The sequence below is a fragment of the Coturnix japonica genome, chromosome 3, assembly GCF_001577835.2.
Source record: "Coturnix japonica isolate 7356 chromosome 3, Coturnix japonica 2.1, whole genome shotgun sequence".
Lineage (NCBI taxonomy): Eukaryota > Metazoa > Chordata > Aves > Galliformes > Phasianidae > Coturnix > Coturnix japonica.
The window spans coordinates 55382684-55483867 of record NC_029518.1 but is presented as its reverse complement, the minus strand read 5'-3'; the positions used below and the strand labels follow the sequence as shown (position 1 = coordinate 55483867).

Here is a 101184-nt window from a genome sequence, read left to right as displayed (position 1 = left end):
TCGCTGTTGTCCAGAGGGAAACAAAGCACAGTTTGTACAAGAAGACATTTTCCACTGAAGGGTTTGGGTGTAGCAAAGGTTAAACACACCATGAAACTTTCCTTACTCTCATGATGGCTTTACATCTTTTTTTCTTTACATCTCAGAACTCTCAGATGGATCTCATCTGGCCACATGGACTTGTGGCAGTACAGGTCTCTTACTGTTTCCTCCTGAATCACGGACGTTTTATTTTGCACTCCGACTGAGACTACCAGGTCAGAGAGTAGAGTATCCTGAGGATACCTGGTATGACTTTTAAAGACAGACATAAAGAAGGCATTGAGAACCTCAGCCTTTTCCTTATCATCAGTGGTCAGATTCCCAGACACATCCAGTAAGGAATGGAGATTCTTCTTGTTCCTCCTGTAACTGTTATATATTTGTTAAAGAATTTCTTGTTCCCTCTTACTGAAGTGGCCAAGTTGAGCTCAAGATGGAAGACCCTTAGGATGTATATTGTACATGTAGGATATATGTAATTCCCATGTGTAAGGGCTTGCTTTCTTTTTTGATCTGCTAATTGAATGAAAATCAATTATATAATTTTGATTGATTTCATTTATTAGATAAGAACATGCCAAGTGTTGGTGCATTATTTACAAAAGAGATTGTCTTCCTATTGCAGTGCTATTGACTGCCATCAGCAGTCAGTCTAGAAAGGGCATTCATAAGTTGACTGGCACAGAGAAGGCATAATAAAGCTAAAAATTCACTGAGAGGAATAACAAAGATGATGTAACAGTGTCTGCACATGGGGAATAAATGCAATAGGACAGTTAAGCACAGAAAGTAGCCTGTGGGGCTTGAGGCACACAAACTCATGAATGGCTTGGAGAAACCAAATAACTTTATTTCATTTATTTTTAAGTATAAGGACAAAGAATCACCATCCAAAATGGTCTGTAATCACACTTGGAAAACACAAAAGGAGGCGTGTTTTCATGTGACCTATAATTCAGATTTGTCCTTCAATGCCACATGGCACTATAGATGCTGAAAATATAAATGACTTCCAGAGACATTTTCATAAATGAAATATTTGTATAAGACCATTACAGACAGAAAAAAATAAAAAGATAGTACGGCCACAGCCACTGACTCAGGGAGTTCTTGAGATACAAGAGTTATAAGAATATATGCAGTTCATCACGGGAACACAACTGCCTGCTTGTAGCATTCATATATCCTTCCTGGGCATCTGCTCCTGCCCATTGTTGGAAACAAGACCAGACAGGACTTCAGTCAGCCCTAGATGTACAAGCACATACCCATGGAATGTTATAGAATCACAGAGTCACAGAATTGTTGGGGCTGGAAGAGATCTCTAGAAATCATTGAGTCCAACCCCCCTACCAAAGCAGGCTCCCTAGACCAGGTTGCACAGATAGGTGTCCAGGTGGGTCTTGAGTATCTCTAGAGAAAGAGACTCCACAACCTCCCTGGGCAGCCTGTTCCAGTGCTCAGTCACCCTTACCTCGAAGAAGTCCTTATGCATATTTGTGCAGAACTTCCTATGCACCAGTTTATGTCTGTTTCCCCTTGTCTATTGCCACACACCACTGAAAAAGGTCTAGGCTTGTCCCTTTGCCTCCTGCATCTTAGATGTTTATAGACATTGATAAGATCCCCTCTGAGACCCAGGTCACTCAGCCTTTCCCCATAGGGGAGATGCTCCAGACCCATTGTCTTTGTGGCCCTCCACTGGAATCCTACTAGGAGGTCCTTGCTTTTTTTTTTTTTTTTTTTACTGAGTAGCACAGAATTGGACACAATACTCCAATTGTTCCTGTTATTTAGGTTAAAACTTTCTGACTTGACATATGCAAGTTTGTTTTTCCATGGAATGTTTTCCTTATCCTCGGTGAATTACATCTTCCCAAAGTCTATCTGTATATATGTTTACGATTATACCTACACCTTTAACTATATATTTTTTTCCAAGTTGTCATAATTCTCTTCCCCTTACATCTCTCTGAACATATAATAGACTATTATTTCTTCTTCATTATGCTTAAATTGCTCATTGCTTCTCCTTCAGCCAAATTAAATTTACTGCAGCATTTTGAAGGTACTCCATCTATCCTGAGAAAGGTTTCTTTACATAATCTATACTCCAAATGTTTTACACTGTTAATTTTGAACCTTTAGTCATAGTGTGATTTTTTTTGGATGTAGTGGTACAGCTATGGGGTACTTATCTGAAGGAGTCTGTACAACAAAAACAGCTAGAGGTGATAATTTTAGTCAAAATAATTGGAATACATTTAACCAAATGTGAGCTACACATGAGCTAGGTGTATATGCCTTGCCTATTACTTCTAAGGCATTATTCATCTCATCCTATCTAGGGAAAACTGCTGGCAATACTGGCAAGGGAGGCATACCGGGAAACTGAAATTGCATACATGCTTCACAGAATCAGGACAGAAAAGAGAATGTTTCCTTCTTAAATTATTAAATGCCAAGAGTAAGCCATTTCACACCATTTACTTGTAATGAAAATGTAGGTCTCCAAAAGGAAAATGCTTTCTTAATACAATGTATTTAATTAAGACCTTAATCTTCAAAGAGATGCTGTGCAAATATGTTCTCCCTTTCTTGCGTATAGTGAAATGTGCTCAGTCTACTCTTCATGAGCAAAGAAAAAGGAATGTATTATATTATGGCTTGAACTTTTTCCAAGATGTTCTTAATAATGATGAATATCAAAGTTTTCAGAAGTGTGAGGCATGCAGGCTTGGTCTTTCCAAACTACTGCATGGTAGTGGATCAATAAAAGACATTGCAGTGGATCTTAACAGGAAGTGACTCTTAGCACATTCTCTGCATACTGAACAGTAAAGTAGCTTTTGGGATGTATGTATGCCATGGTTTTATTTTTGTCTGCTTTCTTAAAAAACAAAACAAACAAAAAAACACACAAAAAAACCCCCAAAAAAAACAAATCTTGAAATCATAGGCAACTGTACCAGATCTAAGGACTCATTGCCTCTAAATCTTGATACTTGTTTTCCTGAGGTCAATCAAATTCTTGAAAAACTCAGTCTCTACTCAAACAGCAATGGAGACTCAGACCTTCTACTTGTAGTCACAGAATCACAGAATCACCAAGAGACCTCCATGACCATCCAGTCTAACCATCCATTAAGTACTAGGATATCTATCTAATTGCATGAAAGTTCTATTATAATGCCACAATCTCTCATTTAACACAAACACAATTGCATACTTGCCATTTGTGGCAGGAAGCTGAGAACAAACAGAGCTGTTGCTAACTATGCAGTCAGACAAGGGAAGCTGGAGATGGCTCTCCTTCAAAAGAAGCTGAGTGTCCAGAGCCCAAATCTATGTATTTCTGTATATCCAAATGTGTCTACCTTTCAGAATGACTGAATACCATCAGAAGATTTGGGAGCTTGAAAACTAAGTGTGGCCAGGCAATATCTATTTCACTACAAATCAGGATTTTCTGAGGTTCAAACTTACTGTAAAATGGCAGCTCATTCTTCCTAGCAATTTTGGAAAACTTTCATTTTCTCTTCTCAAGAACTACCTGTGCTTCAATAGCACTTGCCTTCAAGTACATCACAGCACTACCTTCTTCAGCCATGCTTTGTCTATTCTTTTGTGTACAAATTGTACCATTTTCTTCTGTCACATTTTCATGGAGAGGTGGGTAGTAGCAATGACTACTATGCAAGTTTTAACATTTTTTGTTGTTGTTGTTGTTGTTTAATTGGGAGAGTTTTGTTCTAGTTCTACCTAAAGATAATGAACAAAAAAAATTATGTCAGTAATGGTTAAAAGGCAATTTAAAGAGTTCACAGTAGGGAAAAGAACAAAAACTGTACAGAAACTAGCTTTAAAAATTTCAGACCTACTTCTTAAAAGAAGCAGTTGGTAACTTCCCTGTCATGAATCCAAGGATTTCTGATTGGAAATCAGTCACTCCTTCTGTGGGAACCTGTTAGACTGGGTTAATCATAGCAATCTATTACACCTTATTGATTGATTCTGCATCAGTCTGTGATTCCCTGGACTTGTATTTACCAATGATTTAGGATGGCTGGCATCTCTAAAATATATTAATTAACTGTACTACTTCTGTGAGTAAATTCTTAAACAAAGATGCATATTAATCATAGTTTTCCTCTGGGATTACAAGGAAAAACTTGGCATGTTTAGAAGCTAGCCTGCTTTCATTCTAGAGGACTGAGCACTACATTATCCATAAAGAAAATTCATCTGTGAATGCAAGAAGAGGAAGAATTTATGATAACAACTTCAGATGATTTTTTTAGATAAATGTTGCAATCTTCCTCTTTTGAGAGTCTGTATTGTGTTTGCCACCTCCCCTGATAGTAAAGTTATTCTGTTCTGTTCATGGCCTCTCATATAATCTCTCCAAAAAGTGTTCAGGAGAGTTGCAAACTCCAGCTCAGATGGCGTGGAGATTCTCGAAGAACTGAGAGGTAGGAGAGGACAGGAGCCTGTCTTGGCAAAGAAGGTTTATCCTACTCTGAGAGGACGAGAAGCCTGAGTGAATGCTTGAGTGTGAATATGTGTTTGCTCTTATGCAGGAGCTGGTCAGGAGTTAAATATTTTCCTGGTGTGGGAGTGACCTGAAATGATCTTCCCATCAGATCCAGGCATAAAAAGGAGGAAATTAGCACTGAGCACATTTTTGTATTTGCCAATGTTTAATATAGTATATATGTTGATATTTACTAAAACTCCATACTGACGCAAGCAGAAAGCAGGTATGTTTTTAGGCAAGTGCTGTGGGACAATTAAACATATATTGTAATTTACTGGGGGAGAGGGGAGTATTTTATATTAATAGAGTAACAAGAATGATTTATCATGTGATGTTTTTACGTATGAAACTGAAATGTTTGCCTATGAGGCCTAAACTAGTTAACTAGGAGATGTGCACATCGAAAGACCTTATAAGACATTCCTCTATTTTCTAAGGAGGCCAGTCTTCTGAAATATAGTTACTCCAAGAACATTAAACAGTAGATATGTATTGAATAACTTGTAATATTCTAAACCAACAATCATAGCTTATATATGCTTATTTCAGTTATGTAGTCTGAATAACATGTTAAGGAAGGGAAACATTTCTTTAAAGCAAAAACCTGTAAGATATGTCATTTATCATGTCAGTCACAAGCCAAGAAGAAAGGTGGACATCAGTTTCTCTCAGAAAGTTTATTTGAAGATTTATAGTAAACATTTATTTTATTGTTTTATTACATAAATATTTATTTTAAGGAAATAAATAATGTGTTTGAAAAGATTTATTTAACTGAAAAAGAAATAAAAGTATATTTAATTGGTTTATGTCTATCCAATAGCACAGAAATATGCAGCCACATATCACACTTCATTTCCAGAATTAAATGAACACAGATATTTTGAGTAGAATTAAGAATACTTCTCCAGTTCTCATTGAATCAACAAGTTGAGTTCTGCTGACAAAATGTAGTGTGTTTTTAGTCTGACTGTATAGGTATGAAAGGGTCAGGAGACTGAGCACAACCCCAAGGAGGGCTCTTAAATCTTTATCAGGATCCATAGAATGTTGGCTGATGGGAATCTTGTGCAAAATTTCATTGAAAAAAAAAATAAATCCAGAACAACAAATAACTGAGAAGGTTTTACTCCTTAAAAACATGTATATTTTCTGTTCTCTTAATACTGAGGAAAAACAAGTTTCCCATGTGTACCAGATCGAGCTGTGGGGAAGCATGGATATAGGATACAGGATCGTGTACTTCTCACCACACTGAGGTGTGAACGTGCTGAGCAACACTGATACCAAGGAAAAAGGTGAAGGGCAAAGGAAAATAGGCTGTGAGCATAGTGATGTTATGCTGTCCTGTGGTTATGTATGGTACTCCACTGCTCCTGAAACAGCTCATAGTTTTTGTCCACTGGTTGCTACACATAAAAAAGAAATGGGTGTGCTGAACAATGGCAGTGAGCAAGGTGTCTGACTATGTGTTTAGGCAGTGACAATTCTTGGAAGTTTCTCCTCTATCATTCCTGTGCCGGTCTTATCTGTGTCCCATACAGAGATATGCACTGCTACCCAACCTCTACTCAATTTACATACTTGCAATGACTTTTTAACCCCTCTTTTACTACGTCATCACACTGAAATCTCCTGTTCAGTAGTTTGCTCAGTGTGGTTCTCACAGAGTGCCTGTTCTATGTGCAGTATTTAATTTGAGAGGCAATGTCCAGATACTTCAACCTAGAAATACTTGGCATTTAAAAAGACTGGGGCTTTTTGAGTGCACCCAGACTGACAAGCTGTGTGTCTTCATCATTATTGTCTGCCACTTTGGTAAGCTCTGTGTCGTACACAAATGCTGCTAGCAGTGATATTGTGTATTTTTTCCAGAGCATTAATATTACATTATTGAATTAATCTCTGCAAAGGGATCATTCTGTTAAAATATGCCTCATTTGATGACTTTCCACTGACAGCTGCATTTGGGCATCTGCCAATTAATGATTCTTAATACATCTAATGTGTTCTTTATTGGTTTATAAAATACTAATTTTATAATAAAACTCACATATGGTACTAAATCAAACACCTTATGAAAGGCAGAAGTTACCAATTTTGTCAAATGAGTTAAAAAATCTAATCAAGAAAAGACAGGCTCTCAGGAGCGTAATTCAGGAGTAACCTCTTTTCAACTAATTTCTGAGCCACCTACAATGAATAAGTGAAAGAATGTCAAGTGTAGCATCTACAGCAGGAGGAAATGAACAATACCTGTTCTTGCTAGCCATTTCCTCCCTGAATATTCTTCACCCACTCCATGAAGAAATTATTTCTGATACAGAATATAAACCTCCTCTGGCGAACTTTGAGACCATTTCCTCATGTCCTATCACTTGTCACCTGAGAAAAGAGACTGACATTCTCCTTGCTGCAACCTCCTTTCACATAGCTTTAGAGGGAGAGAAGGTGTCTCCTTAGTCTCTCTTTCAGATTGAACAACCCTAGTTCCCTCAGCTGGTCCTCATACGTATTGTATCGTCAGTACTATTGAGTGACTTCCATCTGGTCTCATAGACATATGCTCAAATGAAATTCAAACATATTCTCAGTCTTCATGTTTTCAATCATATAATTCTTCATCTATTTTCAGAGACCTTACCTCTTACTAATCTGAATGTAGAAGCTAGTAATGCCTCCCAGATACTGGCTCATATCCGATTTAGAAGAGAATCCTTATCCTTAACGTCAGTTGTTTGCCTATGTTTACTTGGAATGTAAGTATATGTGTGTGCAGATACTTGATTTGTGATTACCCAGCTGGCGTTTATGCACATAAATCCAGCATCCACAAACGTGTGTTTGCCTGTCACAGAAAGTCTGAACATAAGTGAGTTAAATTCCATCCTAGTTAAAAGCATAACTTCATACCATACAGGTCTATTTGTACATAACAGAATCAATGAATCCCAGGTCTGAAAGAACACTCAGTCATAAACTTTGCATAGTGATGACTTGGTGCTGAATTATTTTCATAAGTTTAATAGATTGCTGTGTAATAGAGTCTATAAACCTATAAATAGCAACACTGCAGCTTGGTAGAGCCTTGTAAAAATTTTCTGGCAAGGCTGAACTAAAAAAAAATACAGGTGATGTTACTGTGTGTACTTTGTGAACAAATTTGATTCCCCTTTTGATTTTATAACTGTGAAAAAATGATTGTAGTCTTCATACAAAAATACGAAAGTAAGCAGAAAATAAGGAGAATAATTTTCTAAACGAAGTATGCCCAATTCGGCGTGAGGTAGCAAAATGCCTGATTACACTCCCAATTTGCACTTTAAATTTGTCATGCTTGCTTAATCGCTTTGGGTAATTGTGCATGTAGATGAACAGGTAGTCAAGTAACCCATCATTTATGTAAGTAACTAAGGGAAATATATGTGTAATTACTTTCTTTGTAACCAAACCCCAAATTCTGACTCCTTAAAGTTCACTAAGTCCCTTCAACAGGAAATTAAGACCAATGATCCACTGACAAAGGGAAGTTCATCTCACAAAAGTGAGGTGTTATCTTGTCAATCTAGAATATCCTAGAATGTTTTCTTGCCATCAGGTTTGAAGGATATCACCTTGTTTGGGAGTGTTAGATGGCAAGAATTTGCAAATGATGTTCTAAGCAATGAGGACTTAAACAAAACAAAAAACAAAAACTTTTAGTAGCTACTAAGTTGTTAATGTTATTCTTAAGAGAATTAAAAATGGAAATAATTGATCAGCTTATTAAAGATTTTTATATTAAATACAATAGATACCAGATAGGCACCTATATATTAATTTGAGAAACCTAGTCTCATCACTGTTGTGATGTAACAGGCATAATAGGATAATTCATATGTCTGGAAGATGAACTTAAATTTTTACAGAATGCTCATGAAGGACAAGCAAGGAAGGGAAAACTTATTACAGTGTGCATGCAAGATAACCCACTTACTTAGAGGTTGCAAATGCCAAAATTCTTCAGGTAATATTTAAAGAGAAGAGGGAAGAAGGATTGCAGGTCTTGACAAATTTGTCTGTAAAAATCAACCGAGATTAAGCTTAATGGAAACACAGAAAACAAACAAACAAACAAACAAACAAATAAATAAAAGATGAAATATCTGTTATTTGAGATAGAATCTGGGTTTTATTGTAGAAAATAAACAGAACATGAGTTAGTAATCTTGCACAGATATTAACATGGGAAAGCATGTTCAGAAAAGCAGCCCATGGGATGCTTTCTCGCAGATCTGTATGACCAAACTGTTTGTTGTGGTCCTTACACTTTGAGAAATACATGAAGCATCTGGAGGGAGTCCAGGAGATTTCCTTGTAAAGATAACTTTTAGGTAATTACAGAAAGAATAGGACCTGTGTAATACACAGAATACGAAATGATCAGGCTAAGGTAACAGAATCTAGTTGTACAGAAGTGTGACAAAAGGTTGAGAGGATAAACTATTTTCTAAGTCTTAGTACATCTTAAAAGTGTTAAACAACTTAAAATGTCATATTAAGGAAGAAAAGATCAAATTAGATATTAGGAAACATTTTCTAATTATAAGGTTAGCAATAGCACTTGTAAAAAATACAGCTTTGTGTTCTATGGGCAGACATCTGCAGAGGTTGTAAAAATCTTAATTGCTAGAGATATTAAAAACAGCTTAGCCATGCATCTGTTATGAATGATATAGGGATAATTGCTCCTGCCAGGGCTGTGTTAACTGATTTTTTCAGGGTTCCTCCCAACTGTTATTTATATAATTCAATTATTTTATAGTTACATTTAAATAAAATAGTCTTAGTAATTGATTAGGCTTTTATAAAACCAGAACTGAGTATACTCTAATAACTCAGCCACCAGCAATTCCTGATCTCCTATCAGCCTCTTTATTTGGAGGATCTTTCTAGAAAAACAGTGGTTTTGTGGTTTATTGGTGCTTATCCCTATGGAGGGACCCTAAGGGAAAATTGATGGTAATATAATATAATAAGGCTTGTAGGTAGCCCAAGGATCCAGCACAAGAAGGATTTAATAGTAAAGGCCCATTCTTAAAACAAATTGTTCAGTAATCAGCAGAACAGAGGCGGCCTGTTTTCCTGTGGATACTTGCATGGTGTTTCTTGCCTCTCCTTTTTAACAATCCTAATTCCTGGCAACTATTCCATGCTCCCTACCGTGTTACCTTTGATTCTCCAACAAGCCTTCTTCAATCTGTCAGGACAAGTCCTTCAGCTTTCTCACAATAGCAAGGGATACTGTTCCTCCTCAAGAACCTCATTTGCTCTACCTGTCTCTTCAAAATGCTGCTTGGACAGGCAATAGTCCCTGACTGATTCAAAGTTCTGAAAATGGTGACTGGCAACTGATGCTACTGGACAACATAAACAAGAGTGGTGATGTGCCCCTGCCTTTCCAAAACCAGCCCCACCACTTATTAGCAATTTCTTTTCATTCATTGCATTTTCAGGCCTTAATATTTTTGTGACCTCAGTACCTCTGAGGTCTTGGTTAAAATTAGTTAGCATCCAAAAGTTATTCTGAGATACTGGCAGACACATAACACGATCACTGAAATCTCAATTAAATTAGCTAAAATAAACCTTCAAGGTAATGAAGTTTTTGGGAAACTGGCTCATGATTCTTGAACTGTTGGCACTGGCAGTTCTGAACAAAATGTACTTTATGATAAACAATTCTATAATTCAGTATCTCGTAAGCAGACTCACTGCTTTAAATCATTTTCCTTCTTTGTCAGGAGTGTAGCTTCACTCTTTCATTTTAGCCACGATGGTGTGGAATTGTTATGAAATTGTTATGTTAAACCAATATAATGAATTCTTATGCTGCTAACTTTAGTCAAGAACATAAATATATACTCAAAGAAGAAGAGTTTGGTATAACATGAGGATTTATTTTACAAAATTTGTAGACTGTTGAACATTCATAAGATGTACAGATGGAAAGCATCAGTTCAACAGGTGTGTGTCTGTAGGATCCACAGTTACCGTAATGCTACTGATATAGATACACTGATAGCTGATTAATCAGTGAGCTGGCTGTAAACCTGTGTTTAGTTCAGTTTTCAAATCTCTCGTAAGACTTATATGACCTTGGGTAAATCACTATTACTAGATCCTTGAAGGAACATCTGGCATTTTATGCATTTCAACACTCATAAAGAATGAGTAGGAAGCCACATAGCCCAGCTTTTACCACCCTTACTTCTCACTGATTTTCTTTGATAGAAACTTGTACTTCACTACTTAGTGTAACAAAGGTTCCAATACTAAGTATAGCATGATTGGAACTGGAATTCAGGCTGAAGGATTCACAGGGCAGTTCTGGTTAGAAGGAAGCTCTGCTAGACACACAGTCTCACCTTCTGTACAGACCTGAACTCTTACCAGACTTGTATCATTTTGCTCATGAAATGACTTGGTCAGTGAAATTTCTTAATCTCTGACGATAGAACATCCATAGTATTCCTGGGCACCTACTCTGGTGACATTTTTTTTTCTCTTGTTGCTCCTTGTGAGAATTATGTCTCCAGGAAGAGCCTATTTTTTCTTTATTTGTAACCCCGCTTGTAACAGTGGAAGGTTGGTACTGGACTTCACTCTTAGCCTTAGTCAGACTGAACACAAACCTGTTTCCTCAGCCTTTCCCTATGTATCATGTACTGCAGGCTTCTAGCCATCTCATTTGCTCTGTGGCTTGTTTGCAGGTCACCTCTTGTAACAAGGAGCAAAACTGGAGACAGATCACTACATACCCCCCCTCACAGGTACCAAGCATAATGTGAGAATTATTTCCCCGAGACTGCTTGCTGAACTCCTGCTAATGCAGGCCAGCATGTTGTTATTCTCCATCACTGCAAGGACGCATTGTTGCCTCAAGTTTAGCTTGATTTCCACCATCATCCTAATGAGACTTTTTGTTGTTGTTGTCTTTTTTTATATTTTCCCTTTCTGTAGAGGTCAATAGCCTGTACAGTTCTATGGATTTTTCTTGCCACTTGGCACAGAAGTTTGTCTTTATTGAAACTCCCAGTGACCTTTGTCACTTTATTTGTTGAGGTCTTTAATGAATCACTGATGCACTCTGAGGACACATTTTATCTCCCTCCCCCAGGTGATCACTGAAGAAGTTAAACACATGGGCTTCATTATTAAACTCCGTGGGTTAAAACTTGTTGCCAATTAAACTCTGACACATTAATCATGACTTTGACCTAATTTTTGTTCCAGCAAGAGATTCACCTACATCATATTTTAGCCATCCAATCCACCAACCTAAATCTTACAAAGATTATTACTGTTATGTTTTTATTCCTGGTCCCATTGTTATAACTTCCAATTTAGCTCATGGAGTTAATGACAGTGAAACACACAGAGGAAAGAAGTTTTCCATTTTCATTTAGCAATAAAGAGGATTGATTTCAGTGTTTGAATAAGCTATCAAGCAGAATCTGTTCTGGGCAGTTTACAGCTCAAATATTGCAATTTTATTGCAGGAAGGAAGGAATCCTGAGTCAGGCTGACAAGGAATAAATAGCGACGCCCCAGTTAGTGCCAAGGGACACCATAAAGAATGGACAATGACGGTGCTGGTTGGGAGGATGATAGAGGAATGCTAAGTGTCTGCACAGGAGGTCTGGTTCAGGGGACTATGAATGTTTTGAAAAGTCCTAAAATGAGAAGGATAATTACACCTCATACTGTAAGTGAATTCCATAGACTAATTGTCACAGCCATCTCATTTACTCTTTGCTTGCTGCATTCCCTCCCTGTAGGTACGTTATCATTTTATACAGCTTACTGGTAGGGCATTAGACTCCCAGAGGGACGATGTAAGCAGGAGTCAACACATTCAATTTCCCCAAAGCAAGAATGATGAAAATATGTATATGCAGTTCATTAATTTTTGTTCTCATTAGAGTTCTATGAAGCATATTTATTTTACTTCTTTTTATACTGTTATCTCCAGAGTTGTATATTTACAATAAAGTATTACTGTTCCAAATCAAATCCCTAGAAAAGTACTGGTACATTTTCATTACTATTCCTACTGTATATTTAATTCAACAGTCAGTCTGATCTTGAAAATAATTTAAACTAATTTAAGAGCAATAACCTGTTCACTTTAAATGAAATTAAGCATTTGCTGCAAATTAAGGAATTCAACGCATTTTTGAAAATGTTTCTTTTTCTCCATAATGGAGAAAAATTGTGTTTAGAGAGCAGTGAAGTACTTTTTCCATTTGAAGGGAAGAATTCTAAAAACATGTTAGGAGATGGAAGCAGAATGTGTAAAAGCACAGCTGCCTGAAGGAAGAGGTAAAAGGAGACAACCATTAAGTAATTAGATTAACCTCTATTTGGCCTTTCTCAGCTGACTGATATTTGTTTTGAAAGCATGCTGTTTGTTTTCTTCTGGATTTGCATACAATATAGAAGCTTTTCACAAAGGCTGAAAAAGAAGCTGAAGAATGCATCTTAGTAAAAGCCCCTTAAAGAGTAATAAAGTAATACATCTTTCTGTGTCTTGAAATTTAAAAGAAGGTTGTCCAGGCAGTCATAGTCCGAATAGTACCCTAACAGAGAGACTGTATTTTTTCCAAACTGCAGCTATGAGGAAAATGTGCAGAAAGTAGGAAGCAAATGAGAAAAAAATCTTCTTTTTTTACTTGAAAATGGGATTATTAAATCTATCTTAACTTAGAATAAAACAATAAAATCTGAAGATCTGCAAAATTGAAGTCCAACTGATTCAAGTAAATATTTTCCCATTATTTTTTAACATTAACAGGTCCAATAGGCAATCTTTGGCTTAATTGAAAAACAAGATTATGTTCCAGGAAAAAGTGAAAGATTCTTGTTAGAAAGGTTCTAAACTGTTCTGACAATTCTGAAAATAATGTAAAAATAATGTTTCTTCTAAAATCCTAGCGTATTGTACGGATACATTACTGGTAAAACTGTCTAACCCTAGTACATTTTGTAGCATCTGTAGGAAGTGCGTCTTTGAACTAGGGCCACTGTTTTCATATTTAGCATGAGGGGAACTTCAGCAAGCATAAATTATATTTTTCCATTTATAAGAACAAGTTACACCAAGATCTCCTTTGTCTGTTGTATATAGATCTGGTGTCAGCATGGTTGAGCTTATGACCTTGAGCTGCATCCATTCAAAACATCCAACTCAGCCTGTGCTTATTATTCAGATGGGTGTGCAGCCAAGGGCTAGATGGTTGATGTCTAATTTGAAAAGAACTAAAATGCTGGTTATGGAAACAGCAGGAACAGATGGCAAAGATAATATTGCTAGTTTTGACTTGGAAGAGTCAGGTAGGAATGAAGTTAGTTCACTGCTGATGTTAAAATAAACCAGAGAGCTACTATAGAGAAAAGAATCTGGTTATCTTCCTTGTCCTTCACTCATATTTAGTGAAGTAGCTGAATTTCTTTTTTTTTTTCCTTTTTTTTAAAAAAAAATAAATTATTTATTTATTTATTTATTTTCCTCTGCAGGCCATGCATTTGGTAGCTATTACTTTCAGCCTAGATTTTGTAATGTATTTTACTCAGGGCTATTCTTTGCAACCATCTGGAGACTGAAAGTGTAGCACAATTCAAGTTCTGTTCATTAAGAACATATCTTTCTGGAGCGTACACACTAATGTTTCTGTATTTGGACCATCTACACAGTATGAACTAAATTTGCTGGCCTGGGACCAGCTTTGCTGTAGCCTCCTCAGGCCAGTCTGTTATTGCTGTAGTTGGAAGGAGACATGTTTGCCCCAAAACAACCCAAATGCATATACAGAGGACACTGCAATCATCTACCTGCTTGGCAGGGTCCTGGAGGCCAGCAATGAGCCTGGCAGACATGAGGCAAACCACATGTTAGGGTACATTAAACACAGCACTGCCAGGTGGTCAAAAGGGTTGATACTCTCACTGCATTTAATACTGGTGCAACCTCACCTTGAATACTGTGTGCAATTCTGGGCTCCAAAATATAAAAAATATTGTTAAGTCCTAGAAAGGATCCAGAGGAAGGTAACAGAGCTGGAAACAAGCTGGAAGGCATGTCCTTTGAGAAGAAGCTGAGGATGTTGGGTTGCCCAGCCTGGAGACAAGGAGGCCAAGAGGCAACCTCACTGCTCCCTGCAGCTCCCTGAGAAGGGGAAGCAGAGGGAGGTGCCAGACTCTGCTCCTGGTCACTGATGGCTGGGTAGGAATGGTAGAAACTGCACCATGGAGGGACAGATGGGCACTGAGAAATATTTATTGACTGTGAGGATGGTCAAATCCCAGAACAGCCTTCATAGAAAGGTGGTATGTGCCCCATGTCTGTTCAGGAGTCATTAACCTTCATTGACATGATGTAACTTTTGTTTCTTCTTTAAGAGATCAATCAGTTGGAGTTGGTGTGTTGTTAAGGAATATCACACCTATCTTGGAGAAAATAAAACAGAGGGAGAGCCCTACTAAATCCCTGAAAAAGTCTCACTGCAATAAAGTTTCTGGTTTATTTTTCTTCTGTCATTAGAAAAGAAAAATTTCTGTGTCCTGTCTTCTTGTTTCTTCATTTGAAACATTTGAATGTTTCTTACAATGTTGACACTGTATATATACATATACAGCATATATATATGCTGTTGAATGATTTATTTGTCAGCCTAGGACATGAAGACAAAATGACCCCAGTTTTCACTCATGATAGACTTCAGAAATAACTATTTGGAAAGCCAAGGTGGTGCATAGGTGAGATGCCCTTGGTGTGTTTAATTATTTAAGTTAACTTTCATTCTCTCCTCTCAGTATGTGTAGCAATTTTACTAGGCATATTTTAAGGAGACTGTAACAAATGTTGTACCTCTTTTTGCTATCAATAAGGTTAAGTGCTTATTCATTTTGATATTTTCTCTAGTTTCAGGAAGTAGAAAAGGTTGAGTTCATGTCTCATATAACTCAGACTGGATTTGAATTTTGTTATAGCTAATGACTGATAACTCGTATTAGGAAATACGCTCTGAAAATCCAGAAAGCGGAAATTGGCTTAAATGATGGGACCATGATGAAATGCATTGTTTTCTAGAAGTTTATTTCAGTGGTCAAATGTCCCTGCTCTGAAATCCTAATTGCACAAAAAATTTTGGTCACATTCCAGAAAACTATAGATGGTAGGTTCTAATACACATGCAGTGTGTTATGGGTCAAATATTATGCACTGTCATAAATTTAAATCTGAAGTAAGTATGTATCTCAGCACTTAACATAAGTTGAGTGAAAAATTAAATGAGCAATAGATTTTGAGGTTTGGATAAACAAAGTTGTCAAAATATGAATCCAGAATTTGAACTACTTTCTTTTCTAAGAAGTGTTAAAATGAATACATAATCTTTGCTTCATAGCTACATTATTACAGGGAGTTGTAACAATATTTTTCCCTATATATACATATGTACATATATATACACATCAAATTTTCTCATAGCTACTTCACACAGATAATAAACCTCTCCATCATATATCCTCATTCTCACACTTCTTCAGTTCTATATAATTTACTGTTAGGTCACAGTTTGCCTATGAACATCCTCCTTCCCTGTAGTACTTTCACAGAATCACAGAATGACCCGAGTTGGAAGGGACCTCAAGGATCATGAAGCTCCAACCCCCCTGCCTGGCAGGGCCACCAAACTTCCATGTTTACTAGATCAGGTTGCCTAGGGCCCCATCCTAACTGGCCTTGAACACCTCCATCCACAACCTCCCTGGGCAGCCTGTTCCAGGGCCTAACCACCCTCCTAGTAAAGAACTTCCCCCTAACATCCAACCTAAATCTTCCCTCTTTCAACTTAAAACCATTCCCCCTTGTCCTACTATTATCTGCCCTTTCAAAGCGTTTACACCCCTCCTAATTATAGGTACCCTTCAGGTACTAAAAGGTCCTTTCTTTTAATGCAGGAATATATGTGAGAATAAATACAATTTTCTTTAACAGTGAAGAAAACAGACACAGAGTCATAGATGTCTCTTTTCAGATAAACTGACCATTGACTTAAATACATGTGTTGAAAACTGCTTGATCCTAGGAAAAAAATTATCATTCAGTCAGTCATATCTAGAACCTGAAATTGAAATTTGCAGTGTGATTTATTCTAACATTTCATAAGCAGAGACATCAGCTAAGAAACTAACACAGTACACTTACAAGCAGCAAAATATTTAAAAATCTTAGAAGACTACATACAACAGAAAAGGTTCTACGTTAGTTATAAGATATTATATAATATACTGGGCCTTTCTTATGAATAGCAATGATATGGCATAACTGGGAGCCATTACATTAGATAAAAAACATAGGAAATGCCTTATGATTGCACAGTTTGTCTTTTGATTTTTATTGTGTGAACAATTTCATAATGCTATTGGAAACCTTCTGGATTCCAACAAAGTTTGCTTTGTTCCAGGAATTACCAGACTGTAGCAGAGGTGGAGTGTGGGGCTTATTTTTATTACAAGTGAAATTGCTGGAAAATTGAAGAAGAGATTATGTGCATTTAACTGAATCTTACTGAGAGCGACAAACCAACCAAGCTATGAAAAAGGACAATTATACTTATCTAATATGTTAGAAAATTCTATCTGTAGAATCTATCATTTTAATGTTACTCACAAAAGTTGTCCTTCAAAGAAATTATTTTATTGCCCATTTCTTGATAGTTATTGAATTTGAAAAAGTTCTCAATGGGAATTGTTTTTGTTTTTTTTTCTAATCCAGGGGAGAACATCTTCTATTTCAGAGCCTGTAGGAACAGGGAAGGCAGAAAGAGGGAAGACAAAAAGCCAGAAATAATGGAAACTAAAGAGAACTATCATTTTCCCAAAAGCTGATATTTTCAAGAAAAGAAAAATGAAAAAAAAAAAAAGAAAAATGTTGCAGCACATAACTGTTTGATGATGTGTTCAAATGCTTTCATTGCAAGTCAAATAAAATAGTTGTTTAAATATAACAAATCATCAAAATTACCTAACACAAAGCACAGAATCAAAATACTTCTTATAGTATCTATTTCTTCATTCTTAAGAAGAGAACAGGCTTCTGTTCTAATGATTTGCATGTTGAAAATAACAGTTCAGTTGGCATTGCTCCTTGATGTTCAGAAGGTAGAAAACTATTGCTTGTTTGGGGCTAATGTTGTTCTTATGCTGATTACCCATTGCCAATACATTTATGGAGTGATAAAAGTAACTAATAATTTGACTAAATTCAGCAGAGTTTTGCTAAACTGACTAACAGTGTATTTGATAAATCACTGGCCCTTGAATTATAAATCAGATACAGAAGCCTCATTTCAGCAGTTGTTTCAGTGGGGTTATGTTATACCAGTGCAACAAAACTGCATTGAGCTAGCTTCCACCTTGGAGTAAGTTCAAAATCAAAATTTACTGAAGAAAAGTGAAAAAGGGTCATCTTCATAGTCACAGTTCTGATCAGATATGAAAATATTAAAGTAAATCAGGAAAGACCATGACAGTTTTTCCTTGGCTGGCCTGTGACTTGTTTGCTTTCAGTGTTCAAACTGAGAAGGAACTGCTCTATTTATGAGTTAAGTTCATTTAAGTAGTTTTGGACTATAAGCTTCCCTACAAATGCACTATATCTTTCTCCATCATTGTCTTTGCCTGTTACAGTCTTAGAATGACAGATTTTTCAAAATCTAATAGCTCAGAAAAAAATCCTCTCTAGACTCTTATTCTTATTGAGAAAACGTGCTATACAGGAAATAAATATCATCTCATCCAAACAGGATGAAAGCTCATTGTTTGTCTCTTTCAGAATGATTCATGAATCTTCTGAAAATGATCCAGAGGAGAAAGGGGAGAGAAATAGAGGAAATGTGATGTTAAAAAGTACTAGTCAGTAGGATTTGTCTCAAGTAGTTGTCTGGGGAAAGTCTCCTTTAAAAACTATCAGAATTAGCCTTGTTGGCCTAAGTTAGAAAAGGACTGTAATTGATTTTTCATTAATTAACTAAAGAAAGAGAATGTAAAGGTGATATGAATTAATACATTTGGAGATTGGAAACTTATCAAAAGCCTCGAATAAATGGCAGAACATCAAAGCATAAGGCATTTTCACTTCAATAGCATACAGGAAAGTAGAGGTCACCCTACATAAAGAATTGAAAATTTAAATCATTCTGATGGGAAACGTGTCCCTTGAATTGGCTCAAGCCAATTCAGATTTGAACTTTACCTACTCATACATTACAGTTTTTGACAAAATATTTTAATACGTAGAAGATGGTCTGTGTGAATGGAAAAAGATAACAGTAACACATTTATTATATGATTATATTTTATTATATTATTCATTAAATGTATTATAACTATTATGTCAGCAAGAATTTTCAGTTCGGTGCAGAATCATTACTAAACCTACAGTTCAGATAGACAAAAACTAGCAACTTGAAAACTGTCTGTAGAAACAGAACTTTGTGAGCACTTTTTGAGACAATTTTCTTAAAGAAATGAGCTGATGAGTCTGTTTTCCTCATCCATTTTTGGACTGTTAGGGAAACTTCAACCAAGTATGACAGAGAAAACAGTTTTTGAAGTGACTGTGTTTCAGCAAATATCACACAAAATGGTGCTTAGTCAAAGGAGAGATTCCCACACTGGTGCATCCATCTGTTGGAATGTAGATGGAATCAGGAACCACAGTAGGTTGTTAAAGCGCATGTCTTCAAGATGTGAAATCTTGACCAGCCTCTCACTCTGCAGAGAAAAGTGATAAAAGTACCATAAGTATGGGAAAGAAGGGGAAACTGATAATATTGTGGAAGTAGGTTATAAGGATTTGACAGGTTATTCCAAAATAGTGAAAGTCACAGTAATATGGAAGGGAATTATTGTTCTGGAGGGATATGAGAGAATCATTAGTTCAGCTGCTTCACAACATGCACTGTTGTTTCTTCTCTTTGTTCATTCCAACATTAATCATGCTGTTCTCTTTAATTAATTTTTGCCTTCCTCCTCCTTAGTTTCCCATATGTGCAATGACAGTGATGTTCTTCCTGTGTGGTGGAAACACTCATATTATTTTTTGAAAATGTTAATCTTCTGGCAGGCATCAGTTCAGGTAAATGCAATTAAACAAATAAGACAATGTCTGAAGACAATTTTGGCAAAAATGTGGCAGGAAAATTTTATTTAGAGAGAACTAATTCCTTTAATGTGTTGTTGGACTCAAGAAAGGAAAGAGTTCTGGAAAGAATCTTCTTGGCAGTTGTGGAGAGATATAAACATTTAATGGCTGAAAGAAATAATATGCAGTCTCATTTGCTTAAGAATACAGAAAAGTATGATCACCACTTGAATGAATGAACAAATTTCATGGGATATATCAGACAGCAAATACCAGTGTGAGACTTAGAAAGTCTTGTAGATTCAAAACTGTGCAAATAAGCACAATGATGAATTGTTGCTATTATGTTTTGAAAGGACTGGTTATGTTTCCATAGCAATTTGTGACTGTTGTCCTCTATTCTTCTTCACTTCTCTCTTGTAAATCAAAGATTATACAGACTAAAAAATCATGGAGGTTTCAGACTTTGGACCTTGCAGAAATCATAGTATCATAGAATGACAAGGTTGGAAAGGACCTACAAGATCATCCAGTCCAACTGTCCTCCCTTTACCATACCTACAGAAAAACCCTAAACAATATCTCCTAGCTCCCTATCCAGGTGCTTCTTGAACACTGCCAGGGATGGAGACTCCAGCACCTTCCTGGGCAGCCATTCCAGTGCCTGACCACTCTCTGAGAGAAAAAGTTCCTTCTTATGTACAGTCTAAACCTCCTCTGATACAACTTGTGGTCATTTCCTCAGGTCCTGTTTGTTGCCTGGGAAAAGAGGCCAAGCCCCTCCTCATCACAACCTCCCTTCAGGAAGTTGAAGAGTACAATGAGGTCTCCCCTGAGCCTCCTCTTCTCCAGGCTGAACAATCCCAGTTCCCTCAGCCATTCCTCATAAGGCTTCTGCTCCAGAACCCTCACAAGTTTCATTGCTCTTCTCTGAACACATCCCAGGGCTTCAATGTCTTTCTTGTAGTGAGGAGCCCCAAACTGAACACAGTACTCAAGATGTGGCCTCACCAGAGCTGAGTACAGGGGGATGATTACCTCTCTGCCCCTGCTGGCCACACTATTTCTTATACAGGCCAGGATGCTGTTGGCCTTCTTGGCCACCTGGGCACACTGTCAGCTCATGCTCAGTCAAGCACCAAGCAACACCCCCAGGTCCCTTTCCTCTTCGCAGTCATCTAGCCACTCAGCCCCAAGCCTATAGCGCTGCATGGGGTTATTGTGGATGAAGTGCAGGACCCAACACTTGGCCTTGTTGAACCTCATCCCGTTAACCTCAGCCCAGGAATTCAACTTATCCAGATCCCTCTGAAGGACCTACCTACCCTCAGGCAGATCAACACCACCTCCCAACTTGGTGTCATCTGCAAATTTACTGAGGGTACACTCAATTCCCTCATCCAGGTCATCAATGAAGATCTTAAACAGGATGGTTGGACTGGATGATCTTCTAGGTCTTTTCCAACCTTGATAATTCTGTGATTCTGTTATCTCCATGTATGCTGTAAATATACTCTTGAAGGTGAATTTAATTGACTTTGTTACATTATTTTACAAACAATATTGTTAACTCAAATGTCTTGAGAGGAATTCAGTCTTACATTTAAAAGCAGTTTATGAGGGTGTTGTTGTCAGTGGTGGATGTCAGTTGTATGTGACTGGAGAGGCCACAGAGCAGCATTTGTTGACATTGCAAAGTTCTCCCACTGGCTCACCAGAGCAATTCATTCCTTATTTCATTTGCTGAAAGAATCAGATGGTCTAAATCCACAAGATTAAAATTTTGGGAACTGCTGATGGGTGGAATAACAGTGGCAAACAATGGCTCCGGCTTTGTAATGTGGGATTCTTTTCATCAGGTGAAGTGAAATAGGAAAATAATTGGTTTCACAGTTGGCTGCACTATCAAGCAGATATAGCAAATCTGGCTTGAAACCAGCTTCCAGTGCTGAGCCTTGGTATCCCACTACTATTCTCCATTCCTCTACAGCTCTTTGACTATAAAATTTAGTCAACCACCAACACGTTTCATGAGCACTGTGGTGCAGAAAATAAAGAATTAAATTTTCAACAGTTGTGCAGTAATATGTTATTTTTGTCTGTCTGCATAACAGGAGATGAATTGTTTTATTCTGTGGTTCTGTGCTGTAACACTCCAAGGTCCTGTCACTCAGACCTACACTCTTATTTTCAAAGTAACGGTTTTAATAAAGAAGGTCAATGGCATCCTGGCTTATATCAGGAATGGTACAGTGAGCAGGACTAGGGAAGTCATCCTGCCCTGTACTTGGCTCTGGTGAGGTTTCACCTCAAGTACTGTGTTCAGTTTTGGGCACCTCAAAACAAAAAGGACACTGAGGTGCTGGAATGGTTAGAAAATGTCTAGTTTATTTTGGCGTGGAACAGTGAAGAGCCCACAGATTTTAACAGCATGGAACTAAAGATATATTTATAGATGCTGCAAGGGAAGGAGAATTTATGGTGGTTGAAATGATATTGCTGTCTAGCTAAGCCTTTTTTTTCCTTAGAAAGGAAAAGGATGACTTTCAACTTAATTCTTTAAATTGCCTCTTCTTTCTATGTTGCCCTTAGAGCAATTATGTATTTGGACATGTCCCTTAAGTCACTGACTAGCTTTATATTAAAACGCTCACAAGCAAAAGAAAAAAGGGCAAGCCAAATTGGAAAGAGTAGATAATGAGAAGTGCTTGTGTATGAGGTCAGCCTTTTTAGTGGTGCCTTAAAAGGGTGAATTGCAATAAAGTTTGCCATCACCTCTTCACATGTAAGTTCCTCTGAACTCATACACTCCATATATTAAAGAGATAATGAAAGCCTTAACATGACTCTATATTTTCCCATGAATAAATAAGAATTTTAATGTTTACAGGTTAGAATTGAATACACTAAAATCTTCTATTTGTCATGTGATGACAAAAAAAGCATTCAGAAATTACATATTACTTACCTGCTTTGTATTAATCAATTTGTGTTTTACTGGAACTGTTCCTTATCTACAGTATATAAAAAAAGTATTTTTATTTATTAAAGAATTCTCATTAAGTTAATTTAGTTACAGATTCTAATTTGAATGAACATTTCATTAATTTTATCAAGAAGTGCAAACACGAAAAATAATTAATAGAAATCCTTTAATAGTACTGTTACACTATACCTTTCAGAGTGACCAACATGAGATAACAGGGCACAGCTTATCAGCCAGTGAGCAATGTGTCATGAGGGTGCTGTCAGTCTGCTCCTTCCAAGGCCTCTCATCATGGCAACCATCTGGCAGAAATCAGAGTCATTGATTCCCCTGTGACCTCTTTAGACACAAGAACTGACACAGCAACCCAGACAGAACTCTTCAGGGAGCATGCAGCTAACTAGGACTCCGACTGCAGGGTGTGCCCAAGTTTTCTGTCAGTGTATGGTGGCAGCTGTGGGAGTTGTACTCAAGTAGAACTGCTCAGCCTGGGGACAGAGCTCTGGTAGGAGGCGGGCTGGCTGAGGTGTACTAGGGAACCAGAGAATTAGATGGACTGGTGGAATTGTTCTCTGTCATCCCTTGAGACAGGTGAGTCACCCTGGCACAGAACAAGAGGAGGAGGACAGGAGTAAAATATGTTCAGTATTCAAGAAGTATGTCAGGGCCATGCACTCAGAGCTTTAAATCTGTCATGTTTGGTACACATTGGACTCAGCAGAAGTGTCTTGCACTCTGGACAATCAGAGAGTGAGGATAGCCCAGCAAGGGCTTGCTCTCCACAGTACTGTGATTGAGGAATTGTCTTAGGTATTTATAATGTCTCCAAAAATTGAAACAAACCTTATATTCTATGTAATTCTGCAAGATAGAGAGGTAGAGTTGTGAAAATATTGTTTAGCCTATGTTTTGTGGGTTTAGGGACCCAGCAGCCAGATTAAGCGCTTGGTACTTAGAGACAGGTTTTGCTTGTTTGGATCTGCAGTAACTATGTGCTGAAAGTACATATTTCCAACGTGAGTATTTCCACATATTTCCACATATTTCCACATGCTTGTGTAGCATATCCCCCACCTTAATCACTGCAAAGATATGAAGCCTCCGATGCCAAGTTATTATTATTCAGTTTTCATTTAGTAGATATAGAAATGTAGATAGTGATAATTCTGTGAAACATCATCTCTTCCTCTGATGAGAAAAAAGAAGTCCAATTAGTCATAGAATCATAGAATGGCCTGGGTTGAAAAGGACCTTAATGATCATCTAGTTTCACCCCCCTCCCCCCGCCAAATGCAGGGCTGCCAACCACTAGACCAGGCTGCCCAGAGTTACATCCAGCCTTGCCTAGAATGCCTCCTGGGATGGGGCATCCACAACCTTCCTGGGCAACCTCTTCCAGTGCATCACCACCCTCTGTGTGAAAAACTTTCTTCTAATCTCTAACCTAAACCTCCCCTGTCTCATTTTAAAACCATTCCCCCTTGTCCTATCACTATCCACCATCGCAAATAGGCATTCCCCCTCCTGTTTAAATGCTGCCTTCAAGTACTGGAAGACCACAATAAGGTATCCTTAGAGCCTTCTCTTCTCTAAGCTAAATAAGCCCAGTTCCCTCAACCTCTCCTCACAGGAGAGGTGCTCCAGCCCTCTGATCATCTTAGTGGCCCTCCTCTAGACCCACTCCAAGAGCTTCACTTCCTTCCCGTATTGGAGGGCCCAGGCCTGAACTGCAGATGGGGTCTCACAAGTGCCAAGTAGAGGGGGGCAATCATCTCCCTCTTGCTGCTGGCTACCCCATTTTTAATACAGCTCAAAACCCAGTTGGCCTTCCAGGCTGCAAGCACACACTGCGGGCTCATATTGAGCTTCTCATCCATCAGGACCCCCAGATGCCTCTCCGCAGGGCTACTCTCAGGGAGATCTTCCCCCCGTTTACCTGGGGTTGCCCTGACCCAAGTGCAGCACTCCGCGCTTGGCCTTATTGAACCTCAAGTTAAGTGAAGACTTACTTTTATGACATTTAGGTGACATGCTATTAAAACAAGAGAAGGAAAAATAAGAGGCAAATGACAGTAACATACCAAACCTAATATTGTCATTTTTGACAACTAAAAAATTGTATGAAATGCAGAGAATGTTGCATTGCACTATTTACATAAATTTTTCTAAGATTATGTTCATATACTGAAGCATGCCAAAGCTAAGCACTAGTACTAGATACATAGTACCACACATGGACCTTATACTGTTTCAGCCCTATGAAATCCAGAGAGATCTGCTCATGACTAGTTGAAAATACAACAAATGAAGAAACACGAATTCTTCTCAGGCCTAATTCATCCTACTCCTCAGATATTTATTGCAGAAAAAGTAGACTGCCATCAGGAGTTACCTGAAATCTCATCACTGACTACAGATTTAAAATTGACTGAGCTACTGCCTTAGGCTGGACAGCTGACAAACCACTGATAAAGTTAAATGAGATTAACATCTAAAGTGTCCTTTGAGTGATATGGTTCTGTATTCACTGTGAACTTCAGCTGTTCTACTTTTCTGTAGCAGTTTGTCTTCACTATGACCTACTGGGAAAGAAGAAATACAGCCTCAGAACATAAGAAGGATTATAGATTTATTCCCATAATGTCTAGAGTAATAGAAATCTATTGGTTGGTTGTTTTTCACTCCTGTATGTCTATAGAAATTAGAATAGCTGTAGGTACAGGAGTCCTAAATAAGAAGATTTCCATTTCTAAATGTTGCTAGTACTCAGCATTTCTGAATGCTGTCTACTTGGAATTCACAAATGTTCCATTATCAAAGTAAGGTCTGAATTACAAAAAAATAAGTTTAATGCAGCCCAACATTTTCAAAGATATTTGAACATATTCCGCAATAGTGAAAACCAGAGTGCAAGTGTTTTGACAAAAATACCTCAACATTGTTTTGGAGGCTGGTTATCTTCAGAGGAACCTGTGCTGTCTTCTTACGTAAAAAATTTTTGATACATAAAGCAAAAATTAAGGATAGCACACAAGGAATGATATTTGTGAGATAACTGTCCTTGCCTCTCAATGCATGATCAGTGAGTGCACTGCCACTCCTGAAAGGTGTTCATCTAAACTTTCTTTTAGAATTCTGATAATTTACCACTTTTCCAATGCTTAATTATGTTTTTAACCATAAAGTGCATTCCAATGTTTACTGAAAACCTCTCATGTATTTCTATTTTTCCAATAGTTGGAGAGTAGGAAGTGAACCCAATCCCTCCTTTATTTCTGCAGGGAAAGAACTGTCCACATTTTCTTCTTTTTAACCTCACGCATTGGAATTTTAGTCAACAACTAGAATTACATTTGTGAAAATATGGCCAAATATAGACCAGAGGAAGTGAGACCTACTTCTCAGGAAGAAAAGGGTTATGTATTTGAATATTTGTTTTGTGTAGAGAATGCCTAGTATTGTTGCACTAGTTCATGCATTTTTACTACACAAAGAAAAATGTGTTTACCCCAGGGCTGTGGTTCACAAGAATGTCTAATGGTTAAAAGGGCCGTGAGCAGTTTTCTTTTCTGTTGTGAGTGACTGACAGGAGCAAGCAATGAAACAAATGCTTTTATGAAAAGCTGATGCAGGAGCTTTGGGAGGGGAAAATGTTTTACTGGTCTGATATCACTCTGCACATATCTCTTCTTACAGCTTAGAAAGAAGGTACTTTATTATGTCATGGTTTAAAAGCTATATCTTTCTTAATAAAGAATTGTTATCTAATGGAATCCAGTGGAAAACTATATTTTAAACATCTGAAGATGACTTTGAATATATTAAAGAAGCACAAAAGAGCAAAATTAATTAACTTTAGTGTGAGCAGTTGGTTTTCTGTCAGGAGCACTGATGAGAATCTGGGGACTTTCGTTTCCCTTTCTTGTGTTTGAGAAAGCATAGTCAAAATTACTGTCCAGTAAAATTGGTGAAGGGGATAGATAGATAGTCCTTTACATGGATTGATCTGACAATATTTTTTTACAATTTTGGTTAAGTGGACTTAATATTCCCACTAATTTTAATTCACTGAAAGTGTAGGTCACCGAAACAGTACTGAAAACTGAAAATGTCTGAATTATATTTTTCCTTAAATCATTATGTTTCAGGCAAATTTGAGGCATGCTACTGTCTATTTTCTGAAAGCTGAAGCACCCATACGTTCCATTTTCAGGGACTTAATGTTTAATAACCTCACTGCCATTGGTAATAGTTTTCCAAGTGAGCTTTTGGTTTGAAAATGAGGATGTGAAAAAATGATTTCATATTTTAGTGTCTTTTTTTTTAGAGAAGCTACCAGAATGGATGGCTAAATGACCAATCCATTTAAAATTTGGATTTGAGGTTGGATCCAAACATCTTTTAAGTCTATATGATCCTTTTAACTTCAGTGGCCACACTACTTGTGCCCAGATACAATAAATAAATTGGTGAGACTTTCATGGGAAAACATGCTTGACAATTGAATAGAAAGGAAAATTTGCCTGACTTAAGTAGTTATGTGAGATTCTAAAAAGTTCTTAGAAAGGCAGGTAAGGTAGATAAAGACTTCTGCCTTCCAAACTATTGCCAAGCAGCAGTGATTTATACGTGTTTTCTCACCTCAAACTTACATCCACACAAAGCAAGGTCAAGAAGAGAACAAAGAGACACAGTTTGAAGAAAGAGTGACCGTATCTCTTTGACAAGAAGATACAATACTTAGTGAGGCATATGGAGCATTCTCATGAAGTTGTCATCATGTTGCCTTTTTATTCATTGAAATTCAACAGCTAGGTTGTAATTTAACAGCAAGGGTCCCTTTTGCATTGCTTCTGAAACAAAAGAAAGAAAGGAAGGTGGGCTGCACTATCATTTATATCTCTATCTTGTAGCTAGAAAGTGTGTTCGATTATTAATGTCAGCAACTTTATTTCCCATTTCCTCAAGAGGTCTGAAAACAAGAAAACCTGCATTTTGTAGTGCCCCTCAATGGAATAAAGAAGTTGCTGAAGTGTTTCTGTCTATCTTTTGCAGTAATTAAAATTTTTTTTTCTCTTTGGTGATTTGATTTCAGACAATTATTGGGTTTTTTTGTTTTTTTTTGTTTTTTTGTTTTTTTTCTGTAAGCTAGAACTAACAATGAAGTAGGTAGGAGAACAACTGTATTTCTGAGTAAATTTGACCACAAAATAAATTAGAAAACTTATAAAAGTGAAAGGTATCCTGTATAAAATTATCATTTCAGTTCTAGAAAATGAGACTACTTGGGATTTTCTAAATGGAGAACAAGAACAAAAAGAGAACATAGGGGTCACAATGGTCATCTAAACAAGAATATATTTCTCCCTTTGAGAATAAGTAACCTGTATAAAGTAACAGGCTGAAAGCTATAAACATATGTTATCTGTGTGTATTGGTAAAACAGAACCTCCTGCCCAGCATGTGTAATGAACAAATCACTGAATTATTTAAATTGCTGGGATTTTGGACCAAGTAAATTAAAATCATGTTCTAATAATTTTACTAATTTCTGTTGTAATAAGAGACAAAACAGTGGACAAAACACCTGAGAAATATTTGTATCAATATCTAGTATTGTCTTTGAGACATGGGTACAGAAGAAAAGATTGTTGTTGTGCAGAGGATGTATTACAAACAAGGAGCACACAAAAAACCAAGACATCATACACAAAGGATCATATTCCTTCAATTTTTAATTAAAAGACAAAGGCTCCTACAAGGCACACTCTGTACAGGGATGCTTTGTTCACAAGTGAATATGATTTCTTATCTCTCAATATGATTTCTTGTCTCTTTGGTTAAGTGGGAATTTTTGGAGAACTTTAGTCAGGACAAATGGGTGATATGAAGGCTGGATATCTGACCTTTTCAGTTGTATAAATAATGTGTAAATCATATTTTAATTTAACTTTGTGTTTCTTACTTCTGGAAAGATACAAGGTAGGAGAAATAGATTCATCTTCAATATATTATACTTCATTTATGAATATTCATAGTCTTAGGAGGTTCATTTGTGGGAATTCTCAGAAGAAATTTCCTCTTCTTTTCTTTTCTTTTCTTTTCTTTTCTTTTCTTTTCTTTTCTTTTCTTTTCTTTTCTTTTCTTTTCTTTTCTTTTCTTTTCTTTTCTTTCTTTCCTTTTCTTTTTCTTTTCTTTTCTTTCTTTCCTTTTCTTTTCTTTCTTTTCTTTTCTTTTCTTTTCTTTTCTTTTCTTTTCTTTTCTTTTCTTTTCTTTTCTTTTCTTTTCTTTTCTTTTCTTTTCTTTTCTTTTCTTTTCTCTTTTTAATTTTTTTAATTTTTTTATTTTTTATTTTTTATTTTTTATTTTTTGTCATTTATCAGCCCTTCATATTTTCACATTCTCTTTCTCCCAGTAGTATTCACATTCCTTTTATCTTTTTTTTTCTTGGCTTCCAATATCTTGTATCCTTGGTAAGAAGTGCTAGTGGTGGTATGTAACTGTAAGCAGTCAGCTGCTGACTCTATCTGAAACTAAAGAAGCTTAAACAAGTGCTTTCTCTAAGGAAGAAAGACTTCCAGTCATTTCTCATTGTACAGAGTGGATTATACAGTGGGGCACTGGAGTGGATAATAAAGTATTAAGTAAGATAGGAAAGGGAAGAGACTCAGTTGCTCTTCTGAGTGTTTATGCTCTGGCAGATAAAGACATCCCCCCTGCAAGTGGGCTTACTGCATTTCTGTTCTCTTCTGATGGATTAAAGCAAAAATTTCATATCCCATTTTTCTGCAGGGAATTTTGCATTTAAGCTGGACCATGCTAAGTTGTAAATGGCAGTGTAGGGAGAAAGCTAGGGTATTTCTAGGGCTTGGGTTCTACAGGAGAAATCTTCATAGTGATATATAAACATATATGTGTTCTGTCTTGAGTTCTAGGTAGAAAACATAAATATGGAAGAAATAGCAATTTGTTGGCATTCTGCATCAATTAGTAGGAGCAGGATGTGTATAGATTTGTGTAAGAATGAGCTGTAGTGTGCTACCTTTTTCTAACAGCCAAACTCCTACCAGCGTTTGCTCACTGCCTCAGCAGGGTAGGGGAAGAAAATTGGAAGAATAGGAATGAGAAGGCTCATAGGTAGAGAAAGCTCAGGGACCTTGCTTGTTAATTACCATCATGGACAAAGTACTCATAGCTTTGCAAAAGTTAACTTTATTGCCAATTAAAACAAAAATGTCATTAATAATTGGGTTGTAGGAAACAGAAAGGCAAACATTCAGACAAAACATTTCCTACCCCTTTTCCAGAATCCACTTAAGTCTCAACCACCCCTCCCTGATCAATTAGAAATGAGCCACTGGATAAACCCACAGTTTGCTGGAAAGTGGGGACGAGAATTATCTAACTCTAGAAGCTGTAAAAGGCTAAAAGACTCCACCTGTGACAGAGGTAAGAGTGTGAAACACTGAATGTGGTCAAAGGGCTGAAGTTGAGATAAGTGAACTGAACTAGCAGAAGCAGGCAGCTCTGGGGTGGGCACCTTGCTGTTGGCAGAGCACTGTAAAATTTATTTATTGGTTTTTTGCAAGTCTTGATGAAGCCTTGCTGTTCCTGTTTACTTCAGCAGAATTTTAGCATCTTGAGGAAAGGTGAACTGGGAGAGCAGTTTCAGCTCATGAAGTGTTGATTCACCTGAACAACAATCCTACGGAGCAATAAACCTCCTGTGTGCAAAGATCTCACCAAACTCCATGGAGCAGAAAGCCTTCAAACCTGAATACAGGGATGTGCAGCTAGTTATGCTGTCTTCAGGCCATAACCTGGTTCCTGCATCACCTCCTAGGTTTTAGAATTTGCTAGCACAGATAAGTCATAGTTCTTACAGAGTGTTAAAAAAATCAAACACAAGTTTGTGTCTCTCTGTTTCTTGGTTATTGAGATAATCTTGACCTCATATTAGTTATAGGAGAATGCTTTTGGTAATATATATATTTGTAGCTTTATAATAATAGTTTAAATATGTATCTTGATGAACATAGGTTACTTTGGTACCAAAAGAAGAATGGTTGCAAATAATTTGACTTAACTGTCAGAGTGTAATCCATAAAAAACTGTGTTGAAAGACTAATTTAGATAAGTATTTCGAAAAGCCCATTTGGGGTGAATAAAATCTGGGACAAATCATTTTCAAGCCTTAGCTGTAAAAAATGCCATCTTCATATTTATAGGATTTGTAATTACTTCGTAGGGATAAAAAGTTTACATATGTAAGCCCTTACCTGCCACTTCTGCATTCACAAAAACAATCTTGCAGTCACAGAAACACAGTATATATTCTTTATTTTTCAAAACAGATAACAATCAGCATATGATTTTGAAATATTTCAGGATAAATTGAATAAAGCCATGCAACTCAAGTAATGCTTTTTAAAGTTCCTGTTGAAGAGAAAAATGCTTGCTATTTTGAGAGCACAACTGTTTCCTCTGTTCTTAGAGGAAATCAGGCTGATATTAGGGAAATAAAAGAAATAGCTTATTTTATATTAATTTTTCAGTGATATTCAATATTTATGTTTACAAAGCACTTGGATGCATAACTGAGACACTATGGGAATGATACCTGAAACATATCCTTGCCATCTCTCAACTCAAATGAGAAAGAAGGGTTATGGTTAATCATAATATATGGAATTGACTGTGGCAAAAGAAGTTGAAAAGAATGAAGGCTTATAGTGCAGTAAAGTCTTGCCTTGATTATTGAAGTTGGATAAAGTCTTGAAATTAAATGATTTTTTGGAAAGTTATAGTCTTATTTTAAGACAGCTTTCACAGTAAAATCCTGGGGCACTAACGTCTATAATAATATACACATAATCATAAATTGCGGGGAAAAAAAACACATCAAAACAAACCAAGACTGGAAATACAAAAAGGCCTTCTGAAAGAAAAGTAACAAGTAACATTTTATCAAGAAATATTCTCTGCCAGCAGCTCTGTATCCCTGTACACATGCAAAACGGATTTCATAGGTAGCAGCGGAGGCCTGAACTTTTTTTATCTGCCATGTGCTCCAGTGTGGGAAGAGCTACTCATAGAGAACGTTCCTACCTCTTTTCAGAAATCACTGTCTAAGCTGCTTGTTGCAATCACAGATTTTACAGCAAAGGACTTGTACAGTATGGGACTGCATCTCAGACTACATGAGGCCATGATCAACAATCAGTGTCAGCTTGACTCAGCAGCACAGCAGCAAAAGCGATCTGAATTGTATTAGTTTGTCGGAGATTCAGTTGTTTGAAACACATGTGAGTCAAATATTTAATTGAGATACTAATGGGTTGGCAGGCAGAGAATGGGGAAAAGCAGTGACATTGCCTGGAATTATGCAGAAAGTGGGGCAACAGATTGTTACAGGTGTGATCAGACTCTACAACTATCCAGTTGTGCAATGAGCATCATGCTCCTTCAGCTGGCAGCTGTCTCTAAGATCACTGCTGTACCTTTCACAGATTAAATGCAAACATACAGCAGCTTGAGAAAATGCAAAGCAGTTTACATGGTAACAAACTGGCATGTATACCCACTGGGTAAGATTGTTTTCATGTTGTGACCAGCATCATACATCACAGCTTTCCATCTTATGCTAATAGCAAATCATTGGCTGGTGTATTCTCAATTTTCATGGTTTTTGCTGCACATTGATCTGATTTATCCACAGGAAAAAATTTTGCTTTGTTTTGCTTGTTTCTTGGGATCTTCATGGTGATAAAACATTGATTTTTTTCTCACCTTTGCCATGTTTTACTTTCTCTTCTGACTTTGGGCTTTATAACATGAACTATTTGTATTTTGCCAGCAGGCAGGGCAAACTCACAGTGCCTTTAACTGCTTCAGGTCAAACAGAAATATTCATCATTAGCATGACTTGAAGAATCTACTTACTGGTATGCTGAGCTGCTGATAGCAATTGTGAACTTCAAGCCACACTGGTCAATCAGACATAAAAATAGCACCAGTTGCTGGGCACATTTTCATGATTTAGTGAGCCCTTCTCCTGTCAGCAATTTGATTGAACTTTAAGAAGAAGTGATTTAGGATTGCAGGTAGTCTTGCAATCTTGCTGATATAAAAGCTATGTTCATCCTCTCACTCCCTAGTTAAGAATAAATGGAAAACAGACTGACTTTAGTGCCAAGCAGGTAAAGAAAAACAGGAGGAGCAAAAGAGGCAGGAAATCACACACACGCTCACACACGCAATCAGGCCAATGCTTTGTTAGCAGCCTTTCCATGAGAAATGGGGTGCTTTTGCTTCTCTACCTTTGTCAAACACAGTTGATTACTGTTTGTTTTGCCAGTGTCTCATGGAAATTTTCCAGGTACATGTGCCAAGTGGGTCACATTCTTGTGATGACAAGTACCACTGTGACTACTGTGGACCTCAGCAGAAAAGATAATGTGCAAAATGCCAGCAATTGCAGGACTCAGTCTCTTTACTGCCCTGGTTTCCTTGTCTTTCTCTTGGAAGTCTTTGAGTGACTTTTTTCTTCCTTGTCTGAAGAGGGGTTGGTAGGAAACTGCAGTCCAAATCCGTTAGGTCCATTAATGAAAACACACTGAAAGTAGCGAACAGGAGCTTGGAAAACAAAGAAGAAATAGTTAACATTTATTATAATTTCCAAATTGATACCACAAGACTCTGTTGAATTCTTTCAGAAAATAAATATATTATTTAATTCCCATTAATTGAGTTAAAGCAACACACATGTTCAATGTCTCACAAGGCAGATTCCACATTTCAACAAGATTTTAGCTGAAGAGGTCAGCATGACATATTTGTAGCAGAAGTTTAGAAACTACAGACAATTTATGCTTAAATACATTATTCCACACAGTTACAGGTCCTTTTTCTTCCCCCTCCCCCCGCCCCCCAACAGAATATTTGCATTCTAGGATAGCTGAGTGGAAATTCCTAAAAGCCATACTTATATTTTCTGATCTTATCACAGCCACTTTTGGATATAGTGAGAAGTTCCAATAGAACTCCAATGAAATAGTGACAGTGGCATTTTTATTAGGGTTCGGATGAGTGCATCTATGTATCTATTGATCTGAAAAAGGGGACCATAAATGGCACTGCCTGATTCCTAGTCCTTCAAAATCATGGTGATTTGCTACTTTTTGATTTTTGAGCACTGCTCTATATAGTCACACTTCTATGCACAATGTTTTAAAGGTTTTTAGGAGCACATCTTTTCACCACAGATGAAAATGACCTTATTTGTTACAGAAGCTAAGTTGTGGACTCTGAAATTAATGCTGACAAGATTTTAAAAGATAACTATTCGCCTGGTAGTCATTTGGGAAAATTATCGGAGGGTTGCTGGAATCTGAGAAATGTTAGTTCTCTTTTTCTTCTATTTCTTTCCTCTGCTGTTCCATATTGAAAACAAACAAACAAACAAACAAACAACAACAACAAAAAACAGCTGTTCATTGTAACAGGTCCAATATGAGATGGACTCCAAGGCTCCAAATCTCCCTTGTGCTATGAACTCAATGCAAGGTTTGTTTGTTTACTTCCAAGTCAAAATAAAAAGTTGAACACAGAGTGGTGTGTCAGAAATGCTGGTATGTTCAACCAAATTATTTTACCCTCTGTGGTTTTCTTGCCTCACTTATTCAAATGTTAAGTATTTACTGTCTAAAAGGTGCACTCAAAAGTGAAGTTGGGCATCAGATTCTTCTGAAAATGACTTACTACTTTCCCCCTAAATCTAAGACTAGAATCAATTTCTCCCCATAGGTTATTGGCATTTTCACTGCGGTAAGATGAATCCAGGATCTCTGTTCAAAAGATGAAATTACAGAAATCATCTCCTGATTAGAGCTCACAGCAGGAATATAGAGACTGAGGTTCACATCCAGGGCCTGACAAGCCATAGACACTTATAAAAGCATTTATAGAAACATGAATTCACAGAATCACAGAACATCCTGAGTTGGGAGGGACTCACAAGGATCATGGAGTCCAGCTCCACACAGGACCACCACTGAAATCCTACATCTGAAATTATTGTCCAGTACCAGCAGGCTTGTACCTGTTCCATGCCTGACCACGCTCTGGTGAAGAACCTTTCCCTAACCCCCAACCTGACCCTCCTCTGATGCTCCATGTTGTTCTATTAGATACTAGACACTGTCACCAGAGATCGGACATCAATGCTGCCCCTCTGCTCCCTGTGAGGAACTGTGGGCCACCATGAGGTCTCTCTCAGCCCCTTCTGCTCTGGGCATCTCTTAATGCGGATCAGCTACATTCTCTTCCTTTGCTTGCTGTATGGTAACACTTGGGCCAAGAAGTTTCTGGGGTATATTACAATTACAATTAACAGGCTTATTCCATTCAATAAGATAACATTCCTAAGTAAAGTTAATTAAAAACGACATTGCCACAAAAGAAGCTATGATTAAAACCAAACTTTTCCTATAAAAATGCTCTGCTAGAGATTTCTCAATAGGTTTCACTTAAAAGAAAAAAAAAAACACAAAAAAACAAATTAAAATAAATAAAAAAAAAAAAGGCAAGACTAAAATTGACTCCCACTGGGTGTCAATTTGATAAAAAGAATTATTTTATAGGATGGAAACGGCCAATTTAAAACTCACCTTTCTCTTTTTAAATGGAAATAATTTCTGCAAATCCCTCTAATGGGTATAGAAATAAAAAATGTCAATTGCCAGTTCTCTCTTCTTCATGAAGAAGGCAAGTAGGGTATCATGCACTTGTTTGCCCCAGAAAATACTTTTTTTAAGGACAGTAGAAATCATTTCAAAAATAACTGTGCATGCAGTCAGAATGCAAAATTCAACCCTTTCTTTCACACATTCAGCAAGTTCTGATACATACTAGATCTTTTATAAGAAATATTTTAAACATGGTTCTATATGCAATAATCAGCATGCCTGACATCACAGTATTTTGCAAAGAAGTCATTCTTAGTTTTTGGATGGTTTTCAAACTGTTAAAAACCTTTTTTGAAAATTTTGTTTATTTGTTTGTTTGTTTCCAAACTGTCTTGGTTAGATTTCCTCCCAGTACACAACTACTCATTGATTGTCCTTTTTACAATGCCAGTCACCTATATACAGGAGCAATCTTTGAAGCAGGAAATGTTTTCAGAATACTTTTTTTCTGTGCTTTTCCACTACTCTTAAATATTATATTTCTTAGGCTGCTTTATTGTGCAAACCTGAGCTGCAAAACATGCAGATAAAAATGTCATTCAAACAAATGCCAGCATCTCTGGAACTATGTCTGTATCAGAATCTGCAGCATTGTTATGATGTGCCATAGCCAGGAGAACAAATTGAATTTTGGCATGCAAAGAAAACTACAAATGTAACTCCTGTTTTACAATTCCCACATTAAATATGAATACAGAATGTGTCTTCTAAACTGAAGAATGTTCCCAATTCTAATGTATTGTCACATATCTTCAGGGCAAATGTTATTTAAAAAAAAATAAATAAATAAAAGGAGACGAACAGTAGGAAATGTGGCTTAACATTATAATTCTTTTCTCAGATTTTCAGAGGAAAAAAATGTGTATCTGGCCTTATGCTTCTGGATAGGATGTAATTTATGATAAAACATATATTTACTGAATTTTTCCCTATGGGTGTTACTGGGGAAACAATTACAAGAAAAAAAAAGCAAGTGTTGGAAAAATCTAGAAAAGTTTATTTGACAAATTACAGCTAATTCAGTTATACTAGGACCTGCTTCCTATGAGTAAGTTGGTTTTGGGAAGATGGAAAAGGAGATATTTTAGTCTTCGTTTTTATTGAACGAAAGGGTAAGGTATTTTTCCCCTCATGGAGGGAGATAAATTTGAAAAATATTTTTTTGATCTTTTAAAATAATTTTTGCATAGAGACAAATCAGTTGGAAGTCAAGATGAGTTCCAGAAAGCGATCTCTCTGGATTAGGTGTTTATGCAGTTGTTCTGTGCTAGTCAAGAATAAATGTAAAGCATGTTATGTAGATATGCATATCACACTGAAAGATGGTTTCAAGAAATGTGGGTGGAACACTTCAAGAGCACTGTCCTGATGCTTTCAATTCTTTAGCAGAGAGGAAAAAAGACTGGTTGTCATGCTTGAGGTCTTTTCTCATTAAAGAGTTACTCTAGTCCTTATGACCCTTTGTTGGATTTCTAGTAAATCCACACTCCTCTTGTACTGGGGAGCCCAGAATTGGGCAGAATTGGCATAAATTACATGTGCCCTTGCTAATGTTGGGTATAAAAAGGCAGCACAACCCTCTGAGGTATCCACACCTCCTAATTTTGATTCATCTGCAAACATTTTTGCAGTACACTCTGCTTCATCATGAATATAATTAATGAAGACGTTAAATAGGAGTGAACCCTGTGCTCACCCTCCGATGCTTCCAGCTTTAAATCGACAAAATCAAAATGATCACAAGTCCCACATTCATGGTCTGTATGCATACTGAAAATCAAGTTCAAATGAACTTTTGTCCTTCTTCCCCACCAGAGGTTTCCATTGTCCCTAAGATTACCTTACAAGACCTGCACTACACTTAGACAGTTGTACTATCCCAGTGAAACTTCACTCTTGACACTGTCCTGGGAGTGAGGTACACTGCAGTCTGCTCTCCAGCTTTGCACCATGGATCGCCACATGCTAGGCCCTGCCATTCAGACAGTTTTTAATCCATATCACTGTTTGCTCATCCAGCTCTTATTTCTCTACAAGCATCCTATGGGATACAGTGCTGAAACCCGTAGACAGTATCGACTTCTCATCTCAGCTTAGCTCAGCTACCAGTGTATTTGATCACAGATTATCAGGTTGATCAAGCATGGCTACTCCCTTGTAAATTCATACTATTTCTGATCACTTTCTCGTCCTTCATGTGTATGGAAACAGTTTCAGGTTTAGTTTTCTGTCACCTTCCCAGGGATGGAGGCGATGATGACTAGTCTATAGTTCCCCATGTCTTCTTTCCCTTTTTGGAGATAGGAGCAACATTTACTTTTTGCAAGTCCTCAGATACCTCTCCCAAATACCATGGTTATTCAATGATTATGAATTTGACTTTGATTTGATTTGATTAAAGTAACATTTACAGAGCTAGAATGCAAATTACATACTATTTGTTGTTAATTAAGCCAGTTATTTAAGCCAGTTGAATGGAATATGTGATAGATAAAAGTCAACTAACTGACACAAGTCTCAGTGTAAAAGAGAATAAAGATGTTCCCAAGACCATAGATGATTTGAACAATTAAACTATGAATTTAGATTATAATTTATTCCCAGATAATAGGTAAAAACAACAACAACAAAAAAACAAAAGCAAAAACAAAAAAGCAGTTCCAGAATTTACCAGAATAATGTAGAAGCATCAAATTATATGAATCTTTATAGAATGTTAGCATAAATGTTTGAGAAAGCTTCGCTCTAGAGGTAAATATTGCATAAGAGGTGGTATTATTATTATTATTATTAAGTTTACTCAGGCCAAAGTATTCCCTCTCATAAATGTCCAAAGCATGAAAAAGCAGGCACTGATTGGTTAGGTTAGGCTGGACTCGATGATCTTTAAGGTCTTTTCCAACCTGAGCAATTCTATGATTCTATAATAGACCATAAGAGCCAAAACGTCCCTCTGAATTGAGATGAAGATTAAGAATCTGCTGGGAAAAGGAGGAATATTAAATCTGAATAGATCACCAGAAGGACTTTCCTTACAATGGGATTAAAGTGGTCTTCTATGAAAGGTGCCCTTCTGTGACAAATCTGGTTGGGGAAAGCTCTACAAGGGAGACACAATCACCAGTACAAAATCTAAGAAACATCAGCTAGCTAATTCAATGTATGCTGTAGTGGAAGAGACAGCATAAAATCTCAGTGCCAGGTAAACATTGAGTTATTCATTTTAAAGATGTGATGGGCAGTAAAAGTGAAGTAAAAGTATTTAAACTGCTTAGCACGAGTCATCAGCCATTTGCTTCAGAGACCAGCTTCAAGCAGGTAAAACTGCACTGGAGAAGGAAACTGAAGTGAAGAAAAGTGAAAAAAAGGACCAGAAAAGCTCTTTTTTTTAGAGTTTTTTGGAGCTAGCAGCAGTGCTGTGCTTGGGCTAGCAGCTGGCAGCTTGTGGGAGGGCTCCTGATTCACCAGGGGCGGAGCTGACACTGCCCGCTCTTTATCACTGGCTTTGTGACCTTGACCCACTTGCTTTGTGGATATAGAGAGGCCAGAGTTTCTCACTTTTTAAGCTTTTTCATCTCTGCCTCTTTAATTTTGCCATATTTGCACATCTGTTGTCTAAGATAACAGCTCAAAAAAAGTCAGTCTCTTTAGCTAACAGTGTGACAAATGAAATAAATTGTTTCCTGGGCTTTCAGCCACAAGGACAGTTAATTGGCAATTGCAATAAACATAATCAGCTTCTGGTTACTTTAAATTTTCACACTCTGATGTGAGCATTGAAACAAATTAGGTCTCATTTATAGTATACAGTTGCTTCTACAAATGATGTGGAAGACAACTCTCATCACAAAGTTGAATCTGTACACTTCTCAAATTTTACTCCAAATGTCCAAAAATTAATTGGCTTCTGTCTGCTTATGAATATATATATTGTATAGCAGAAAGAAAAGCTAGTGCCTAAGTTACATTCTGCACACAGGTGTCAGTTTTGACACTTAGGACAGGAGAACGAAGGGGAAAGAATTTTAAGTAATTGCTTGCAGCTCTACGGTCAAGAGAAATTTAGTGTCTACTGTACATATCACCACTGCTTACATGAAAGGTATGAAGCTACTTTAAATTCTGTCTAAATGTGGAACTTTTTGAACTTGAAGATACATTCAGCTTTTTAAATCGCTTATTTCACTTTATCTGAGTGCTTGGTAATAACAGGAAAAGGCTGAAGAACTCTGATAAAAATCTAAGTACATGTGAATCTAATCTATTCAGCTTCTCAGAGCGGAAAGGAGATCTACTATTTACATTTTTAGATTAGCTCAGAATGTGTAAATCCTTTTCTATTTCTGTTTATCAGCAGAAATTATTACTAGTCAGTGCAATGGAGAAAATGCACTGTCTTCATCTTCAAACAATACAGGAAAAATAAATCAACATCCAGGGGACATTACCTAGAATTCAGTCTCAACTTTTAAATTCTCAAACTGAGCAAACACCAATAAACAGCACTGAATAGAAAAAAAAAAAAAACAACAAAACATTTTGATGTTCTTTTGGAAACCTTTCACCCACTTTCTGAAAGCTTGCTAATTCTATTTAGTGGACAAAGAAGATACTGACCTTACATAAAAGTTATGTTTGTAAAGTCAGTTACAAAGGACTGTTTGCACAGACTTTTTTCTGACTGAGGAAACATCCAGTCAGTCACGCCATGATTGAATATAATTAGATAAAACAATAATAGCTATTATTGTAAATGAAAATGGTTTTTGAATGATGTAAACTTTGCAGGAATTTGGTGTGCAGAAGACAGGTTAATACATTTTAGCACATGCTTATCTTGAATTTGTAATTTTATCCCAGAAGAAAATATCTGCTTTTATTAGCTTAATTTTACTTGTTAGTTGTAAGTAGTGCTATAATGTTAGAATGGCTACGACTTTTAGCATAGAGTCTACATTCTGTGTATATTGATCAGTTACAGAACTACTAAAATATTAAAATAAATTTAATTTTCTAAAACTACATGCATTCTCTATCAAAATAAAAAATATATAAAAGGCTAAGCTAAGCCATTCTTAAATTTATCTAGCAGCACTCACACAACAAATTCTTGTGAGCTTTGTATACATGCATTTTCATGTAAACACACTATCATTTGAGAGCTTTATTTTTACATTTCATTCACATTTTCTTTCCCTTGATGTCTGCATATGCTTTGCATTTAACTATCATTTTTAGGTTTATTAAAATATTTGTATTTTAAATATATAGATACATATTTATATATACATAAATGTATGTACACACACACACCACACATTTTCCATCATACATATAGGATTGTAAACCATTCTGCCTATAATGTGGAGAAAAACAACATACAACAAAACAGTCTGAATTATTTGAGATGAAGTCATTTTCTCAACTGTCTAAGAGCAACAAAGTTTTACCAGGAAGATTCATATTAATATTTAGTTCATATTTTGATTTTACACAAGTTACATCTCACAGGTGAGATAAACGACTTAGATCCTTGTCTAGTGTGAATCAGTGCACTTCCACTGAAGTTGCAGGGATCAATTTATACCAGTAAAGTATCTGGAATGTATTTTTATTCTTATCTCAAACTAGGAAAAACGTGGAGCTAACAGATAATGCACTGCAAGGAGATGTCTTCCTCAGATGCCCTACTCTTTTTCACCTTTTTTTTTTAGTAGTTTTTAGATAAACTACTGCCAAATTAACTATAGGTCACTTGTTTTATAAATAGCTACTTATTTGTTTATAAGTTTAGTGATATCATAAAGCAATACAATTTGAGTACATTGTTTTCTGCAGGAATAATATTTATGGGTCTTATTTACTTTGCTTGCCATGCATCACATTGCCTGAACTTGAATAAGAAGTAGGAGTGACATCCCTTACAACAACAGGGACACTTTAGAAAGGAAAATGAATGTCTTTTATGACAAAAAAGAAAAAAAAACTTTATACCTGATGTCAGGTTGTGGTGTCTTGGAGCTTCTTTTGTTGGTGGAGCTGCTAAAGAACAAAAAATAGATCATAAATTAGATTTCTGTTTCAGGACAAAATATTTAATTAGATTTAAATAAGAAACTAAGAAAAAAACACAGACATTCAGACAGCCTACTTGTGCGGAACTGATATGCTTGATTTGTGAGAATTATGGGCNAAATAAGAAACATCCTGGTATTGAAATCAACCATGAGATAGGTATTGGTTTGAACCCAGCTGTTTTTCAGATATGAGTTTTGAAGTTGTTTAACCATAGAAACCGAATGTCTAGTAAACCCATAGAAGCAGACTGCTCCCAGATACTAGTTTAGTAGACCTGCACTAGTACAATTAAACATTTTTTTATCCTTTGAGGTTCCAAGATTTCAATATGCAATACTTATATGCAAGTGGCATATGCAAGTAGCATACATAAGTATTCAACACAGATAGCACCTAATTGTTCATGAAGACTAATGTATGCAGATATGACTTCAAATCTTTACTTTTGTGAAAATCTCACTGCTTTTAGCAAATGTAAAGAGGATGTTTGTGTCATAGTCCACTAACTTAAACTGTATTAGTGTTATATTACTACTGATTATCTCCAGAGTTATAGCAGAAATAATTTCTATTATTACAAAGAAACAGTCGGGGTGGTTCTTCATCCAAATGTTAGTCAGAATATAAATGACCATGAAGTATACAGCACACAGAAAAATGTGTCCTGTTATCAACATAGTCATTCTACAATATGAGGTGGGTGATCTAAATCATCAGACAAGCTATGGAAATGAACAGTGCACCACCACATCAGCGACCATAGCAGCAGACTGACTTGGGACCAGTAATCCACTCATCTGAGGATATAGAGCCAGAGCACCCAGCAGATCAGCTTTATACCAGATTTGGGGTCATAGCAGGGCACCAATGCAGCCAAATTTGACATAGAGCTGTAATGGTTCATGCCGTCAGATAGAGGAGTCATCAAACATTCAGTTACTGGGGTTCTCCACACAGTTTCATCATTTTGGTGTAATTGCATATGTTTAAAAATGCTTACAAATCTCCTCTTTCCAATCCTGTGAAAAAAGCTTTTTTTGCAGAGATTTTCATCCCTTTATTACCTTTGTGTTTTTCATCTTTCAGAGGTTTCTTCTCAGTTGTTTTTTCTAGGCAGAAAAAGGAAAGGGACAGGTAACAGAGTTCAAGGTTGGAGATATTTTTAATTCTAATTCTTATTAGATTATTACCTAGACTTTTCAAATACAATTCTTTGAAAATTAATATAGATATTTTAGGAGTTGGGTTTTTTTTGTTTTTTTTGTTTTTTTTTTTTTGTTTTTTGTTTTTTTTGTTTTTTTTTTCCATATACAAATACATGCAAGATTATGATCTGAAGTATTTTAAAGTTAGAATCGTAGGAAGGCTTGGGTTGGAAGAGAACAACAGCTAGTTCTATGCCCCCTGCTATAGTCAGGGTTGCAAATGACTAAGTCAAGCCTGAAGACTTACAGGTATGAGGCACCCACAGCTTCTCTGGGAAACTTGTTTCAGTGTCTCACCAGTCTCTAAGTGAAGAATTTCTGCCTAATATCTAAACTATTTCTCACCTCTTTTGGTTAAAATCATTCCCCCTTGTCCTATCATTACCAGACCATGTAAAAAGTCTGTCCCTCTCCTCACTTTAAGTATTGAAAGACTGAAAAAGGATCTCCCAAGGAAAGCTGAACAAGCCCAGCTCCTTCCACCTGTCTTCAGAGGAGAGGTGCTTGAGTCCTCTGATCATCCTTGTGATCTTCCATCTACACATATATGAATACACAGAGTAATTTCCTACCTTCTTTTTCCTTAGACGTCTTTCTTTTCTTCGGGGCTAGAAAGTATTGCAAGGAAAGAACATTAAGTGACAGCTATCAGAAATGTAACAATCACAGAATCATAGAATGGTTTGAGTTAGAGAGGTCCTTTAAGGTAATCTAATTCCAACCCCCGTGCTATAGGCAGGGACACCTCCTTCTAGACCAGGTTGCTCAAAGCCCCATCCAATCTGGCCGCAAATGCTTCCAGGGAGGGAGCATTCACAACTTCACTGGGCAACCTGTTCTAGTGTCTCACCACCCTCACAGCAAAGAATTATTTTCCTAATATTCAGTCTAAAAGATGAAGCTCTCACAGTAAGCACGTTACACAGAGCTGATCTCCTTAGTAATTTTCCTGTAATAATAACTAGGTTAAATGTGTCTCATGGCATATATGCAGTGAATCTAATATTACAATAATGGCTGCTACCCTTGCGGTGGTAGCTGCTCTGGGCTTTCTGAATGCTCTTTGGAATGTTCTCAATATTGCCTGTTGTAGAGTATTTTGGAAAGTTCTGATAGAGACTTTGGACACTAGAATTCTGTAATGTTTTGAATTATGAATGTTTCAGAATTCTGAATTCTAAATTCTAGAAGTGCTGAACTGTTCATTGCCAAAAATGCAGCAGGGAAGGATTTCTTTGCCTACTGACGCCTTCTCTTATTGGGCAACCTCAATTGCCTAAAACAAACAAACTTGTTGAACGTCTTGGAGCTAGACGTACCTTCAGAACTGCCAGATATGACCATTCTGAAGTCATGCAGAAACATATTTATTTGATTTATTTAACTTTTCTCAAATTGTACATCCACTTAGAATTTTTTTTTTTTTTTTTTTTTTTTTCTGACATCCTTTTCTCAAGATGCCAAACAAGAGTGTTTGGCCTGTGATTCCATTCAACAAGGCAGTCTGACTGAAATTAAGTAAGGTATATTGCTGGCAGGTGCCTGAAACCATTTCATTATTCCCAGTTGATTACAGAAGAAAACTGGCAGGCTGTTTTCAAAGTGCTCTTTTTCTTTTAATATGGTCTAACCATGACTAATATGAATTTCCCCAATGTCTTCTGGTGTCTGTGTCATCTTATTATTGCTAGCTTGCTCAGTGCTTATCATCTGTGTGTATTTCCCCAGAAACATGCTATAGAACAGTTAAAATAAGATAAAATAATCAATGGATAAAAGCACTCTTTGATAGAGAATGGTACATCTGCAATTATTTTAGTTAACCACTGCTTGTTCACATCAGCATTATTAATAGTTAATGAACGTTACGTGCTCGTCGAAACTGATGTGTTCATTAATTCTTTCCACAAGACAAAGCAGAAAAATGCAACATTCACCTGTTACTGGGATTTCAACCGTTGACTCTATAGGAAAATCGTAAAAAACAAGGATGAAGGAAAAAAATATGTGGCTTAGTATCATGGGCTATTTTGTTTTATTTATTTATTTATTTACTTATTTATTTATTTTCTAAAGAACTGTAACCATTTAAATAGATGTTCTCTTTCATCTGCAACTTTTCTGCACGATATCTGCAGGATATTAATTTGCGATGAAAAAGTGTCTTAGCAGTGGGTGTGTACATAGGATTTCACAGTGAAAGCTAAGAACCCCACACTTTGAAGTACTATAATCCAGCATGTAATGGTTCGTGCAAATACAAAATCAAAGCTTTCAAGCAAGTGAATATTGAGGGTTCTTATTAAACATGCACTCATGACTACAGCTGCCTGCCTTCCACCCCCAAATATATTCATTTTATTACCTCTCTTCTCTTATCATTTACACGTCTCAACCAAAGACTGACACTGACCTTGGATAGCTGTCATTCCCCTCTATATAACTTTCTCCTGCACCATCAGACTGCCTTGCCTTTTTACAGTAAAAGCTCGTGGGAGCTGAAAAATTTTTGATTATGTGTATAGAACAAAACCAGAATATATTAGTGCCTGTGATAGTTAAAGACAATTTATCAACAAAATGAAATAAAATTTCTGTAGTGTAGTGTAGATCATTACTCTTTTGTAATCAAAAGACTTTATGATGTTGTGATTTGGAATCCAAGAGATTTTAACCTCTTATTTCTTTGCTAGTCCCAGTTTTATTTTAGAACCTTATTGTAAGGAAGGAAAATAACCTCTCTAGCCACACAAAATGTAGGGCTGGATAAAAACTGAATATGGTCACTGAGCACATTTGGGTCTCCTCTTACTGAATTATCCCAGCATTTACTTCATGGTGGAATACTGATGAATGTGAGGTTCTACAGCTGATGGAGACCCACATGAAGGCAGAAATCTTTCAGTTCATGTTTTTACAACAGCAAGTCTGAGCAATTAGCATAGCTTTCACTAACATATCCCAGGAAACTTTTGAGCTTTCACTAACATATCCCAGGAAAATTTTGAGTCTTGGCTTTGGTTCATAAGGAAAGTCATAAATTTCAGTGCTCAAACTAGGAACCTCAGGCACTCAGTAAAGGCCAATTTTACTGCTATTAAATGCTAACATGCCTAAATCCTTTAATATTTATAGTTCTACCCAGAGATGCTGAAATTTTTTACATTACAGCATTCTGAGTGGATTAAAACTGCTTCTCATTTTTATTTAAGAAAATGTTCTCTTTGAGGCACTAAATCTGCAAGAGGGATTCATGCTCTGACTGCTTAACTAAGGGGATGCCTAACTACGAGGGACCTGGACAGGCTCAGTTTTCTCTACAATTTCTAATGCTTTTATTCAGATGATTGCTGTTTACCTCCTATAGATCACATTTATCCTAATTTAGGATTGGAGATCCTTTTACACAGTTGACCCAAAGTGTGGTTTGTTTTAGTTTTGTTGTATCCAACATAGTGGACATTTTCTTTTCCCAACATATCAAGAAACTTCCACTTACTCTCGGATCTCTGGGAAACACTTTGCCCAGACCTTAGAATTCTCATTACAGGATTAAATGAGAATAAAGTTTGGCCAGTGTTGACATTTTTCTTAATATACCAGCCTCTATGGTCTTCCTGTCTTTTTTTTGGAAAACAGTGTGCAGTTTGGTGTTACTCCTTACATGAGTATGAAATGCCAATAGTTTTGTCCTCAGTTCAAGGTGACTTGACACAGTTTGAGAATCCTTAGTGATTATGAGTTTCATTTAAAATCCAAATTGGACCCTACTGTTTGGACAAATAGGGTCAGTTGCTGTCATTGAACTTCATGTGAATTAAAACAGAAACAGTTAAATTAATAAAAAAATTTACTAATTGCTTTAAGAATGTCATGATAATTAACACATTACTAGAAAATGCATTTGTTGTTAATTTTGGGAATTTTCAAACTCTTGTTGACTTGTTATTTTTGTTTATTGTTGGTTAATCATTTGATGATACAAAATCTACCAATTTAATCCACATTTAATTCAAAAATAAGATTACCTGGGGTATGATATATGAACAGATTTGGCCCAGGATAAATGTATGGATTTATTATTTGGTCATAACTAGACCTAAGCTCCAAAATCAGCTAGCTTTTGTGTCCACAACTGTATCTCATGCTGAATTACAGAGTAGCTATCTTCATGTTGCAACAAACATACTATACATCTGGCTGAGAGATGCATGAAGCAAAGATAAACAGAGCTTTAGAACAAAAGAGAGTAGGAATTTAAATGTTCTCCCTTGAGAGGAAAAAAAGTAGTTTAAATAGCTCAGACGTTTAAAATCTTATACTAAATTTATTCAGGGATAGTTGATTCAGAATAGGGTGTATAAACAGAATTATTTCTGTATATAATCATAGGTCTGTTTGATATTACTTTTTTTAAAAGAATATTTATTTATTTATCTATCTATTTATTTATTTATTTATTCTAAAGGCACTCTTAACCTTTATAATCATTTGAAGCAGCAGGATATAAATCCAAGACTATGGCACAAATACTCTGAAAATGTCAAAGGAAAATATCTTGGCTGTTCATTATATTCCAAATATGTCAGGGTGATATAATTCTTGATATAATAGAACTATAGACAATAATTTTTGGTTAAAAGATTGTTACTGTGGAAAGCATGAGGAATTAGTCTCTTAAATTTCTGATGCACCTGTAACAGAAGAAGGTACCATCAGTAGGTCTCTTGCATAAACTAGCACAAAAAAAATCAAATGTCAGTGAATAGATCCACTGAACATAGAACTGAACAAATTTGAATAATAGAATTAAATAAAGGAAAAAATACCTAAAATATGGGCATAAAGAAAAAAAAAAACACATAAATATAACCACTAAAAGACATAACTTCATGGGAAATGAAATCTTAACACTAGGATTCAAGACTGCAGGAGGTCCTTCTGCAGAGGCACATTTCAGATGCTTCATGTTCCCATTTCCTCTTAGAGATGTGATTCAGATCAGCACGATGTGTTTTTAGAGTTGTATAAAAGCAGGTATTTGTCTTGTCAAACCTGCAGAATCTAATGTAGGAGATTAATTCAGGAATTTTAATAGAATCAGCCTGCCTTGCCATATTGCCAACTTTTTACTTGAAACAGGAAGAGGTCTGTGCCTCAAGGGGCTTAGCCCTACTTTTGTGTACTCTTCATAGGTTACTTTACATCAGAATAACATATAGTTTGGTGATGAAGTGCCAGACACAATTCAAGAAAGAAACCAAAGATCCTATCCTAAGGATATTCCAACTAATTGAGCTGTGAAGGTGCATACTTCACAACATTCACAATTCGAAGAGTGAAGTGTAAACAATGCCCTTCTGATTGTTTTCTGAACCTGATTTGACATATGTAACATGAAATTACTAATCGCAATAAGAATAGATTACAGTCTTTTAGACATTTAGAAGTCTTAATGACCTTACATTATCAAACGCTTTCAGCGGAATCTTTGTTAAGCAAAATATTTCCCTTAAATACACTTTTCTCCACTTTAATTTTAATTCTTTTTTATTAAGGTGAAAAAAGTATTAAAACAAGGCCAATAAAATATGTTTATTACATTCATGAAATAACCCATCTCCAAACTAGAAAATAAGTACTGCAGTGATTTTCTAATTCAGTTACAGTATTGTTATTTTTAGAAAAATATAAATTTACCTAAAGTTACATTATGTGCCGACACTCATGAAAATTATCAACAGAACATCAGTTATGCATCTAGCAAATTTTTCTTTACTGTTGTAAACAGTAAAACCTTCAAAATTTGAATACTGCCACTACACAGCATTTTATTGCAAATGAATTTGATTTTGATGTATTCGGGTGTTACTAAGCAGACTAAAGACAGTGTAAGAGTATCTTTAGTATAAGCAAGAAAATGCCAATACCTAATATGATAAAATTGCAAAAATGTAAATTGAGACAACATGCATCTGAAAAACAGGTTTATATTGTATAGAAAGCAAGGCACAGCACTTACTTGAAGTTGTTTTCAGTTTGACTGAGAATAAAAAAGATGCAAAATGGTCAGAACAGTGAGATGTAGCATAACATTTCCATGCTGGAAAATGGCTTTATTTGTACTTTGTATTTAGTGAATATTGAAACATTTTAGTAATTGTACTGTAATTAAAAACAAACATTTTGATGGATGATAATAATACGGAGATTTTTCTCTGCACGTGATAATCACTATACTAGAGTAAAGGATGAATAATATGAGCAATAAGAATTTTATTTCTTCACTTATTTTCTTTCACTGAGAAGAGCAGCAGAGACTTGTTAACCCTTGGTGACTGCTTCACAGCAAAACTGAACTATGCAGCTTCCTATAACTGCAGCAATTTTGCTCTATCTCATGCAACAGAGGTTGCAAAAGAATTATGATGTGCAGAAACAGTTATTGTGAACCATGGCTATTGCCAGGTCATCCGCTGACATTACCTGAACATCTTCCTATGAAGGAAAATTAAATTGCTGATGTTGCTGAGAAATTAACTCATGTAGGAAGGCTGCAAAGTCCAAATAAATGGCAGATACCAAGAACTACTTCACAAAATAAACATCTTAAAACAATGGTTCAAATTCTTCATCAGCGTAGCTTCTTTGTTGCCAGCAGAATTACAAAAGCAGAAATTTGACCTTTGAGATATGTATATACATCTTCAGAAAATGACAAAAGGCATTGTAAATAAATACTGTGCTAGGTTAGCTATGGTATGACATGTAAAGGCCATTTGACGCTGCAAAATAACTCACAGGACCATGATTTTGTTCATTCTGACATTTGTCATATGCAATTGTATTTTCCTATTTGTTTAAAAAACAATTTCAAAAGCAATGATCACATAAAATGCAGGAGTGCCTACCGGGCTTTGTAGGTAGAACATCTTTTTCATGCCTGACTGCTTCATGCTCTAGACAAAAGAAACAGCATAACAAAATTGTCATGTTTCTAAGTTATGTTGTGCAAGTCTTTTTTCTTTCTTTTTTTAAACTAAGAAGGACTGTCTGTATACTTACCAGGAATAGTAGTTAATTTTCTATTGCTTCATGTAATTACTTTGGAAAGAAGCCAAGTGACTAGTTGCTAATGAATCATCCTCTAATGAATCTGCTACAAAATATGAACTTCAGTATTGTTGCACATGGCTTCACATAAATGGATGCAATTAATTTTAGACCTATGCAGGCATATTAAAGAAGTCAGTTTAGAAAGGGATTCCCCTCAGTTTCTGAAGTGCAGTTTACATCCACTCTCCATTCTTGTTATTTGAAAGGTGAGAACAAATCAAACCCATCAACCATCTGCTCAATCTTTATGCTGAGTCAGAAATAACACAGCTGAATTCCCAAAGCCTATAAATTGTATGTCACTGTGGAAAATTAGAGAGCTAGTACTACTTTGTAGGCCACGCACTTTTTTCCTCCTTTTTTTAAAATTTCATAATTATTATAGAAAATAATGAGATTTGATGTTAGATTGCTAGAAATAGAAAGGAAAAAAAAAAGGGCCTAGCTCTATGTAATCTGTTTCAAAGCCGTGTCTGTCTAAGCAGAATTTGAAAGAAAAAACAACACTGTTAAACCAGATTTTGTAGCACAGCAGCAGCTAAGCTGAATGAATGAAAATAGGGGCAATAGTAGGTTTTAGAGTTGAGCAATCAATGGACTATTATGATGGCCTTGTATCCAGGTTACTTCCTGAGCAGCAGGTAGGATGCAATGAGGGTTGCAAAGTGGCAATGTTTAAAATGGGAGCAATGTGCTTCATCCTTTCTGCCATTTGATGAATACCTAGCAACTATGATTTCAAGTGAACATATATTCCATGAACATATATTTTTTAGACAAAATAAGGAATTTCAAGTTTCGTGAGGTATGAATTAAAATTTATGTCTGCAGAGAATGGCATTTTTCCCAAGTTTAGGCTTTTCTTGGGAGTGGAAGTATATGGAAACACAACTATTTCGTTCTTCTTCTTTTCTTTTTTTAACTTTTACTGTTTATATTTGCATGCTGAAGGTATGAAATATACAGAAATTTAACATGCAGGCTGCATACTAAGTTAGTGCATGGGCTTTTCAGTTCTTGAGTAAGAAAAGTGCTAGATTTAGTTGCATTAGAAAAATTGTATTCATATGAGTAGGAAAACAATGCAGCAATTCTTTTCTTAATCAGTAGTATCAATTGAACACATTTAAGTTTTAATAACAAAATTTAAAAGCTTATCACTCCTATATTAATATCTGTATTATTGGACTAGGAAATAGCAACAACAAGACAATATGTTAAATGGAAATACTGGAAAACAAGGGGGAAAGGGGTGGAGGGACGGTAGATAAATACACTGTTATTTAAAGCAAAACAAGGAACTATTAATGCAAAGTTTCCACATATTCACACATATCCAGCTATATTACAGTAATTTTTCTGATCAAGGTAGGTATTACGTACTTGCTGGCTTAGCTTGGGCTACAAAAGACAAAAGAAGGTGAACTGTAACATTTAGATATAAAAATATTTCTTTGACATTTTAATATTAAAATATTCTTATCAGATCATGATTCTCATTTCTTCTTAGCTTTCCTCATTCAGGTAAACATGCACAGCATTCAAGCTGCTAAAATGCAGATAGTCTTTAACATATGTAGACCTTTGTAAGTCCCTCTAATTGCTCTCACTAAAATAATGTCACAACTCCTTTTTCCTCTTGCTAATTTGTAAAACATTCAGGTTAGAAATATTTTGAGGCCATTTCTCCAACTCTATTAACAGAAAGATAGTTTATGGTTTTGAGCAAGCTACAGCAGTTTATGCTTAGATAAAATCTATCAAAACTTTACTGGTTTAAACAGTGCTACAGAACATCACTTCATAGTAAAATGATAGATTATCATGTGAGTTCTTATAGAAAGCAATATAACTAACAAATTATATGAATGCTCACAATTAGAGACAGAACAATACTATTCTGTATAGAATCTGTTTTGCAACTGAAAAGAAGGAAAACCACATACCAAATGAGAATGGAAATGAGGTAGCAAATTGCACTATTCAGCTTAAAGTAAAATAGCAATTTATTGTATTGAGAAAATTCATCATCATCACCACAGCCATCATCACCATCACACCAAATTAAAATCTGTTGATTTTACATAACTGATGGAGATTTGGCAACTTTTCATGGATTTCTGGGTAAAGAATACTCCTAGTAGAAATCTATAGGTTGATATCAAATTGAAGTCTTCAAAAAACTTCAGGTAATCTGTGAGAATTTACAAGAATATTCTAATTCCTTGAGTGACACTTCAGGGCTTCTATCTAAGTTAACATTACTTGAGCCATTATTATCACAAAATCTACAAGGACCCAAAAACTTATTTACAAAATCATTTTTTTCCATGAGAAAGCCAGATTGAAATGCATTCAAGTCCCTAAACCACCCAGTGATCCATCATCCTTCATCATTCCCTAAATATGCAGTTCTCTATGCTATAAATTCTGCCACAAGAAGGTTCTGAGCTTGGAGGGAAAAAAAAAAAAAAAAAAAAGCAGTGAGTTGTACTGGGGATAAACCTGGGAAAGATCTGATTTACAGCTCCACTCTATTTCATTAGCACAGGAGGAAAAACCAGCACTGAGCTGAAACACCTCAATCTGGCTTTATCATTGGAAAGACTGTTAGAACTGCATTTGCAGTTGCCACTCTTCTAGATTTGCACAAAGAACTATTTTCAGCCACATATTTGAAAATATCATAAAAATTGATTGTAATGTAAATGTGCAACATTGGAAGAGTTATGAATAGTGTTTAATGCTCCCCACACTCACAGCCCCCCTAAAACAGGAAATAATGACTTGTTCCTACCTGAACTCTCGGTGAGGCCTCTCTTTTGTTGTTTAATTTTCTCCTCTGTATTGTGAAAGCAGCATAAAAGTTAGAAATTCATACTGTGTTAGCATAAGTACATATAACTGGAAAAACATTTCTAAACATATTATACATATGGTTACAGTGACAAAATAAATGCATGCCTTTCGCATCATTATCCCATAATAGTATTGTAAAATAGCATGCATGCATTATGAGTTCTGGCTATGTGGTAAGATCATACACAATGGAAAAATAAATTAGTGGGCTTAATGCTTGTCACCAGAGTACAACCACATACATGCAAGTACATTTCAAGTAGTCACTCAGGTGACTACTGAGCAGATGTTCTACGTGCAGGAATGTGGTGAAACATCAGGCATAAGCCAAGTCAGGTGAGAACTGTAACATTTGTTTTCAGATCTCTACTCTACCCACTGACTTGAACATTTATTTTCCTGATCTAAAAGCTCTGCTCCCACTTTCTAACTTTACCCATATTTGAATTGAAAATTCTTTCCTAATCTCTATCTTTCCACATCCTCACACAACACTATTTAAGACACTGTTTAAGACATATTCAGAATACATTTCCACTTCCTCTCTCTGATGGAGGAATTTGCAGCCACAAGTTTCTCGACCTTTTCTTTCTCTCAGGACCTCTGCTGGGTATTGGGTTTAATCTGAAGCATGTCAGCTTGAACAGAGCTATCTTGTCCCCTAAAGACATTTAACTAATCTGAATACTAGCTGACTAGGAATACTGCTGGAAAGTCTGTGCATGCACAAAACTTCTTGGCTCTTGAGCAGGAGCAGTGTTTACAACCTGGCAGTCAAATCTTCTTAAATATGGGAGGAAGTACTGGAAAAAAGATAGGTGAAAAGAATCACCTGCGAATCGCCACTTTACCTCTCTTTGTATCAGTGCACCCTTAAATGCATGACATCAAGATCTACTACATTTTTGTGGGAGCAGTTTCTGTAGATTCTAAATGTCTAAGATAGATACTAGATCCTAGTCTGCACTCCAAGCATGTAGAATGGAATTTAGAGTATAACTTCCAGATAACTTCTCTGTTTTTTTCCTCCTGAGGGTAGAGAGAAGGTTTGTCTGCTTCTTTGCATCCATTTATTTTTAACTTAGCTCACTGAGATTCCCAGAAGTATACACATGCCAAACAGGATAAACAGGACTATTGCCACTTTATCATGTGGCAACAGGCAGAGAAGCAGTTTAATTGCTGCAGTCTGTGCTGTCTGTAGGGAAGTAAGCACTGGGGAGATAATACAGGGAAAAATAAAGCTCATTTTTGGTTGATATTTTCTATCATTTGGAAATAAAAAATAGCATTGCACTGCTGTGCTTTACAGATGTTATCTGGTGGGTCATTATTTAATTTCACCCATTTTAAGTTTAGGGTTTTTTTTTTCCCCTTACTCAGCTATTGTTATGAATGTAGTGAATTAAAAATCTCATCTCTGTTTCATGGCTGCCTGTGAAAGTAGAGATGCTTTTATAGCACAAGCAGCAACTTGCTGAGATCAGGTATCCTCTTTCTGCTCTTTGAAGACCTTTAACATATCAATGAATTCACATATTCACTAACTGACATTAGGATATTGAGTTTTCTATAAACTAATAAACAACAACAAAAAACACCCAACAACACAAAGATTTGTGATTTTGTACATAGACTCCATACTCTTCACTGGGTGAATGACAAGTAAAACTCAGAATGTATATGGATCCTTCATAATTTCTCTTTCTTTGGAAATTATCCTTGCTCTGTTGAATATCCACTACATTGGATATTCTTTCTTTTTCTAATTCTGCTGATAATTTACAACAACACTTGCCCTATAATTCTAGGAGTCTACAAAATAAATCTGTGAGTGGATGGCACATCTGATTCATTTAAAAGTATGAGAAGGATTTTCTTTTCAAAGCAAATTCATTTCTGAAAAAAACATGCCTTGTACAGGTCTAATGACATGCATTCATCTGGAGATAAACACAGTAATTCTTTGGTATTTGTTCACCTATCTACTCTGCAACTTAACTGTACAGCAACTATTGATCTGCTGATTCCACTGGAGAACAATCCTGAAAGCTGCATCTCCTCTTTTCCTGGCAGATCTCCAGATGGTGACTGTATGGCTTTTTGTCTGAGTGTCTGGCAACTGGTTGTAAGTAGAAGGAAACCAAATGATCAGATTGGCAAGTCTTAAGAATTAACAGTCTCTACAAGGGGACATGCTTCAGGAAATCAGGAATCTTCACAAAATCAGTTAACTGAACTTTCCATGTGCAAAAGAGCAGTGAAAAGAACAAATGACCAAAATAGAAGAAATGCTTCAAGTATTTACCACAGGTGTTTTATACCTTATTTAATTCTTATATTACTATATGGAGTCCAATAATAACATCAAACATTTGATGACTTCATAAGGGTACAAAATTTCCAAAATATTCTTATTTGTGAAAAATTCAGAATTATGAAAAACATTCTCAAATACAAAAGACTTTTTTCTGCAGAATTAGCTGTACAGCAATACCAACATTAATATTCATTTCTGGGGGGATATCTAATTTAAAAAGGAAAAATATAAAGCCATAAATATTTCTGTGTATTTCAGGCAGCTTAAAGTGATTTACAACAGGAAAGAATCCTCTTGCTTTACCTGCTTCTCCACATCCCCCAAACACTTTTTAATTTCCCCATAGAATCACTCTATTTTCTAAGATTCTCTAGTTACTCAGTCATGTGACACTTCTAAAACTGATGGCAGCAGGCAAAAGAATAATAGTTTGAAGCTGCTCTGTATCAAGGTGAAAAAGGAGGCCACTGCTTTGTACAGAACCAGGCTTCTGTAATTCAGTTTCTAACTCTAGAGCTCTCATTCTCACGCAGCAGGCAGAAACATTATTACCACCTGTGCTGGCAGATTAATACTTCCAGTCACCATCCGAAATTCAAAAGAGCCACTGCTCCCCAGAGGGACTGTTAATCACTAGAATTTTTTTTACGATTAAGGAAATTTAGCAAGTCTTTTTTTTTAAAAAAAACATATTACTATTTTCAAATTCCAAGGGCTTTAATCTGGAATTTACTGTACCAGAGCAAACTCCTCATCAGTCTGATGTCCAGGCTACATGATAAGATTCTCTGATGTTTGCAAGTGTCTTACAAGGGAAATTCAGTTAAGTGCTAGTATCTTGATCAAAAAAGGCTAGTTGTGCAGCTAGAGCTTGTTCCATTGTGCTGGGCAGTTGTGCTGCCTGCCTGTGTGACCCACAAATGGGCATCAGGACCCATGCTATCATGCACAATGCCAGACAGGGTGAATTCCTCATATCTGCCTCAGCCAAGCTCACCCACCCCTGTCTGCTGGCTGAAGTACCTCCTTTATGTCTGAAAGGACAAGGAAGCAAAATTTCTTGTCATGTGCCTTTGATGTTTGGAGTGAGGAACATTCCTTTTTCTGATCTGTTGTTTGTTGACTCAAAAACAGCAATATAGCTTCACTAAAATGGTTGTTAAAGTCTTGTGGAAAACTGTCAAACTGTCTATGAAATATTTAACTTAAAAACAGAACATCCTAGTATAAAACGAAGAAGTAAAAACATAGGGAAAACATTATCATCTTACAAGGAACCCCTTCCCCCCCCCCCCCCCCCCCCCAAAAAAAATAAAAAAAATAGGAAAAAAAAAGAAAAGATGAAAAACAAGGCTCTTTGGTTGCCACTTAACAAAGTTTAAAGGTGGTTATCTGATCATTTAGTCATGTCTCTATCATTTTTATGATAGACCACTCTGGAGCTACATATGCAGAGCATCAATAGATGAGATATGCTCTCAGTCCTGTTTCTTTACAGCAGACCAATAGTAGATCTCTGTCATCCTCCTAAAAATTATGAGGACCAAAGCCCTGGTCACACAGCAAAATCTCACAACAAAAGACTCGAGCAAGTCTCTAAGTTTTGCACACCACAGGGGTACTTACTGAGCTGAGCATGGAGTGCCTGAAAATAACATTACCAAACTTACCTGGCTTAGTGTGAGAGATTGATTTTTCATGTTTAATATGTTCATGCTCTGAAAATAAGAAGAAGAACCCCTCTTTCAGAGGCTTTTTCACTTTTACATTAAAAAAAAAACAAAAATTCGCTTTATAATTTTAAGAGGCCATTTTGCATTATGTATTAATATTAGACTTGATTTTGAGAAATACTAGTCTGAAGAAAAGATTTTTAAAACCTTTCTCAACATCAAAATGATACAAAAAATAATACTGCCTTTTTATGTGGTTTAAGAAATTGCAAAATTACGGTGCATTTTATAAATATAAAATAAATATATTTTCTAAAATAGTGAGATGCTTCTACTACTTGTTTTGATTGACATTACCTATTTTCTACATAAAGCATCATTTCTCCTTCATGTTTAATGTAGAACTTAAGGAAGCTTTAGAAACTTTAGAAATGAAGCAGTATTGCATAGAATGGGAAACAAAGTTCAATATATTGCATAAACAAAAATTAGCTTTTCTTATTTCTTTGTCATCCTGGGATTTGTTTTTCTGTATTCCACATATGCAGCATGAAGCAGTGGCAGAAATAAATATTACAGTTTATTTATACGCAAGCTGCATGCAATTACATAGCTTTTAAATCATTGATATTTAAAAAATAATATGGAATAGAAAAAGAAAAGCAAAGGAATATTAGAGGAAATACTAAGAACACATTTCATTCTGATTAATAGCAGCTATGTCTAAACTGTGCAGAACACTAGGAGGTAAATCCCTCCATTGTATGGATCAGAGTCTGGACAAGGAAGAGCACAGTCCCTTCTTGATCTATGTCACTCATCATTTTTGCCAGTGCCTCATGGAGACAGAAGGCGCAGTTACATCTTACCCAAACATGAACTGGAGTAGAGTTTCTGCACATGCTGGGGCCTGTGAAACACAGCTGGTCCTGCACTACAGAGACTGTCACTGAACATCAGTTTCAAAGTCAAAATTTCCTGTGAGCGTTTGCTGATGAATCTTATCTTAAGCTGCCAAAACTCTGTGAAGATCTAAAAAAAGTATTTTTCTCCAAAAATCTGAAGTAACAGCATTCTTTAACAACTTTATACTTACTGTGGTCATGAGGTTTCTCTGAAGTGCCTAGAAGTAACAAAATATTTTAATACTTTTATGGCTACAAAGCAGGATTTAATGCATTTATTCATGACATTTACACATCGATAAATAAAACATTCAGTTAATTCTCTATTAAAATGTTTGACAGTTTATGTGTTCTTCTTTATAATATCCATCTCAGCCATCTAACTGCGACACTTAAGAAACACAGATGCTCTAAAATCCTCATTGAGCTGATGTTTGATACAACTACCTCTGTCAGACTTCTATGTGTCCTTGGTGGACTGATTTGCCTGCACTAAACAGTGACCATGTTTGCAACATAAAGCAATGACATTGGTAGGCGAGGATCCGAGTTCAGTGCTCATTATTCAAATCTGGAAGTGCCCAATACTCAAAAAAATATAGATAGTACTAATTGGAGTGATGAAATTACACTTAAGGCAAACTAAATCAGACCTTATGTGTGTCCCTGACAAGTACATCTGCCCCAGTAAGGTCAGTAAGCTTCAGATGGATAAATGACACTCCAAGTAGCAGAAAGAAATATCTAAAAACAAAAGTGGGGTGCAACTAAACTAAAAGCCTCATCACTTCACTGCCACATCTTTTAAGCTTTCCACATCTCTTTGTTTCCCCAGAAAAAAAATAAAATAAAATAGAATAAATAAAATTAAAAACAGAACCAATGGTTTGCATGAACAGTAAGAGAGAAGTAAAGGTAAAGAGTGCTCAGAGAACCATGTCCCATGCCATTAGCAGTGCTATGGAAGGAAATCTAATGCCTAGGCCTGGCTTGCCAGCTGGACTTTTAACTTTCGTAAGGCAGGTTGTTGTATGAAAGAGCAGTCTCTGAGAAGATGCAGCAGTAGTGCAGGATGAGCTGCCTATGCAGGCTCAGACACAAGTAGTAATTTCTCTGTTTTACTTGCTTTCATTATCATAAAATCATAGCATCACAGAATGGCTTGGGTAGGAAGGGAGCTCACGGATCACCAAGCTCCATCCCCCCTACCAGTGGCAGGAATACTAACCTCCATATCTTATACTAGACCAGTCAACCCAGGGCCCCATCCAACCTGGCCTTGAACACCATCAGGGATGGGGCATCCACAGCCTCTCTGGGCAGCCTGTCCTGGCACCTCACCACTCTCATAGTAAAGAACTTTCTCCTGATATCCACCCTAAATCTTCTGCCCTTCAACTAAAAACAATTATTTCCCCTTGTTCTGCCAATGGGATTCCCCGCTTTTCTGGAAGGGGCTAAGCCTTTCCATTTTACATCAAGTTTTTGTTTTATCCAGTTTGTCTCTGTGATGTGAAGAGTCAATGATTGGAAAAGACATGAAGAAAAAGGCAAAAATAGTGGAACATTTTATGGGGTAGTGTAGACTAAAGATGCAAATTAGAGGGATGTACTTTTATAGAAAAGTTTTATGAGATACAATCAAAAGCTACAAATTTCTTATTACTAAAGGAAAATATTAAAATAGCCTGAATTTTGGGTGCTGGAATACGGACTTGTCACAGACTACTGTGTCATGTTACACTTTAAAAAAAACAACAATAATGATCAGAGGTACACCCTGCCTTCTGTTTCTTCCCTAACAGAGCATATACAGATTTAAAAAAAAAATTAAAATCAGGGATGAAAAAAAAATGAAAAAAAAAAAAAAAAAGATTTAAAAATTTTTACAGAATATGTCAGCTATGTTAAAATCTAGCATAGATAAACATCTGTTCTGCTAAATATGCCATGATTTCAGTCAGTTAAATATTAAACTTAACCTTCATTTGGGCCATATTATTTCATCGAAGATGCCATTTGAACTACTGATGCAAGAAGCAAAATCCAAAAAGGAAATCTCAAAAATCTTACTTCCTATTTTATTTTTTAAGTATCATAGTTGTTTCTGGCGCAGATATCCAGACTATTAACTCAGTGAAAACGAGAAGATCAAAACTAGATGTCAACCATCTAGTCAGAATTTCCAGAACATCTTATTACGTATTATATGCTATTTAACTTAGAGAGTGAGAAATTAAAGGTTATATTCTGCTGCTCTCTCTCATTTCATGTACCATATTGTTCTGAAAGCGAACCTATATTCAATGTTTGTGCTAAAATAATATTTCTATATACCGTACCTAGATAAGCTGTGATACTCCATGCTGCAAAATATGTAAATGTTAAAAATTTTCATCATTTTGAAAAGTGAGTAGGCAAATTACAGAAAAGTCTACTAAGAACATGAAATACTGTTACTGGCTTAGGAAGTGTCTGAGATGAGATCATGGGACACCATGACGCTCTGCTATGTGACTGTTTTGTTTCATTTTACACTCTTCCCTAGATTTGGTGGTTTTGGTGTTGGGTTAGATAAACTCTTGTCATTGCTTCCAATAGCTGTCCTGATGTTATTAACTAGCAGCACTATCAGTTAGGTAAATAACCCCTTGTTTTTCACAGTGTTTTAAAAATCAGTCTTTAGTAATTTTTTTATCCTTATTTGCTTAACACTTAAAGAAGGAAAGGATCAGAAGCAGATATAATGAAAATAGTGAAAGCTTTGATGAAATACTTGGGGCTGCATAACATCTGAATTAGATCAATGAAACTATCTTGGTCTAACCTCAGCAGAAACTTTTCTGAAATTTCTTTTATGTCATTCTAAATTAATCTTGGTAACTGAGCTTAATAGTTATCTTGCTGTTTTTCACATTTGCTTCAAATTTTCTTTGACTCTTGTCTGCTATTCTGAATGCCAGAAGGGTATTAATTATATACGGCACATTTTTTTTTAAATTAGCTCCAGATATGTGTTCAGAATAGAAATCTTCTGGTTTATTGAACCGTAAGTTGGCGAGGTTAAAAGCAGAACACACTTTTTGATTACAACATGTCTATTTTTCATCTGGATAACAGCTATTTGCTGTTCAGATAACAAATATATCATCAAGCATGCATACTCTGTAAGGAAATAGTATGTTACACAGGAAATGGAAGCAACACTAGACCAATTTCTTTTTGCGAAGAATGAGAAAATACTAATACATTATGTAGCTGAGAAAACTATTTTTTATTGGATAGATACCCATGTATAATAAATGAAACAGTTAATTTCCATTAGACTAAATACGAGCCTAGTTCATCACTCAAAAAAGAAAACACACAGATTAACAGGATTTGGACTGGGCAATAGATGAGCACAGCTGTGACATCAATTTGTGAAAACAATCCTGGCCAAATGAGGAATAACAAACAAAATGGGACTTCTAATGGAATTCTAAGATTTGTGCCTAAATTTGAGTTAGAAACAGTTTTGTTATAGACAAGTGCAAGGGTTTTTGGACTGTGGAGCAACTGTGTTATCAAAAAGACAATCAGAGTAAACTGTATTCCTTACATTTGGGTAGTTCAGAAGGCCTTAGATGATACAAACTTTGGAAAACAAAAATATAATGCAAAGAGATTCATCAGGACCTAGCACTGCACAAGAGCAGTAGGTGCATGTGAACTTATTGCCTCCCTACTAATTGCCACTTATGGGAGCAGTTACAGAGTAATTGAAGGTGGAAAAGACCACTAAGATCATCTAGTCCAACCATAAACCATTACCACCATGCCTATCAACTCTGTCCCTAAGTGCCACGTTTACACAGTTCTGGAAAACTTTCAGTCAAACATTCCCACAACCTTTCTTGATCAGCAAACCTGACCTCTTATATCTGCCTAGGTCCTCCTCAATTCCTGCTGGCTGGCTAAGCAGCTGGCAGACTGATCATGTAGAAAAAGCAGCCTAATGAGCAGGTGTTTAAAAAAATGACTCCTCAAAAAGCTGATTCACTGTAACAAGGTTCCTGTTAAGGGACTGATTTATGCTCTCCCTCATCCTTGCTCTAGGTCAGGACATTCCCTTGACAGTGAATGGCCAATAGTTACACTTACAAAAGGGTCAGAGTAAAGAAAGCACGACAATGCTTGTGACATAAAGGAGCTGGTATGTGACTATTCTAAATTGGGTGCTCTGTAAGCCTTACCTTCACAGAATCTTTTAATTTCCTTCTGAGTTCATTTTATATGTCTATTTAATTTTAAAGATATCTTCAGGATATTTGTCCAGGTTTCTACACATCAAGAAGGTGCTATGCCACATTAGCAAGACAGGTATTAAATACTAAGAGATTTATTGAGTTTATCTGGAAAGTCTGCAAGGAAGCAAAGAAACAAGATTTCCAGAAAGTACTCTCCCTCTTGTTTAATAGCAGAGAGTGTTTGTCTGAGACTCTGTATCATCACAGACTTCTTTGGACTACCATGTCAGCCTGACTTTTGTGACTAGTGAGGACAATAGTGTAAGCGACTAAGACTGCCACTCCTAAAATGCCATGATTTGGCAATATAATTAATAATTAATTGCTGCCTTTAGAACATACAGGGTATTCACCTCTATCAGATTAATCTTTCTCTTTCTGCTACCCACCAAAAGCGAGCAGGCTGTTCTCACAGTCCCTTCTGCCTTATTTCCATTACTATATAAATGCCTTTGTGTAGTTTGCATGTTTGTGTCCTTGCTGTTTGATTTGTCATTTACCTTAGGGTAGCATAGTGAAGAATGAATTGACTCTTGGTTTTGAAGGATTTTGCTGTAATTCTCTAGAGCCACTTGTTTTTTAAGATTTATTTTTAACAGCAATTCAACATTATTTTATATAACTGTGGAAAAAAAAAAGTAGTTCACAGAGAGAATGGAAGAAAAAACTTTATCATGGGGCAAATATAATAGAACTAGCAAAGAAATACAGACATTTGCAACATTTTAAAATGTTTTTTAATTGGAGGAATTGCTTCAACTTGATTCTGTGATGCATGCCTTTAGGGAGCATCAGTAATGATCCCAATCTTTCTCTGTTTCCCAGTTTGTCAGTTAAACAATAGAAATGCACTGGGAAGTATAAGTCTTGTTGAAACAGCAATCTCATATAATAGCAGAAAAAGCTAATGCCTTTAAAGTACTATAAGTCTTAAAATCCCGGGAGCACAAATCTTCCATCGACGGAGCTGGAAAGAATAAAATTTCAGCCAAATGCAGATGAGATACATGTTCTGTATTAATGCATTTCATCTTTGGGCACGTGTGTTGAAAGGCCTGAAGAGCTTCCTCTCAATATCCTCAGCTTCTGGCGTTTTCATGTGCTCTTCTCTGAAATTATGGGATGGGAACATATAGATCAGGGAGAATATGCTTCACAAGCCTTTATTTTTAGTAATATTTATTTTTTGCATGTAATTAAGGTAAAACATAGCAAAGCTCAGGCCATACTTTATATTCCAAAAAAATTATTGGCATATAAAGGGTAATTGAGTGAAAACAGGCGGATTAAGATCTGTAGGTTGTTAGAGTGATTACATCTTTTTCTGAATATTAACACTAGTTTATACAAAAATAGTGTTGTTTACCATCCTAGATAAGCAATTGGAGCCGTAAGGAGTGACTCTTGCAGGTGTTGTTAATACTTATTAATATTCAGATATTCAGTCTATTTCATAATGCCTGTTATTTGTTAAAGAAGCCAGACTAATTCCCTGGGTCCAGACTCCATGCAAATATCTTGACTATGAATTTTCTTTTTTAGCTCCTTCTTAAATATGAGTGAATTTTATGTATAACCATGGAGAACATTCATACATGTTATTATATACATGTAAAATAATGGTCATTAAGACAACAGTAAGTTGACCTAACCAAAATCTAGAAAAGAAGATTGGGAAAGAGATTAGTTCTTATTAGGAATGGAAAATAATAAGAAAGCAATTAGCAATTGAAAAGATGGACTTTTCCCAGTACACTATCCATATTAATATGGTGATTAAACCAGAGGACTAATGACTAGCTTCTAGGGGCAGAATATCCTGAGCCATAATTTTTTCTCATGAATTGCTGCTGATCTCTTATTTTTCCTGTAATTACCACTTCGTAAGAGCACAGTATCTTTGAGTATTCATTTGCAACCATTTTTGTATGGGTTCATAACAGAATAATTGTCCCAAGGGTAAATTTTTAGCCAATTAACCATGTGTTATATGGATATTCATGTGTCTAATCATATTATGCAGAGTGACAGTTGAAAGTGTTGCTGACAGTGTTAATGTACACGTGTTACACCTAACTTATAGGAACAACACAGCCCACCAATTAGACAGATCACATTTTCCTCAGAAATCACAGCTGTTGCATAATCATTAAAAACTAGTTTAACTGTCTTCATTTATTGGTAGCAGAGGCTGAATAAATTACTGCTGCACTTTAATACAAACTGCAGTCGTAACTGCAATTGAAATGCTATGCAAGATCTGTCAATGTGAATTGTTTCCCAAGTTCATAATTTAATAAGTCACACAGTCATAGTTTTACCTTAAAGGAACTACAAAGATTTAACTGAGGTCAGGGTTTAGACTGTCTTGCTGAGAAAATAAATTTGGGTAAGTTTAAAAATATATTGATGTAAGTTAGCATCATTAGTTTCATGTGCCTTAACTTAATAATGAGTACAATAAAAATTAAGTGAAAGGATGATAAACATGGATTTTGTAGCTTAATGCTAAGCACTCTAGATTATCTTTTTACATTAGCCCCACTGTCTAAATACAGTGAGAATAGATATTTAGTCTACTACTAAATATACTAAAGTAAATGACTTTCTTCTTTTGCATACTCTTTTCTTTTGTTATCAGGCTCTGAAAAGAGGAAAGCTAAAGGCTTTAGGAGGGTTGTTGAAGTAATCAACAAACTATCCTGATGCTTGTTATAGTATATTTTAGATTTATGCTATGAATCCTGAACTGTGCACCTTCTTATAGCCAGGTCAGAAGTACATATAACTCCAGGAGGAAATTCATTGTATCCTGACAGATATCTAAGATAGATGAATAGCTCAGTCCCTCTCTGAGGCTCTTATTTCTCTCCAGAAACTCTAAAATAAGACAAGGGTGAATAGCTTCAATTTATAAGTCTCACTTTAGACTTCTAAGTTTATGTGAGATAAATCCTTTTAACAGTTATCTCATCTGAAGTGTTTTTAAATTTGTGAATTCAGTGAAGATGCATCACGTGGACTGGCCTTGAGCCCAATACACGTGCTGCTTCTTTGACTACTTTCTACCTTTGCAGAATGAGTAATCTGGAGGGTGTTTTCCTGTCATGTCTCATCCTAATGCAAGTACTCGCAACATGGAAAGCACAGGAGCCTGTATCCTCAACATCTGGCCATCTCTTAACAGAGGTGTTGAATGTGACTACTAAGACTTCGTCCTGTGGAATGCACATTCATTATTTATATCCTTTAGGACTGTTGAGACAAGGTATACAGAGGCCAAGCCAATTTATGCTATTCAATGTATTCGACGTAAATTTAATGTAAATTCTACATTCATTTTCCTTTGAAAATACCTGTATTTTACTTCCGCAACATGGGAAGGAAAAAAATAACAGCAAAGTATAACCACATTTGCATATAAAATGAAAAATATCTTTAGGCAGGGGTGGATTAATATTGAAAAGCACCTTCTCAGTTACTAAAGTCTCTCATAAAATGTTTTTCGGTATGATAATAACAACACTATTTTGTTCTTAATCCGATTCAGGAGGGCGCCGCTAACTACCGGTTCACAGGTCCCGTGGGCTCCATCTTGTGGCTGATTTAGTGAGTGTTACCCCTTGAGAGAGATTCCTACCTCAAGCTACAGTCACAATAGCACTTATTATTTTAAACAAAATAGTCAACTGCTTTTTTTATTTTCTCACACAATACATTTATACTTAATACAATTTTTCAGAACTGAATTTAAATAGATACTCTACTTTTGTTTCTCCATTTATAAATATGCATTCTTCCAGGGAGATGTGTGATGCACTTCACAGTTATACAATTAAGTCATCAAATTTCTTATCACTTGAAGCAGTTAGAAAACTGCATTATGGAGATGTGGTTCATATTACACCAGAGGTAACTGCAGCTGAACAAAACTCCCAAGCTGCCATGGGCATTTGCCTTATTAATAAGTTGGTTGCCTTCCTCTTTTTTTTCCTGGTCAAAATTAAACCTAAGCAGTTCTAAAATCCAGTACTACCCAGTTCTTTTCTATAGATTTTTCTATAGATTTCAAAGTGATCTTTGTCTTAGCCAGTTTATACCACCAGTAGTTTCCAAGTGACAGTTCCATCACCATGAGCAGTTCTAAGAAACTGTCTTTTACTGCATTGGCAAAAAATAATTTTGGATCTAGAATCCATACACTTTACTCATTTTGTGCATCTGTTTTATACTGGTTGCACTCAGACTTCAATGTATTTTTTTACACCGTGATGTGTTTATTGTGAGAACTCAAAATGTGATCCTGCATGCCATCCTATCAATTTTCTGTTGATGAAACTTGTCAGCTGAATGTGTTTTTGGCTTTCTAAAAACTGCTAAATGAATTTAGAGCAAGCTGCCAGAGTGATAATACTGAAAACCAGAAGCAGAGTTGTGTTGTCGTCTACTATCATCAATATGCAAATAGCTTCTGTATCTCGCTAACTTACAAGAGCTTATGAGATCTAACAATCTATATAGGAAATGAGAATTCCAGAAGACAACCAGTCTAACTGTCCTAGAAGTAAGATAGGGTCCCTTCTCTCACTCATTAGCTGTAAGGAACCACCAGAAACAGACTTTCTGGCAGATCAGGTTCTTACACTTATGCATGTGGATTTGTAATCCTCTGGGATTATGTGGTTGTTAATTCCTGTTTGACTTCTCTAGATGTTTTTTCACTAGAATCACAAAAGTAATGAGTCTTCTAGCAAAGTTTCCTAAAACTAACCTTGAGAGAGAATTTACTAATCATGTTAAGGTTGTTTGTTTGACATCCCCATCTCAGTCCATGACCTCTTCAGTCAGAAATCAATCAAGTATGGAAGCTATGATCTGAAATGAGAAATTGGCTTTAATCTGGCTGCATTTTGCACAAAGCATTTTTGGAACACTCCGTAACTATGCAACAATTTCTGAGTGACAAATATGCTGTTTTTGTTTGTCATATTAACATTTTGTTCTTGCATTGGAAAGGTCATGTAGAACTGAAAACTGCTGATGTTTTGGTATTAAAGTTCTGTTCATCGTTTTCTTGATTTTTCTTGATTGATTTTCTCTAATCCATGTAAATTTTGACTTGTACTGATTTTAAAAAGAGTTAAAAAATTTTGTGTCCTATCTCCAAAATGTGTTCTTGGGGATTTTGGGAAATGCCCTTGTCATATAGAGTTGCTGTCTCTTGTCCTTTAGAAACTGACAGTCCTTCATATGTTCCTATGACAGCTCCTCTATCCCACACATGGTGAAATAAGGCATAACATGATTCTGGGAGCTGAAGCTGGCTGTTTTCTAAGACTTCAGACACAAAATCTTTGGGAACTAACTTTTCAAATAGAATGGGTCAGTGCATAAGTTTCACACATAAACCATGCCTGACCTTGCTGGAATCACTCATTTTCTCAATTTGGAGAAATCAATGAAATATGAAAGTCTTTTCCATCTTAATTCTGTTCTATTCTACCTCTTTGAAACCCCTTTATGTCTGATTTATTCTATGTACAGAATGTACTGTTGAAACTAAGTGTCATTCCATCTTTATCTCTTCTCTTCTTAAGATGGCTTGTCACCCAGTGTTGCTCATTATTCTTGCTTTTCTAGATGAAGGGTGTGGATTGGAATAAGAAGGAATAATTGAAGAAAGCTTCATAGACAGTACAGTGCATATGCTCTGCATGATTTGCATGAGAAATGATAAAGTACTATTAGAACTGTGCATGCTAGTACCATAATATATTTTGGATAATGAGTCAGTCAATTTAGAGCACTGCCTGGCTACTTCTATTATTTTTGCAGCTGGGGAAAAAAAATGCTGTGTACTAAAGCAAAACAAGCAAGTATTTCTTCTTTGTATCTCCAGTCAAAGGAATACACACACATCCTGCAGCAATTTTCAATAATACCCAAATAAGCAAAAATAAATTAATTCTGACAATATCAAGAGTTAGCTACTAATATGCAATATTTTCTCTTTGGGGCCCACAGAAAGTGCAAAGCTGGATGTGAAAGCTAAAGTATGATATGTTCATCTATGGGAAGAGGCACATTTTCCAGTTTAGTGTATGTTTCCCTAAGACAGGAATCTTCATTAATGGACAGTTTTCCTTACTTGATGAAAGATATAAGACCAACGTATTTTTCACTACAATCACTACCTTCCTTCCTGAAAAATGCTGGACTTAGAAACCCAGGAGTGAGTTTAGTAAAAATAATAATGAAAGAAGAATGACCAAAGACAACTTTTTCTTCCATTCACACATCTGTATTTCTGTAAAGTAACTAGCCACAGGAGGGTCACTTTCTCTTCAGCCAGGCATCCTACCAGTTCCTCCTGGCAAAATCTTCTCAATTAGTTATTATTATTATTATATTCTAAGCAACAGATGTATGAAAAAGAATGACAAAGAAAAATGCATCAAGTTTCTAATAATATTCATTAAAAATGCAATTCTTTATCATTTCTGTGGGGGGAGACTGAGGTAAAGGAGGAAAAAATGTCTTAGTCTGTAAAAAAATGAATCAAGGGCAAGCAGTAAGTATTACAAACAAATTCCCTTGAGATTCTTCTGTAAATCAATGGACCCTTAACCTGTGATGTGGCTCATAGAAGTAGCATCCTATCAGAATTAGCAATTACCTCACTACTTTCTTTGTATTTATGATATAACAGTTCCTGTACTAAGTGCAAGACAGGGAGCATTTTGATATCTGAAAACCAATGCAAGTGTAACTATCAGTTTACTGATTCTCCCTGCTTTACAGGCAACCTTACATGCCTCAGTTACTGCAAATTAATCTTTGGACAAAATATCCTGCTTGATGTCTATTCAGCAGGGTGGGTTTTTTAATAACAAAGATGAATTTTATTATTCTCTTAAACGCATGAGCTGAAATTTTGGCTCCAGTGGAGTGAACCGGAATTTTGCCACTAACATCAACACAGTCAAGATTTCACTCATGAACTGTTAATAATTGAGACTACAATTTTTTTTTTTTTTTCCAGTTCAATTAATGACTATGTATAGGAATAACAGAAAAAAAATAAGATAAAATAAGCAGGATTAAAAATGTCTTCCTGAATAGCCAGAAAAGAATGGTCTGTTGTTCAACTATGTGAATCCCAGGATCTTCAAATCTTTTCAAAATGATAAAAGAAACTTTTCTCTCCTCTTTATTCTCTCTCTTCACACCCTCCCTGCCCCCACCCTCCCCCCATAGATATCTATGGATAAGTTCTGAGATTGTTTCCAGTTAAACATACAGCACGTGGCTCATTGATCAAATAATCAATAAAGTTGATTCTATTAAAGAAAATTATGAAATACTATAAATAGATACATCCAATAAATACAGTATCTTTATCTTCACATACTTTAATTACTGTTCTATGTTCTGTTTCAGGGTAAAGTTTTCTACCAATCTGTTAAAATACCAAAGTGTGACTTTAGCAAAGCTTACATTCATGTTATATGCATATTTGGAAAGAGGAAATTAAATGCACTATAGAAAGCACATTCTGCAAAGAACAAGCAATCAGGTCAGCATGCATGGTGCACTGGAAATTTTGTTCTCTTTAACAAATCCTAATATGATAACAAAAGCCTGCCATTTTCTTCCCAATCAGAACAAGTATCTGATTCTGGGCTGAGTTTGCCTGTGGTAAAAAGGAGCAAACAATACTGGAAATGACAACTGTGTTATCACAGTTGGAATAGATAAAGCTGGCTGATGGTAGCACATGAGGTGGTGTATGTCATCGCAATCGCATCACTGCATGAAAAAAAATGTTTCTCATGGCAGTCAGAGCCTGAAAGACACTTCAGTCAAGGGAAAATAAATGATTTACCTTTCTTTTCCTCTTGTTTCCTCACCGCAGCTGAAATGGAAACAAAAAGAGTATTTTTTTTTCTTACAACTGAATCTAATAACATGACTATAATTATAACTCAAACTTTTTAATAGGTACCTCAAAACTTTCATGTATTATGTACCATAGGAATAGATTTCCATGGCAGATGAAGAAGCTAATAATCAGAAATCTGATGTTTCCAGCAACTCCCATCTCCACAAATAATGATAGCAAGATCTATCTTACCAGATTCTCACATTTTAGTAACAAAGTCAGTGTACCTTGCAGATGCTAATAATGGCAGGTAAGAGGAGTAGAGTGAATAAATAACTGAGATGGAGCGTATTTCAGACTAGGAAGACATGAATAGGAAAGCAAAGACTAAAGGAATGTTATTACGAATCATTTGTTTCTTAAAAAAACACAACATATGAAGGCATGTTTGGTTTTCTTCTGCCAAAGATAGGAAATTGCAAGATCTGGGAAGAAACACAGATCAAAAGGAAACTGTTGTATACTGCTATTATTCAAAGTTATAATTATTAGGAGAAATTGAAAAAGTGCACAAACAGCACCATTCATGTTGCTCTTTTGGAAGATGAGCAATGTGTTAGTACCTGAAATGCAGACACAAAATTTGGTCTAAAACTGGTAAAAACTTGATTACCTACTGAGAAGAATTGTAATATATCATAGGGAAGGACATGAAATAAAGTAGAATGATGAACTAGAGAAGATGATACTTTTATATCAAAAGTGGTCCTAAATGTGCTCTTTTTTAATATTGATGTTTGGAGTAAGAACAAATTCTTATGCTGTTTCTATGCTATACTAATGATAATTATTATCTATTTATTGAATTAGGAATTTGTACCTAAAGATCATGATAAAAAAAATAAGATGCTATTAACTACCTTAAATGACATTAGTCAGTCACTGTTTTTTCTTTCCCACACCTGTGGTTCTTTAATTCTACAGATGGTTCAGAGGGACTTATTCTTGAGCTTAACAGGAATACTTCTTTAAAATCTTGAAAATGCCTTGTAAGCATCATTTCCTTCTCAACAACAGTCTGATCCTTGGAGCCTGATAGCCCAGCAGTAGCCAGGAACTAATATTAAGTCTGAATACTGTCAAATAAATTAGTATTGCATAAAAGAAAAGTCTCCTTTTCTTTTAGAAGAAATTGATTTCCATCCTGAGGCATGAAATTTAACTTCCTTACTAAATTTACAATAATTAATTATGAAAGGCTGAGCTATGAAAACTGCTTTTCCTTATAAATATCCAGTTCCTCTGTGGTGTTTTTGAAGGGCCCTTGACATAGATTCATGATTTACAGTCATCCAATTGTGATCATACTAATTAATCTCATAGGTAATCTGAATCTTCCTATTTCTGATCTGATGAGAAAGAGAATTATTTCTCTCCATTTATCTTGTTTCTTTTTCCTGTCCTGCTCTGGTGCCACATTATTGTGTAAGAGTTTTGCATACAGCACTCCAGGACAATATGCACTTTTGATTTACGCTTCATGACTTGATGCCCTAGTGCATCTGCATATGGAAGAAGGTTCATTTATTTATCTGCAGAAAAATGTAGGGACTATTTTAGAATTTATTAAGGTTATTCAGAGACATAATCTTCTTTAATACTTCCCTCCCAATCTACATTGCATTATGGCTAGTGACAATAATTTATTTTTTTTTCCCATCGTGCTGTCCATTCACCTGGTAAATACAATCTGTCACAACTCCTTCTGATCCTGAACTCTTTAGCAAATCTTATGTCATCAAAACATTTCATTACATTAGTCTTTCCATCTTCTCCTGTTAATTAAGGAAAATAAAACATCTAGGCAAGGAATTATTTTATGAATGGACTGTAAGATGGAAACAAATCAATAAATTTCTGTTTCCTAATCAAATATTGTTTGTTTGTTTGTTTGTTTGTTTATTTGTTTATTTAATTATTTATTCAATAATGCCCCAGTTAGGCAGCAGCTATTAAATTTCTGCTGTGCTTCCGATTCTGGAACTTTTTATAGGCCTACTTAAACCATCCCATAAAAGCCATGTTTTATTAAGGTATATGAAACTCTTATCACTAAGACAAAACTTCCCTTTTTAGAAACCATACAGCCTAGAATCTGACACTTAATTTCCCAGACATGTTTTTGTTCTGACTTTAATTATGATTTAACCTTTCTCCTGTCTGGTTTTTCAGTCTCTGAATAACTCTTGGCATAGTTAAAGTATATTTAGCCTGACACACCTTCAGATAGCAAATGTATGGCTACAGTCGGCAGAAGTTTTGACAAAGTTCTAACATTTGTTTTGATAGTAGAGTTTTGAGCTACAGTAAGACAAATATAAAGCACAGACTCATCCCACATGTGAGGTACTTAATGATAAATGCTCACTGCATGCTATTATGCTGAAGTGAAAAACACCTCATGTAGGCAGCAACAGCAAAGCAGCTGGCAGACACTAGTTGATACTGTCTTTGCCCATCCCACCATAAATTGCCCATCTGTTCATAGCTTGAGAAGAAGGTACAGTTTTAAAATACTTATGAACCGTGTAAAGCAATATTTCTCTCTCACGTCTTCCTAACAGATATTTTATTTCTCTTTGCCTGTCTTTCAAAGTACAGAATTGCTCTTACCAATGTTGAGAGAAATTTTAATCACATTAAGAACCAGTATAGTGAACATCAGAAAGGACAGTTTAGCCTTTCAATTGTCTAGAGCATCTGTGTTTAGAATTATTTTTACTGAGTAGCAGAAAACACCTTTCCTGCCCTTTTCCTCTTCTGTTTCATGTTTTAAAGAACAGGCTTGGTGAAATGACTTAATGGGCAAGGAATATGTTGTGGTTGAAATCCCCTGCAGAACCTGGCTATTTCTTTTTCCCTAATTTGCAAGACCTGGCTGTCAGACCTACTAAGAAAAATTTCATTCACTAGATAACATCCAAAAAAGTTAGCAGTATTTTTTTCTTCATTACTAGCAATGCCTTAATGAGAATACATAAACCCATTTTCTAGAATGAAAGCAGCACAAGTGTTGTGAGTTCTGTTTTAGCACAGACTCTTTTGGACTCCAAATTATTCTTATTCAAAGGAGCAGGAATATGGATATAAAATGAACAGAAATCATGGACATCTTTGGATTTAGATCACTTGGATCACCTCCACAGCCCATGAAGTCACTGGGTAGAAGCAGTAAGAGAGCAAGTGCATTACTGAGATCTTTGGACTGTATATGGAGTCTGATCCTTCTTTTCACTGGCAGTCAATACCAGCTACCTACAGGAGTCTGGCTTCTCCCACACCTGTGTGGGTCCCTGACACTTACTGCGGGTCCCTGACACTTACTGCATATTAGGTTCAAGCATGTTTCTGAAGACTGGTAAAAATCTTCTTTTAATAACACAGCAAAAAGGCATGGAACAGAGGAGAGCTAAGAAGACATCTTGGCTTTCTGCAGCATGATAAGTAGCATATCTCTCATTACCTCTCTTATTTTTCAGAGGGAGTGCCCAAAGTACAAACAGAGCAGTTTTTCACTTGCCCAGTGCAGAAAAGAGAGCAATATTCTTGGGCCCAAATGTAAGCAAGAAAGCAAAGGGATAATGAATCTGTAATTTGTTGAGGTGCATATTGTTCTGCACAGGGAGAATTCTCATTATTGATCTCAAATATTGTGTGAAATGAATGTTATGCAAAATTGTCTTTTACTGAACAAAAAAGTATGAATAAAAAGTTACATAAATGTATTTAGAGGACTTGTATTATGAGGAAATGTAAATTCTAGCATGCCTCTACCTCCAGGAAATAGCCTAAATATCAGGAAAAAAAGTATAAAACTATAAGGATGAAGTTACACTTCATATATATATTTATTTTTTTTTAAAACCTCTTTATTTTTTCCTAATTCTTTCTTACATTAATATTGTGTATTTTAATGTTGTTTTTCTTCTTTTTAATATCTATTTAAGATTTATTTATTTATTTATTTATTTTTTCAGAGAACTACTGCCTTACAGTAGGAATTTACTACCTTGCAGTGAATCTCAGTCAGATGAGTTTTAAAGCTCTGATGCCTTCTTGAAGTATTCCTAATCATCAGTGTTCAGAAATAAGATTCTGTAATGGTTGGACCACATAGGACCACATAGGCAGGATCATATGGCAAATTTTATACACCTATTATACATACACGTATTATATATATATATATATATATATATATATATATATATATATATACATACCTTATATTTAAGCTGTATTATTGAGTAATTTCTATTGTATTGTCTATATCCAACTTTTGTGAATTCAGCATTCATTTTTTAAAAAACGTGTTTGCCATAACAAAGTGGGTGTTAGACTGTGGTCACTTCAGTTAATGCAGTTTATACTGGATTAGACAGACCACAGCAGCTTCTTTTGGTGGTTTTCTGATTGACTATTTTAAACTAAGATGTCTATTGAATAAGCTTTTTGTGTACTCTTAGTTGTCTAAAAAAGGTATCAGTGCTCATAAAGGTGACCTCTTGTTTACATGGTACTCACTTCTTTACATGGCAATGGCCACAAAATTTCTGAAGCACTCTCCCTGCTTACCCTACAAAGGCTTTTCTCAAACTGTCTGTCTGATCTATGTGACATGTCACTTATTATTTTTAAGAAAGAGAGGTTCAGTGAGGCACAGCATCCCACTTTGTGCTTTGGGGTTACAGTTTTCTGACAAAATGTCAATATCTTGTCATATGTATTCAGTGTCACTGAGTTAGTTGTATTTGTTTTTGGAAGTGTTGAATGCATGCGAATCCCAGCATCTTAGAATTGGCTTGTGAATATCTGTCACACAGATCTGAGCTGAAATGTCTGCAAAGTGAGCTTGTATAAGATTTGCTGTGTCATGAACTTTGGTGACTGAAAAATGACTGAATCCTATTATAGAATGTAAGTGTCACTATGTACATAAATTCAACCTGAAATCTTTCCATTTAAATTTCATTTTCCTGTTGAATTCTTGCTCCAGTGATCTTAAATGGTCTGCAGTTCTGCTCAGAACAGCCACTTTACAAAATTACAATAAACAATACTTAAAAAGAAAGCTGTTGGCCAGGTAGCATCCAGTTCAAATGATTTAAGTTCTTATAGAGACAGATGGAGACAAAGAGAAAAGCAGAGTGCTGTGAGATACCAGTTACAGTTAGAGAACTGGCATGGCATCAAGCACATCCAAAGGTAACCTGCAAGGATGAATGCTATCCAATAGGGAAAACCAGAGCCGATATTTCTCATCTCACTCAGGAAGATGACAGAGGCTCTGTGGAGTCAGCACTTTTAGCCTGCAATGAACTATGGCTTTGCTCACCTAAGCATCCTGCCAATATTACAAAAACCAATAAGCTCTATTTCAGATTTCGTCTTAGCCATTGCTCTCAGTCACAAGAATATCAGATATCTCTAATGTAACCTTGTACTGATTATTTTGCACAAAATTTTCATATCTTGGCTCCAGTAAGCCATAAAGCCATAAGACACAACCACACAAGATTTTTTATGTCTCTTGTAGTGTTTCAATTTGTAGTTAAAAAAAGAAAAATAAATAAAAGCATACCCAAATGGAAGAGTTATGTGCGATATGTCCTAAGAAATACTATGTGAAGAGCACTTAGCACTTATTTTTTTAAACAAGGTAGTGAAGCTAATTGTTTCCTGGTAGAGTTTTGCTCTCAAAGATTCTGAGCACAAACCACTTCACATGAAGACAGTGAAATTCAGCAATCACTAGATAAATGTTATCTTTCTTGATAGAACATATTTTGGAACTTGAAAGGAGCCAGCTGTTACACTGGCTGATAAAACTGAGTTAATCAGCTCATTTTTTAATCTTTTATTTTTTTGTACCACTGAGTGGTTGTTTGGCACTTCACTTAATCTAATTAATTAGCAATGCATCTAGAAAACTCTTGCGGATATAGAGTCATAGAATCCTTAGCATTGGAAGGGACCTTTAAAGGTCATCCTGTCCAACTCCCCTGCAATGAATAGGGACATGCACAGCTAGATCAGGTAGCCCAGGGCCTGATCCAGCTTTGCCTTAAATATCTCCACAGATTGGGTATCCATCATATCTCTGGGCAACCTGTTCCAGTGCCTCACCATCCTCACTACAAAAGACTTTTTCCTTACATCCAACCTAAATCTACACTCTTTAAGTTTGATACCATTTTCTCTTGTTCTACCACCACAGACCCTGCTAAAGAGTTTGTTCCCTTCTTTTCTGTAGCTCCCCTTTATGTTACTTCCTTATAGTATTTGATCTTTTATAACAAATAATGTTTTATTTTATTACCACCACAATTAAATAAATCAGTCTTCAAATCAAAAAGTTTTTTTGAATGTTGAAGAAAGAAATTGGATAGAAACTCAACAGGAATTTCAATATTCAAAAATATTAGAGTCTAAGTAATGCTTAATACCTCAATAAACTACCTACGTTCCATATATGTGTTTGTGAGAACCTAGTCAGAAACTCATAGGACTTGGTTTCCTGAAGCTCAAATATAAAAGCTAAGTTGTATTGAAACATTAGAGCACAAAAAAAAAAAAAAAAAAAAAAAAAGCACTTTAATATTCATTGTTGACTAAAGTAAGCTGAAATTGTACAATAATACATTAATATTTTTCTCATGCCCTAGGCCTTGGAATAACAATCCAAGCTCACATACTTTGCTTCAAAGAGGTCAAGACTATTTAATACCTTGCTACTCTTGCAGGACTTAATCCTTTACATTGCTTTAGAATTAGAACAATGCACAAAGTAATAGCTGTTTTCTACTATGCAGCTATATACTAACTACACACTCTGTGAAACAGCTGCAATTAAAAAACTTGCAAGTGTCGTCTCTCGCAACTTTGTCAGAGAAAATATTGCCTCTTTATTTCTTGTGATCTTTAGGAAAAATCTGAAGGTAAGAAGTAAAATTATCTTAAGTGGTCTTCAAAACCAAATGAATATATCTTTATGATTGACTGTTCCCACGATTCAAATGACTTATTAGTCAGCAAGTCACTACGTTATAATCCATGTTACATCCTATATAGATTTAGCACAAGAGCCTGTTTTATAATGAGGTGGTCATATTTAATCAATATTCAAATGATGTCAAAGTAAAAGTATATCTCTTTTGAATTTAGTTCATATGAATAAATAAACCTGAAAGTACTTGTTTTATTATAATTACAGTCATATTGCTGTCTAAAAATGCCTAAGTCGTGCACTATATTTTGCAACTGACCTTTGTTTGATGACTAGTACTGATTTCAGTGTAAGAGAGAAGAAACCACAATAAAATAATATATTATAGAAGCTAACAGAAGACTATTATAGAAATGGATGCCATTGCTAGATGGCACAGCTAAGTCTTAAATTAGAGCTCTGCTCAACTCCTGGTGAGCAGGTGTTTGTTACCTTTCTCCTTTGTCATAGCTGGAACTTTCATTTCCTTTCCTTTTGAAGAGTCTGAAAAAAATATCAGACAAAAACAAAATGATGGGAAAAGTCAGCTGTAAGAGTATATACTATGTCTGTTTATACTATAACAAATATACATAACTCTTGATGAAGCAAAATTGTGAAAAAGATAGATGTTAGGAATTAGTGTTCCTGTTTACTTCAATACAAGGCTCAAATTAGTTTGAAAACTAAACTAAATAACTCCTACTAAATTACCTGTCAAAGACTGCATTTCAAATTATATTTTCACACTTATGACTCATTAAAGTCTATCATGAGTTTAGGAACAGCTCTGTTACTAACTTACTCAAGTAGACTAGTCTTCCAAAGACAATATTGGTTGCAGTTAACTGTCAAGCAGCAGTTAAAGAACACCATACTAAAGGATATGAATTTATAATTTCTGAATCATATAAGATGATATTCATTTCAATGTATGAGATTTATTAAGGGAGAAGAAGAGAGATATAGCTCTTTTTCACTAAAATCCTGTAATACAAAAATATAAAGAAACTGCTATATATATTGATACCACTGGGCTCTATAAAGACAATGCATTATTTCCTATCTACATGATATAACATTACCCTTTTCCTTTAAGACTGTTGGAGGCATCACATCTTTTCTTTTAGCAGTCTCTAGAAAGAAGCATTTAACATTTATCACAAGTCAGGTTAGATAAATAAGATGACACTTGAAAAGAATGCAAGTTAGACATTTTGGTATTTTGAGAGCAAAATAGATGTGATAATTAAATGGACTTAACAGCATGGAAACAAAGAACAGGACAAAACTATGAGGTCTTTCACACATCCTTTTAGACTTGGATGTGCAAAATAATAAACTTTCAATATGTCATTACTGTCTCTGCATTTGGACAAATCTTAATCTTTCCTTCAAGCAGGCGATGGAAAACAATCATTTACAAAGTGAAAAGCAATTTGATGGACTAGCTAGTATTAATAAAATTTTCTTTTGCTGAACCCAAGTAAAAATTTAATCCACACAGATGCAGTTAAAATATTAGGACTTGAATGCCAGAGGCTTCTGAGAAAGGTAAATGGGAACTTTATTTTTTGATTTAGGAGTTATAAAAGGTCAAGAACTCAGTTATTCTTTTAACACCAAGGAGGGCATAATGTTTATTTCCTGAATAAAGGTACACTTTCTACATGTATGTAGCCTTTTAAAATCACAGGCAAGCTAGGTATAAAATAAAAGCAGTACACAACCTCAGAATGTATATTCATATATTTTATGTCAAAACAAATAGTTTAGAAGCTTAAACGTGTCTTTAATTTTTTTTCAGCATTGTATGCTAAAGTAATAAAGAGTCAAGAAATGTGCTGAAATTCTCATTATCCCTTTCTTGTGCAGTACCCTGGCTTCATTACACTGTAGAATCCAGAAGAAAAACTAAATCACTTTATTTGTATATTCAGTACTGCACACATTACCAGATAAAGCCTGCAATGGAATATCTCCAGCTTTAAGAACAATAACAAAGAAACCAAAACAACAACAGTAGGTCTTTGCCAAAATCTGCATCTCTGATAGCCTTTACATCTTTCCTGCTCGCAAATCTTATAACTGTTTCTATTAGTGTTTAATACATAAAATAGTGCAACAATAAGGGTTTTCTTCAAACAGACACTGTCAAACAATCCATGACATCTGTGTATACAGCCAGAAAGACGTGCTCATGCCTTACAGATGTAGGTGTCTGTTTTGCCAGTAAATCAGGATGCCAACAAATCCACCAGGATAGAAATTTAAATCTTTCAGTGTAAAAGAAGCCCAGGTAGTTACTATCAACCCTATTGGGGACTCTAAAGAACAAATGTCAAAATCAAGGATTAAGCAAGTTAAACATGAACCAAAATGGCTTTGGATATCCATTCTTGCATATGCTTTCTCAAGACTTTTTTCCAGTGTTCAGACACTGTTCTGATCTTCGTTCTGAATCTCTTAACTTCTCTACTTACCTTTTTCCTTTGACTCTTCTGGATTCTTGGGATTTTTTCCTTTCAGTGATTCTGTAGGGAAATAATTGAGTCTTTGAGATGCACAAGACTTTTTTTTTTTTTTTTTTTTTACCTTTATTTACATTGCCTCTAGAGACCTCTAGTTCTTAGGGTGTAAAACTGTGACTAGCAGAGATAGTAATAGAAATAATATAAATAATCTGTCAGTGGAGACCTCACTAGATAGAAACTAGGAAGGATTAAGGCAAATAAATGAATGCCAAAGGATTAGGAATTCTTAGGGCCTTATCCAAAACTTTTGAAGAAAGAAAGGATTCTTCTGTTTTCTCTCAGGGGCTGGAGCCAAATTTTTTGCCTGTCCTTTAAGGAGCATTTTTCTAGTATCAGCAAACAGAGAAAAAACATATCATACTATAAATAAACAGTTGTTATAAAATATAAATACAAAACGTATATATTTGTGAAAGCAACTGCCTCTTGAAGTATTAAGTGTATTTATCAGAGAAAATCAGGAGAAAATTATAATTTCAAAGGCTTATATGTTTAGTTTAAGTGAGAGAACATCAGAGCCTACACGATGCTGAGAAAATCTAATTACACACCATCTATTAGGTTATAACACCTAAACATCTAGGAAAAAAAACAAAAGCAAACAAACAACAAAAAACCACCACTTTATTTATTCCAGATTAACATTAACAACATTTTCAGTAAGAAAAATAACAAACATAAACAGATTATGATTACATAAGATATATCTCAAAATAAGCTCACAAGTGACAGCCCTGCTGGCTGCCGTAGTACCAGAATGTGATCTTACGTATCCTTCTGGCTTGAAGTGTGAACTGTTACAGAAAAAGGTGACTTACAGTGCGGTTGAAGCCCTTAGGGAAATGAAACCACAACTGGATAAATTCTTAAGCAAGGAGCTTGGTCATGACTGTAGAAGGTGGGCTCCTTCAGGGGATTCAGAGAAAACTTCAGTGTGAAGACTGAAATATTTTGAAGGGGCTATAGAAGAAGAGAGCTTGACCATTTACCCTCTGTGCACATCTGTGATTTCAAAGGTGAGGAGCCACTATTTCAGCCACCAGCATGAACCAATACAAGTTGACTAGTGTAGACCAGGAGTTATTTTTCATCACTTGTGTACATCATCTACAATTGGTTAGTCCTAGAACAAATTCAGTACATCGGACTCTCAAACTATTGGATGCCTTCATTAATCAGTGCAGGATACTTTCACTGGAGAACCATCTTGTCCAACCTGCACGTCAAGGCCTTTGAGATCAGCATCTTGCTTCCCTTCCAGGGAGCAGAACTTCATCATGAGAGTTTTAAGCAGGGACTCACTAGAAGTGGTTCAAACTTTTTGACTCTATAGACCACTTCCCTGCTGGTCCGAGAAGAGGGAAAGATTGAAATTGTCTTAAATCCAGTATTTATATTGCTGCTTTTCTCCTGCATCCTAATCCAAGAGTGAAGCTCAGAAGCTAAAAAAGTGATATTGAAGTATGCAACAGCAGTATGTGAACTTTAGTGTAGAGATCTAGCTTTCATGCAAACAAATAAGTAAATGTAAATAGAAGGAAATAGTAACTCAATACTGCTTTCCAGTGCTTTCCTTTAAAGTCAGAGGGGGATATCATTTCCATGTAGGTGTGTCACAAAATACCTTCCTACGTTTAGAGGGAAAAAATATGTCACAGGTTAAGACACAAATGCTATGAGCAAGATGTGATTTCATTGTATGTTCACTTCAAAGGAAGCATATGAATTGCTCAGCAGAAGTAAATCAGTACATTTGTTTATTTAACGACAATGTGCTATTATGTTTATGGAAAAAAGGCAATATTCACTACTTATTTCCCCTGACACTCTGTGTATAAAAATATGTGTACTTATTATCCACACAGAAGTTACATAAGCAAAGATGCAAAGACATAATAAAACATGGTAGAAGCAAACAAGAGGGAAAGAAAGAGCATTTGTTTGGAAAACAGATTTTGTAACACAAAATATGAGTGAATTTACATTATCTGTACAGTACAAACACTGTCATCTTAACAATGCAACATAACTCACAAAACACTTCAAGCGTATTTCTTAGAAACATTGGTGGAAAGTTGCATATAATATGTCATAGACTTTTTAGTGCTATTGTTAGAGATTCTGCATGAACCAGCTTCTACTATCATTAGCTGGGTAATATATCAAACAAAAAACTGCACGACAAATTATAGCCTAGAGTTTCCTTGTCTTCACAGTATTTGAATATGCTCATGTCAACAGAAAATCAGCTCTTATATTAAGTATTCTAAATGGTCTTCTTTCCTTCAGCTGAAAAGCTAGTAGAAAATTCAGAAGTATATGTGAGATAACATTAATCAAAAGAAAAACAAAAGGAAATATATTTTTCCAGCATTCTCCTTAATTATTGCCAATAAAACTAGACCATAAGATTGAAGATATTTTATTTGCATCATAAAACTGATAGGGAAATACTGTAATGTCATGATCTACAGAGTATCCCAGAGAAATCTTCAAATTCAAGGATTTATTTTCCCTGTCTCTTCTTGCTACTCCCAAAACAATTGTAGAAGAGAAGAAAGGAAGCTTGCATAGGGTTGGCAAACTCCTTTACATGGATTCAGAAGAAACTCTTGAAACAGAGGAATTTGAATTTTGGGTCGCTTCTCCAACTCATTTTCTTTTATCTTCCACCACAGTAATCTCTCGAAAGAAACAACAAGCTGACCTCCATGCAGATCATAAATGGCAACACAAGTGTTCATTCTAATTTGCCAGCATAACCATTTCAGGGAATAGTAAAACATAGGCAGCCAGTGGTGAGGCTCACATGACCGAAGAAGAGTATTGATACAGAGATCTCATCCATATAACCAAATCATGCAAATGTGGCATAACCTTATGTTTCACATGGTTCTTGAGATAGGCCCTTCATTCATTTCTTTGTTTGAAATGGTATGTCATGAATGGAAGTAAAAATAAATATTAACATGCCTATCTATACAGTAGATCATTTTAATTATTATTATTATTATTTTCTTTCCCAAAGAACCTAAAGAACACTTCAAATAATTTTTATACCTAAATCACTTTTCCTTTCAAATACAATACACCTACCTCTAGAAAGGAAGAAAGAAATAGGATGGACAAAAAGCACCCAGCAAAATAATGGATAAAAGGAAATTCAGCAGAGCTAACCATCTACTGTGACAAAAATAAAAAATAAATGGAAGCAATATAAAGAATTTAAGAAAGATTCAGACAAACTCTTGTGCCTCAAGTGGTTGAATAAATGAAGACAATTGTTTTTAACTGTTATTTTTAAAGACACAAAAGCCTGCAACTCAAGCACATGTTCACAAGCTTTATTCTCACAATGCCCACAGATTTATGCAAACATACAATTCAAGCTTTAATAACTGACTTCTCTTATACATAGGTTGCTCCAAAAGTAATACTTTCTATTTATTTCCATAGAAGCTACAACAGATATGAAGAGCACAAAATACTTATTTGATACATCTTAGCTACAGAATGCTAGTTTTCAACATAGTCATCACCATTAACAATGCATTTTTGCTAGTGATGAACAAAAGCCTGCATGCTGAGTTAGTAAAAATATGCACGGCCATCAGCAATATGGCTTGTCTTTAACATCACTGTTGCCAGTGCTGTATCACACCACCCACTGCTTCACTGTGCTCACATTCACTGTTCACTCTCCTTGATTGTTCAGCAAGTGTCAGTGAATGTCAATGGGTGCCATTTTTTCTGCATAGAGGAATTCAGTGAGACACCATTGCTTCATATGCACTTCCATGTCAGTTGCCCTTTTGTCAGACTGCCCTCATATATTTTCTATAGTTCAGAAAAAAAGTTCTTAGGAAAGATCTTAACTGTAACTCCAAAAGTCTTAGCAATATTTAATTAATTTTGAGACTTCTGAACATTAATTGTTCTATTTATGTGTTGGTTTTTTTTCTTCTTCTGTAAATCTTTTATACAATTTTAACCAATTAAATGTTGATTGGATAAGATTTTTCAAAGATGAAATTTCTGATTATTATTTTTAAATGAATGTCTTCATTCTACTTTGAGTGATTTTAAACCAAGTATTACATTCTTTGGTGTATTCTTACCTTTATCTTTTAAAGCTGTAGGATTCTTTCCTTCCTTTTCTTTAGAATGTTCTGTAAAAAATAATTTATTAATCTTCAAGACAGAGTAATAAAAGGTTAACATCTAATCCCTCTGGGATAACCAGTGATTGAATAATTGGTTTCTAACTGAACTGTGATACCAATTACATGTGTATTGCATGCTCACAAAGTGAAGAAATGAAAGTTTCTTAACTTTGATAAAAGAGAAAAGATCTCTCAAAGATCACTTATTTCACTCTGCAGCATGTAATACAAAATGCTAACCAGTGTTCTTAAATTCTGAGTTTGGACTTCTATTTTTTTTGTTTGTTTGCTTGCTTGTTTTACAGATATTTCACATTAGCAAAGATCTATTTGCACTGCAAGTACTACTAATAAAATTTTATCAGAAATTTACTGTACTAGTATTATAAATTCCTTTGTAGGACTTAAGTTATGAATAAAATATCCAATATATTGCAAGATATTTTCTTGATATGAATATACTGTTCATTTTTCTGCAATTATGTCCTATGGTATTACCTTTATCCTTGATAGCAGCTGAATATTTCAGTTCTTTCTCTTTTCCAGGATCTGTAAAAAAAGTATTTGTACAGACAAAGTGGCATTCAGAAGTAATAATGGAGTGAAACTAGGAGAATGAAGCCTAAGAGAATGAAGCATGTAGATTGTACAAGAGACTACATCTGTATATTGGAAGAAACAGTGACAAGCAGTGACTGGGGAAGTTGTACAAAATCCACCCATTTCTGTTCACCAAGGGCAGGTCACAAAATGTCTTCTATTGATTTAATTATGATGCCTATCAATGTGTAAACTTCTACATATTCTAGTATGTTATGTCAACTTTCTTAAGTAGGGCAAAAATCACCCTTTGAAAGTTTTGACTCATGAGAAGTGGTTCTGGTCTACTTCCCTCATCTGAACTTGTCCATTCATGCTAAGCAGGTCCAAGGATCTCCGTATTGAAACTATACTATCATGAGCTGCATGTCAAAGGGGAGAGCACCACAATAGTGGCAAATAGTTCAAAGAAGTATTTTTATTCTGCCTGCTGATGAGTGGTGAAGACAGCTTGGTGGAACCATCCTTAATGGATACTATACGATGAGTAACTACCTGACTAGCAGGAAAGAAGTAATAGGTTTGTTTTGGACAGAACATGAGATTATGATTCTGGTCTGATGAAACCAATGTCTCCTAAATTTCCCCTCTTTCCCAGAATTAGGAGGACCAATGAGTCTATTCCAAACAAGCTAGTCAGAAAAAAATCAGACTTAGATTTTGAATTTCTCCATGCTAAGTGAGTGTTTTAATTCTCCAATGATTTCAGTGGTTTAAACACATTATCTGAGAAACATTAATTAAGCGGCATTTTCTGGAAAAGTAACACAGTGCTCTTCAACATATATGAAGCAAAATTTTTTTGCAACTGAGAAACTCAGGAGCAACTCAGTGCCAGAAAATCTTAAAGAGCTTTGTAAGAAGATCCTCTTGGTTTCTGCAAATGGGGAAAGATTTCTTGCAAGAAGGAAATTGTATCATGTTTTGTAGACAGACTTCAAACTTTCAGTAGCTGCAGTAGGTAATTGTGATAATTGTTTACTGCCTGTATAAAACCCTTTATGTTCAGGAGCCTTTCCAGGGTAATAACTTACAGCACATCCATTGCTAATAAGAGATACCTAAGCCATTAAAATAAATAAATAAATAAAATACTGGATATGGTACTTAGCAACACAATCTAGCTGTAAGTGTCCCTGTTCATTGCAGGGAAGTTGGACTAGATGGCCTTTAAGCATCCATTCCAAATCAAGCAATTCTATATTTCTATGATTCTGTCATAGTCTGGCATAACTTGCAGCACAAGTCCCATGACAAGAGCTTTGCTTTGTACTGATTTCCAGTGTTAAGCTTATATTGAGATCAAAAAGCTTTGTTGAAACCTGTAGAGTGCCCAACAGATTTGGAGAGATCTGTAGTGAGTTTAACAGATTTGGAAACAAGAATTTGGTGTGAAAAAGAAGAAATACACTTTGCAAATAGGTTTATCAAGAGTGCATAGCAAAAGTCTCTTCCTTTTGTCACAGAAGAATATACAGTTACAGGATGAAACTTTGGCTTAAACAGACTCACATGTCTCCACATAACTTTTTTTACTGGTCTGAATGCGTACCTGTGTGACCTATTGTAGGGTACCTGTTTTGACAGGAGACTTGGACTTGATGATCTCTTGAGGTTCCTTCCAACCACTGCAGTTCTGTGATTCTGTGATTCTGCTACTTATACCAGCTTTGTTGTATCAGCTCTAGTTTATCTACCATAATCTTGCCCAATTCTCAGTAACAGCAGGATTTTTTATGCACGTTCTTTTTCCATGTATACAGTAAACATTGATTTATCTGTTACAGGAAGAAGCAATATCTAAATATTTTGCTTACTCGCATGTTTCATCTTTGGTTTATCTGAGGAAAGAGAAAAAGAAGGGAAGAAAAGGTGAAAAGATAAAATTAAAAAAAAATATATATAATAATACATATTCACTTAGAAAAAATATTTTTAATTCAAGCAGCTATGGAAAATGTATTTAAAGAAATATTGTCCCTATGTACTTAAATACAGCTTGAAATTGATTTCAACTCCATTGTTGCTTGGCAGCACACGTGAAAAAATTTCATTGTTCTCATCTAGTACCAGGCAGACATGAAACAGAAGCATAAAAATACCAGTCTCATATAGCCTGCTTTAAGTGATGCTAGATTTCTTATAACCCCTCATATAACCTTTCTTAGTTATAGTGGGTAACATGAGAAAATACTTTTGCCTTTCCCTAATCTCTTTTAAGTATTCACAGTTGCCTTAATAACGCACTTACTCCTTGGCAACATCGTGACAGTTGTTCACTTCAGACAAATACAATATAGTTAAAGCACAATCCTTTACCAGAGACTTCTGGCAGCTCTTCATCTTCTCTGTCTCCTTTCAGCACCCAGAAACGTGATGTAGAATTTTGTGTTACTGCTAATGAGAGATTGGTAAACAGGAATGTTGCAGTAACCTTCTAGCACATTTCTGGACAGCAGGGAATTGAAGAGAGGAGCTACAACACTGTGTTCCAGATCACTGAAACAATTGTTTGCATTCGAAACAATGAAGCTAAATCCTGACTGCTAAACGAATAGAGCTGTCTGCATTCTAAGCATTGCCGGAAGCCTCCTTACATTTCATATTTTTCCTATATCACAAATTCTAATTTTAACCATGTCCCTCTGCTTGTTCACTTGTATCCTGGTATACAATAGCTAGCAGAACAAGATTTCATTTCTCGATCTAAGAGGATAAAAATCCTTCAATTTAAAAACTATTTCTTCACAAATTCAAGCTTTTCTTATTAAGGAGTCTTCACTTTTCCTCAGATCTTTCAGACTCCTGTGATCTGATAATTAAGAATAGTCAAAATTCAGTCAAAACACAACTAAGAGCTGCTTCCATCACCATATATTTTTACTGTTTCATGAGAAATACAAATGTGTTAATATTCAAAACATCATCTGAAAAGTGCTTCTGGCTTATTTGCCTTTGAATGAGCAATGTATTGGCAGTACACACAGAGCACAAAAATGAGAAGCAGAGGCTGTAACTATCTGAAAGTTTACAGAGGAACAGAGCTGCTGCCAGTAGATGGAAGTATCTGCTGAAGTAGTTTAGATAGATATTTTAAAACTAGACAGTTGTGGGCACGAGGAGATAGAATTTCTCCTGCTAACTGCAGGCAGGGAAAATACTTTGGCCTAGTTCTGAGCAACTTGGGAATCACAACCAATGGATTAGAAATCCCAGCTCAATGCCAGCCATGTGAAACTATGATTTTTACTGCTCCATCTGTGCTCTGTATAGCACCAATAATATTATTGTGCAGATAGCATCCCATCTAATGATGGTTTATAGTAGAAGAGACAAATATTCCAGGTAATGCCACCTTACTGCTGTATGAGATGATCAAATAGAAGGAAGGCAGAGTAGATCGCGCTTGTGCAGTAACAAAATAGCATGGCAGTACCCAGACTAACAATGAAATCTAGGCCAAGGCCTAAGTAATTGTAACATTTTCCATGACAACTGACAAGCAGCTGACAGCTGCTGCAAGATGCCTATACTGGCTTGAATAATGCTGAGTAAAGCTGAAGCTGAAAAATTAGAGAAAGAAACAATAGCTCAGCTGACCGAAGCTACAGCTGCAATGATTCCATTTACATTATTCTAAAGGTGTATTGCAAGTTTGAGAAAGACTCCAGTGCGACTGAAAATGCCGAGTTCATCACTAGGGCTCTAATTGATAATTAGAGAATGAGTAAATACATAAATCACCTTGATAGGCAGTTAGAAGCAAAACAGTGTAGATTAGGGCATGTATCATATAAAGGAAGCCAAGGCTGACCAGCTTTAGGTCTCTCATTAATATTTTACTGCTCTGATCTTTGCCATAAAATACAGAGAATTTTTTTTTTTAAAAAACACACTAGAAGCAAGAATACAGGATATAATACTGAAAAATGTACAAATAATAATAAATACAGTTGTATATAATGGAGAAATGAGAGTCCTTATAGGAGAGGTAAGGAACAATACCCTTACCTGCATGCTCACTCCCATAGAAATCTATGCAGCGTCAAGAAAACTGTGTCCAAGTAGTCAGTCGAGCATTTAAGCAATGAGATGTCTGTACCCAGGCAATTGTGCTGGGAGTCCTTGCAGTAACACTGAGGACAAGCAGCTACCAAGCACCCAGCATGTCTCATGTGTTTTCTGAAGTTTGGCAGCTTCATGTTGATGTGCTCTCTGCCTTCTTTCACACTTCAGAAGCTGATATTGACTGGTCTTTTCCCTTTCTAAGCTGCTTGACCACTGCATTATTTTATCACTGTCCTTTGTTTCTTCATCTAGACTTTTTAAGATTCCAACCTTTTTCTTTATATCTTCACTATCATCTTGGTGGTGATGGATGAAGATTTGCTTGAGCCTTAAACCATTTATTGGTTTTTCTGCTCTGGGTGACTTGGGAAACTGTACATAGACAGTAACCAGCTGAAAAACATCCCATCAACACTTATGGCTCTTGTATCCACTTCTTCTGTTGTTCTTACTCCCAGACACTACAGGGCATACCTCATCCATACAAATCATACCCCACCCCAAGCTTCTTGCTACAAACATCTGTAAGTTCTGCTATCAAAAGCCTTTTAAGCCTTTCAGAGCAACAGATTTAAAGGTTGCTGTCATCCAGCTGTCTGAATCTGAGGTTTTTGTTTCTGTGCAGCTGTCTTTTAAAGAGAGATAATGCCAACATGCTTTGTTTTCTTTTTACCTTGCTCTGCTGCCTTTGTTGCTTTTTCTTCCTTCTTTTCATGTACTGCTGCAAAGCAAAGATAAGGTGTAAATCACATTGCTGGTCAGAAAGCATTACTCCAACAGAAAAAGCTTTTCTTAAATGATTACAGATTAATTTAAAACAAATGATTATTTCAGAGGTTGCAACCACAAGATCTCTTTGTTTCTGATACATGACTACATATTAAACATACTGGCCTATACAAAAAAAAAAAAAAAAAAAAAAAAAAAAAAAAAAAAAAAAAAAAAAAAAAAGGAAAGAAAATGGAATTTCTTTCAAAAAAGAATTTATAGCATTTTTTTCATGGAAAAGAGACCAAACTGCTGTGCACATCAAGTATGATTGTCTCTGCACCAGCAGAAAATTCCAGTCTGCATCCCTGATACAGAAAGTGATTTCCATGTGTTCTTAATTTCAAGCATGTATTTAACCTTATATCTTATCATATCTTACTGAGAAGAGTCCATAGTCAGGCTATGTGATGTAGACATCTAATTTAGCCCTTGTGAGGGTTGCAGTTTCTGAGCATGAGTGAAGAAAATCAGATCACATGTGCTGCAGGGCTCTTGGTTCTCTAGTGATACCGGAGGGAAGCAGCAGTAGCAAATGAGATCAGGATGCCTGAACATTTATTTTGCAGTATAGTGCTTGCTAAAAATGCAAAAGCTTCATGCAACATGTTGTGTTTTTTTTCACCTTCCTTTAGTTTTTCTGTTCTGTTTGGTGGGAGCATACGGAGAGCAAATTGAAGTTTAAATGCCTGTTTTCTGTTTTGCTCTATACAATTAATTTCATGGCAATGACAGCATTATGAACACAGTCCATGAAGAAGAGAGCTTAAAAACATCCATTTAAGAGAATGCTGCATCAACTTTGATTTGCTTACATTAATCTCCAAGTGATTCTGCAGCCCTTCCTCATATTACAGAAGAGCACTCTGCTGACTTCCACTGAGACTTCAGAGATAAACTCTCAAAGAAGATAACTGAGTGACAGCAGGGTATTAAAACCGGGTAATCTGCATTTCTTTGGCTTGACTTATGGCAGACAGCTTTGGAAGCTCTGGTTCACAAGTCTAAGCAGTTAATAAAAGTAATGCTATTGTTTCAAGAGGAATGTTTGTAAAGCAGGGTGGTCTTTTATAGGAATAAATACAGTAGTGCAGGGATTCAGGATGAAGTGCTTTTGCAGTTTCATTATATCATTATCATCATCTTTTTCACTTGTTTTTAAGACATACGTGACACCTGTAACATTCCTGAAGACAATTTGGAGCTAAATCTTACCTTTTATGCATTTAAAAGTCAGATGCACACATTCAGTTTGAATTTAAACCCCTGAGGCTTCTGATCTCTGTACCTTCCAGGAAGGAGCAGATGGTGGGGAAGAATCTGATGCCACCATATCAGCCCCATCCCTCCCACCTTTCCCTGTTGACGGTTTTCATATGAAAGTAACAAACAATGAACCTCTCTTTAAAACTTCCTAGACTCAGTAAAGAAAACAAGAGGTCCATCATGGGTTTTGTGCCACAGCTGGACAGAGAAAAAGAAAAATATGACTCTGTATTAGGATCTACAGGAGACTGATTATTTGTCCTTTATTGCTCTCACAAAAACGTTGTGGTCTCAGCTAAGGTCAGGAAAAGAATTTGAAAGAGTTTTAGAATGAGCATTTGCAAATCCAAAAGAAACCTGTTTTTTTTAGGAGACTTTGAGGTACTGCAAGGAAGTAGCCATTAATATTTAAAAGGTCCACTTTATTTTACATAAGTCACACTTCCTAGCATCTTTGCCACAAGAGGCTTTTTCATTAAGAACAGAGTTAACAGCAGTGCTATTCCATTTCAGTTGCAAAACCAGAAAAATGTACTCACTTTTGGACTTCAGAGTTTCCACAGATGCTGTTAAATAAAATAAAAATAATTATAATAAGTACAGGCAATAAACTTTGCAATTATATAAAGATCCTCTTATGATCAGTCTTACAGAATAGAATAGGACATCCTAATATATTCATCCTCTGCTCGAACTGCAACCTATTTACACAGAACAGTCTAGTAGCTCACTCATTAATTTTTATTCAGGGGAAAACTGAGACACACATGTTACTTATTTTGACAGTCTGATGGCAGCTGTCTAATAAACCTGCAATTTAAAAGTAAAGGAAATTAAGGTCAATAGTTAAAGTATATAGTACGGTTTTACAGCTTTACCATTATCAGATAATGAGAGAAGGGGGAAAAACAGGTTTCAGATTATTTCAGTTGTTTGGGGAAGTTAAGAGCATTTTCTTTCAGGCTGTTGAAAGCTTTAGGCACAGCTTAGGAAGAAGAACCATTCTAATATTCATACAATGACAATCAATTTTCTAAAGTATTGCTTGAATGTGTATCTTTCAGTTTCATCTGTTTATTGTTCATAGTTAGAGTACCTAAATCCAAATTAATTGAACTATGACACTTTTCCATTACTGATATATTCACATTAAAGAGCTGTGACAGGTTTGTCTGCTATAGCAAAGATTTTTCTTCCCCCCTGTAGTTTGACTGTCTACTGTAGGTAATTTTTGCTTAGAATCTGTATCTGATAAAATAGAATCATCAGATGAATCAAGCTTAGCTGTAAAATGAGTTGAAAAGCAGTAGGTTCTTCCAAACTTAGTTAAACTGGAGAAGTAAAATCCTGTCAGGAATAAGAGCACCTAGCTACAGCAATAAAATGTGTGCATGTTTGAAATAAAACTAGAACAATGCCTCCTTCTTCCCCTCCAAATACCAAAGCTCTTATTTTGTGTTTTGCTCTCTATAGGTTTGCTCTAATCTCCAAGCAGACCCCCTTCTTCTCTGAAAATATAAGTCATTAAAAAGCTGAAATGAAACAATCTTATCCCGATTGTTCTCAGCTATGTTTGATAAGATCTCAGTTTCAGAAGGCCAAATGTCTGCATGGCTGCTCCAGAGTCAGTGGACTTGTTCAAGAAGGTCCAATTAAACCGACAGATTGTTATCGCTTAGTTCTCTTGTCCCTTTAACTAATCCTGCCTGAACCTAAAATCAAACCCAATAAATTTGACTCTAAAACTTACTGTTTTTCACAGATCTTACCATGTGCTTTTACGTGCTTCTTTGCTGTTTTGGCTGTTAAAATAAACATGAACAAATACTTACTTATGACAGGAATTACATTCAAATAGTAAGACTGTTGGAAAGTCAGATTAAAAAAAAATGAGAATATTCACCAGTATCCACATTTTTTTCTTTCTTGTGTTGTTCTGAAAAAGAAAAATAATACAAGTATAGTTTCATTTTCTTGTTTTACTTGGTTGTTCTGGATAGTAATTTTCATGTTATCAGTGACTTCTGGATGTAAATATTGCTTTGGTCTCTTGGGTTAGATGAGCCTTTCTCTACCTTTTGGCACATCAAAATGAAATTTTTATAGTTATCATCATTTACTTCTTTATCCCTGGTGGTTTTCACACTATGCAAACAGGGTCAGTTTAACTGCTAATATTGGACAGCAAAGGACTTAACTCATACTGTAAGGTACTAAAGAGAATCCTATCAGCAGTGAGAATTAAAATATATGCAGTTTTACCTCATGGTGGCCTATGAACCTGCCATATGTGCCTCTATGGGCAAGTATGATGTGCTACTTGCTTCTTGTCACAGAGTATGGAGAACATGATTCTGTGATCTCATCCAGCCATTGCAGCTTTACAGCTATAGACCAGACTTTATCACCAAAATAAGGTCTAGGATGTGCAGCTAAAAACTTCATCCACCTAAAACCTGCACCCTGAGGCAAACTATGTCTGGGATTTACAAATTTCTACTAGCAATTTCTGTAAGGGCTCTTATGATCAGGATTTGCATCCAAACTCCTTCTAAAGGAGTACACAGCCAAGCATAAGGAAGAGGGAGGAGGTACTGAACTTGCCTCTCAGGAACTCAGCATCATCTACCATTGAAGACTAATGTCTACAATAACAAAACAAAACAAAACAAAACAAAAAACCAACCCCAAAAATAAACAACCAAAACCCACCAAAATACAGCTTTCAAAATTGGCATGTGGTGCCTATGGATTATTTAAATAAAGTTTAAGTAAAAGTTTTTGTGTGTCCAGCATTTGATCTACACAGGACATTCTACATTCAAAATATTTGAGCTGACTAATTGAAAAAGATAATGGCATTAAATTGCACTAAATACAAACATCCATCCATTCATGCTACATTTTCTCCATGTTTATTATGTGAGTTATTTGTATTAATGCTGTTGTATAATAATGGTGCCTTAAACACTTCAGAATCAAGGCATAAAGTTCCATATTCAAAGTGACTGTGATGTACCTCTATAAAATAAAGCTGTCCTTAAATACGACTTATCCTTGAACTGAACAAGCAAAAAATAATTTCATTAGAAAATAATATATTTTGACCAATAACATACTAATGTGAATAGGATTTACATTCAATATTAATTCAAGTTCAATATCAATACGATATTGATATTTGATATTAATACTAGAAGTTCAGTGGGCATCAAAAAGAAATAAATATCATGCAGAACTATGAAAATAATTGATATCTGTAAAGGCAGGCTAATACCAATTATGAAAAAACACAACTGTTGTTAAATGCAATGTGTCATTACTGCATACTCCTACTCACAGTATATTTGTATCATGTAAAGTATGTTCAATCTACAAAGAAATATTCAGTTCTTTTCAGTTTTTAAATCTATCTATCTGGAAAGCCAGCATATATACATTTTAAAGCAAAACATAGCCTGTAGATAGAGGCTTGTTTTGAGATGTAACAAAAAACAAAACAACACAAACAAACAGCAACAAAAAATAAACACAAAAGATTTTAATTTTATGTCCTTTCACAAAAAATAGTGACATAATGTCATGACAACGCCATAAGCAATTTTGTTCAGTCAAAATCTGCACTTCAAAGCACAAGGACTAGTTGCCTGAAATCAGGGACTCAGCTTCTACATCATTACATAAAGTACTTTTTAGTATATTTATTATATAATGTACCTTATACTGAATTATCTTTGGTGCTTTACAGACACACTGTATATATGACATGAGAGACAATGGAAAAAGTTCATGCTTTGTGTTGCTGCGGCCAAGCAACAAGCTGGGAATATGATTTTCTCAGCAATATGAATACATGGTACAGGGAGAATGGAAAGGCAGCTAATTATCTGGATGAACCTTATATTTTTCTCATGACGTCCTAGCTTGGGTGGCAATCCCAGTAAAAGCCAAAGAGGACAAGAAGCAAAAAGTGACAGTTTGGAACTAATTGCTTTGGCTGACTCAGTGAGTATAATCTTAACAGCTGAGGCTTTTGTTTTGCATAGCCAGAGCACTCTTTGGAGTATTTAGTTTCATACAGGTATTTTAGGGCTCATTCTGTGAAAGAAAAGTTCTGGTTGGCTTCATGGGGTTTTCTGTTTTTCTTTAGCTTAGGATTGCTTCCTGAAAACTAAAAGCAATGTACATCTATTTTAGTGATTGACTTTAATAATTGACTAGCAATTGACTTGAATTGACTTTAGTAATTATTTTTCCCTCTGGCTGTCAGGCCTTAGAAGATCAGAAAACAGAATGACATTAGCAAACCTTGGCATTTTATTTATTATTTTTTTTTTTGCAAAGTATAACATTTTTCATTTTTTTAGCTTTGTTTCCTGTTTTTCAAACTGTAAACATTAAGGAAGTTACAAAGAGCTTTTTTATAAAAGTGTTACTTCCAAAAGCCCTTGCAAAGAAGCACATTATCACAAAGTACATTAGAAAAGAAGTCAATAACTAACAAAACTGCATGTTTAGCATCACTTCTGTTGAATAGAAGATGATATGATATTTCAAGTGGTTCTTCCTTTGGTATTACACTGGAATTACATGAAATGTTTAATCGCATGAGCCATAAACTTCATGTCTAAATCTTTTCTTTTAGGCCTCATATTATTACTGGGTTTCAATTTTATCTATTTATTTTGCTAACAGGTAGGTAGTATGACACAACTAATGATATTGTCGACTCTAAGCATATATAAACATATGTGGAGTAGAGACTTGATTTGGTTTGGTATTTTATCATCTAAGTAAACAAGATTTCGATAAATGGCTTTTCTCTTTCATGAAAAAAATGGCAAAGTTATGGATAAACTTCTCTTAAAACCATAGAAGGTCTATTTTGCTTCTAGACACCACATAAGCAAGTGGGACACAGCAGAGAAACTGAACTTGCATCCTCAGTTTTCCCTAAACCAGACCCTTTCCTAAAGTGCCAACAGTGCTGAAAAGCATACAGGCTGGCACATTTGCTGTGGCATACTTTAATCTTCAGTAACAGGATGGACAGTCAGAAACAGTGGCACTCTACCATCTCCCAGGAGATCAGAATTGACATTCTATTCTGATTTGTAAATCTATATATGCAAGTGTGGATGTTATGCTCTAATCTGGATAAGTAGAAGAAGTTTTCTTTAAAAAAAATCCTATTGCAGACTTGCACTGATTAGGAAGAAGTTTAAATAAATAGCATTTCAGGTGCTTTTCTTATTCTCTGGTACATGTAACATCAAACAACCAATGTAATTCTGATTGTGTTCTGTAGCTGAAAAAAATATATATTCTGTGCAGTGTGTAGAATACTTAAATTCTAAGAGCACAAAGTTAGGTTGATACAGTTATGTAATCTTTGCTTTATAGGCTATGTGCCTGTCATTTCCCCTCTCAGTCCTTTACAGCTTGTTGGGTAGTTAAAACCAAATGAGTTAGAGCAATAAAGCTCTTCAAGATATCCTTTCAACTAAACTATTATACGCATAAACCACCAAAAGATGTAGAAAAGGTTCCTTTAGACTCTCACTGAAAGGAAAGATTGAAATATGAGCTGGATCATGTTTTTAGATCTGAGATAATCCACACAGGAATGTTTCACCCTACACCAATCAAAGTTTTTCAGCTCCCCAGAATTACTTGTTCTGCTACATCTGACTACTGCTTCACTGACTGGATCACTGTAAGGAAATTCACAGTAAAAATCACCGCCACCATACAGTTCAAATGATAAAGATAATGAACTGAACAAATATATTTCATTGTGGAATAAGAACACACCAGGGAAATACCTCTGGTGAAATCATGTCACACACACTTGCTCGTCTATAAATTAGCATTTTCCAGGGGATAAAAAACAGCTTTTCTGATTAGGAAGATCATTTTCTGCAGATTTCGGTATCAGTACCTATGTATTTTAAAGCTGGGGCATGTGGGGAAATATTTGGGGAAAATATTTGGAAAGAGGAAATAAAAAAGAGGTCTAGATAAAATGTAAATGAATTTCTATTGAATACGTAGATTTGCTTAATGAACAGAAAGTGATAACTGAAGAAGAACAACTTCACTACTGAGAAATGTCTCAGTATTTCTCAGAAGCCCTCAGGAGATTTAAAGGCATTTCTTGTAGAACCATATTATATCTGTTCCAAATCAGTACAGTTATACTGAAGCCTAAGGTTGAAGCCGTCTTTGGGAAGAGCGGTAGTTACTTTTCCTCTCCTGAGTCTGAAATGTACCACTGTTTTCTGCAAATGTTGAGATAATCAAAAGGAATGGTCGTCATAAGGAGTAAATGGAAATAAAGCAGATTTCTGGTTTTTGTCCTGCTATCCTGATAAATCCCTTCTCAGTTGGAGAAAAACATCTCACAAGGACTGAAATCATACATAAATAAACTGCTCAAGTCAGTACGCCTAAAGTGCATGTTTAGGTAAATAAAGAGTACATTCGGTCACTCCTAGGAAACAACACTGAAAGCTTTTGTTGCATGACAATGGCAAGATGCAGGCCTTGTATACAATTTCCCACCAGAAGTAGCACAGTCAGTACATAGTCTGGATGTATACATAAACCACAGTGCCTAATTTCCCCTTGGAATAGAAATATTTCTGATTCAGAATCCTTAATAAGAAAATTAGGCTAATCCTATAGTTCTTACTACAGAACCGCCTATTTTGAAAACGGATGTGTCACATTGACTCTCTGAGATACTAGCATGACAAAAAGAAGCCCTGTGAGCAGTTCAGTTTTCAGAGCTCATCAGTAGTACTACTTGTTTTAGGAAGAAATTGAACAAATTGTTGTCGCTCTAGTCTCAGGAGTTCTGGCATGGGTATTCAACTTGATGCTCAGCTGGCAAAAAGGTAATTTAAAAACACGATGTGATTCTTTAATCATAGACCAAAAGCTAGCATCTGCCACTAGATCTTTACCTACAATAAACCTTAAACTGTATTTCCTTTTAAATAGGGATCTGAGGTGTCCTTCCATCCTTTTGAGGACTAAGCTGACTAAGCTGTTCAGGCATAAGTATTTCCAATCAATCCCCAGTAATTACAGGGACACTGTATTATATTAAGAAAAATCTTGCACTGAACTGCATCTATTTGAACCACAAGCACTTCCAGGGTATTATCTCTATATTACTCAAGGTGAACTTCTCAAAGGAGGACAAATTACCACACCCGTGGATCAGTCGCAATAGGTGTGTACATGCTCTTAGACTACAGCAGGATGAAGCAATTCAATTTTGCCTAACCTCCTCCCACTTCAAGGTAAAAAGTCAAAAGACTCAGGATACTATGGCAAGTGGCCATAATTTGGATAAGTCTTTGCTCATGCTTCAACTTGTTCATAATGCATCTCCTTTTGACAAGGCAATGATATTTTCAATACTTATAACCCACTGAAAATTAAAGAACATTTCAGAAAAGAAATACAATTACAATAAATTGTAGTTCAAGATTTTACCTGTTTCTAGGTAAACATGATATGCAGTTTAGATAAGTAAATTGATTAAAAAAATCAAAACAACAAAAAAATCCAACTAGATCCTAAAATGTAATGCACCAAGTTCCTAAAGGAATAAATGTAAGTGAAAGCTACCAAACTCAGAACAGAAGCTGTAAGAGTAGCGCCTGTTTCAGACCTCAGTACTGATGCTGACTGTCCTAAGAAAAGGGTAGAAGGAGGCAGTGACTGAAAGATTTTGTGTATTTGTTCTCAAAGTATGAGTCAAAAGATGTGCAAGTGGTTAAATATATTGAAAGGCTTGTATGACTACCTTAACTAGGACATGAATCTTTTTTAAGGTGTGTCTAAAGAGACAGAATCATGCAGGAGGACATCAACAGAAGGCGTGAGAAGTGTGCAGCTCTGACAGACAGTAAAACACTGGGGGTATGTCTGAAATAAAATCAGCAACTAATAGTTCTGAAACATATAAATCTCCAAGCAGCTGTCATATGAGAGAAAACTCATCATGTTATTCATAGCACTGCAGAATGAGTTAGGACTGAACATTGGTAATAGCATTTTTTGTACTTCTGATACTACACAGCATCACGTTGATACAGAGACATTCATATGTATATGAATACAGAATGCATATATTCTGTAGTTGATGTAGACCTCTATGACATAAAAAATTCATACCTAAAAAATGTCACAGTGAAGTATATTATTTATCCTTACTAACAAAGCACTGCGAAATTCAAAGACACAAACTCCGTAAGTAATATAATCACATATTTAAAATCATAAGTGTTATAAAACTCAAGTCAATCTTACCTCTTTTGACTACACCCCACCTCAAAATATAGTTTTATTTTCCTTTTGGCCTCAACAGGCAAGGAGAGGCACATTTATTCCCTTTCTAAAAAAATGAAGGTATACCAATTACCAAGGATGATAAGGTAATTGTACACACAGTGTATGTGATAGTCTGGATTCAACACAGCTTGAACACGTGACTCAAGAGAGACTGAAAGATATGCTAAGTGATTTGAATCTGGCCCCAGTTCAGGATGAAAGAGAAATTAATCATAAAACAAATTCAGGGCTATGAAATCTTGCCAGCCACAGAACAAACCCCCTTAAAATGCCATTTTCCATAAAAATCTTTTCCATTTAATCGTTTTAATTCTCATTTGTATTTAAATAGTATTTAATTTTGATACTTCCATCACTGTTACTTCAGTGTACCAAGTCACTTCTTTTTTTTGTAGTTTACTTGCTCCCCCTGCCTTACTCTTGCAGTAATGCTACTTTAGTATTACAGCAGTATATTTCTGCACTGTGGTATTTAATAATATCTTGGAATAATCAAAGAAACAAAGATACATTTTTAAGTATACCTTTATTCATGGTTAACTATAGTGTGACCAGACTTTTAGAAAATTATTTTAACACTATTCTAGGTAACTCACTCAAGTTTTTAAAAATGGAGGGACAAAACTGGATTTCAGTTTAGAACGCCTAGTGTAAGATAAACTATTTCGTGCTCCATTTAAATTAATGCAAAGAATCCAAAATGGTAGAGTAAAATCTTCTAATATTGGAAAATTCTTCCCTCATTGTGAAATAAGTCAATAATTCATTTTTCCATTACCATTAAGAGTTGGATAATAACCATAAAATTACATGATCCAATGTACAATATAAGACCTTTTGGTCTTAAATATATATAAGCCTATATTATATAGCTTCTTAGACTTGAGAGGGGATGAAAATCTCAGTAGGCTGGAAGAATCTGTGGAATTTATCGACATCCACCTAATAGATTTCTATGAATATTAAGAAAAGATTGAGTGGCAGACTACTATAGCAGCAAGGTATTAACTGCTGAGGATATGATGTATTCCTTGCAGACAAGGAGCAGTCAGCTGCTAGACTTCACTAACAGACCAGAGGAAAACTCTCTGGGACAAACAGGTGAAGATCAAGTCCTAGCTTCTTCTGTTTAGTGGGAAATGGAGATCACATAATTTCTGTGTGCTGTGCAAAGATAACCAAACCTGTGACTCTACATTTAAGACTAGAAATAAACCAAACAATTCAGAGAAGAGATATTTAGCTACTCCAAAAGTTAAGGTGAGAGCGAGGAATAATTGCGCTAATCTGGACCAAAAGAAAACTTCTGCTGTTCAAAAGGAATCCTATATAATATTATTGTGTTGGTTGTTGTTGGGTTTTTTTGTTTGTTTGTTTTTCTTTTCCTTTCTTCTTACCAATAGTGAAGAAGTCAGAGGTATAATAAAACAATAATAATTCTATTACAACTGACTGAGTGAGTTTAAGAAACCCGATGAAGCTGACATCTGAACCCTGTCTGTCAGGGTTCTTGTTTAGCCAACAAGAATTTAATTCTTTCTGAATACCAACTAAATTTCACTCATTTTCTAGGGCAAATGTTTCTCAAATGATGAACCAAAGGGGAGTAATAATAAGATTTTTTGAATGTGTGTGAAGAGGAAGACAGGAGAAATTAGGTATTAAAAGCCAAAAATTAGGCAGTTGCACGACAGTACAGAATTTGTTAAATACACTGTAAGACCAATTTAAAAATTGAAAGATCATTTCAGGGAAATTCTTAGCTGTGATCAGGACTTAATTTTTTATATCTCTGGAAAGAGCTGGGTTTGATTTTAAACATGGTAAATCATGAAGGAGAAGCACAGTCAATGATGCCAATAGAATGTGCAGTAATGTTTTGTGTAACACTGGGTAATTTTATGATGGATGCAGACTCTTGACTCTAGTTAAGGGAGTACATGGGGCTTGGTGGTTTTAAGGTTCCTTGCTGCCCACCAGAAAACTCAGAAACCTCTCTGTTCTTACCAAAGATCCCCATGTGTTCTGAGCCTATTTCACACACTTCCATCCCTGCTTGTCACTGCCATGTACTTGCTCTCTTCATGGTGTCAAGCAGATCCAGCAGACACAGAATGTTGCAGTGCACCTATGAACCACTGCTGACACCCAGACTACTAGTCTGGCCATGTGTTAGTGATAACTGGGTTCTGATAAGTGCACTGTGATGTGGGAGCTTTTCCCAGTTTCATTTAGACAATCAAAATTCCCCTCTGGTGCAATATGGCAGGTGCTAAACACCTACACACCTGGCCTGCAGAGATGGGTCTCATGCCTACGGGATGATGTAGGAAATCATTTGAAAGAAATCTGAGCCCTTCTTCCAAGAAGAACTCTAGACATATATTTAGTGAGGTGGGATCAGTATGAGACGTGGAACATGGTGAAAGAAAAGGAAAGAGCATCAGGGTTTGTATTTTGACGTCACAAGACAACATAGGTAGGGAAGAGTAATGTAATGAAAAATCCTCAACTCTTCTTTCTTCCTGTAGAATAACAGCACTTT

General features: G+C 35.7%; 2 protein-coding genes across 10 annotated transcripts in view; both read right to left on the bottom strand.

Annotated features, from left to right (window-relative positions):
- Positions 1-30703: 30703 nt before the first annotated feature.
- On the bottom strand, positions 30704-88953 carry LOC107311774 (triadin). The gene is made up of 18 exons (XM_032443755.1): positions 88912-88953; positions 85988-86011; positions 84069-84119; positions 83526-83576; positions 79357-79407; positions 77959-78009; positions 77327-77377; positions 69832-69861; positions 57849-57875; positions 56750-56797; positions 52698-52742; positions 51284-51301; positions 49696-49743; positions 48807-48827; positions 44722-44748; positions 43357-43392; positions 41496-41543; positions 30704-33390 (listed from the first exon to the last, which is right to left on the bottom strand). The coding sequence occupies exons 2-18, from the start codon at positions 85998-86000 to the stop codon at positions 33248-33250; spliced, it is 759 nt and encodes a 252-aa protein (XP_032299646.1). The 5' UTR covers positions 86001-86011; positions 88912-88953; the 3' UTR covers positions 30704-33247.
- Positions 88954-92131: 3178 nt separating this feature from the next.
- TRDN (triadin) overlaps positions 92132-101184 on the bottom strand; it is a 139185-nt gene continuing 130132 nt past the window's right edge. For all 9 annotated transcript variants that reach the window (XM_032443724.1, XM_032443723.1, XM_032443726.1 and 6 more), the window contains one exon: positions 92132-92208. In XM_032443724.1, the coding sequence (XP_032299615.1) occupies positions 92147-92208 (62 nt within the window). In that variant the 3' untranslated portion in view covers positions 92132-92146. The remainder of the gene's footprint in view (positions 92209-101184) is intronic.

Excerpts from the sequence above, each read along its gene's own strand:
- LOC107311774 (XM_032443755.1), bottom strand. Across the intron at positions 57,876-69,831 it reads GAAACAAGAGGAAAAGAAAG|GCACTTCAGAGAAACCTCAT; the intron begins GTAAATCATTTA and ends TGTTACTTCTAG. Across the intron at positions 43,393-44,721 it reads GGTTGAAATCCCAGTAACAG|CCCCGAAGAAAAGAAAGACG; the intron begins GTGAATGTTGCA and ends AATACTTTCTAG.